This window comes from Neopelma chrysocephalum, unplaced genomic scaffold (genome assembly GCF_003984885.1).
Source record: "Neopelma chrysocephalum unplaced genomic scaffold, ASM398488v2 Primary Assembly neopelma1_319, whole genome shotgun sequence".
NCBI classification, from domain to species: Eukaryota; Metazoa; Chordata; class Aves; order Passeriformes; family Pipridae; genus Neopelma; species Neopelma chrysocephalum.
Genome location: NW_020897981.1, coordinates 648,601 through 770,577, shown reverse-complemented (window position 1 = coordinate 770,577; position 121,977 = coordinate 648,601). Strand labels below are relative to the sequence as shown.

Here is a 121,977-nt window from a genome sequence, read left to right as displayed (position 1 = left end):
CTGCCCAGGCATTGGAACTGCAGGGAGGTCTCCCCTCAGTCTCCTCTCCTTCAGCTGAACACACCAAGTGCCCTCAGTCCCTCCTCACACCTTTTCTGATGGATGCACAAGGTCCTGGCAAGGCACTTTGGAGCACAACCAAGATCACATTTAGGAAAATACATAATAAAATGGTAACCCATGGATCTTAAAGAGAAAGGAAGAGGAAAAAAGTGTGGTCGTCCCTGCCTTGCCTGGTCTTGTTTTCAGAAAAACCACTCAAAGAGGACAAGAACTTTTTCACAGAGCAAGGAAGAGCGGGAGGAGCCCAGGACAGGAAGGATTCATTTTGGGTCAGTGCCACTTTCCTCCCTCCAGACTACATGACATAAAAGAGGGAGAGCTCACATTAAAGAGTCATGAACTAACCCTGATGCTGGAAAGAGTAACACAGGGATTTATTCCTAATACCCTTCTTAACAAATTTCTCGAGCTTGTCTCCGTGGCACTGTTGCAATTCCATGTTTTAAGCCGCTGCGGTTTTGTTTGCTAAACTCACCCAACCTTCTCCCAGCAGGGTTACGACAGGAATATGTGTTTTCCATCGATGGCATCAGCCCTTGGGATGTTCAGGATCCCGTTTTTTTCCCTGGGCTGGGTGGTGGGGCCGAGCAGTGGCTCACGGGTGGTTTGCCTTTGATCAGCCCTGAGCAGGGAGGGCTCCTGCAGCTGCACTCCGAGCTGGAGATGTCTCAGCCACGGGCACCACAGAGAAACACACTTTCATGTCAAAATGACTTATAATAAGATTTTAAGTTGGTTCAGGGAGCTGGAATGAAATATTTAAAACCAGCATCACAGTAGCATTTTATTCTCATGAAAATGCTGAAGTGCCATTTGCAAATCAGAGACGTTTTAAAATTTTGCTTTGAAATAGCTGCGTCTTTATGCAACTGTTTCGTGGCTTTTTTTTTTCCTTTCCAGGAAAAAAAAAATCGTGGGGAAAAAAGCTGAGATATTGGCCATTTCCTCCCAAATCAAATGCCTGCTCTTCAGCCTGTGCTGGTGAGTCTGTTTGGAGCCATCATTCCCATTTGGAGCTGGGAGAATCAGCCTGGAGAGCAGCCTACGCTGTTGCATCCAGCATTCAAATTACATTACCTTTGTTTCTTCCACTGACAACGAGACATTTAGGCTGGAGAACTCCACTGGGCATTAGTGCTGCTCTGAAGGGTCTGCATGATATGAAATAAATGTCATAAAAGAAACAGCGAGTTCTGGTATAAAAGCACAGCTGTCCTACTTTTTTTTATTATTGGGGCAGTTTTCCCTTTCTTTAGGTACAGTTTATTCATTTGCAGTCCTTCATTTCCCTGTATATATATAATATCCTGTAGACACAAGAAACCAGTCTCTCCTCAAGGCTCAGATAGTTCCTTATCCAACTCCTTGCTGTCCCCAAGCAGCACATGGCTCTGGGCACATGGTCCAGAGCCACCCAAACTCTTCAGTGCCTGGGTCAGGATGATGTTTTGGGCCATACTGAAAATAAGTCTCTGAATTTTGAGAGAGGAATTAAATTATTTTCTATGAGAAAAGTAGGTTTTTAGGCAGTTATGGCCAAATTCAGCATTTGAGGTTCAAACTGTTATTAAGAAAAGTTTATTCTATAACAGTGACCAAAATATAATCGAATTCAGTATCTTAGGATCAAAAAGCCCCAAATCCCTTAAGATGATGCCTGACTTTAAAAAAAAAACAAAAAAAAAAAGATCTTGTGGTTTGTGTACAGTTTGCTCATGGGGAGGTTTTAATACAAAATTCAAAGAACTGTAAGGAGAAAATGTTGGCAAGCAGCATAAAAAACTGCTTAAAAATAACATACGAATGTGTCAGAAGAAATATGTATCGTTTATCCAAAACACTGAGGACCCAAAATAGCTGAAAGAGGAGCAGAGCAGGAATAAGAAAAATCCTTCCAAGCTGAAGGCAGGTCTAAACAGAGGGTGTACACATGTCATGAGGTGCACAAGGACAATGTCACGGTAGCACAAGATTTTAAGGCACAAAAGGCCAATATGGGAAGGACAGAGCTGGGAATTTTCCAGTTCTAGGAGAAGCTCTGGTGGTCCAAGGGGGTTCTCTTTGGATCAAGCTGTTCCATACAGAACCAACATTTAGGAAGGCAGCAGATCTCCAGCCTGCAAATGTTGCTCTGCTAAACCCTCCCTGAGATTGATCCAAATGAGCCATTGTGAAGTCTCTCAGGGGTTGTAAATGCACTGTGAAATAAGAGAAAATCATAAAATCAGCTTCTTTCAGCAATGCAATAATCAGGAGCTCACACTGTCTCCAGCTGATCCCCGTTTCCCCCTTAGTTCACCCTTTCCTGAGGGTTCAGGCCCTGCTTTTCTGATGATGATGCTCTCACAGCTCCTTCCAGCCCCCAAACCTGCACCAGCCTCTGCTGCTGCTTCTCTCAGAGCCCACCTGCACAGAAGGATCCCCAAGGCAAGGAAATTCTCTCAGCCTGGAGAAGGGAAGGATTTGTGGAGACTCTATAGCAGCAGTTCAGTACTTATGGGGGGCCTCCAGGAAGGCTGGAGAGGGACTTTGGACAAGGGCCTGGAGGGACAGGACAAGAGGGAATGGCTTCCCACTGCCAGAGAGCAGGGTTAGATGGGATATTGGGAAGAAATTCTTCCTTCTGAGCTTGGTGAGAGGCTGGGATGAAATTCCCAGAGAAGCTGTGGCTGCCCCTGGATCCCTGGAAATGTCCAAGGCCAGGTTGGATGGGGCTTGGTGCAACCTGGGCTAGTGGAAGGTGTCCCTGCCCATGTCAGGGGATGGAACAAGATGATCATTAGATGATCATTCCAACCCAAACCATTCCGTGATTCCACGAAATCTGGCTGTGATTCCTTCTGCCCTAAAAGCAGACCCTGCTCAATGTTCCCACCACACTGATGGATCAGCACTTAAGGCACAGCCCTGCCTGGAAAGCTCCACACAACTGTGGGGTGTTTGCTTCTGTGCCTTCCTCCCTCACCTGCCTCTTGCTGCTCCAAGCAGGGAGGCAGAACCCCTGTGAGCCTCGTGCAGGTGATCAGAGGGAATTGCTCTTCCTGGATCCAGCTCCTGCCTTTTGCCTGCTGGGAAGCTGCCAGGGAGAGGGGAGTGTAGGCACAGAATGAATAGCAGAAGAGATTGCAGGTAATTATGTTTCTTAAGCTGTTAACAGGATTGGCCATTTGATAAATGAGAGGATTTGGGAATGTTTTGTCACTGACAAGCCATTGTAAGATCCGAGTGGAAAGGGGAACGTTTCTCTCGCGTAGCAGGAACAAGAAGGAAATTCTCCTGGGATGTTTGTGCACCATGAAATCCAGCTGAAACCTGGGTGCCAGCACATGGAGTTGAAAGAAGAGATACAGGAATCCTGCTGAAAAAAACCCTGCCAGGTCTCTTCCATGTGCAATTAATTTGGTTTTGGTGCCCCTCCCGTGCCCCCGGAGGCTTCTGTTCTTTTATGGTGAGCCCCCACCTCCCTCCATATGGAATTTGGTGACATCAGGGGCCCTCCAATCCCTCCATCTGCTTTTCAGGGCTCTGAATCCCTCTGTCTTCCCTCTGGTCCCCTCAAGCTTTTGATTTGCTTTTGTGTTCCCAGCTGAGCTGGAGAGGCAAGAGGGAAACCAGCCCTGCTCTGTTTGTCCAGCTCCAACAATGCCCCTCGGGTGGGTTTGGGCACCCCTGGAGCCCCTCTGTTTCTTTTCCAGTTCTCTTGTTTGATGTGACTTTCAGGGGGTCTCAGAGCTTTCAATCTGATTCTGGTGCCCCCCACCCCTGGAAATCCGTGCTTTGGTGTTCTCAGGAGCTTTCCACGTGCTCCGTGGGCCCTCGGGACTATGGGGCTCGTCCCACAGCAGGGAGGGAAGGGCAGGACCCAAGACAGCTCCTGTTTGTGTGTAAGAGCAAAGGAAAAGGGGAAGGCTCTCCCAAGTCTCCACCACAGCTTTTCACTTCTTTGCTTCACCTGTTTTTTAGCAGCCAAACTGATGCAGGAGCTGTGGGACAAGCCGAGGACGAGGAGCAGGGCAAGTCTTTTCCAGAGATCAAGTAAACAATGCCCTGAATAAACTAAAAGTCATCTTGTCTCAGTTGTGGCTTGCTCCACTTCTGATTTCCAAGAGGAAAACCATCCCAGTGTGATGCCAGCACACTTGATTCCTGCTCAGCACTTCCTGTGGTGTGACCCCCCAGCAAGGGCTGCAGGGAACAGGTTTCACAGACCTTTCCTCCTGTGGCAGCTCCTTAAGGGGTAAATGAAGGCAAAACCCAGTCCTTGCCCCTTCAAAAAAGGTCTCTGGAAAACAAGGTCACTCACTCTGTGCAGCTCAAGCTGAAGTCTGAAATGCTGCCCCAAGCAGCTGGTGGAGGGCAGGCATGAGGTGAAACAGCAGCTATTCTTAGTAATAAACACTTAGGAAAGCAGAGAAACAGCAGGAAAGAAACTCCAGGCACTTTTCCTCTACAAACCATAGGACTCAAAGCCCTGTTTTCACCCAAGCAGGAGCAGATGTGCCCACTGGATTTGTGCCCACTGGATTTGTGCCCCCTTGCTCCAGCACCCCCCAGCCAAGCCCAGGGCTTCCCTTCTACACACACAGAGGAGACAGAGCTCCAGTCACAGCTGGGCAAGGCAAAACCTCTCCCAAAGCTCAGCCAGAAGCCCAGGGCAGCCATGGGCACTCAAGTGCCACGTTGAACGGGCTGTAGTTCGAGCACAGAGGTGACTGTTTTTGCCAGCACAACTGGGAAAGGAAGATGGTTTGCCAACCTACTCCTGGGGCAGCACATGGATGAGGGAGAATTCCCAAAGTAACCTGACCCACAGGGGCAGCTTTGGCCATTTGTAAAGCCAGCCTTGGAAACTGGAATGATCAGGAAAAGCTTTCACCCACAATGAGGAGCATCTGACAAGGGAGGCTGAGCCAGTGCCACCTTTAGTCTGAGCCAGCCCAGGACATTCCCACAGGCACCCCCAGACCAGGAGATGGTCCCAGTCCAGAAGGCAGCTCCAAACAGCCCCAGTTCAGCAGCCCCCTGCAGCCCCCACCAGGGTGTTCCCCTCAAACAGGGGCTGGGAAAGGAACTCTTCAGCTCAGGTTTAACTCTGCTCCTGCTTGTCCAACCCACACCAGCCTTTCCCATGGGGACAGCACGGTTCAGCTCCCACATCTGCAGGGCAGGACTCTGTGATTTCACTGCAGAGACCTGGAAACAACCCCACTGCCACCACCTCAGTCATGGGGGGCCCTGCAGAGGCACCTGGGATGATCCCCCTGCCTCTGGGACCAGCAAGGGCTCCCCTCCAGGTCCCCTCCTCTGGACCTTCTGGGCAGAACTGACTCCCCAGAGGCCCCCAAAGCCTTGTTGGCGTTTAGTTTTGGTCACTCACCACTTCAGGACACTGATATGACATTGCCCCTGCCCAGATCCTCCCTTGCTGCCCACATTGCCAGAGCTCTGCTCCCACCAGGGATTTCTGAAGCTTTACGGCAGCAAAAAGTATCATTTGTGCTGGAAGAAAGTTCTTCACCAGTAAATGAGGGCACATCAGGTCTCTCCCACACCCCAAGGACCAGGTCAGTCTCCTGCCCTGCAAACTCCAAACTAAAAAGTGCTTTTTGGGAACGGGACTGCTGGTGAGGAAGAGCCTAAAATCCCAGCAGCTTCCCCAGATGGAAGGAGCTCTCCCGCTCCAGTGCAAAGCTGCCCATGGCAGCTCCATTCCCATCTCAGGGACCAGACCAACAGCCCTTTTGGAGAAGAGGATGATGCTCCTGGTGCAGTCACTCCTGGGCTCATCCACCCTCCTTCTCTGCCACACATCCCTGCAGTCCAAAAGTGCCACAGACCCTAAGAGAGGACCAAGCATCACACACAGAGGAGTTCAACTCCCCATGTCCCAAGACAAGCTGGGAAGAGTAATACACCAGCAATCTCTTTGCAGCTCCCCAAACCCTGGCCCTACATCCCCACATCCCAGGCCAGCACATTTTAATTGTGCTGTAGAGTCCAGGCACCTTCACAGCCCCAGAGAAAATCCCTGGAGAAAAATGTGAGGGGCTAAAGAGCCTCAGGCAGGGAGGGAGAGCCCCAAACCACAGCACTGGGTGAAAAATGGGAAGAGCCTGTGCCAAGACAGAGGGATGTCTGACCCTGGGAGTGGAGAAGCTGCTCCAGGTCCAAGGTGAGATAATTAAAATTGTTGCATTTTCCAGAGACAGAAAGAAAAGGACAAGCACAGCCCCCTGATGCTGTAGCTGCTCTGGAGGGGCAGTGGGAACTCGAAGGGGGTGTGGATGGAGGGGAGAAAGGAGCCAGCAAGGCCTTGGAGGTGAGACAATTAATTGGTTAATTTTTCACAGAGGAGGGAAAGGCAATAAAATCAAACTTGCTTCCAACAACGTATAAAGAGAAATACAAGGACTTGAAAGGACACAGGACAGACTTACAAACATCTGGGCTCTTTCCCTTCAGGAATTGTTTCCAGAAAAGAAGGAAAAGCCCCCTCACCTCCATCTCTCCCACCAGCAGCTCTGCACAACCAGAGCAACAAACTGCACTGGAGGATATGGCTGCTGCCTCCATCTCTCAGTGCTGTCCTTGGCCTCTCCTCAACCACAGCAGCTCTGGCTCCATCCTGCTGCAAAAATCACACAGTCACACTGTATTCTCTTTCAGTAAAACTGAGGTAGCATTAAAAAATAGAGCTGCAATTAAACTCCTTCTTTTTCTCCCTCCACATCCACCAGCACCACTGCCAGTTCTGGTGCTGGAAACCTTCTCTCTTTCAACTACCCTTGTGGTTCTGTTCCAAGATGTGAGTTCCCTTCCCTTGGAAGTGCTCAGTTCAAGATTTGTGTGTGTGTTTTTCCATACCAAGGTCTGTAAGTAACTTTACTCCAATCCATTTATAGTTTTTTGAAGCCGCTGCCCAGGTTAAGCTCCATGTAGTGGTCAGAGCTGGGCACTGAGATTAAGGAGGGACTTGGGGTTTGAATGTTTACAAAGAGAAAAGGGAGGAATTCAAAGTATTTTCTTCATTTCAAGTGACTTTTGGTGCCCCCCAAGCCTTCTCTGCAGCTCTGAGCACAAAGCAGAACCCTCTGTCTGGCTCTCAGTGTCTGCCCCTCCAAGGCTTCTGTGTCCATTACGGGTTTCAAAACTTGTGTATGAATATTTTTATGCCCCATGGAAAATCAAGGTATCAGAGAATCCTGGAATGGTTTGGGTTGGAAGGACCTTAAAGACCATCTAGTTGCAACCCCTTAATTAAAGGGCTGTCTTAGCAAATAGGCACCGAGTTGGAAGCCTTTAGGAAGATCATAAGGCAGCATAATCTGAGGGATGAGCAAAATGAGACAGGAAAGAATTACAATTTCATAGAATCATGGAATGGTTTGGGTTGGAAGGGACTTTAAAGCTCATCCCAATCCACCCCCTGCTGTGGGCAGGGACACCTTCCACTAGCCCAGGTTGCTCCAAGCCCCGTCCAACCTGGCCTTGGACACTTCCAGGGATCCAGGGGCAGCCACAGCTTCTCTGGGCAACCTGTGCCAGGGCCTCCCCACCCTCACAGGGAACAATTTCTCCCAATATTCCATCTAACCCTGTCTTCCTTCAGCTTAAGACTATTCCCCTTGTCCCATCACTCCATCCCTCATCCCCAGTCCCTCTCCAGCTCTCCTGGAGCCCCTTTAGGTCCTGGAAGGGGCTCTCAGGTCTCCCCAGAGCCTCCTCTTCTCCAGGTGAATCCCCCCAGCTCTCCCAGCCTGGATACACAGGAGAAGTGCTCCAGAGGAAGGCCCAGCCAAGGCAGCATTCCTGGTGCACCAACTCTTTTCCAAACACTCTTCAGCCAAGGCTGGAAAGGCCGGGATGGTCCATCCCTCCGGCACCGCAGCTCTCCACGGGACAACTGAGATTCTCTATTTAATCTACTGGAAAGAATCTTGAAACAACGAGAAGGGAGCCCCATGAATATGCAGCAAATACAGTGGGACCCTGCTGGCTGCTGCAATGGCTCATTACTGCTGCACAGCCCAGCCAGGGAGAGCTGCTGCTGCTGCTGCTCTTCCCAGGCAACGTGCCTCGGTCGGACCATCGGAGCAGTGCGGAATGTGTCACCCCATATGGTTTGCCTGAAGAGGTTGTTTCACTTAATGGTTCTCATGTTTCCATGGAGTCTCAATATTCCCCAGAAGACACTCACTGGAGCACTCCAGAGCAACCTTGGTACCAGCAGAGTGCTGGGTACTTACAATTAAAAGTGGATTACAGAAAAAATAATAATGAAGTTGAAATTTGAAGAGAAGGATGCGTGAAATGTTCTCCCTGGAATAAGGTTGGTACACCTAACTCCCCACGATTTTTTTTCTTTCTTTTAATGGCAAGTGTCACTCACAAAATAATTTTATGTGCCCGAAAAAAATTAATCAAAATCACTGGAAGGAAAGCAGTGCAAGATTAAGTATCCACAAAATACATCTGGGAACCAAAGACCTCTTGGCAGAAGGGTTGGAAGGAAGGAACTGGGACTCACATTCCATCTGCTAATAATGAAAATGAAGAGATACACTGGTGTGAGAACAAGGGAAAGGTTCACTAAGGAAAAGCCCTGCAGCTTGGAAGTTATAAGAAAAGAAAGCCATGGGGCTTTAAAGTATAAAGAACACAACAATCTTCCTACTCAGACAAACCAAAGGACCTTGGACTCTCTCTGCTCACACCTTGTGGCCTGTAGTGGGTGCTATGGGAAAACCTTAAAGCAGAGGAGAAATATATATCCCTGGAAGTGTCCAAGGCCAGGTTGGACAGGGCTTGGAGCAACCTGGGCTAGTGGAAGGTGTCCCTGCCCATGGCAGGGACTTGGAACAAGACGAGCTTTAAGGTCCCTCCAACCCCAACCATTCTGTGGTTCTGTGATTGTCTGGCAGTGGTGTCAGGTGGGAACAGGAGGTCACAGCTCTGATAAAGGAATGAGGCCCCTGACATGTTGTGAGGAGGCACCAGGCACAGGAGGGCCTGGGGAGCAGGAATGGCTTGTGACAGAGAGGGCAGATGGGCCACCTGAACTTCAGTGCTCACAGTCCCTGTCCTGCTTGCCCTCCCTCCAGCCTGCTGGTGTTGTACCAGGGTGTCTCTCTGGGTGAGGGAGCACAGGCAGCCCTGCCTGGACAGAGCTTTCCCCACATGCTGCTGGGGAAGAGAACAGCATTCCAGTGTCCTCATCCCCTTCTGTGGCCTGGGATCTACAAATAATGAGGTTCATGGTAACAGCATGATGTTTTCATCCTTTATAAAGACCTGAGTCTGAACACACAGCCTGTGCTGGGGGTCTCATGTATTTACTGCCAGCCCTGGCTGGTGCTGGGCTCCGTTCCACCCTCTTAACAGGCATCACCCTTGAACCAGCACCAATCTCTCCAGCTCTATTTTCCCTGGTCCCACCTGTGCCTGTTCAGCTATTTCTGCTTCTCTTCCTACCTTGCATCTGTTTGCCTTCCAAGTCCTCCCACCTGCCTTGGTTCTGAGCTCTGGCAGCACCAAGTCTGGCTCCTCTGCTCAGCACTGCAGGTAAAACCTGCACCAGGAGTGGTGCCTGTTGTTGGACAAGGTCTCTGTAGGTACAGAGCTGAACATACTGACACAGTGAGAGACTCAAGAGACAGCAGATTTCAAAGGAAAAGAAAGAAATGCACATTTTTTTCACTGGGGTTATTCCTTTCTTAAATTTCAAGCCCTTAATTCAAATACTAAGACTCTGATTTGTCAAAAGTGGATTATATGGCATTGCTGTTGGGGGATTTATTTATATACATATTCAATATCAAACATAGAATCACAGAGTGGTTTGGGTTGGAAGGGACCTTAAAGGTTATCCAGTTCCACCCCCTGCCATGGACAGGGACACCTTCCACTAGCCCAGGTTGCTCCAAGCCCCATCCAACCTGGCCTTGGACACTTCCAGGGATCCAGGGGCAGCCACAGCTTCTCTGGGCAACCTGTGCCAGGGCCTCACCACCCTCACAGGGAACAATTTCTCCTGTATATCTGACCTAAATGTCCCTTCTTCCTACTCCTTACCCTATAACTACAGTTCCTGATGAATGACATATAATAACTTATAATACAAAGAGATATGTATGTATTTAAAACATTGGGAAAATGGTATCTTTTTCCTAATCCTCTTGCCATTTTACCTGACACTCTAAAAAAAATACGAAAAATATCACAGAGTCAAACACTCAACATGAAACCTTAAAAAAATTGACTGATGTAGTCAAAGTTTTGTAGTGACATCAGCAAAGGAAAACAAAGCCCGAAATGTCAAACAGCAGAACGACACAGAACTGGTAGTAAATCAATCGCCAGGAAAACTCCTGACCTATATGAACAGGAGCAGGAAACAAAGGAACCTCAGCCTAAAATCCATGGCTGACAGAGCTTAGCACAAGAAAGTTATGTTTGCAGAAGAAATCCTAGCAACAGTACGGGGTCACTGCTCGGTGCAGGCAGGAGAATTGGGGAGGATTATGCAGAAAATGCAGAAGTGTTCAAACAGACTTTTAGTCGGTATTTGGAAAGAAGGATGATTTGCTTTCATTGCTTGAAGATGATGAAATACTTTCCAGTCTATTAGTAACCGAGAGAGATGTTGGAATCCATCAGCAATGAACATTTTTAAATCAGCAGGCTCAGGAGCCCCAGCACTGTTGGCAGAGGAGCTCGGGGGCTGCTGATGGTGAATGTTAATCGCAGCAGATCTGTAAATGCCCAACTTATCAAAATCTATTAAACCAGAAGGGAATCAATGAACCATCAGAGGAAAGAGCAACTCTGGGTCAAAGCAAGGGAGGGGATTTTTTTCATCCTATCTGTCATTAGTGTAACTTGGAGTCACAGAGAATCACAGGCTGGGTAAGGCTGAAAGGACCACATGGGTCATCTGGTTCCACCTCCCTGCTCCAGCAGGGTCATCCCAGAGCACATGGCACAGGACTGTGTCCACATGGGTCTGGAATACTTCCTAACAAACCAGAGCCACAATCTCTCCCAGGTTTGTTTAACCTGACAGCTCTGAGGTACAGAGGTGTCACTCAGGAGTCACTCAGATCAAATTTTTCTTCTCCAAAAGACAACTTTGACTTCTGGGCTGGACTGAAACCCACTGGAGGCAAGAGAGTCAAACAAAAAAGGACTTTGGCTCAAGCCCTGCTCCATCACTGCCCATACGCCAGTTTTCTGACCAGGATGTAGTTTTTGTGAAGCTTTTCCTGAGGTGTGACTGGGCATGAGAAGAGCTGGATTGTGGCCATAAAATGGCCCAAAAGGACACACAGAAACCCAGGAATGATGAGATGTGGCTCTCCAAGCCAGGAGCACTCCCTGTCCCAAACACACAGGAATCCACACCTCTGCTGGCTTCAAGTGCCAGCAGGAGATTTACATTAAACAAGCTTAACTCCCTCTTCTTTCTAGTAAGCCAGAGTTAGAAGGGGAGTGAATTAAATCAGTGTATACTCTACACCACTGTGTAAGTTACTCACAGACCTGAGTGGGGCTAGGAAGCCTTATTATTAGTACCAGATTCCCTTCCTGCTTCAGGAGAGCAACAAAGACATCACAAAAGCACCAAACTTTGTCTTTGGAACACACTGATGTTTTCAACCCCTCCCAGAAAGCGTTGCACTAAACAAGCTTGCTCATAGTGGAAGTTGTAATACTCTGTTGGGTCTCCCATTAATGTAATGAGGCCTCGCTGGAAACAGAAGAGCAAAAAAAAGAAAAAAAGATTAATCAAAATCCTGCGTGAATTTATTTATGGATCACAAAAAATGTTTCTGGAATATCCAAGACATGGTCGAGGGATAAAGTTAGATCAAGTTCGGATTTATCTCGATTACCTAACCTGGCATTAAAATCCTTTCCACTGATCAGCAAACAGAGGGATAAAAAGATTTCAGAGACATTATGTAGGTCTGGAATAATTCCCAATACGAGTTCCTATAAGAAGAGGAATTGTGGGAGGAATACAAATATTAATCAGAAGAAAAGGTTCTAAATTGGGAAACTGCTCTGGCAATGAGACAAAAGGCTAAGTCATTAGTGTAACAACCTCTAATCCCTATCAGAGCAGCCAGTCTCATGACAGAGATGGACGTGAAATGGCTTTCTCCATAAATATTTCAGTTTTGATTAATTCCAACATTCTATGTCTGGACGTAACAAATATGTTGTGAAACATATCATGAAAAAACAGAGACATTTGGCTGAACAATCCGAAACCGTGTAGAAAACTCATTTTCTAGGAAACGGAGAAACACATTTTAAAGCTGTTTTCTTCTTAACTTGATGCAGAAAATTCCCCGGTGCCCAACTCTTTAAAATAACTTCTGCCCAAAAAAGCAGCCTATCTAATTAAGTCCAGAACCACGCTACCGTTTTGACCCTGATTTCCATTGGCAACTCCCTGACAGGCACCAAAATACCTTATTAAATTTTTCGAGGGATGGCAGTTTGGATTTATTAAAAAAAAAAAAAAAAAGTAAATATTTTCTAGGTCAGAAAAGGCAAGAAATGGCAGGAACAGTCCTGCAGTCCCAGAATTCACACTGAGCATCAGGCAGTAAGCTCGGAGTCCTGCTTTGGTGACAAGTACTCATGTAAAGCAGATCATCCCTACCCAGAGACTGAAGCACATCCATATGCATAGCAAAGCTCCCAGATTACTCCCAGCACTCTCTTTTTCGCCTGTAATTACAAATCTTTTCCTTTCTGAGGCTGTGCCTGTCTAAGAAGCTCCTGTGACAGTACAACTGTGTTGGGGCTACAGACAGAAGTGGATCAGAGTGGATCCCAGGTAAGAACATGTTTTGGGAAGAGTGTTTTTTAGGCAGCTTCCCCTGTCCCAGGCTCCTGGGCATGATCATGATCAAAAGGGACTGGGGACAGAAAAGGGTGAAAACTGCTGGATTCTCACCCTGGCAGCGGAAGAAATGGACCTGTAATCATGGTCTGTGCTTGAGGTGCTTAATAAAGCAGGAATTTCCTGTAGGAGAGGGAAGCTCTACTCTGGGGGGACCAGGGACAGCAGCCAGGGAATGGTTGGAGCTGTGTCAGGGCAGGGTCAGGTTGGATCTCAGCAAAAGGTTCTTCCCCCAGAGGCTGGTTGGGCACTGCCCAGGCTCCCCAGGGCAGTGGGCACAGCCCCAAGGCTGCCAGAGCTCCAGGAGGGTTTGGATGATCCTCTGGGGCACAGGGGGTGACTCTGGGGATGGGCCTGTGCAGGGCCAGGGGTTGGACTGGATGATCCTTGTGGGTCCCTCCCAGCTCAGGATATTCCATGATTCTGTGATTTTACCATGTTGCAACTCGACCTACTTTACAATAAAGGATATAAAAGTTGCCATCAAATTTTCCCTCACTTAAAGGTTTTCCACTTCTGACATTGTTATGGGCTTCTTATGTAATGCTGAAGTGTATTTTGAAGACAGATGCATTAGGTTCCAATTTTGCTTTTAAGTAGTGCTCCCAATCTAATTAAATCATCATTCCCTGAGTTTGCACCCTGCAGATGAGCAATGCTGCTTTCCAGAGCACTCCATGTCCTGAGCACTGTGAGCCAAATTCGTGGCTGCCTAAGCACACAGAAAATACCTGCAAGCATTTAAGAGCCAGGTGGAAATACCCTGGGGAGAGTCAGCAGAGGAACTCAAAACAGAAACAAGTGTTTCTCTAAAGCATGAAATAAATGAGGAAAATATACCTGAACAAACTGGAAAATGAAAGCAGGATTGAAAGAGGAAAGTTTGGCATCACTACACACAGTTTTATACTAAACTAAACTGAGCTACAGGGGCAGCCACATTCATAACTCAGTTGTCCCCCATATCAAAGAGCTGGAGATGTTCTCCAGCTGCCTCTCCCCAGCACTGCATATCTTGTCAGCTGCTCCTGTGAGCCAGTTCATCCAAACTCCCTGTTTGGGTCATTTCTGATGGCATTCAGGATCCCCTCAGTAACAGGAACTTCGGAACAGGCTCCCCAGGGCAGTGGTGGAGTCACCACCCCCGAGGTGTTCAAAGAACAAGCAGACATGGTACTCTGTGATATGGTTTAGTGGGCATGGGATGGCAACTCTGGGGCTGTTCAATCAAAGGTTGCACTTGATGGCCTTGGAGGTCTTTTCTGCCCTCAATGATTCTGGGGTTCGATGACTGAAACACCAGAGAAACTCAGGGGGTTTGGACAGAGGGAGCTGACCTGGGCTGAACACAGGTTTTAGCAATTCCAGCCTTCAAAAACCACCAGAGAATTGCTCTGGCAAAGACTGGAGTCAGCAGGGAATTCCAGGACCTACATTTCAAGCCCCAGGCAGGAGTGCATCCAGCCAGGAGCCCTGGGAGCACCTGGACTGCTTGTGGCCTCCAGGATTCCTTTCCTTCAGGGAGCTCTGAGGGGCTGAACATCATGAGCTGCAAAAGCTGGTCTCTGTTCCCAGTTCTGGACATTACCTGTGCTATTATGACTATCAGCAGTCTTCCCTCATTTTTTAAAATTTCTGCACAGGATTCCTCTCCTTCCCTTTCCTTCTCCTTCTTCCCACACTTCCTGCTCCTGAGATCCCAGTCGTGGTTCTCTCCTCGTGGTGCCCCACTGACACAAGGACAGATGGTGGTTGGATGCACACCAGTTTCAGGCTCACAGTCTCTGTCCTGGCCTAGAAATTGCCTTTATTGTCCTCCTTACCTGCCTGGAAGTCCTTCCCAGGTACCTCCACCTGGTTTTTGACAGCTGAAGGAGCCTCCCTAATTCCGTTTGGCAGGACAGTGACTTCCCAGCAGCCTCCCAGCAACTCTTAATTCATTTATACTTTTGACCTCCACAACAGCCTCAGGCAATAAGTTCTGCAATTTAATAATCAGTTATATGACAATGTATGACTTTCTGATTTAGACCTGATGCCCTATAATTTTATGGGTTATCCTTAACTTCTCCTATTCTTAAAAAAAGTAGCCACCTCCTCTTACTGTTTCCTAACTCATGGTCTCTGTCCCATGGCTGACTGTTTTCTGTCCTGATTCAGAAACCATTCTGTCCTCATCTACTTTCTGTGGGTGGAATTCAGATTAAAAAGATCTGATTTAGTGTTGGAGTTTAGGTATCTACCTCATAGATTGACACCTACAGGTAGAAACCTAAATTTAGGTGTCTAAATCTCTGAGCTAAATAACTCCCACCCACCCTTTTTCGTTCTATTTTATTCTGTGTGAAGACAGGATGAACAGAACTGCAGATATTAATCAATAGGTGGGTTTGCCAAACATTTATACAGTGACATAATCACATAATGGTGTTTTCCTGTTCCTTTTTCCCTTTTCTAAAAATGTCTCTCATTCAGCTGGAATGTTTTATTGCCGTGGCCGTCGTACCAATGTTTTCGTGGAGTTTTCCTACAGCACCTCCATTTCTGGGTGATAACAACGTTCTGTTCAATCCATAATTGAGGGAATACAATATAGAATTGAATATGTATATTCCCAGACAAACTGCTTTGCATTTATTAGCGTTGACTTTCCCATCCACTCCTGACACGGTCCCTCACTGCCACGAGAACCATCTGCTTCTCTTCCCAGGGTCAGCCTGGGCTGTCTCAGCTCATTTCTTGTCATCCACAAACTTTATTACTGAAATATTCACCTCCCTTTCCAAATCCTAAATCAAAGAGTTGCATGACTAAGCTGCAGAGTTCCTTTCACCAGGAAAACCCATCTTTTCTCCCACTTTTTGTCCCATTTTGTCTCCATCTTATTTACTTACAAGAGGACATCTTATTATCCCAGCTTAACTACTTTAAGAGTCTTTGAGGAAAGACTTATTGACATTTGTTTGGGAGTCCATGAGCACTTTATCAACTAGATCAGCCTTACCTACAAGCTTGTTGACATCCTCAAAGAGTTCAAATAGATTTATGAGACACAGGCTCCTTCTGCAAGAACTGTAATGACTTTTTCCAAATAAATCACACTTATGAAATTGCCTACTGGTTCTCTTCTTTATTATTGTAGTTTTTACCCACTTATTCAGTTTGGAAGTGAGATTTACTGATCTCTGCTTTTCCACATTTGTCCTGGAGACCTTTTTCTCAAGGCTGAAGACACATTTGCCGCTTTCCATCCTTCTTGCAGTGTGGTCAACTTAAATGACACTTTTCATGCTACATTTAGCTTTCTCTTAATCTAGTGTTTGAGGTCTTTCAGAACTCTTGATTGAGTATCATCTTATCTTGGTGCTTTCTGACTGCTCATTTTATTGATTTGTTCCAGAATGTCCTCTGCTGGAACTTCATTTAGGGACAATTCCTCATGCTCTCCACGGCTTCACCACTAATGTACCCCTTTCCAGCCTTCCTCTATAATTTGTTCCCTATTATTACAGTTTCCTACCCTTCTGCCAAGTTTCTGAGGCATTTATTATGTCAATAATTTCCTTTGAAATCAGTCTAGTTCACCTCTTTTGGGCTTCAGAGTTACAGCCCTTGTATAGATATACTTTTACATTTTTTATTGATTTAATTGCCCATTTTTCAAGGGACCTGCTTAGCTGGGGCTTTAATTGCTGAGACCATTCTTTGCTATTTCCTTCCTGCATGCTATTGATTTCAGTTCCTTCCATTTTTCTACATTACATGAATTTCCTCATTTCTCTTGAAGAGCAGTTGGATCTGGAGCCATGTGCAGTTGTTTATTTGGTGAGTTTCCACAACTGTCAACTATAAAAATACCTCATTGCTTTTGAATGTTAAAGCCTAGTTTGCAATCCAGTCCATGTTGATTTATATAGCTTATCTCTCTTGTAAAAGCCACCTCACCAACGACTCAGAATCTGCTCGTCTGGTGCCGTGAAAATTTATAACAGTGATTCCACTTTCCAGTGTCTTTCCTATCCACTCCTCTCCTCAGTACCCACATCACTCACACCACCAGCTCCCTCTAGCACCAAGTGTGGACACAGAAGTCCAGCAGAGCCCTCAACAGCACTGCAGAAAATGAGATTTTCTCCCGTGTTTCATAATACATTCCATTAACACCTCCCAGTATGAGACTTTTGTGATTGCTCACTCATGTTTAATTTTTTATTTTCTCTAATTCCCATATCTGTTCCTGGCACGCTTCAGGCAGACAGTTGTACCTTTTTTTTATATATTTTGGTAGATGTTTCCTCTTTCAAAAGTGTGGCACAGAGCAGTTCTTTCTATTTACTTGTTGATTTCTGCATCACTTTCCCTGGTTTCTCAAGCTCATTAGAAATCTTATCTTGACCTTCAAAGTGCACCCCGGTTTCTCCAAAAATTTTTTGAGTTAAAACATACAGGTCATAAATTAAAAAATTGCATAGAACAGGGGACAGGACACACCCCAGCAGGGCTGCAGTAAAACAGCCTCCCAGTCCCAGGGCAGCGTTGCCACCCACGTGATCACCAACCATGGGAAGTTCAACAAGGGAAAAGTGCTGGATTCTGCTCCTGGGATGGGGCAACCCTGGATGTTTGTACAGACTGGGAACTAGAGGCTGGAAAGCAGTGCTGGGAAAGGGCCCTGGGGGTCCTGGTGGTGCCAGTTGTCCCTGAGTCAGCAGTGCCCTGGCAGCCAGGAGGGACATCCCTGTCCTGGGGCATCAGGGAGGGGATTGTCCCGCTCTGCTCTGCCCTGGGGCGGCCTCACCTCAACATTGGGGTAGTTTGGGGGGACACAATTAGAGAGTGTCCAAAGGAGGCAACAGAGATGGGGAAGGGCCTTGATTTGAACCCGTGGGAGGACACTGAGGGCACTTGGTGTGTTCAGCTGGACAAGAGGAGACTGAGGGGAGACCTCCCTGCAGTTCCAATGCCTGGGCAGGGGCAGGGGAGAGGCAGGGACTGAGCTCTGCTCTGGGGGGACCAGGGACAGCAGCCAGGGAATGGCTGGAGCTGTGTCAGGGCAGGCTCAGGTTGGATCTCAGCAAAAGGTTCTTCCCCCAGAGGCTGGTTGGGCACTGCCCAGGCTCCCCAGGGCAGTGGGCACAGCCCCAAGGCTGCCAGAGCTCCAATAGGGTTTGGATGATCCTCTGGGGCACAGGGGGTGACTCTTGGGGATGGGCCCGTGCAGGGCTGAGGGCTGGACTGGATGATCCTTGTGGGTCCCTTCCAACTCAGCATATTCCAGGATTCTGGTAAAATCACACACCTTCTAAATGATGGAGTGCAAGCTCTGAACTGCACAGGGCCATCCTGGACAAGGAATTTGGCTGTGGTTTCTCCCTCATTCCTGGATCCAGAGTCCAGCAGGGGGGCTGCTGCTGGACGGGCTATTTTGAGCACAGTGCAGAGCACTGTTGCTGGGAGCTCACTCAGTGCCTCTGATCATGGCACTGTGAATCTGCCCACACAACTGCAATAAATCTCCTTGCCCCAGGACACTCTGGCTTTTCTCTGCTTGCACAATGCAACCATCCATTAGAGGAAGGGCTGCAACAGATGGGCTCTCCCTTCTCCAGAAACAAGGTAAGTGTCTCACCCAGCCAGAAATACTGGGCGCACTGATACAGACCATATTTCTTTAGTCTGCTTCTGAGAGAATCATGTGGAACAGTTTCAAAAGCTTTCCTAAAGCAAAATATGTCCCATCTGCTGCCTCGTCTTCATCTACTAGACATTATTTTCTCAAAGAAGGAAATTACAGTAAGATCGCACGATTAATTCTCGGTAAATCTATGTCCTTTTTTTCCCCCTTTTATCTTCTATTTGCTTTAAATTGATCATATAATATTTTTTCAGACTTATTTCTGGGAAGAGTGGTCTCTCATTCCCTGGTTTCTCTTTTTTTTCAAGGGAGTTACACTGTGTTTGCCTCTCGACGCTGCTCAGTGATCTCACCTGCCTTCCACGAGGCAGGGCAGTCACTAATGCTCCAGTAATTGCTTCAGCTCCTGCCTGCACTGCCCACATGGCTCTCACAGCACATTCCCAGAGCTGTCTGAGGCCAGAGCTGCTAATCTGGAGAGACAAGGAGAGAACAAATATAAAGCACAAAACCAGTGTAAAAGGACATGAGGGATAAGACCCAGCTCAGAGTGTTTGCTCTGCTCTCACAATTGATGGTTTAGTACAGAATCATGGAATGGGTTGGGGTGGGAGGCAGCTTAAACATCATCTCTGCCATGGGCAGGGATAACTTCCACTACACCAGGTTGCTCCAAACCCTGTCTAACCCATCCCTGGAGCCATTCCAGGGACGGGGCAGCACATCAGGACACTGTATTAACACAGCAGGAAGGTGCCTTCCAGCCGAGGGAAATCAAGCTGCCAACTCCAGGAAGGCTCTACCTGAAAACACATTTTTCACTTGAGAATGTTTGCTCCCCTGTGCTGCTGGGGGTTTAAATACCAGGAGCACAGTGGCAGCTGCACACGTGATGACAGATTCGCTGACTTACAGGGAGACGACGCCGGGGCCTCTCACCAGGCACCCGGGAAGTGCTGGGGAGGAGCACGAGGTCCCACTGCATGTCACACATTTGCAAGGGAAATGCGAGTGAAGGATCCTGGAAGGCAAAGTCAGGCTGCTGGCTGGAAGATTTAGCCCCAGGGTGCTGTTGACAGTTCCTCTGAAATCCTTCCACTTGAACACGCAACTCCAATTAGGCACCGGGGAAGGAGCCGCTACCGGGGGTGATGGGCTCCATCAAAACTCCACAGTGAAATCAGGCTTTTCGCAAGGAAAACATGCATGATGAGTTTAATTAAGTGGGAGCTGGGGGAAATCTGTCATGAGTTAAGGGTAAACAGATTGCTAAGGGTTGGTACAACACAAACACTCTTTGTATCCATGTAGTTCAGAGAAAGAGCTTGGTACAGGGGTGGAAGAGCTCCCAGGTGAAATTTATTGTATCAAAATGGACTAAGAAGCTAAACAAAGCTGCCCCCCAAATTAAGAACTATAAATCTAAAAAATTGAGGTGTGGGGGGGGTTAAATTAAAGAAAAAAAAAACACACAAAACCAAACGAAGTAAAACACAGGTAATAAAAACAGCAGCAAATAGTAAATCCCAGTGACAAAACTAACAGTATACTACAGTATATGGCCATAAACTACAGAAAAGAGAGTATAAGTCATAAAAGGGAAAGGTTCTTTTTTTATGTCAGAGAGAATGTTTTAAGGAATCTAGTCAGGCTAAAATTCTTACTGGAAAAGACCATACACTGAAAGTGTCTGGCAGTAAGAATGTAAATATATGAGGCGAGTTATCCCATCAGTCACCAGAGAAAGAAGACTGAGTGCTTAATGCTGAGAGGTGAAATACTAAACATGGGCACCTCTATTATTCATAAAATAAATCGATATAATGGCACAAAGGGAAAAAAAAGGTTAGAGAACCAATTTATAGAAACAGAGGCTGGCTGCTCTGCAGAGCTCTCGGAGCCTGAGCAGCCACAGAGAGGCTGCTCTGCTTAATCTCATGCAAGGTACGAGAGGAGGGAGTTCAAGAAGAGGCAGTCAATGATCCAGCAGAGAATATGGAACACAAAACTCCATCTTGGAGTGCAATGGTTGTGACTCGAGAGGTCTCAGTGGGCACAGAGCTCCCCACAAATGCTCAGGGAAGGCGTGATGAGACGGGAGGAGTGCTCAGAAATAAGGAACCCACTCCCCCAGCACAGCAGCACTGAAAGCACCAGTGGATCTCATTCTGGTGTTCCCATTTAATGCTGTTGAAAGATTAGACTGAGGGCAGAAAAGAGCCATAAAAAGAATATGAGGAGAGAAGAACATGTAACTGGGAAACTTAAACAGCTCAATTGAGGGGCCACTCGATAAACACCTTCACAAGGGGGAAATATCAACCAACGCTTTTTAATCTCACAGAGACAGAAGAAAGACTAAGGGCTGAAAAATGAAAGTGATTCAAACCAGAAATGAAACACACATTTTTTAACAGCAGTGATGATTAAATTTGGGAACAAACTACCACCTGAAGTGATGGATTTTGCAACTCTTGACATCTGGAACATATGTTCCTGTGAAAAGTTCAAGTTTTGATAAATAAGAATTTTTTCTCCCCTGAAAAACAATTTTGTCAGAAAATTCCTAGCCACTATTCGGGTTTCTTGTGTACTTAAAAAAGATAAAAGATGAGACAGAAAAAGAGCTTTGTACATTGAAAGTTGGTCAAAATGATAATAGAAGCAGAATAATGGAATTCCTAGATAAGGAGTGTGATATGGTAGGAGTTAATTATCACAGTGTCTCTAATGGAAATTTTGCATCACTAGTATTTCAAAATTATTTGAACATATCTTTATAATAATGATCAAAAGGGAACTGCTTGACATAATCTACTTGAACACTCAAGAGCTTCCTCATAGCGTTTTTCAGGCAGGGCCTATTCCAGAAGAATCCTGCATGGATATTGTGGATGCCCTAGAAAGCCAAAGCACAGCCCAGTCCCCTGCCTGGTGTCCCAAACAGGTATTTCCCTGCAAGCTTGGGCTGTTCTGGGGAGGTGCTCAGTGGCATTATTCCAAGTCTAATTTCTGTAATTTCAATCAAGGCCCCAAGAACTCCTGCAGAAGTGCTTTTAATACACTACAGAAATGAAATATGACACAGAAGGCGCTGACAACTTGTAGAGCATCATTAAACATACCACAGCCATTAACAAATGTGCCAAGGCAGGCTGGTACATCTGTATGGAAGGCAGGCGGAGGAGCTGGGCTCCACATTGCTTTATTTTTTGACTAAAAAACACTTTAGAAGTCTCCAGCTTATCCTGAATCAATAGAATGTGAAGCATCACTGCAAAAAAAAAAAATCCTCTTGGGAATTTTTAGTGGACTGAGAATTGTGGCACTTCTCAGTAAATGTCAGGCTTATCAGAGTTGTGAGTAAGCATCAGTTAGCTCTCAAACAAGCTGACTCTGTTCATTTCTCTCAGAACTGTATGTAATATTCTCCTGGCAAGGAACAGCTCTTTTAGTAGACTGCAGCACAAATTTGTAAAAGAAGCTTGTCTCAGCTCTGATCCAAAAAGCAAAAGAGATCTCGATTAGATGCCTGTGGAAGGAGCTGTTTTTTGACTACAAAGCCCAGATCATTTGGAGTTAAAGGGATGCAAGAAATACAAACTTCTCCTTTTCAGATCATAACAGATGCAGCAATTGTAAGAAAACTTTCTTCCTAAGCCTGGTTTACCCACTTCAAATTACATCAGTAGCTTCAAGTATATTTTGACCCAGGAGTGGTTAACGACATCAATCTTTACAGCACATATTCATCCCTTTCTAAAGCCCCTCTCTTTATTTCTACCAAGCAGCTTTTCTCTTTATATTGCTGGATGAGACTCTGCAGCATCGTGGTGAGATCTTCATTAGCATTCAAATCAAAATGCATTGTTTGCTGATGGAGTGGGGAGAGGAGTTCAGCCTTCCCTGCTCGTGCTCACCGCTACCATCACAAGTGTTTACATCCACAGATGGGTTTCATTTTCTTTTGACAGAACATAACAAAGGCTGTGCTGGGTCAGAGTGGAGGTTCCTCTGTTCCAGCAGCTGGTTTGCAATCCAGATGCCCGGGGAAGGAGTTCAGGAACACACCAGGCTGGCACTGGTGCTTTCTTGGAATGTTACTCTGTTTTCCAACAATATGTGTCTTGGGACTTTTTGAGTCACAATGCTTGGTTTTACTGTTTAACAGGTTATGCTTTAACTCCTCTCCATTAACTTCTTCTGTTACCCCCGGAGCACAAGTAAACTTGGAGCATCCATAATATCCCATGGCAAAGGATTTTACAGCTCAATTACAAGTTTTGTCAAGAACCATCAACCACATTATACTGATTTCTAGTTGTTGCTTTGGAAGAGACACTAAAGGGGCTTCTCAGTTTGGAGAGAAGGCAGCAAGGGGGATGAGTGAGACTTACAAAATTATGGTGAGGCCATGGTGAGGTTGCACCTGATGTCCTGTGTCCAGTTCTGGGCCCTCATGGAAGAGAGACACTGAGGGGCTGGAGCGTGTCCAGGGAAGGGAACAGAGCTGGGGAAGGGGCTGGAGCAGCAGGAGCAGCTGAGGGAGCTGGGGGGGCTCAGCCTGGAGAAAAGGAGGCTCAGGGGGGACCTTCTGGCTCTGCAACCCCCTGACAGGAGGGGGGAGCTGGGGGGGGGGTCGGGCTCTGCTCCCAGGGAACAAGGGACAGGAGGAGAGGGAACGGCCTCCAGCTGTGCCAGGGGAGGGTCAGGTTGGACATCAGGAGGAATTTCTCCCTGGAAAGGGTGGTCAGGCCTTGGCAGGGGCTGCCCAGGGAGGTTTGGAGTCCCCATCCCTGGAGGTGTCCAAGGAAGGCCTGGCCGTGGCACTCAGTGCTCTGGGCTGGGGGACAAGGTGGGGATGGGGCACAGGGGGGACTCAGTGATCCTGGAGGGCTTTTCCAGCGTTAATTATTCTGTGATTCTGTGATTTTTATGGTCACAGCCTGGAAAGGTGAGCACTGCAGACACAGAGACCATGGTCTGACCCACCAGATCATTTCTTATGTATTTATGACTAAGTTGTCTTAGTGCCCCCTCAGGACCCTTCCATGAGCTCTAACAAATTTTTGAATTGTGGTTTCTCACTAGAAAAACTTTCCCTAATATGTTGGGGTTTATCCATTTCTTCTTTTTTTTCCTTACAATTTCTCCTCATTGCTCAGCACGGACTCCAGTGTGACTGTCTGCAGTTCTCCACTTGGTTCCTGGGGACCTTCTCAGGGATTGTTGTCACATCTCCCATCTCCCATCCCTCCTGCAGGGACACTGATTTAAGTGACAGGTTACACACTATTGTAGCTCCATAATTGCATATTTGTTTTCCTTCTGAGCTCTTGAGTGATTACCAGATGGTCTTGGTAATTTCTGACTCTTCATCTTATCAATTAGTCCTAAAATGAATTTTATTGTCACTTAATTTGAGACGGTTCCTTACACTTGTCCCCATAAGTTTGGCTCTCATGGGAGAGGAACCTGCCTCAACTACAGTGAGCACCAACACAGAGCTGAGTTTACTTTAAAGTACAGTTTTCTCTCTAACTGTAAATCCTTTTAGAGACTGGTCATCTGTTATACCAAACCTCTGCAAATATAGGATTCTGGCAATTTTGAAGATATTTGACTAGTATTTTTATTATTCTGTCAGTGAGTTTGCACCTTAAAATTTCCCCTTGCCTGCCCTACAGGTTTAGCTTCACAGTTAATGCTTTTTTTAATTTTTTTCCAATAGTTTCTTTATTTGCTCAGAAATCCCTGATTTTGAACACTCTCCTCCACTCTGCTGTTAGAATATTGCCTTTTGGTCCCTTGTAGAATTATTTCACTTAGTGATATATTGCTCTGAGCTTCAGATAGGGTGGTTTTATCTAGTTTCTCATCTTCTTCATCCTTAAAGCAGCTGCTTTTAATTTCCTTTTAAGAAGCTCCCCTGCTTTTGAATAGGTCCCATTTTTAAGTGAGGTATTACAGTGAGGTGGCTGGGGGGGGAAATCAAATACTCCTAAGATATTGTCATGAATCTCTCTGGGAAAAATGAGAGGTATCCATCAAGGTTTTTCCAAAGAAGGGAAGCTGTGGATGTGTAGCACCTCCAGCTGGAAGGGGAAGGATGGGGTGGGCTCTGCAGGGAGCAGGGACTTGGATGCTGGGAGAGGTGGGCAGAGGAACCTCTAGCACCAAGCTACAAAAGGGCCTGGCAGGAGGCTGTCTAGGGCCAGGTAAAAGACAGGGAGGGAATGCAGAAATCCCAAAGGAAAATTCATATTCAAAGGCAGGAATGCACCTGTGTCAGCAGAATGATGTGAACTCGCTCGTTCAGAGAGGGGAGCTGGAAAGACCTTCTGTAACTGCAGGCTCCCTCCACTCACCCAGGCAGTGTGTCTGGAGCAGAGCTGTCACACGTGACCTTTCCTCAGCATTCCAGGACTGGATTTTGTAGGCAGGCTCTGGGGAGGCCGAGGGAAGCTTGGGGTGAGAGCCCAGGAGCATTTCCCCACACCAGGGCTCCCAGCCCTGCAGTGCTCAGCACCTTATGGCTTAGGGGAACCAGGGACTCAGGGATGATGGAAAAGCACCCATGTATCTTTTTGGGGTGGCTGGCATCCAGCTCCCTGGAAAAAACAATCTCCCACCAAAAAAAAAAGGGCCAGCATGGGATGCAGCGAGGGCCACGCACCTCTTCTGCAGGGCAGGACAGCTCTCCAGGCTGTGTCACTGGCTGGTATCATCCCACACGTGGGTCACAGAATATGCCAAGCTGGGAGGGACCCACAAGGATCATCCAGTCCAACCCTCAGCCCTGCACAGGCCCATCCCCAAGAGTCACACCCTGTGCCCCAGAGCATCATCCAAACCCTCCTGGAGCTCTGGCAGCCTTGGGGCTGTGCCCACTGCCCTGGGGAGCCTGGGCAGTGCCCAATCACCCTCTGGGGGAAGAACCTTTGGCTGAGATCCAACCTGAGCCTGCCCTGACACAGCTCCAGCCATTCCCTGGCTGCTGTCCCTGGTCCCCCCAGAGCAGAGCTCAGTCCCTGCCCCTCCTCTGCCCCTGCCCAGGCACTTGGAACTGCAGGGAGGTCTCCCCTCAGTCTCCTCTGCTCCAGCTGAACACACCAAGTGCCCTCAGTGTCCTCACACGGCTTCAAATCAAGGCCCTTCCCCATCTCTGTTCCCTCCTTTGGACACTCTCTAATGGCTCAATCTCTTCCTTCCATTGTGTCCCCCCAAACTGCCCCAATGTTGAGGTGAGGCCGCCCCAGGGCAGAGCAGAGCGGGACAATCCCCTCCCTGATGCCCCAGGACAGGGATGTCCCTCCTGGCTGCCAGGGCACTGCTGACTCATATGTGGCAGCAGTTGGTCACATTTGGAGTCCTTGGGATACTGGTGTGTCCAGGCAGCCTTTTGCTCCCAGCTGCAGGTGTCCCAGCCCAGCAGGACCCTGCCCATGGGGACAGGCTCCCTCCTCCCACAGACAAGCTTTACAAAATGCAATGGAAATGGAATATCAAGCAGGCAGCTGGCACATCCCAGGCAGGCTGCAGAGCCACGATGACTCACAGAAACAAATCTGCCAGATGTTCCAGCCCCACAAGGGAGCCACACGCTCGTCCTACTGCAGGAATTGTGGTTTGCCTCCTGTCGTGTTGCTTCCTGCAAGAACGCTGGAAAACGGTGCTGGCTCGAGAGTTACTTTCCCTGCTTAAAACTGGTGCTGCCATAGGTTTGTGGAGTTGGTGACTATCAATAAGAAATAACTCAGAGCTCGGAGAAATGCTGTGCTCCCCTCTTCCTCCAGCGTGGCTTGTTTACACCCTGTGCTGCAATCTGAAAATTGCCATCTCTAACGAATGCTAAATAGTGGGAGGCTTTTCCTCAGCAGCCTGTTACTGAGCCTGATTGCTGTGCAGGATAATGTGCTGGGAGAGAGCGGGGGCTTGGCTGTGTCTCTCTGTTTCATGCAGTCATAGAAACTGTCAGGCTTAGGTGGCTCTGTGATCTCCAGGCAGCAATGTCTCCCTGCACCCTTTCCCGGCTCCCCATTTATTTTTAAAACGTTCCATTGTTACTGTCACTCAGCCCTTTCAGCCAATTTTCATGTCATTATTATTTCCGTCTCTTTAAAATTTATCTACTTATGCAATTTTAATCTTTTTTTTCTTTTTCCAAGCCAATTCATAGTAATATGTTAACAGCTGCCTTGTAGTGGAAGTCACTGGGAGTTAATACTCCAAAGCCCTCACTGTTAAGAACCGACTCACCTCAGTGTTGTAAATCTGCACTGCCTTGCACCCCTCTCCTCAGAGCATTCTCATGTGTCTGCTTATCACCAGGAACATTCCCGACCCTGCCTGTGGAGGGCACGTGAAAAAAGCAAAGGATACCAGTGAGCAAGGAATCTTTCCCCACACAAATGACATCTGAAATATTTCTACAGCTCCTTAAGCTCAAAGGACCAGGAAGCAGAAGGGGATCTGTATTGCAAAAGATCAGGAATAAAGGAGGGAGAGAAGGAAGAGTTGTAACAGGGTCCTTGCCCACATTTCAATATTCCTGCAGCCAACATGGAATACAGCTGCCTCTGTTTTGGGAGTTTGATGATACTTTTGATTTCCCTCCTCTGCCAGCAGTTCCATCTTCCCTGTGAGGGTGGGGAGGGCCTGGCACAGGTTGTCCAGAGAAGCTGTGGCTGCCCCTGGATCCCTGGAAGTGTCCAAGGCCAGGTTGGACGGGGCTCGGAGCAACCTGGGCTAGTGGAAGGTGTCCCTGCCCATGGCAGGGGGTGGAATCTCTAAGGTCCCTTCCAACCCAAAGCATTCTGTGATTCTTGCAAACAACTCAAGGCATGACCATGATGATAATTCTTCATAACAGCACAGCAGGAAAGGTACTGACCCAAAGCCTTGTTAATGCACAACACAGATAAGAGTTTGTTGGGTGGTATTTTTTTGGCCTTTTTTTAGATATTGAATTCAGGCAAAATCAATGTTTCTGAATAACAACAAATCATTCATACCCATTGCAATGGTGATCTTTTCTCCCTTGACTCATACACAGGAGTGCTCACATAAATATACATCCACTTCCCATCCACACAGTATCAAACAGCCCAGAAGTGCTACAGGACCCAGCATAACACGTTGGTTTAGGAAGATCAACCCTGCAGTCACGTGGGTGCACTGAGAGGAGATACTAAAGCTCAGCACACAGGCACTTCTGGCTGAGCTGTGCAAAGGTCACCCTGTGCTGTGAATAAGCTCATGTCAACACTGTGAGTTTATGAGAGTGCAGAAGACACTTTGCAGAGGAGATTCAGGCTCTCTGGGTTAAAAGGTTATGAAATTTAGTCTAATCTCTATTTCTGTTTTCTTAGACGTTCACTATCAATCTATTATAGGCAAAGAAGTCAGTGCAACCCAAAACTAGGTTTCCCAACTTCTTTTATGTGACCCTGACCATATTTATCATAGAATCACAGAAGAGTTTGGGTTGGAAGGGACCTTAAAGATTTCACCCCTCTGCCACCCCCCTTTCACCAGCCCAGGTTGCTCCAAGCCCCGTCCAACCTGACCTTGGACATTTCCAGGGATGGGGCAGCCACAGCTTCTCTGGGCAACCTGGGCCAGGGCCTCCCCACCCTCACAGGGAACAGTTTCTTCCTAATATCTAATCTACAAGACAACTTCTACAAGACTGTTCAGACTTGTAGTTTAAACTGCTCAGAATTCTCCCAAGCTACCCTGAAATCTCTTTTTTAAATCACACTGATTTGCATCATCATTTCTCAGACTGAAATAAAATAATTTCTTTTTGCCAAAACATTCCCTCCAGCACTCCCTTGAGAACCACTTGTGTCTCTGTGCTTTATCACAGGAGTTTCACATTTGGCACAGGGCTTCTCCTGGTGAAAGGTTTGTATCTGTTGCCTTCACAACTGTCCACAAAGTTCTTATACTGGAACACACTCACAGTCAAACAGAATAAGCAAGATACCAAAAGATTTAACACCCAGGAACAGAAAATCACCAGAATAATCAGAATGTATTCTAAGTACATAGAAACTAATAAGGAGATGAGCACTTGTCAACATGAATCCCTCAGGAACAAAACAAGCTGATTCAGTCTAATTTTGGTCTCCAGTGCATGAGACTTTGTGGGTAAGGAAGAAGCAGCAGATTCCACACACCTCAATGTCACTGAGGCTCCTGACATTGTCCCACGTGGGTGAAGAATGCCCTGGCTGAAGTCATGACACAAATCTGGTTGGAATCTGCAGTCTGAAAGCAGTTTCCAATGGTTCACTGTGAAATGCAAAGGACAAATTGAATGGTTACTCAGCTGTTCATAAGATCCACTCAATATTTTATTGATAGCCTGGATGAGGGAATGGACTGTGTGTTTATTAAATCTGCCAAGATTAAATCTGCAAAGAGTGGCTGCGAATATATGGGGGAGAGTGGTATTAGAAACTTTTGACAACTTGGACAACTCTATAAATACAGGAGCCATCTCAATGGTAAAAAGCATTGTGGTTTCACTTAGGCAGGAGTAAAGTGCACAAATACAGGATGGACATCAGCTGGGCAGAGAGCAGTCTGGAAAACAAACCAGTCTAAAGGTTCTGATAACAAGCTGAACAGGGGTTATTGTCTGAGCAGAGAGAAAACACTCCTCAGGCATATTAGCAGAAGAATTGCCTACAAGACATCTTGCAGGTCCTTTTGCTGTTCTCAGTGACACCTCAGTGCAGAGGCACATGCAGCTTTGGGTGCTGCTCCTCTGACAGGATAAGCAGCAACACGAAGGGTTGGAGGGCTGGAAAACATGACCTGAATCAGGAGACTGAGAACAGAGCATGCTCAAAAGAGAGAACACCATGGAAAGATGCAGTAACAGCCCTGACAGAGCAGGATCAGTGCAGGAACAGTCCTGGAGCAGATCAAAGTCTGCTACAAAATGGAAGAGAAACAACCGCTCTGCACACGCCAAGAATATCATAAGCAGATCTGATTGTGTGTGGAAGGAGGAGATGGAATAAGTGATCAGCTGAGATTTCTTCCAGCTTCATTTTTCAATGATTCTGTGCCCAGCTGAAGATGATTAGAGTTTGTCTGTACCCAATTTGCCCTGATGTACCCCAGTGCCTTCACACAGCAATTGCTCATGCACATTTGCATCATTTTTGCATTAATGTCTTCATTAAGGTTAGTGCTTTACGTTCATCCTACCGTCCTAAGACTATCTGTCTTACAAATACCTTATCAAAATGCTATTTGCCAAACCAGCCTGACTCACAACTCATTCATCAAAAGCCATTTTAATAATTAGTCCTCAAATCCTAATTCAATAAAATCTTCGTATCTTGATTTTCCTTCCCACCCAGCACAATGGGCAAAATGGTTTGTAATCCTTTGGCACCATTACTCTCAGACTCACAGAACCCAGATTAGAGCTGCTGGTGCCAGTCTCCCTTTCCAATGACATAATTTTAGAAACTACTACAATTTTAGAAAAGAAAATGTGGACATCTTGGGCCTCTCAGCTGCAGATTCCTACAGAAGACACTGCTGGAGTCATTAGTATCCAGTCCAATCCCTGGCACAAAGGCAGGTGTAGCCCTACTATGTCCATTCTGACACCAAAAAAAATCTTAAAATACTTGAAATCTTCCCAAACTACCCATTTCAGTGATTCTACATCCTGTATTAACAACTGATGTCCCTGTTAGTGCAGTTCAGCCTGTTATCTCCAGCCATTTTCCCATGGAAAGCAGTTAAAGCTGCAGTGGCCAGGCAGGGCAGCTGATAAATATGACACTTTCTTAGTCACTGTGACTTCTCAGGGTGCCAGGGGAAAGCTGTGCTGCCTTATCAAATCATTATAATCAATGACCAATATTGATCAGAACCAGCTATAGCCCAGCTTCCTGCAGGATCCATCGAACCAAATGGCTGGAAACTGCTGGAAGGACAGCAAAGATCCTTGTGAAATTGTGCAGCTTCTGAGATTTATGGAAGCACAGCTCCATTTCACTGGCATACATTCAGTTAAATCAACATTATATAAAACTTCATCTATAAGGTTTCTTATATAAAAGAAATCATGCACGCCACAGACCTCGTTAGCTCTGTGTACCCTGTTAAATTGAGTTGATATGTCAGAGAGTAGAAAACCAAAAGATTCCTGATTTATCATCTTAATCCTTTACATTTCCTCTCAAGAATTCACACTGCTGTCATTTTCTCCTCCATTCCCATTACCTTCTTCGTAACATATTGGCCTTCTTACTTTTACTGAATAATTCCTGGTCTATTATATCTATAATTATACTAATAATTAAGCATGCCTTTTCATCAGCTAGCAGCTAATTACTTCTGTTCCTACCCAGCTTGCTCAGAAAACAGTCAATTCATCTGCATCCCCATCACTCTCCCCGTTGCTAAGCAGTCAATGCCACTCAGCAGTGGCACTGCAATGGGGTGGGGTGGCTCACCCTGCATTAAAGGTGCTTTGTGGCACCTGAGTGGAGCTGCCTTTCACCCTCAGAGGAGTTTCTCACCTGAGAAAGGTTTAGTCACCTTTGCTTGGCAAAGACTCCTTATCCCAAACAGCTTTGGAGCTGCCTGGAAGCAGCTACTGCTCACTGCAAGGAGTAGTTTGTCATTGGAGGGACACAAAAAGAACTGGATCCTAAACCAGCCTCTGCCAATTCAGTCTTAGGCCTTTTTTTGGTCAGACCATACCCAAGATTTTGTTAGATGTGAACTGAAGTCATGAAGCCTTCTAAGCTCTCCATTATCTGGACTTCTGTAAAGCTTTTCATGTGGTCCCCCACAACAGGATGGTGAGAGGGATGGAGCAGCTCTGCTGGGAGGAAAGGATGGGAAACTTGGGATTGTTCAGCCTGGAGAAGAGAAGGCTCCAGTGTGACCTAATTGTAGCCTTCCAGTGCCTGAAGGAGCCAACAGGAAAGATGGAGAGGCATGATTTACAAGGGGTGGAGCAACAGGACAAGGGGGAATGGCTTCACTCTGCCAGAGGGCAGGGTTAGATGGGATATTGGGAAGAAATTCTTCCCTGTGAGGGTGATGAGACCCTGGCACAGGTTGCTCAGAGAAGCTGTGGCTGCCCCTGGATCCCTGGAAGTGTCCAAGGCCAGGTTGGAGGGGGCTTGGAGCAACCTGGGCTAGTGGAAGGTGTCCCTGCCCACGGCAGGGGGTGGCACTGGATGATCTTTAAGGTCCCTTCCAACCCAAACCCTTCTGTGATTCCATGACTTTCCAGTGTTATCACAGTGCAGAGCCACAGGCACTCACACACTGTCCATCCCATCTGGATCATTCCTGTGTTTGCTGGTGTGACAACTGGACATTTTCATCCTGACTCTGCTGCTCACTCTGCCCCAGATCACCCATGCTAGTTAGTACCAAACTTCAGTGACGTGGTGAGAAATCAGCTCAGATTGATTTTTTTTCCCTCAATTACCTGTCATTTTGTCTGTTGGAGGCTGGAGAGAGAAGCTGCTGTTCCAGGGCAGGAATTCCCACCATCGCCAGCCTTGGCAAGCTGCTTCTTTCCCTGTTTCTCAGTTAATGAAATCAGGTAAATTAACATTAGTGAAATGTTAATGGCTGATATTTGTAGGCTTCCCAGAGACAGGGCTGGGCCAAACCCCTTAATCCTTTTAGCTGATTCATGACTGCATCCTCTGAAATGAAGTAATGTTGGCAAATGCAGTGATTGTGCTTGATTCCAGAGAAAGGGAATTCGAAAATGAGGAAATTTGTTAAAGAAAACGCTCAGAGTGGCAGCCAGAAAGGTAAAATGTTTTCAGATGGCAGGTAGACTATTTTAGGATTCTATATTGGAGGCTCAAAGCAAATGCATATAACCTGTCAAAAAAAAAAGACTTGAGAGGAAAACAAAAAGCTGGCATCATAAAACAGCAGGATCAGGGAGGCTCTTGGAAGTTAAAAGGTATCCTGCAAAAAGCTGAAGTTGTGTCTGAAAAAGGAAAACTAAAAAGAACATAAATTCTGGCAGACTAAATGTAAAAGCACAATAACGTAGACTGAAGAAAGAGTTTAGAAGCAGTTTGCTAAAGAAATAGAAAAGTATGCTATAAATCCTTCCTGAACACACCAAGAGCAAGAAGCCTTGGAAGAGTCAGTGTGAGGAAGAAGACTCAGAAAAGATGATGCCATCACAAAAAAATCCCAAGCTCTTTTTTTTTTCTCTTCCCAAATCTCTGTTCACCTGGAGAACCTTGAAAACTCTCGAACCAGCATCTTGTTTGTAAGGCCTTCAGAGAAGGCTTGTCTTGATTTCAGGGTGTTAAGCGGAGATTACAGACCAGATAAAATGAATAACAACATATCACTGGGCATGGATGGAATTCAGGCAAGGTTTTTATTGAATGTTAAATATGAATCATCTGACCTAACACCCTCAGTATGTATGTAACCTTTTGCTGAAAATTGCTGTGATTTTCAAAGGGCTGGAAGGTAACGAATAAGAAATCAGGTTTTTTAAATAAATCCAGTGGCAATTCAAGAAACCACAGATCACTGAGTTTAATGTCCATTTGGGTCATATTGGCTGAAGCTCTGGCAAAGAACAGAATTAGCGAGCACATGAATAAAAGTAACATGTTAAGGAAAAGTAAACATGACTTTTGTAAAAGGAATCTGAGCCTCCTAAATCTGCTGGAATTCTCTGAAGGACTCAAAAGCATGTAAATAGCAGAGCTCCAGCTGAGAAATTTTCCCTGCATTTCCAACTCACCCCAAGCTTCCAGAAACCTCATGCATAGAAGGTCCCATCAAAGGCTCTTAAATAAACTAAACAGTCAGGGACTGCAGGTAAGGACCTCACAGAGTTAAATAAGAATTTAGTACTGGAAAAAGAAGATTATACTAAAGGATGAGTTTTCACAGTAGAAGATGATCATCAGGGGAGTCCCATGGGGATTAAGGTCTGTGGTGCTCAATGTGTTCAGGAATGATTTGGGAAGTTGGTTGAACAGTGAAGAAGATTTCTGATAAAAACTAAATTAATTAGGATAATATTTACTACAAAAAACTTCAAGATCTTACAACAGTGAGCAAGCCTCATGACAAAGTGGAAGATAAATTTCAGCCCTGACAACCATAATCTGGCTATCCACAAAAAGCAACACTAACTCTACACAGGGAGTGATGGGCTCTGAGCTAGTTTGCACAATTTAGGAAATGCATCTCAACGTTGTAACAGCTTGTTCTATGAATATATGACCCCATTGCTGAATAGCAGGCAAAAAAAAGTTCCAAAGTTTAGCACGGCTTGGAGAGAAAAGCACAACCTTGCCCCTGTATGATTTATGGTGTCTCTGCTTCTCCAAAACAAAGCACACTTCTGGTACCTTCACCTGAGACAAACTGTAACAGGCAAAAGAAAAGCTACATGGCAGGATGACAAACATGGTAAGTACAAAACCTCTTTCATGTGAAAAACAAAGTTAGCATGAGAAGTTGAATGGGAAGGGATCACTTGGCATTTGTCGTTCCCAGTCGTGCCGAGCAGGCCAGGTGCCAGGGAGGGGGGACGGACACCGTACAAAAGCTCTGTCTCGTGCCTCTTTGTTCAGCTGCTGAAGCCTTCTATGCTGTCAGACAACGATTTCAAGGGCTGTGGGAGAGCTGTGACAGCTACACTTCGTACATAATCCCTGCATGTTTTCAGGAAAAAGAATATAAGGGGGGAAAGGAGGAGTAAACAATTGCTGTACTTGCGGTACTTTCTGTGCCCGTTAATTCTAATTCATCATTCACTAGAGGTCTCTACTTCTTTTCCCATCTGCCCTCCTCCTACCACATTTTCTGAATTAAAATTTAAAAAAAAATAATTATTAAAAACCCACAATTAGGCAGCATTTATTAACATCTGCCTGTAGTGACCCAGCTGCTGTTTGCCAGCCTCTACAGTGATGTATTGTAACATCCTCCTCTCACCTTTCTACACTTCTTTCCCAGCTCCTTTGAGCACAGGGGGTTCAGGCTGTTAACTCAGCTCCTTCAGGGACAGCTCTACCTTTCAGTCACTTGTGCAGTGACTTGTACCAGTTGGTCCCAGCCCTGATCACAGCCTTAAACTCCTGGCGAGCCATTAATAATACACAGCAATCATTTTAATTGCAACCGGGTGTCTGGAATTTAGGAGCTGTGCACAGACTTCCTTCTATCCACAATATTATTGTCCCATTGTGCATTTTGGAGTTTAGCTCTCATTAAAAGTAATAGAGGGAAATAGTCTGTAGCAAACTGAATGTGTTTGTTTTCACAGTTCACCTCCTGCTCCTCTGCACTAAAACACTCTCGCTCGGTGACAAGACCACAGCTGTTGCCATCGTTTCCTTACCTGCAGAGTGCAATATTTAGCTGGAGGGACACTGAAGTTTTTCTGTTTGTTAGTTATCATGTCAACAACTCTCACCTTATCACTTCAGTTTCCATTCTGTTGATAAAACCTGTCAGCCTTCCTTGAGTGGTTCCAGGCCCTCAGAAGAAATCACATTAAATTGGCACAACCAAGTAAATCTGGAAGGGATGTGCTCCTGGCTTACCAAAGGAAATGGGGGAGGGCTTGAATTTCTCTCCCTCTTCCTCCCTGCACAGCTCCAATGTCCAAGTGCTTGGAGCAGTGTTGAAATCCTCCCTACGGACTCAGCAGTTCAAGTCAGATCAGGTCTTTGAATATGGCCCAGAGGAGACATCTGTGGAGCCGAAATTGATATGTTTAAGTGCAAGAGACAATAATCATTTCTTCAAGTATAAGCTAAAAATACCCGGAAAAAAATGGAATTCATAATGGAGATTTTAAAGATCTGTGACACACCAGAGCCTGCACAAGGGTTTTAATGAGAGAGAAGCCAATTTAATTGGTCAGTGCGAGCAGATGCTTTGCTGGGTGAGTGGGCTACGAGGTCTCACAGCCCTGGTTAACGCCAGGAGCATCAGCACTGTCCTCAACATGGCTGTGACAAGCCCGTGTCACAGCAGCGCAGTGTCAGAGCCAGGGAACCTCGGTAATCAACGTCTCCACGGTGTCAGATCACAGAGCCACGGGGAGAAAGCACTAAAAGGAGAAGGCAAAAGCCGACAAAGGAACATTCCTGAAGGTAATTGCAGGACTGACCATCTCCTCTTGTCGTTTGCTTCATTATCACTCTGGGCATGAAGCTGAACCAGCCTGTTAAGTTTTAACGCTGTGTTAACAGGGAGCTGCCGAGCACCAGGGCTGAGGTTTACAGGCCTCCCCTGTGAAAACTCTTCTGCAGTGTGTGTCACCGGCCTAGGAAAGCCAGGAATAACTTCCGTGGCCCGTTCAATTACAGACACTCACACCCAGCTCCCTCTCCTCGTGGCACGGCTCATCAATCAGGGCTTCTGTCACCGTGTCTCTTCTCATCGCAGTCACCAGAAGGCTCTGAGCTCCCTCCCAGTCCGTGCGACATTTACTGTCAGGGGCTGTCAACACCAAGAGATTCTCCCAGGGCCTCCGAGTTCATCACAAAGCAACAAGATCTATCCCCCAAACGCGCTCCCAGTTCCAGCTCTGGATTACAGTGACTGACTGAGGGGCTTTGCAGCACTCGGGGAAGAGTGAAACAGCAGCACGAGCTGCAGCTTATGCCCAAATACTTTTGTTTTCTTATTCTCTTGTTAGAAAAATACAACTGCTTTAAGAGAGGTTTCAGGCTAATGATTAATTAAGCTTCCTCAACACCATCCCTTATAAACTTATTAAGAGAAAGCTGAGATTGTTTACTTAGAAATTTAGCCTTCCCATCTTTAGCATTGATCCTGCCTTCACTCTCTGTTTAACAACACAGTGACCTAGTGGAAAAAATTTATAAAACTTAATAAATTGCAGTAAGCAATATTGACAGAGTGTGTATATGCACATTTGGGTTTGTATGAACATATTATAAGAAATCTAATAAAGTAAAACAAACACATTTGCTTTGTCTGTGAGCTGTGAAACAAGATCCCTGTAATTACAATGTTAGAAGCATAGTTGGTCAAAGGGGTATGGTGAGATTTTTGGCCATATATTTCTGGTTCGAGATTAAAAAACAACTATTGTTTATCGAGGGTTACATGTTGCACAAAACTGCTTTGCTCAAAACGCAGAAAAATAAAAATGTACATGAAAACCCAAATTAGCAGAAGACCTCTATGAGACCAGAGGAACCAGTACCCAGAGAATAAAGTTCCAGTGGCAAATGTGCCTCGAAGAAACAATGGAGGACTTGGAGATATGTTCATTTTATCTGAACTTTAAGGAGGAATGGGCCTTAATGAGTGTTTAAACCAGTGACTGAAAGAGTGCTTTCAATTGCAAGGTTTTTAAAAGACTATAGAATGTATATAACCTTCTAGAACTTTGATGTCTATTTTTAACTGGCTTTCTACAACTAGCCTGGTTTCCTCTTCCAACCAAAATAAACATATTTCTTAAGGAGCACAGTATTTATTTCCCTAAGGAGCAAAGTATTTATTTCCCTAAAATTACCATGATAACAAATAGAGTTTTCTCAGCCTCTTCTGGTACACTCACTGTGCTCAGCCATGGATCACCACCACCTGAGTCCAACATTCCAGGCCATTTTCCATCCAATTTATAGCCCATTTACTCAATCCATACCTCACCCACCAGGCTGGTAAGATGACACTATGAGTGCCCATGTCAAAGTCTTGGTAGATTCAAGGTAAACACCATTCACATGTCTCCCCTTGTTCTCTGAGCCAGTCTCATCGTCAGGTTGTTTAGGCAGATTGTCCTTGTCAAAGCCATGGTGGCTGTTCCAAATCACCTCTTACTTAAAATAGTTTCCAGGAGAAACCATCACCTTCCAGAGAGCCAGGCTAAATCAAGTTGCCTAATCTTTCTTCTTACCCTTCTTATAGAATCACAGAGTGGTTTGGGTTGGAAGGGACACGAAAGATCATCTCATCCCACTCCCTGCCATGGGCAGGGACACCTTCCATTAGACCAGGTTGCTCCAACCTGGCGTTGGACACTTCCAGGGATCCAGGGGCAGCCACAGCTTCTCTGGGCAACCTGTGCCAGGGCCTCCCCACCCTCACAGGGAAGAATTCTTGAATAAAAGTCTGGTGTTTGCCCTCTTTCAGTCAGCAGAATCCTCTCCTGATTATTGCGGCATCAGCCACTTCCCCCAGCACCCTTGGGTGCACGGAACAAAATCCCACCATCAGCACCCAGAAAAGCTGCAGTGACACACTCTGCACCTGCAGCAATTCCTCATGGCTTGTCACCTCTTCCTCCTGAGTGTCCTTCCCACTCTGCAAGGACACAAACCAGCTGAGCTGGTCAGACCCCACAGCAGCCCTCACTGACCATCCTCCTGCTTTAGCTTGAGCCACTCTCTCTTCAACATTAACTCCTTTACCCACGTTACTCCACAGCAGCTGATACCTCTGGGCTTTGCCATCTCAGCTTTGTCTTGCTGTGACAGTTCCCTTTACAGAATCATGGGATTCTAGAATGGTTCAGGCTGGAAGGGCCCACGGTGGATCATCTGGTCCCACCTCCCTGCTCAGTCCCAGAGCACATGGCACAGGATTGTGTCCAGACAGCTCTGCAAGATCTCCAGTCAGGAGACTCCACACCCTCTCTGCTCTCTCTCCAGGGCTGGGGCACTGCCCAGCCAAGAAGTTCTTCCTCCTGTCCAGCTGCAACTTCCTGGGCATCAGTTCCTGCCCGTTCCTCCTGGGCCATTGCTGGGCCCCCCCGAGCAGAGCCTGCTCCAGCCTCTGCCCCCTCCCTGAACCCCTGACACCCCCTGGGGAGGGCCCCTCTCAGGCTCTGCTCTGGAGGCTGAACAGCCCCAGCTCCCTCAGCCTTTGCTGCTCCCAGAGCTGCTCCATCCCTTGGGCATCTCCGCAGCCTGCGCTGGCCCCGCTGCAGGAGCTCCCTGGCCCTGCTGTGCTGAGGAGCCCGAGCTGGGCCCAGCCCTGCAGATGTGCCTGCCCAGGGCTGGGCAGAGGGGCAGGATCCCCTCCCTGCCCTGCTCCAATGCTCTTCCTGATGCCCCCAGGATCCCATTGGCCTCCTTGGCCCCCAGGACTCACAAGTCCTTCTCTGCAGAGCTGCTTCCTCATCCCTCAGCATCCCCATAATATCTTCGTCTTCATCTGAAGATTTTCCTTTCTCCAGTGTCAGACACAAACACACAACTGCACCACGGACACTGTGCAGCTCCTGTGGAATCCTCACAACGTAAATCCAAACAGATCAGCTCTGTTGTTGCCTCGCCAGTTGCAGAAAAGACAGAGAGCATCACTCATCAACTGGCTGGGGACTTGAAAGGAAACTAGGACTAACAGCCTTAAAAATACAGTGATTAGCTGAGAAAACCTTGGAAGAACCAATACCAACAAATGCAGGTTCAGATTTTGGAGCATTAATTAATGGTATCAACCTGATGAGCGAGAAAATTAAGGCAAGATTATATAGTGGAGATGCTGATATTTCTATTTTGCATGTAATTTTCATCCCCAAACAAACTGTAGTAGCTTAGCAAACACCGGTCTACTAACATGAGACAATTACAGACACATTTAGTAAAACAGGCAACTAAATTACTTTGTAATTACACTATTAAGCCAAATCTGGGGTGAAAAGGATAAAGGATTTGTGTCCTATATAACATTACCAAAAAAAAAAAATAAAAGCTGTGGAAAACCTAGAGAAACTTGGTAGTCTAAAGCAGGTGTTTAGGCTGATGAAGGAGGGCGATTATGGATCTCTGGGAAAGCCACACTTGAAGCTAAACTTGCAGCTATTGAAGCATAAACCACAGATAAAACTGAACAAGAACCCTGAGTTCATAACAGGAATTACCAGCACAGATGGTTTGAAAAGAGAAAGACCAAGAATTTCTGTGCCTCTGGAACAAAGAAATAAACAAAAAAGTGGAGTGTTCAGCTGGAATGAGCATGGCAATATTCCTACTGCTGAAGGAAACCACAAGGGAAGGAGGACATAAAGCTGATTTTTCCTCCCGCTGCCATGGCACGGTCTCCGTTGGGAACTCTGCCATCTCCTGTTGCAATACTGCTGGAACAAACACAGCACATATAAACCAAGGGAGCCCCTGTGAGCACCATCAGCCACAAACCCAGGCTAAATGGGACCAGAGGTGGGGGGAGAACCACACACAACCCAAACCATACCCGCGCCTTAACGCATTTATTGCACTTTTCCATTCACAACTGAAACAAATGTTTTGCGTTTATACCCATGTCCCAAATATAATTAATCATGTCACTGATTGCAGGATGAGCAACTGATGGAGTTTCTGATCACACCTGAAATGACTTTCTTGTGTTTCAATCTCCCCTTGTCCAACTGGGGTGCAGCACCCAAGCCCCCTCCTGCTCTGCAGGTGCAGGCCAGTCTGGGTGAGGAGTCACAGAACGGGTCAGGGTGGAAAGGACCACAGTGGATCATCTGGTCCCACCTTCCTGCTCCACCAGGGCCATCCCAGAGCACATGGCACAGGATTGTGTCCACACAGCTCTGCAAGATCTCCAGGGAGGAGACTCCACCCCCTCTCTGCTCTCTCTCCAGGGCTGGGTCACTGCCCAGCCAAGAAGTTCTTCCTCCTGTCCAGCTGCAACTTCCTGGGCATCAGTTCCTGCCCGTTCCTCCTGGGCCATTGCTGGGCCCCCCCGAGCAGAACCTGCTCCAGCCTCTGCCCCCTCCCTGCAGCCCCTGAGACACCCTGGGGAGGGCCCCTCTCAGGCTCTGCTCTGGAGGCTGAACAGCCCCAGCTCCCTCAGCCTTTGCTGCTCCCAAGATGCTCCAGTCCCTCGATCAACTTTGTAGGAAAAGGCACAGTTTATTTGGTTTATAATCACAGGTTCAGGAATCCTTCAGCACTTCACACTACTAATGTCGTCCCTATATTTAAGGCAGGGCTCATCTCTGGGTTCAGGGTGTCTTCAGAGACACCCCAAAGCTGCAGGTACAACCTGGGTCCAGCTGGCTGGAAGGGGTGTGTGTCCCTGCTTGTCCATGGGGTGTTATCCCCCCACCTCGAGCTACAGCAGATCCCAGGGACCTTCCCTGCTGTTATCCCAAAACAGCCTCTTTCCCTCGGTGTGCAAGAGGCTGATCCACACACAGAGTGGAGGTATTTGATTTATTTACAGTTCTGCAAAGCAAGGAGGGGCTGAATGGCAAATCCACAAAGCCAGCAGGACCACTACCAAAACTTTTCACTATTTATACATTTTAGCAAACACAGGCATTCATGTTTATTGGCTACAAGTTGCATAGTTCTCTTATTAATTAACTGTTCTATTTTTTGTTGGTTAATGATTCTCTCACTTCTTTTGTTTGGGTGGGTTTCTGGGGGTTGGTGGCCATGAGATGGTGGTCTCGATCTCCCCCTGCCAGAATTACCTCTAACCCAGCTGGAGCTGATTCAGCACAATCGCTGAGTTGTCTTTATTAATTTCTTCCTTATCTTGGGGGTTCTGCCAGATGTCCTTGTAGCCTGCAAATTCTGCATCCTTTGTGTCCACTCTCAGTGGTTCGTCCTTCTTCCCAAGCTTTGTAAACCTCCCTTAGGCCTGAGACCATTGAAACACGTCGAACCCTAAACCTTAACAGGGCAATTCCACCATCAAGTAATTTGTACTTCTAACACTTGGACATCACTTCAAGCTTTTGAGCTGCTCTGTGTTTCACGGATTAAATATCCCCTCTTGATAAGGCTTGAAAGTACACCAAGATCAAACACCAAAGAACAGCCCAGCCTTTCTTAAGAAAACTTTTTAACATTCCACATTTTGCAACAATACGGCAAGACCCTGTTTCACAAACCCCCTTCTGACCCCCTGTAACACTCTGGCCAAATTGTTAACTATTTCTGACTTTTGAGATGCCAGCACAGTTCACAAGGCAACTCTACCAACAAGTAATTTGTTTTTCAAACACCTGGGCATCTCTTAGAGCTTGCTGGCTGCCGTTTCACGGGTTAAATCTCCCTTCTTGCCGAGCAGGCTTGAAAGCAAACAAAGACCAAACGCGAAAGAATACCATTTCTTGAGAATTTCTTTTTAATAGCCCACATTTTGCAAGACCGCGACAGCCGCCCTCGGGGCCCGCTCCGGCCGTGCCCTCACGGCCCCTCAGCGCGGGCCTCCCGTGGGCGGGGGGCGCTGTGTGCCCGCGCCATGGCGGCGGGGCCGCTCTGGCCCCGCTCTGTGCCCGCCCGCTGCCCATGGCCCCGCCGCGGCCCCGCCGCCCTCACCCGCCGCTCGGCGCCGGCCCCGCGCAGCCCCCGCGCTCCCCGTAGCCCCCTGCGCCGTCCCCCCCCGCCGCTCCCCGGTCTCTATGACCTCGGCGGGGCGGCGGGCGCGATGTGGCGGCTGCTGCTGGGCCGAAGCCGGGGCCGCTGCGGGCCGACCCCCGCCCGGCCCGCCTGCGCCCCCGGGCTGGGCCAGGGCCGCGGGCACAGCCCCGAGCGGTGAGTGCGCGCCCTGCCCGCGCCTGGGGGGCCCCGCGCCGCGGCCCGGCCTCACGGGGCCCGTGTCTGTGGTTGTTCCAGGGCGCCCGCGTGTGAGGATGGGCCGGAGCGAGGAGAGAGGCGGCAGCCGCTGCCCCGCCTGGTGCCCCGCTACTCCGTGCTGGAGGCTGTCACCTGGGTGAGGAGCGCGCCCTGTCCCTGCCGGGGACACCTCGGGGGGTGGGAGCCCCGAAACAAAGCCGGGAACGAGGGGCTGGGTGGAAGCGGGCCGGGAAGAGGGATCGGGGCTGTTTTCCCTGATTTTGTGTGTGGTTCTGTGCAGGGAGCGCTGGGCGCGCTGCTCCTGCAGCTCGTCAGGCAGGTGGCGTGGCTGAGGTCGCTGCCGGACGCCCGGAGGGAGCGGAGGTGTCCCTGGCTGTCCCCGCGGCCCCCCCAGCACACAGGTCAGCTCCGGGTAGGGTTTGTGCCTCGTGGTGTGTTAACTAAGGCTCAGAGGGAGCTGGGAGAGGCTGGCAGATTTCAGGCTCTCTGGGAAGAGTGAGGGCTGGTATCTGTCGGGGGAACCTCTGCTTCTTAACGATTTGATGCAATCCCACTTTGTTTATCCTTTTGTTAATCCCTTACCTTTGTTTTCCGCCCTGGATTCCTCCATGAACTCTCCTCCTGCTTGGCTGTGAGAAGGACACTAAGTAGATCCGGTGTTGTCGCCTAAAGCAGACAATTTTTATGCTCTGTGTTACAGTGGTGACTGAAGCCTCAACCAGCTGTCCCAGTGAGCAGCTGGGGTCCCAGTTCCTGCAGAAAGCAATTCCAGAGGCCACAGCAGAGAATTCATCCTCAGGCATCCCCTCAGGGCAAGGAGAGAGCCAGCCCTGGGCAGAAGTAGGTATGTGCAATGTGCTGCAGGGCAGGGTACTTGTGGCAGGAGGACTTTGGAGTTTCCCCAAGGCAAAGCTTGAAGCCAAGGAGTGTGTCGCCACTTATTGACCCTTGAGGAGGTAGGTGAGAGTGGGAACACAGAATTTCAGAGAGATGAATCAGGAGTCCAGAGACAGGAGGAAAAAGTTCTCCTGAAGGCAGTGACAAGCCTGTGCTGTAGCTGCAGGTGACAACGGCTTTACCTACACTGCTCTGCCTTAGTGGCCTGATTATAGCTCCAGTTCTGTGCTTTTATTATTGTGGACAGATGTCTGGAGCCAGAAGGATTCAGGAGGATACTGCACCACTGATCTGGGAGACATGTGTACATGGTGTGAAACTAAAGGAATTATTTCCTTCCTGCAAGATGAGGATGTATCTCTGAGCTCTTATGCTGTAGATAAGACAGTGGAAGGAGGTATCAAAGACATTATTAAAATGAGTTTTATAAAAATAGAAAGATATACTCCAACAAAATTGAAGTGTGTCCTACATAGGAAATTCAAAGTCACACCAAGGGAGATCAGATGGGACCTACAGCAGGGCTACTCACGAGATATATAAATACTAATGATGGCCTCAGGAAAGTTGTTAGAAGCAGGAAGCCTGCTGGAGCAGGTAAAAATGGGGACAACATATGATCGTGGTGTAGAAGAGGCACATAAGAAAACCAGCCAGGAATGTTGGCTAAATCATAGAATCACAGAAGGGTTTGGGTTGGAAGGGACCTTAAAGATCATCTCATTCAATCCCCCTGCCACGGGCAGGGACACCTTCCACCAGCCCAGGTTGCTCCAAGCCCCGTCCAACCTGGCCTTGGACACTTCCAGGGATCCAGGGACAGCCACAGCTTCTCTGGACAACCTGTGCCAGGGCCTCACCACCCTCACAGGGAGGAATTTAAATAATGAAGGTACTGTAGAAAAGGTCAGAGGTGTTCCCCATTTTTTTTGTTTTCTTTCAGTATTTTGGCTTTCTTCTGTGCTCATTTAAGCTCTTGCCCATCTCTGCTTATCAAATCCTTCGCCTGCCAGAGGTTACCATTCCCATCAGTTGGCAAATGGAGCATTTTGTTTCCATGTCTCCTAATTAACTCCAGGAAAACAGCCAGGTTAATTTACCTAAACTGCCAATTAGGCTGTTTAACCCATCTGCTTTTGCCTGGAGCAGATTAAGAAGCACTCAGACACTGCCAGGTGACTGGACACGGACCTCTGGGAGAAGCGGTGGGAAGAAGTGGAGACAGCAATGCCTTCACTTGGCACAGCTGAACATTCCAGAGTGAATGTGTGTCTGACAAACAGTTTCCTGCTGAGAGTCAATAGGAAGAGCTTTTAGGCAAACTGATAAATTGAACAGTGACAAGTCACTAAGGCCACGTGGTCTTTGTTCGGATGTTCTTCAGAAGCTGTGAAATGGCTGAGCCTCCAATGATGATCTGTAATCCCGTGCTCAAATCTGCTCCATGAGCAGAGGAATGAGCACTGACAGATTGGACTCAGGCTTTTAAAAAGGGGTGGGTGTGTGTTTGTTTGAGCCACAGAGCTGCAGAAAAGGTAATTCTAATTTGATGGAAAATCTGATAGGGAGTAGAGGTGTCAGATACCAGGATGAGATGGATACCTATGATGTGCTGAATCAAAGGTTTTGGAAGGATTTAGGAAGCCATTTCTCAGGCCAACTTGCTCCACTGCAGAGACTTAAGAGAGTTGTAAATCTATTAAGAGTTCTTTGGAGAAGTCAACAGGCATGTGGAGCAAGATTATCCAGCTTTTAGCTTTCTGAAAATCTTTCAGACAGGACCTAAACCAAAACTACCTGGAGAATTCAAGCTGATGTGAGGGAACACGGAGGGGCTGCTCTTGAGCTTGTAACTCCTAACAGCACAGGGAATAGTTTTCACTGTGCAGAGCTGTTCCTGGTGGATTCCCCACAGTCCTTTGTTGAAACCTGTTCTGTTCAGCACAGTCAGCAGTGATTTGGAAAAAGGAGGTGACAAGTGAGGCGACAGAAGCAGCAACTGGTACAGAATTATTCAGCACAGTCAAATGTGAAAGTCACAGCAAAAGACTGCACTAGAACTAAACCCAGGGTAATCCCAAGGGGGATTAAATGAGTGTACACAGGGGAGTGTGCCTGTAAATACACGTGCAGAATGAGGAGTGTCAAATTAATAATTGTGTTGCAGAGGGAACATTTAAAGTCACTGTGGATGTGCTTTTGATAAGGTTAAGTCAGTGCTCGGCAGCAGTGAGGCCAATTAAATGTTAATTATGGTAAAGGAAGGAGCTGAGGACAAGGCAGTGTCGTGGGTTTGTGTGAGTCTGATGCAGCCACGTCTTGAACACTTAAAGAAAAGACACTGAAAAACAGGGACAAAATTGGCAGAGAAAAGAGTGACAAGGAGACAATTACATCCAAATAGAGACTGACTCTTCAGCTTAAAAAAAAAGAAGTGGCAAAGGGTGTGTTTGCTGGTGCTCTGTGGAACTAGAATTGTTGAGAGAAAGTGAATAGGGACAATATTTTTCATAATCCACACATTAATAGCAGCACAGAAGTGGACAGCTAGCAAGTTTGGAAAAAAGCAAAAGGCAGTAAATGCTCAGCCAGTGCACAGGTAAATTGTGGAAGTCATTGCTACAGGCCAAAATACAAGTGGGTTCCAAGAAGCGATTAGGTAAAATTGCACCTTCAAATTAGACTTAATTGGTCCAGCCAAACCTCCTGCTCAGATCACAGAACAGCTGATTGCTGGAAAGTTCTGCCAGGGAGAGCGTGACTTTATAATCCCTGTTCCTTACCCTTTCTGCCCAAGCAGCTCCAACTGTCAGTTGTCAGAGATAATATATGTCAGAAATAATTTGATTTTGCTCAATACGTAAGTCCTCAGGTTCCATTGCACATTATGCTGTGCACCCATTTTGTGGGAATTTATTGAGAGAAGTCAGGGTGAAGAGATTTGGTAATTTGCACTGAAGAGCCTGAAAAATTGCATAGTTTTGTCATGTGAGAAGTCCTGTGAATCTTTCCGTGCAAAGCGAAGCTCAGTGATCCCTTTCTCTCAGAATATGTTTTGTTTTCTACAGGAAAACCTACCCAAGGTATAGGATTTTTTTTTTTCCCTGGTGTTTAGCTACTGAAAGAGGATGAGGCTGGCAAAGCCAGAGTGTGGCAGGAAGCTGGGGAGAGCAGAAGGAAGGGAAGGACAGACGCCTGGCAGATGACGCAGAGGAATCTGGTGGCAAAGCCTTGCCATGAGAGAACAGACCTCAGAACTCTCAGTGGAGCAGAATGTACCTTCCCTGCCCCAGTTTGCTGTTGCCAGCAATGGCAAAGGATCTTCTGCAGAGAATTCCATGTCCTTCCCCTTTCTCTCAGGGTTTCAGTTCGTTTCCAGACCTGCTGGTGCTGCTCTCCATGTACAGAGACAATCTGCTGTTGCTGTCACTGCCTCCAGGAGCAAAGATCTGGGGGATGGATCCCAACATTCCAGTGTTGCAGATGAGCCATTCCAGTTTTAATGTAACAAAATACCGTAGAATTTATTGCTTCAGTGTGTTTTAAAAGAAAATTTTGGGAAATTAACTTAAAAGTTGCTTTAAATAACACTCTGGCTATTGCTATCAGCAAGTCCTCAGCTGTATGTTTACATCCTTTTTTTTTTTTTATGCAATTCGTGCCTCACTTGAAGCCTTTTTGCTGGAAGTTGAAGGCACAGAGTGAGCAAGCAGGTGATTACAGCCAGTCTCAGTGTTACAGCAGCTGAATGCTGCCCTGGGGAGTTGTATTTTACCCCTGGCAGAACTGTAAAATTCGTTATTTCAATTCCGAGATTACAGACATTGCAAAAGTGTGTTTTCATTTCAAAGCACAATGAAACCAATTGGAAACACTGAAATTTTCCATGAGGCAGAAATGCTGGATTTTGTCCAGCTCTTGTTGTGACTTCATTCTCATGAAGCCTTCGGATGTTTTGGGATGAGCAATCTAGAACTGTCTCTGAGAAGATTATTGATTCCTCATTTGGAGCTAGATGTGAGCAACATTTCATTAGTCCAGGATGAACAGTGGGGAAAGACAAAAATATTTATTAGCTGCTGAATATGTGAGCATTGGGCATCCAGAAAACTAAAAACAGGATGTGTAGTCATGTTACAATCATAGCATATGTTTGAAGAAGTAGAAATCAAATTGCACAGAAAATTCCAGCTGTGGAATTCCCAGCATTTGCACCTCCGACCTGAAGAATAATTTCACTTGGTCCCGTGTGAGCAGTATAGCAGTGGGTTTGTTCAAAGGCTGGGAAGTTCTGCTGGAAGAACTTGAGAAATAAGAATCAGTTGGGTGAACTTGTATTAACTAATGCCAGGTTGAAGTTTAATTTCAGCTGGTTGTCTCATTCTGCTGAAGGGATTCTTTGCTGCTGGGAGTGTTCTTGAAGAGTTTTGATTTGAGGCTTGCCCAGCCTCAGAGGTGAGTTCCCAGGGAATTCAGGCACAGGTTGCCCAGAGAAGCTGTGGCTGCCCCGTCCCTGGAAGTGTCCAAGGACATGTTGGATGGGGTTAGGAGCAACCTGGGATTGGAAGGTTTCCCTGCCCGTGGCCAGGGGTGGAACGAGATGATCTTTCAAGTCCCTTCCAACCCAAACCAGTCTGGGATCCTTCAGGAGATGGGGCTGGGTGTCAGGATCAGTTGGTTCCTGTGTTTTCTTCCAAATGCTCTCTGGGAGGGGTAGCCCTGCTCTGGGGAGATCACTGGGGTTTGAGTGAGGAAGGGTTTCCAGTGGGAGAGGGGAACAAGGTGGTTCTGCAGGCTGACAGAATTCAGAATTAGTGGCTGTTTATTTTTCATGGTTTAATGGTTTGTCCAAATTACAGCATGCTTTCCTCTGATTTAGGAGTAGATATCTGTGCAAAATGTAAGGTTTCCTAAAAGCATGGAGGTACTAATGTTGTTTAAACAAGTACTGGGAGAATTCTTAAACAGACAGATTTTTTTTCATGGGATTTGCAGTTGTATATCTGGCAAAAACCCAAATTACATCACGAGGGAGATACCTGCACAAGAGATAGAGCCTTGCAGTGAGGAAGATCAGATAATTTGGTGCCTGATCTGAAAATAAATGGAAAGCACAACTAATAAATTCACAGATTATGCTACTTTTGGTGGAATGATGCATAGAAATCGTGTTTGCCAGAGCGATGTTGCCTGTTGGGTGAGTGGGGCTTGTTCAGATAAAATGCATTTTAATACAGCCAGAGGGGAATTGTTTGTCTGAGAATAATGAGGCTGCAGCTGGCACAGAGGCCACGGCTTCCTGCACATTGTGACATGGGCCAGGCACTGCAAGGAGCAATCCTGCCTGTTGCACCCCTCATTCCTGCTGCTGTGCTGGCAAAAGTGCTTGAGTAGCCAAATAGTGCCAGGAATTAAGGAATCAGGCCCTAAAAGGACATTTTTTTTTGCTTGTGTTGGCTCCCTGCTCTGCAGCTGCACAGCTTGAGAGGGGACAGGAGGCTGTGGGGAGGGCACAGCTCGTGTGAGCAGCTCTGGCTCAGAGTGATCCAGGGTCCAGCACCTGGTGTTAAATGTCCAGTGGGATCCAGGGGGGGTTGGGGATTCAGGTTAAAAATACTTGGCCTTGCCCATCCTCTGTGTGGAGGTCACTGTCCTCTTAGAGGAGCTGGAGTAAATGCCTGTGTAATCACTGCCAGCACAGTTCTGTGCCCAGCAAGGTGGCTTAGCTTGTGCTGGAGATGCCTCTGTTAGATAATTCTGATTGAAACTGGGCAGACAGTGGCTGGACACGTGGTTGTACCAGTGTATCTGAACTGATACAGCCCTGAGCTGGGGGGATAGGGGGGTGATAACCAGAGGCTGCATCTGATGCAGCCAGATAACGTGTCTGATCATCCCCTTGCATCCCCTGGGAAGAAATTACCTGGGAAAGGAGGTAGGGAGGCAGGAACCTCAGCTGAGATGCCCTGGGCATCACAATGGGGTTCCAGTGGGAATTGGAGCACAGTTCTGATCCGTGCAAACCAGGCAGCTAGGAATTTGAATGTCCCCCTGTGACACTAGTGAGAGGGTCTGTACTTCAGTAACAATGCTCAAAATTCAGGAATAGTGGCAGAAAGTCATAAAATTAATCAACTCTGGCAGAAAAGTACTGCAGTTAAAAGACATGAACTGCGCAGACTGTTTAGAATCACAGACAGGAATCAAAAGGGGTTGATTAGTCGTGTCAGGGCTTTCAAAAGGAGGAATTGGCTTTTTAGTAAAGAGGAGAAAAAAACCTAGAAGAGCCAGTGCCTGGGAGCAGAAACCAGTTGTATTTTAATTTGAAAGGAAGCACAGAGGTTTGAAGCAGCAGTTACAAGTTAGTGGAACACACTTTTAGAAGAAAGGGGAGATCCTCAACCTTTTGGTGTCTTCAAACCAAAGCCAGGGGCCTTTCTGGAGGAGCTCTGTAACCAGCTGCAGCCACAGGGCTGGATTCCTGTGGCACGTGGTTGCTTTGCTCCAAAGGTCAGATCGGCTTTTTTAATGTCCCTGACTGATGGGAGATCAGTTCTTCAGGAAAGACCCATGGAATAGAGAGGGATGGGAAGAGGCAAAGATGCAGCACTGCTTAACCTTGCTTTTTTTGTTCTGTGTTTGTTTTTTTTTATGTAGGGGAGTTCCAAATCCCTGCAAGCTCCAGTGTGGGGCCACTTCTCCACAGTGCAAAGGTATTGTTTCATTGTTCACACCCTCTGTCTGCACCCTCCCTGCAGGAAAAAGTCCCAGGGCCACCCCAAGCACAGCCTGAGCAATACACTCACAGACATGACTGTTTTCTGGAAAAAGAAAGGGAGATGTGATATGCTGCCCTCTGCTTCAGCCAGAGCAAAGTTCCAGGAACTGCACACTGACATCCCCATCCTTTCAAGTGTCTGTGTAAAAGGGCTGCTGGTGGTGAACCACAGAAGGAAAATGGAGAAAACCACCAAAACAAACAAACAAACAAAAAAAAAAACTACCCCCCAAAAAAACCAAAAACCGAATCCAGCAGCACCAGTCTGTGCTTGTGTATTTGCATTATGCAATCTTTCACTGGGTGTTCCTGTGCTGTTCCTATTTTGGTTTTTACCAGACAACCCAGGACTGGAGAAGGTGGTGTCATTCCAAACACTGCAAATCAGGGCTGGCTCTTGTCTGTTGTAGAGGGGCTTGAAGAGTGTGCATCATCTTGAGATCACAAGGCCATAGATTATATTATTGTTCTTGTGATTAAACCTGCTAATTCCTTGCAATTCACAGTCTTAGATGCAGATAATTCCCTATTTTAATCAGTCAGCTGAACAATTGCTCAAGGACACTGGGAGCAGAGCGGAGGTAAATTTAGCATTTAGCAGAGTAAAAAGGCACCAAAAAGGCTTTTCCTTGATCTGCTGAGGGGGTGAGTGTGGATGTGCCCATGCCGGGAGGTGCCAGTGGTGCTGCAGGAAGGGCCTGGAGCAGGTCGTGGAGCAGGGAGGGGAGCCCCGAGTGCTGGCTGAGCAGTGGGTTGTGGTGCTGAGGGGCAGTTCCCTGTGCAGTGAGCGCTGCTGCCACTCGATGGCACTCGGGGCGTGCGAGCTGCGGGCCCGGCTGAGCCTCCTCCCACCTCCCGGGGCCGTGCTGGAGGGAAACACGCTGTTCATTGTCTCTGCCGGGCAGGGTTTCATCCCTTTGCAGTGTTCAGGAGGGCTGGGCTCGGCTGGAATTGGGGAAAGCACGGATAGATATGTGAGCGAGTGTTGGCGGGGACTGTGCTGTGGGAGAGGGAACAAGGGGTAAGGGTAATTTTGGAGGGGGAAGTTATCACAGAATCACAGAATAAATGTCCTGACTTGGAAGGGATACACAAGGATCATGGAGTCCAAAACCTGGCCCTGCACAGACACCCCAGCAATCCCACCCTGTCCCTGAGGGCGTTGTCCAAACCCTCCTGGAGCTCTGGCAGCCTTGGGGCTGTGCCCACTGCCCTGGAGAGCCTGGGCAGTGCCAACCACCCTCTGGGGGAAGAACCTTTTCATGAGATTCAACCTGAGCCTGCCCTGACACAGCTCCAGCCGTTCCCTCAGTCCTGTCACTGCTCACAGAGCAGAGATGGAGCTGCCTCTCATGAGGAAGCTGCAGATTGCAATGAGTAGTATCAGGTATTTGCTGAATTCTGAAAGACCTGATGATGTCCATGAGGCTGCACCAAGCTCCCTGGCCAGAAGGGAGGTGAGCAGTGTCCATACAGCTTCCCTAGGTAGATGGCTCTGTAGGACAGGGAGATGTCTTTTGTAGACACATGACACCAGATGACATCACCCCCCTGGTAACTGTAATACAACACAAACGGCTCTCACTGCCCTGTTTCCAAGCAAGAATCTCCTGTAGAGTTGATATGATTTTGCTGCCTTAACAACTCTCTTCTTTGACTCCTCAGGGTGACCCAGCTCAGCGAGGGCATTTAGAGGAAGCCGCTTTCCAATTGCAGCAGATTTTCCGGATTGATATTTCCATTGCCTTGAATATCCTCGGTAATGTGGACTTGGGTTTGTTTTGCCCTTAAACCACAGGTTTAAGGAGGACCTCCATTTTGGAGGACCTCCAAAGCGTTGCAGGTCTTGTGTGAAGGCAGAGATGGCGTATACCCAAGCTGAAGCCTCCTTTCAGCAATTTTAACTGTGCTCCGAGAGATTTACTGCCCCATGTCCCATCCTGCCACCAGATTTATATCAGCATATTTCAATCCAGGCTTGGTTGAAGCCTGCACTCTTGTCCTGACATCTGTAGTGGGAAATTAAGCCATCTCTGTCTTTTTTGCAACACAAGATGTCACATCCTTGTATCCTTTTTTATCGTGTGAGCTCATGGTCTTTCTGGCAAGCTGAAAAAGCAGTTGCAGAATTGCAACTCTAAGAAAGGCTGAGTGGAGATGCAGTGATCTAAGGAAAGTCCCTGTCCCTATATATACACCACTAGTTGCAGCCCTGAAGAGCACTGTGAGCCATACACCGTGTTAGCCCGTGATCCCTCTTAGGAACGAGGCTGGAAAAATCCCTAAAATGCAGTGTTGCTGTTTTTTCTTGTGGAAACTGTGGAGTGAGGGTTCTTAAGCCAGCTGGAAGTGGCCCAGAGCCCTTGGCATGAGCCAGGGAAGGCTCAGTGGCTGAGGGGGAGGTTGCTGCCTTGGGGGCTGAGTTGTGGCCGTTGCGTTTGCCCTGTTGTGACGTTGTGTTCTCCTCAGGGATCGAGAGCATGAGGGCAGGGCACTGCAGGACAGGCTTCACCTGCTTCAAACTGGCTGCTGATCGAGGCTACAGCAAAGCCCAGTTCAACGTGGGCCTGTGCTATGAGCATGGCAGAGGCACGGAGAAAGACCTGGAAAAGGTATCCACAGCTTGTAGGGTTGTGTGTGTGCAGCACAGACCAGGAGAGTGGTCTCTGTTGGGTGCTCAGGAGCTTTTTCCTTTGTATGGGTGTGACAGTCATGGAATATCCTGAGCTGGAAGGAACCCACAAGGATCAAGTCCAAACCCTAGCCCTGCACAGACACCCCAACAATCCCACCCTGTCCCTGAGAGCGTTGTCCAAATGCTCCTTGAGCTCTCTCAGCCCTGGGGCCATGACCACTGCTCTGGGGAACCTGTTCCAGTGCCCAGGCTCTGAAGACTTAGTAGAAACTGCTGGAAATAATATAAATTGCAGGTTTGCAGAGCTGGCTTCAGTGCCATCGATCCCCTCAGGGATGTGCTCCGAGATCCCCTTTCCCACAGCTTCTGAGGGCTTCTCCAGGTGCACGGGCTGTGCCACCAGCACCCAGGAGGGCACCAAGGAGAAACCTGTCATGTTACTGTATTTAAGACACCATTGCACATCCAAGGGCTTCCTAAATCTCCAGTTTGGGAACGGTAACTACAGCCTGCCACCTAGTGCAGGCTGGCTGCAGCCAGCAGCTGCTGGAGCTGGGAAGAGCTGCAAAAGCAGCTTCTTTTGAGTAATTGTTGGCCCAGTGCCACCCCCTTCAAGTTGGAGAGGTTTGAGTAGAGCAGGCAGAGTGGTTCCAGGGTTCTGGGGCAGTCACTGTCTGGTTTAACCAAGCTGCTGTTCCTCAGCAGGCAGGGGTGGGAGAGCTGTGGGGGGAACCATGTGCAGCTTATGATGGATCTAAACAGGGGTTAAGCTTGACCTGCCCAGAGAGGGGTCACATCATGTTCCAGGGCATGTATTACCTGCCTCACACAGGTGGGTTTCTCTCTTTGCAGGCAGCTCTTTATTACTGCCACGCTGCCAGCAGCTGCCACCCCATGGCCCAGTACCGCTACGGGAGGTACCTCCTGCAGCACAGCCCTGGCCAGCACTGGGACAAGCTCCAGAGGGCCCTGACGTTCCTGGAGCGAGCAGCAACGGCTGGGATCACAGAGGTCAGTGTCTGCAGCCTGGGGGGTCACAGGAGAGAGCCAGCAGAGAACCCTGACTGAAGGGCTTGAGCCACAGGACATCCTAGAAAGTATCATTTGTCAGACTAGAAGCAAAATTCTTCCAACGTGCTTATCCCTGCTCACAGCAGGGGGGCTGGAACTAGGTGATCTTTAAGGTCCCATCTAACCCAAACCATTCTGTGATTCTCTGATTATATATTTATATTCCTGACAGTGTCTGGGAGCCAGCCCTGCCTGCACATGGGAGCTGGGAACCAGCTGTATCAGCACACTGAGTGTCTGGTTTTAATGTGGCTCTTAACTCAGAGCCCTGGCTTAAGAGAACTGACCTACAGTTGAAAACACAGCTCAGTGTTCCATCTCCTCTCAATTCCAAGTGTTGCTTTGCTGGAGGAACTTCCACGAAATGCTTGAAGTGAGAACAGATCCTCATTTTGTAGCTGTGACTTTGGCAATGACTCATCCCTGTGGATCTGTGTACCCTGCCCTCCTTTCCCTCTCTCCAGGAGATGCATTTAGGCCCATGTGCCACCTTCTGCTGTGAGTGCCAGTTGTGCTGGCAGTGCCTGTGCCTCCTGTGCCACCCTGTTCCAGGAAGTGCATCTGCTGGATCTCATGGGCAGCTCACGAGTCAGAGCCATTCCCTGGCTCTGCCTCCCACAGTGCAGTTTGAAAGGATATTCTGGCTTTTAAGGTGTTGGGATGGTGATGAGAACTGCGTGTGAGGTGGAGTTGATAGATAAATGGGATTTCTTTGTGTGTTTACCATGTCAGGCTGATTTTTCCTAGGACAGCCCCCCTTCTCCCAACAGGCTCTGCAGCAAGCAGGATCCTTGGGACACTTGTCTTGCCACAGCATTTGAGCAACTTGCAAAATCAGCAACAGAACTGGAGTAATTAAGGGAAAAAAAGCTGGCTGATCTGTACCCTGTGTGGTTTTGTTGCAGGCACAGGCTTATCTTGGAGTGTTCTACATGAGGGGGCTGCAGCCCCAAGAAAAGAGGGGTCTGAAGTACCTGCTGCTGGCAGCAAACAGTGGTGTAAGTAATCCTTCTGTAAACTCTGATTGTCCTCAGTTTGAGATTGTTTCAGGTTACAGGTGGCAGATTCCAGGGCTTCTTGGAAATGGGAGAGAGTGTCAGGATTTTACTGCACAGTGTGAAAGGACAGAGGGGAGTCTTGGTGCATCTTGGAGAGGAAACAGGCCCCAGGCACAGACCCTACAAAACATGAAGGTAAAGACAGCCCTGTTGGAGTTCTTAAAGCACCAGTGCTTGCATCCATCCAGCAGAATGGGACACAATTCCCATTATGGAGCATCTGCACCCTCTTCAGTCAAAATGTTTCACTACTTCATCATTTTTAGAACTTCATTGTGTCTGTCTCAAATCTGTTCTTCAAAATTGGCCCATTGTTTCTTGCCTTCTGCAGAGAGGATGAAAGGACTATTTCTGGATTCATTTTTTTCTTCAGGGACCTTTAACATACTTAAATACTTGAATCTACTCTCACCCTTCCCCCATTGTTGCAGTTTCTCCTCACAGGTCACGTTGTCTAAATCTCCAACAATTATCTTGCTTCCACTTTCTCCAAGTGACCCGGGCTTGTTTTCTTTGAAGGGCAGTGCCACAGTGTGGGCACAATACTGCTCCTGAACCCTCAGCAGCACTCAGAGGAGCACAAGTGTGCTATCCCACATCTTGCAGCCAGGTTTCTGCATCCCACAGTTCTGTTTCCTTACAGCACTGCCACACTGTCCCCTTGTTTTCGGCTGCATTGTGAGAGCAAGTTTTTTTCTGAAGAACTTGCTCGTTTTAACTTCACTTCCCACAGCTTTTGTGCAATGAAAAATAATGAATAGCCATTCCCTGTTCTGCTGGCTAATAGTTCTGGTTGTGGTGCCCTTTAGTGTGTCCTCTCTGAGTCATTTCTTTTGCAGGCTGCACAGCTCTGGTTTAGTTTGTCTCCCCGTGCAGTTATGCTATTTTACTTTCCTTGTCAGCCTTCTCTCTATTTTTCTAATTCTCCTTTGACCATTTTAAGATGCTTGGAGTAAAATTGGATTCAGGATGGAGGTATGCCATGGATCTCACATAATGAGATCCTCTGCTTTGTTCCGTATTCCCTTCTAATAATTCCTAATACTGTTTGCCCTTTTGCCTGACACTGAGCAGTGATTAGATGGTCTCAGGGAACTATCACAGTGTGATATCACAGATTTCTTTCTATAAGCACTACTTTGCATTTGGCAATACTGTTTCTTTTGTGACTCTGTTGCCCACTCTTAGTCTTGTGAGATCTTCTCTAGTTAATTCTGTATAGTAAGTTTGACCACTCTGAACAACATTACATCACTTGCAAACTTTGCCACTTGGGTTTTCACCCTCTTTTCAGAGTGCAGACACTGTCAGATCACTGGTGGGACTAGGCCTGACCAGCCACAGCAGCTCAGACATCCTGGTACACAGTATTTAGTTCTAAATCTGCTAAAGATCTCTCAGAAACTGCATCACTGGCTCCTTTCTTCCAGCCTGGAGTCAGATGTGTGTGCTGCACAATATCACACTGAATTATTAAACAGATGATTCTCATTTACTGGTAAGCCTTAGCAACACAAAATCTGTCAGGTACCCCCCAGGAGATCAGTGTTTGGCATGTTTTGGTCACAGCCATGGCAGTTCTCAGACCCCATCCACCCTTCCCCCTCTCTGGTTCCCCATGGATGCTGGCTGTGGCTGTACCAGAGCCTCAGCTTTCAGGGCCTGGGCTCCCTGGGGTGGAACCCCACATGTTCTCCTGCGAGAAGGGTCCATGGGTGTGTTCCTTTCCCACTACCCTGGAGTATGAATTGGTGTTTAGGTGGTTAAAAGGATGCTGGGTACAGATGAAACAAGGACAGCCCCGTTTAGTACAACTCCAAAGAAAGGCACAGGAAGTCCTGGATTCAGTATTTCCCTGGTTGTTCCTGGGTGCTGGAGCCGAGCAGGGAACTCTGACAAGTGTCCTTCCAAACACTGCTCTGCAGAGAGGTCTTTTCTACTTTGGTTCCCACTTTTTGGTTCCCACTTTTTATCCTCCCTTATTTCATATGTGCAGCAATAGAATATCAAACCCGTGTTAAAGAGTGCTGTGGAGAACTGAGCCTGACCTCCACGTTTCCAAGGATATCTCAGTCACTTCTGCTGTGCTAATTTGGGGATCTCCTCTCCTTGCAGCCTCGTGTCTGAGGTGCTCATCCTGGGAGAGATGGTTGGTGCAGCACTTCTGATTGAACCCTGTCTCTTGTCACAGCTGAAGTGCCAATCCTTCAACAAGTTTATCTCATCTCTAAAGGAGTTTATTGCTGTCATAAACTGAGACTTGCAACATTTTGCAAAGCACCCACTCACTGAGTTCTTCACTTGCCTCTACCAGCTACGTCCCAGACAGCAACACTTGCAATATGTTCTTTTCTCGTGGCTTTATTAAAAAACTTGCTACTTGATTTTTTTCCCTTCATTTCTTATCCTTTCCTTTTCTTTCTTTTTCTTTTTTTTTGCAAAGCCTTGTTTAGATCATGTTTCTGGCAGTCATACTCTTCAGGCTGTGCAGCTGGAAAGGTCTGTGTGACCACTAGCCCATGCAGTCTTTTTAATGTCATCATCTTTTTAATGTCTTGATTTCCTGCCACCTGAGACCCTTTTCTTCCCGTTGGATCTCAAAGATAAAGTGCACAGTCAACACATAAACATGGCACAGGTTTGGATTTGGCTTCGCTGACCCATCTGCAGTGACATCCTTTACTTTCTAGTTCGTTCTCAGCACTTACCCATGTCTGAGTGGTTCAGGTGCTTTCTCTCTCAGTGTTTACTTGCTTGATTTCATTTCTGCTGCTCGAGATTTCTTCTGCAGTAGCATCAGGTGGGGCTGAGCAGGACGGTGCAGCACTGGTGTGTTAAAGGCTGCCAGGGGGAATCTTCCAACCCTTGGCAGCAAGTACCTCTGTGGCATTTGTTAGTTTTTACAAGACTTCAGTGTGAACTGTTGCAGGGCAGTCCTGGGGCGTGCTCGGAGTCTGGGTGGGATCAGGATGTGGGTGCAGCCAGGGCTGCCCAGATCCTCTCAGCTCTGACCCCTGAGACAATCAGGATGCTCTGCAGACCCAGCTGTTCCTTTGTTCCCCTGACACAGACCTGGGTGTTGAAGGGAAATTGGTGAAATTAATTGGAAAGGGATAGGAAGGAGCAGAGCCAGAGATAGCTGGGGGAAATTCTGCTTTGCTGTGTGCTCAGAGGAGGGACTGAAATACTAAATTACTGAGGGATAGAGGGGTAAACTTAAGAAGGTGACCAAAGATAGAGCAGTAAACTTTAAAGAAGATGTTAAAGACTCTGTTCTCCTTTCCTGTGCTGTTGTCACTTCTCCCTGTGCTCTCTCCTGTGCCAGGATGCCCAAAGCAGGTACCACGTGGGTGTTTGCTACGAGCAGGGCCTTGGGGTGCAGCAGAACCTGGCAGAGGCACTGAGACACTACAGGGAGGCAGCTGCTGCTGGGAACAGGCACGCCCAGGAGAGACTGAAGCTGTGGGAAGAGGAGCTGGAAGGTACCATGGGGTGGTGGAGGGTGTGGGTCTCCAGGGGGACTGACCCCATAATAGTGGGGCCTGTGTTGCCAGAGGAAGGGTCACATAGGGCCGTGGCACTAAGGAGCTCTTTTGACTGAAAGGAAGGGACTGCTTTTCCTTTTCAGTTATTTCCACTTCTGACCAGCTCTTTCCAATCCAGCTGAAGTGGAGAAGCCATTCCCATAATCTGATGTGTCACAGAATCATTTAGGGTGGAAAAGACCTCTGAGATCATTGAGTCCAACCTTTCACAGGTTGGATGGGGCCCTGAGCAACCTGGTGTAGTGGAAGGTGTCCCTGCCCATGGCAGTGGGGTTGGAATGAGATGATCCCCAAGAACCCTTCCAACCCAACCCATTCTGTGATTAATATCTTGTTTTTCTGTCCTTTCAGATGTGCGGGCAAAGCATCCATTCCCTTCAGGAATACGAGCCTCTTCCTCGAGCCCCAGTTTCTGGGCTCTGGAGCCTGTGTCTGCAGGTCTCCACAACACCCTGCCCCACTCTTGGAGCACAGACAGACTCCATGTGATGCTGCTGAGCAGTGCAGGATGGAGCCGTGCCTTCGGACACAGGACAGTGCCACTGGAAAGGCAGTTCTGGGAGCCCCACGGCTGCTGTTCCTAGAGCAGGCAGTAAGTGACACCAGCACAGGAGAAGGCAACCCTTAGTCTGTGTAGGGCTGGAAACCCTTAGTCTGTGTGGGGCTGGCAACCCTTAGTCTGTGTGGGGCTGGAAGCAGACTGGCAGGGATTGGAAAGGGAAAGCTTCTTGTTCATGAACAGGAGCCATTTTTAAGTCCCAGGGGTTTGAGAATAAACTGTGTGATATCCCTACACCACCATATCATCTGGTCCTCTTACCTTCCAATACAAGGATGTTGCTTTATGCACTTAGATTTCTGGATAGAGCAATGTACAGACTCATGGCACAGGTTGCCCAGAGGAGCTGTGGCTGCCCCTGGATCCCTGGAAGTGTCCAAGGTCAGGTTGGACAGGGCTTGGAGCAACCTGGGCTGGTGGAAGGTGTCCCTGCCCATGGCAGGGGGTGGAATGAGATGAGCTTTAAGATCTCCTCCAGCCCAAACCGTTCTCTGCCAGCGACCATTCACTGTGATGTGATTTGGGGTTCTCATTCCAGTAGCCCTGCATGTCCTGCACAGTCCCCCAGTGAGGTTTACAAGCCACCATATGGTGATGTTGGCAACTAACCCTGTGATGGGTCTGGCCCACACTCTCTGAGGCAATTTGCAGTCTCTTGAAGGCAAGTTCCCCCAGTGGCTCTGCTACCAGCACAGTCTGGGCTCAGCTCTACGCTGCCATTTTAATCTGCTTCCAAACCTGTGCAAGCAAGAGAGTGAATTCTCATTATTAGGACACAGGTTTTTTGGGATCTGACCTGTACCAGTGAGAGTGACAGCTGCCCTCAGCCATCCTGCACCGTGGCCTTCAGTCCCCAGTTGTCATTCCTTCAGCCCTGGCAGTGAGCTGCTCCCATGGGTACCACCCTCTGAGTCACAGTGAGCAAGGTTTGCTTCAAAATTTATATTGGACATGTTTGCTGAGCACGCCAGCTCATTTCCAGTCCGTGGATAAGGGATGCTCCCAGCGGGAAGGCACCACTGGCAGGCAGCAGCAGGCAGCTGCTGGGATAATTCCTTCCACTGGGGCAGCTGGATCCGGAAAAAGGCATTTGTCCACACCAGTTTAAACTGGTTCAAGGGCATCTGTGCAAACTGCCCAGCTTCCTGTGGCCATGGTGCTCTGGTGCTTTGTATGGATGAGGCTCTGGAAAACAAAGGCAATGGCCCCATCCTGAACTTGCTGTGGTCTCCATTCAGCGAGGGAGGGGCACAGCCAGCCCTCAACACATCTGATTGTTCTTCTAGTCTGGTCTCTCTTTCTGCTCAGACCAAGCTTTCTTAGGCCATTTCCTTTATCAAGCAGGATACAATTAGCAGGAAGTTCCTGGGGTGGATTTCCTATGCTGTGATAACCCACAGCGTGCTTACGCACTGGGCAGCTCGGGACAGGGGCTGGGGGGTTGAAAGCAGGATCAGGAAATTGAACCAAGAGAGAGGAATTTGTCTCCTTTTTAATCTGCTTATTATAAGGTTTTTTGGTGTAAAGGTTGTCCTTTAACAGGCACATCAAAGCAACTGTGCAGAGGAAGGTGTGAGGTTTGTCCTCTGCGTGTGCTCCCGAGATGCTCCCACGGGGCTGCATCTCCTCAGTCCCAGAATGCTTCCCTCGTGGTTTGCACAGCTGCAACTCAGTTGGAATTTGGCTCCCTGTCGTTGTTTTGGTGCAGGAACCTGTTTTGTTTGTAAAACAAACCAGCAAGAGATTTCTGTTAGCAAACCCAGGACGAACCCATCCGTGCATAGACGCCAGAGATGGGCTCATCTGTGCAAGCATTTTGGAGGTTCCAAACACAACAGTGGATATTTTGGGCATTAAACAGTCCACCTGGGGAAATCTTACTCTGTTGCTCTTGTCATTTGGTTCCAAGAGCAAGAGAAAGGGATAACTTTCTCATTTACTCTGCTTTAAATGATCTGTATGATTGTCTGGTGCTGGGAACTGTCACCTCCAGGTGCAGGGAAAAGAACACAGGTTGGACACTGTTGACATGGTCCAGGATTGTGTTGCCTGTTCTTTTTCAACTTAACAGCAAAATGCAAGCCAAAAATATCACCCAAAGACCCCTGATGTGACAGCAAATGAGCAAATCTGCTTTGGCCCTGAACACGTTGTGAGCTGGGGTGTCTGTGGTGAAGTCAGTGCAGTGTTTTTGCTGTGAAGATGTGAAGGGACGCAGGCAAAGGGGTAAGAGCAGTGCCCTGTGTCACCAGTGACACTGCAGTGCTGGCAGGGAGGTGATGCTCACCCTCATTCCCATCTTTGACCCCCCTCCCACCTATACAGCCCCTTCTCCAGCATGCCCCAAATCCTTCCTGGTGTTTTATACCATAGCTGGAAGGCCCAAACTCTGGTACAGAGAAGAGTCCCCTTTGTGTGCAGGATCCAAAATCCCTTCCCTGCCATCCGCACACTGCTGGGGAGCCTGTGGATGCACTGCAGCTGCCTTCCCATTCTCTGTGAGTGCAGATCCACCCTGGGGAAGCACAAACACCTGTGTGCTTCCTCCTTTGTTACCAATATCTTAGTTTTCCCACCCATGCAATTATCCCAAAACTGTCTTACAGCTCACACACAGACAGATCAAAGTGAAAACCCGTAATAAGGGTGAAACTGGAGACTGAATATTTCAAAACAGTGTTTTCACGCTTCCCTTTTCCCAGGTTACCTTTGGCAGACTCCAGCCATCTGTTGTCTGCTTCTGGATAAGGACTATGCTCCAAAATCCAATGGCCTCCAAAGAGAATCGAATAGAACAGAATCATTAGGGTTGGAAAAGACCTCCAAGATTGAGTCCAACCTTTGTCACCACCTTGTCAACCAGACCAGAGCACCGAGTGCCACATCCATTTGTTATGGAGAAGGAATTTGTAGGCACCTGGTGCAGCCATAGGAGAGATGCCAGTGCTGATTTTGGGGTGTTTTAACAAAATGCAAATTCACAGTGGTAGAACCACAAAAGCTGGAAGGATCAGTGGGAGACAACAGGCACATCCTCTCCTTTCCCAGCTGCCATTCCAGGCTTCCTGCACGTTTGTCAGCTACACTGCACCTTGTTCCAGAGAGGGTAATGTTAGAAAAAAAGAGTTTTATTTAAATAACTGAAATCCTGGAGCCCAACTCTGCAGCACATGTCAGAGTCCATGACAGGTATTTGAACGTCCATGGTGCACAGTCTGATCATGTGTGGACATTTCTTGCTGTGCTGTTATTCCAACAACCCCCATCCCCTCATAGCCTGTCCTGGGAGAAAGGGGTGACCTGAGCATGATGGGAGGCTGGAAGGGGAGGAAGGCAAGGACAGGCAGGTAGAGAGGAACTAAACAAGGTGAAATCAGTGATGGAGAAAGTTGATGGGGTGAGGCACAGGAAGGAACGTGCCTGTTGTGATTGTCTAGACACGGGCAATACAGTGACCCTGCTGGAGCCCACGTGTGCACCCAAAGCTCTGTCTGACTCCCATCTCCTCCTCACAGGCACCAGCAGCACCTACAGAACAGCAGCACTGTCCTCCAGCCCCAGGCCCTTCCCACGTGCCGACAGCTGCCGCAGGAGCCCCGCGCCCGTCTCGCTGTGGACTTGGACCTTCTGGGACAGAATCATTTCAAAGAGGGTGCTCATCTCCGAGAGGAAGGTGCTGGTCAGCCTCGTCCCAGCAGCGCTGGAGTCAGCCCCAGCACCTTTGCCAAAGGTCTCAAAGGTCCTTGGTTTCTCCTGCCTTGCAGCCTCCTCCTCCTGAGAGGACTGGGGGTTGTCGGGGGAGAAGACGTTGTCCTTGTAGCTGCTGGTGAGGGGGAAGGAGAGCCGGGCCATCCACGCTGGGTCTGCGGCCGTGAGTCTCTTGAGGGCCAGCTCTGAGGGAGACAGGGAGCAGAGGAGACAACAGGAGAGAAGAGAGGGAAAAAATCAAATAAATAAAATTATTGATTAATGAGAAGATCTCCTGAAATCACTGAGAGAAGTGATCGTAAACAGGTCTAGAGAGAAACTACCAAATCATCCAACCCAGTAGCTTGGTAAAACCAAGCAAAATAGAACTGGTTTAAAACTAGTGGGGTTTTTTGTTTTGTGTTATTGTAATAACCATTAGAATCACTTTGCTTTCTCATTTGTTGCAGCCTGGAGTGGCACTTCACTAAATTGTTTGCAAAGCTGGAGAGAGGGAGGGTTTGGGACTGGCTAAAGGGGAGCTGACAATGGAAAGCTTGCAAGGGGGAAGTGTTGGACTCAAAGATAGTGGACTTCCCTTCAGGGTCACTCCAGGGGGGGAATTTGCTGCTAAGCAGGCAGATTGAGACTGAGAAGAAATGGGTTATTGTGAAAACAATAATAGCAGAATGAAATTCTGGATTATAAAATGCACAGCTGGGTGGTTGAGCACTAGTAACAAACAATTGAGCTATAAAGTGGTTGTTCCTCGATTGGAAACAGCTGAGGAGCAGTGGGAGCCTGGGCTGGGGGTTGGGGCAGGCTCCTTAGTGCACCAGTAATGTGATTTTGTCCCCAAATGGAATCATCCAGTGTGCTGGTCAAGGTATGAAGGCATATCCATGGTATTGTTACCGGGTCTGGTGAGACCTGATTAGGAGAATTACACACAAATCTGATTATCCATCTGGAGGAGAGAGGAGCTGGAATGACACCAGTGCAGGGAAAACTCTGGGGATGAAACCAGGAGTGATCCAGGACAACATGATGGACACCCCAGGAGTGGGGGTTACTGCTCCTGAGGAAGCAAGTGCTCCCCAGGGCCCTGCTGCAACCTGCCACTATTTTGAGGAGACAAGCACCGGCAAAGGAAATCTTTAGGCTTAAAATAGTGCTGGCAAAAGAAGAAGTGATTACAACTGTCCATGAATAAACATCTCCTGGAAAAGAAAGGAAGGACCCCATAGCAGGGAGAGCCTGGAATAGCCTCCCCGTCAGACGGCAGGAAAGGAAATGGGGATTCTTGTTTTTTGAGGTAGTTGGTAAACAAGAGTCCGTGCTGAGGAGCACAGAGCTGCCTTCCAGCCCCACGTTGTTCCTTCCCAAAGCATATCCCAGAACCCCAGGGGGGTTGGAAGTGACCACCTGGTTTGTGAAACACTTTGAGAGCAGTAAAACAAGTCACGGGTGTCTGGTAACAAAACACAGCAGTGCCAGGGTGGCCAGAGCTGGTGTCACTAATAATGGTGTGGCTCTGACTTGTACAGTGACCTCTGGAAGGAGGGTCCCCATTCTGATGCAGTTATCCTGCTGCTTCCAGAGGATAATCAGTATCCTCTCCCAGCCTGGGACACAGGGTCCCCACTCAGTGACTGAGACAAGGCTCCTTCCTCAGCCAACTAGTCCTTTTTCTCTAAAAAATTGCTTTCCTTGGATGGAATGGGGGTGAGAGCTGGGACTCAAACCTGGTAAGGAGACAAGGGCAAGTACATCAATTAGGTTTTTGTTTCAGATGAAGCCCCAAAATTCTTTTGTGTTGCTTCACTTCCAGGATTTCTTTCTGCAGTCCCAGTATTCTTTCAGTCACAGTGACTGTTCCTTAACAAGAGTGCTGCAGCCCCATGGTTTTGCTCGAAAACACCCAGTTTTCTCCTCCCAATCTGCAAGAAGCCACTGCATTCCCTGAATATTTGGATGCCTCAGCTCTGGAGTAAGACACAACCACTTCTGCTCCCTGCCAGGAGAGCCACGACTCCGTGGGCTGATGGTCCTGTGGCCATGAAACGTTTTGATTAGGTTTGTTTAATTTGACCAATAACTCTTTACTGCCTTGTTTTAATGGTGCTTTGAGAGCAGGGGTTGTTTTTATCATCAATAAAGTTCTATCTCTCATCTGCTGCTGGGAGAGGCTGTGCTTGGCTGGTGGGGGTCGGCGTTAACAGAGGGGGCTGAGTTCATCCCGCAGCATAAACAACCCCAGAGCTGCCTGGGACTGATTAATCCCGCAGTTCCTCCTGCTGGGAACAGCACAAAGGCCCAGACAGCCTCAGCCAGCTGTTAAGATACTCCTGAGCACAAGCAAAGCTTCCTTCCTCCCTCTCAGGATGCAAGTCCACTTCTCTGTTTGTGTTTGGGAGAGGAGGAAGGAGCCCGGCAGCTCCGGCGTCTGCGCCCTGTCGCCTTCTCGGGAAGCTCTGGGCTCATGGTGAGGGTTTTTCACCACTGGAACAGGGCAGCCTCCTTGGGAATGGCACAGCCTCACCATTCCCTGCTGGCATTACTGAGAAATGGAACACAGTTCCTTCCAAAAAGAACCAACTTGATGTTGTCATGATGGGGAATCGTGCTCTGCAAACTTGTCAGGGTCTTTGGAAGGGCTGGATGAAGAGTCCTGGATAACTTTGGACAAGGGCATGGAGTGATAGAACAAGGGAGAACACACTGACAGTCAGCAGGGTTAGATGGGATATTGGGAAGAAATTCTTCTCTGTGAGGGTGGTGGGGCACTATCCAGGGAAGTGGTGGAATCATCATCCCTGGAAGCGTTCAAAAAATGTGGATGTGGCACCTGGGGACACGGGTTAGTGGCAGACCTGGCAGTGCTGGGGTGGTGGTTGAACTCGATGGTCTGAGAGGGCTTTGCCAGCCTTAATGATTCTGTGAAGTTCCAGTACTTTGGCAAAAGGGTTTTTTCCTACCAGATCCAAGACTGATGTGAGATGGTATTTCATGGATCTGCCCCACCACAGCATGGATTTTCTAGGATGCTCCTTGTGGGCAGGACTGGATCCAGACAGAGATCCCTTTACTGGGATTGGTGCCTGTCAGTGCACCATGAGATGCACCTGGGCTCCTGTTCACTCCCTGCCCTTGGCTGCAGGACCTTTAAATCCAAAAACCTTTCAGCTCTCATTTCACCCAGCCTTTCCTTCATTTACTCCTTACCAGAATAAAAGAGCAGGAAGGTAAATGGGGAGAAGCAGCAGGTTCTCTCTCTAAGGAAGAGCACCAAAAATGCCCAACTCTGGAATTAAAACCACCCCAGCAGCAAACCTCAATGAGTTCCTCTTCTTCCACAATGAAATTTCTGCTACAGGACATGAGTCAGCCCAACTCTTTCAAATTGAAATGCCAGTAGAGGAGATTTTTAGAACAAATCAATAAAAGGAACATGTAGAAAATGTCAGGCCCAGATGGTATTCACCCCAGAGAGCCAGAGGAACTCAGATATGAAATTGCCTGGTTTATTAGCTGCTGTTGGTTAACTACTGCTTCAAATGAACAGGGATCAGAGGAAGGGAAGGAAAAATTGTGACAGGAGTTTTTAAGCGTGTGAAGGTGAATCTGGTGCGGGCAGATTCATAGAAATCCTCCTGTGCCTGGCTCAGCACAGGGACAAGGAGATGCTGTTCCAAAGGGAACCAACATGACACTGTCAAGGCAGGGAATTGTGTTTTGCAAATCTGTTGGAGTCTTTGGAAGGGCTGGATGAAGAGTCCTGGGTGACTTTGGACAAGGGCATGGAGTGACAGGACATGGGGCTTCAAACTGCCAGAGGGCAGGGGTAGATTGGATTTTAGGAAGAAATCCTTCCCTGTGAGGGTGGGGAGGCCCTGTCCCAGGTTGCCCAGAGAAGCTGTGGCTGCCCCTGGATCCCTGGAAGTGTCCAAGGCCAGGTTGGAGGGGGCTTGGAGCAACCTGGGCTAGTGGAAGGTGTCCCTGCCCAGGGCAGGGGGTGGCATGAGATGATCTTTAAGGTCTCTCCCAAGCCAAACCATTCCATGATTCAATTCTGTGATGACAGAGGACACCTGAGCTGGTGGAAAAGCACCGGCCAGGCTCTCAGGGACCTGAGCTGTCCCTGAATCAACAGCCAGGGACTAATGTGTGTTAAATGCTGAGAAGTGAGGGTAGGAACAATTAATCTTCCCCACCAAGGGAGGTCATCAGCAGAGTCCCAGAGTATCTGCTCATCACAGTGATAAATGACGTGGAGAAGGGGACGGTGTTGGTGTTGACTCTACTGAAATACCCAGAAGCAGAGGGTTGTGAAGGACCTAATAATGCTGAGAGCCGTGAGTAACACGTGGCTGGTGGATTTCTGCGTCACCAACTGTTGGACAATTGTCCCAGGGAACAACATGTCATGTACTGATGACTCTCCCATCACGCAGAGGAGGGGTTTGGGAGTCACCCCAACAGTCTGGTGACAGAGCTTGGGCAGTACAGGAATGAAGAACAAACCAGAAAACCTCCTTATACCCCCAGTGTCTCCTAAACACTGGACACAATTCTGGTCACCACATCTCAGTAAAGAGACACTAAAATTAGCAGCAGGTTGGTCACTGGAGATGAGACTGGATTAGAGGAAAGAGGAGCCTGATGGGTCTTGACAAGGACAACTCTCCACCTTTCTCACTCTGCATGGACTAGGAGACCATGAAAAGGACGGGCTCGGGTCAGGGTGGGAAGCAGATCACCAGGTGCAAGGTTAAACTGGACTTCACCCCTACACAACAACAGAGCTCAACCTCACACAACAGCTAAACAACAGCAGGATACATCCACGGGAAAGGAGATCTTCCATAAACACAGGAACAAATCCAACGTGAAGCTCAGCAAGTGCCTTTTTGCTGTGCACTGCCTGGTACTGAAAGCCTGGGATGGTCCAGCCATGCTGTCCCAAGCATCTGCCACTGTCAGAGCCACTCCAGGAGATGAGATGTCCCCAGACCAGCCAGTTTGACCTCCTGAATGGGGTTGGTGTGTTATCTGAGGAGACCCCAGTGCCGTAACCCCCACCAGCCCCAGCGTGCTCCCAGTGGCGAGGCCACCTCACCTGCCTGTGGCTCCAGGAGGGTCTCCAGCTCCTCTCCCACCAGCTGCGGCACCGAGAGCTCGAAGCCGCTGTCGGAGTCGCGGTCCTCGGCCTCGCTCTCGCCGTGCCCGCTGTCCTTCGTGCTCTGGCAGTCAGTGTCCAGCCCTGCAGCCCTGCCAGGGGACACAGCACCCGAGTCACTTCAGCTCCCACCACAGCCCCTTGAAGGTGTTTGTGTCAGTCCCCCACAAAATGACCCAAGGAGGGGGTGTGGGCACCCTCTCGGTACCGAAGGCACAGTGATTTCAGTCCCCACTAAAAAATTCATCTGGGGGTTGTTTGGGTTTCACAAGGGGCTGCTATACATTTCTTGCCCGAGAGGGGTTTTGTCCTTCTTCAAGGAGATCATAGAATCACAAATGGTTTGGGTTGGAAGCGACCTTATAGTTCATCATGCTCCACCTTCTGCCATGGGCAGAGACACCTTCCACTAGACCAGGTTGCTCCAAGCCCTGTCCAACCTGGTCATGAACACTTCCAGGGCATATCCATAGCAAACAGGGAGCTGACTTTCCCCTATAAATTCAGAGGAACTTCCCACCTGCAGGACCAGGTGAGGAACATCACAGCCCTGACCCAGCAGCCCCGGAACCATTGTCCCTCCCTCTCCATCCTCAGAAGATGCAGATGAGAAAGGTGGAGAAAGTTGTGTCTGCCCATGGCTTGGGCAGGTGTGGATAGGAGGACATCTGGCATCTTCAGGAGTGTTCACCCAGAGATGTCAACAGCATAATTTAATGGGAACACCATGAAGTTTGGCTCTGAGAACATCTTTGGCACACAGCTGGGATATCTCAGTTCTTCCAAACCCGCTGGCATTGCCTCCCTCTCTTGCCTCCTGGCACAGGGAGAGGTGCCCCAAATTCATGTCAACAGTCAACAGCAGCTCTAAGAAAGTGCCCAAAACCATGGGAAAACTCGTCCTTGTACTGCTGCCTCCGGAGTTGGGACCCTCTGTGCTCCTGAGTGTCCTTGTCCATTACACTGGAACCCACTGGTGTTCCCCTGGCAAGGATGGGATGGAACTGCCAAAGGCGCCCCAGGAAGGAGGCCAAGAGCAGTGGAATACCAACAGGAGCACAGCCATGCCCTGCAGGGAGGACCTGCCTGTCCAATCTCAGGGCGTGAGGCTTTGCTGCCCCAGTGCTGCCCTCGGAGGCTGGTGGGGCTGGTGAGGCTGAAGCAGAGGCAGCAGAGACACGAGGGATGGGGACGTGGGAGAGGGAAGGGCCAGGATCCAGCCTTACCTGCTGCCGTTCTTGGCCGTGTACTTGTTTCCCCTGTAGTTTGTTTTGGGCTGGAACTGGCCCTGGTGCAGCAGGGAGAGCAGCTGGGAGATTTGCTGTAAGGCAGGAAAAGCCTGTTGAGCCCCGGCGGTCGCCACTCAAGCTGCTTCCTGCCAGGACGTCCCCGCGGACCCCCCGGCCTTTTTATAGCGTTTCCTCCTCCTGCAGATGGTTCGGCAGCCCCGGGCAGGGGGAAAAACAAGCGGCCGGGAGCCCACCTGGCCCCCCTGCGCCATCTGCCTGCCTTTCCCTGCCCACACACCCCCCTGGGAAAGGGAGCACGGGATTGTCCCCTTCTCCCTGGGACAGACACCCTCCCTCCCAGCTCCCAGGGTGTTCTGGTGAGCGTGGGGAGACCCTGCCCGTGGTGGGGTGGATGTTCATCCTACCCAGCACCTCTGCCCCGGGCCGGGGAAGGAGACCAACCAACGACCATCAGGTTGCACATTCCCACCAGCCCAGGGTGGGCGAGACTCATGAAAGGAAGGACTGGAGGGGTGCCCAGCCCTGGGAATGCACAGGGCAGCTCTCACCTGCACTGGAGGTGACTCCATGGCAAACTCCCCGGTGGGGCTCTGCTCTGCCAGGGCCACCAGCGACAGCCGCACCAGGCTCCGGAGGATCTGCTGGTGGGGCTGGGGCTGCCCGGGCCCTCCAGCACCCACGGGCTGCTCGGGTGGCAGCTGGGGCTGTCCCATGGGTGGCTTCACCAGGCTCTTGCTGTGCGTTGGTGCATCCGGGGGGCTCGTAGCCTCTTTCCCCAAATGTTTGGGTCTGTGGGGCTGGCAGGGCCGGCGCTGCACGATGGGCAGCTCGAAGGTCTCCTGCTGCTCCTCTGAGTCTTTTTGGGTCCTCTGATTTCTCAGGGTCCTGTAGAGAGTGGGGGTGAGGTGGAGGGGAGGCTGTGGGTAGCCCCCTGGCACAGGGGGGGCTGTGCCAGGTGGATCCTCCTGGCAGGGCTGGGGGGGCTCAACCTCCCGGGGGCGGCCCCGGAGCAGCGGGATGAGGTGGATGTCAGTCTTCTGGATCTGCCTGGGTGGCTTCTTGAGCTGCTGCTGCCTGCGGGCATCCTCTGCCTCCCTGCAGTTGTAGGCCATGCCATCCTTCTTCTCCTTCTTCCGCAGAGACAGGGTCAGAGCCAGGAGGAGGAGGCACCCGCCCAGGAGAGCAGCCAGACAGATCACCACCACTACAGAGAGGCTCAGCCACCCGGGGTCCTGGGCTGAGATTTTGGAGAACGCCCCGTGATGCCGGAAAACCAAGCGGAGCCGGGCCAGGGTGTGCAGGGGGGTGTCCCCCTCGTCGCTCACCCGGACCAGCAGCTCCCGCTCGCTGCCGGCCAGGCTGCTGGCATTGCTGGCATTGAGGAAGAGCTGCCCTGAGAGAGGGTCCAGGATGAAGAGCCCAGCATCATCCCCCCCCACCAGATCATACCGGAGAGCCCCGTTGCTGCCAGAGTCCACGTCCCTGGCCATGATGGTGAAGAGGAAGGGAGTGCCGGCACACGACGCGAGCGTTGCGTTGGTCACCGCTGCAGCCCCTTGGGTGCTCCTGTTCCCAGGGACCACCCAGAAGCACCCTGTCTCCACACTGACCAGGACAGAGAGCGTGGCTGCACCTCCCACCAGCGCTGGCACGGTGATGACGGGCGCGTTGTCGTTGCGGTCGAGCACAGCCAGCCTGATGGAGATGTTGGATGCCAGCTTGGGGTGACCTCCATCCTCCGCAGTCACCAGGAACTCCAGGCTCCTCACCTGCTCGTAATCAAAAGCCTGGAGGGCAAAAACATCCCCAGTGGTGGGATCGACTGAGACCAAACCTGAAGCAGAGGAGTCTGGGATGCTGTAGGTGATTTTCCCGTTGAAGCCCAGGTCAGGGTCAGTGGCACGGACGGTGAGCAGGAAAGCAGGTGCTTCGCTGTTCTCAGCAACAGCAGCCTCATAGGCGGCCCTGTCGAAGGCCGGGGCGTTGTCGTTGACATCGCTGATGCAGATGGTGAGGTGTTTGAGCACGGCCAGGGACAGGTCCCCCAGGTCCTGCACCACCAGCGTCAGGTTGTACTCGGCACGCAGCTCCCTGTCCAGCGCGGCGTTGGTCATCAGCACGTAGCTGTGGCTGTTGGTCCTCTTCAGCCTGAAGTGCTCGTCCCCTTGGCTGAGGGAGCAAAGCACTTGCCCATTGCTTCCTGAGTCAGGGTCGCTGGCTGTCACCAAAGCCACAAAGCTGTCCTTGGGAAGGGCTTCGGACAGCACGGGCACCCGCGCGGCCCAGGTGACGTGGACGTCGGGAGCGTTGTCGTTGACGTCCAGGACTTTGACCAGGACCTTGCAGTGTGCTGGGATGGGGTTGGCACCCAGGTCCCGAGCCTGCACATCCAGCTCGTAGGTGTGGGTTTCCTCATAGTCCAGAGGGTGCTTCAGGATGATGCTGCCCGTGCGGGCATCAACGCTGAAGGTGCTCAGCACCTCGGGGGGCGCGTGTTTGCTCAGGCTGTACTCGATCTCCCCGTTGGGACCCTGGTCGGGGTCGGTGGCTGTGACCGTCACAAGGAGGGTCCCGGGCAGAGCATCCTCCCGAACCTCCACTGTCAAGGAGCTCTCTGCAAAGACGGGGCTGTTGTCATTGGAGTCGAGGACAATGACTTTAATTAAAGCAGTACCTGATTTTGGTGGCTCCCCGTGGTCAGTGGCCGTCAGCTCGAGGTCGAAGGAGGAGTGCAGCTCTCGGTCCACTTCTTTAACCACGACGAGTTCCGCGTGCCTCGTCCCATCGGAGCTGGAGATGACCTCCAGAGCAAAGTGCTCACTGGGGGAGAGGGCATAGGAGCAGCGGGCATTGGGGCCAGCATCAGCATCCAGGGCTCGATCCAGCGGGATCCGTGTCTGCAGGGACGCGCTCTCCGAAATCTCCAGCTCCAGCTCGGGCGTGGGGAACCGTGGCGCGTTGTCGTTGACATCCAGCACTTGAACCTCCACGTGGATCAGCGCCAGGTTTTGGGCAGCCAGCACGTCAAACGAGACCCAGCAGGGATCACTGTGCCGGCACAGCTGCTCCCTGTCCACCCGCCCAGCCGTGCTGAGCGCCCCGTCCCCGCTGCCCACACGCAGCGGGAACCTCCCAGGGGTCTCCATCAGCTGGAAGGTCTCCGCTGTGTCGCCGCTCTCGCCCCCCTCGAAGTGCTCAGCCAGTGTCCCGATGACCGTCCCCGGTGGCACCTCCTCGAACACCCGGTACTGCACCGTGAACGTGGTGACCTCCTGGGCATCGGCACAGAGGAACAGGTACCACCAGAGCGCCGGGAGCTGCAGGGCGGAACGGCCCAGCAGGAGGATGCTGCTGGCAAAGCCCAGTGTCCCCCTGCCCCGGGGCACTGCCGGGGGCCTGTCCGCCCTCCGCCGCATGGCCACGGAGTTCTCACGGCGACCGCGAGCCCTCGGCATCCTCTCCCATCCCCAAGTCCCACGGGCACCGCTCGGTGGTTGGAAAGGAGAAGGAATCACAAGCCAGTCTGGTGGTTTTCCCCCTCCCTGCCATCACCGGCAGGCAGTGGGGTGCTCCCAACCCAAGGTGCTCCCCCAGGCTGGAATGCTCAGCCCGGAGCGGAGGAACCGCCACCGGCACAGCGTCCGGCCGGCTGGGAGCCGGGAGCTGGACCAGCCGACCTTCCTATGGAAACCACACCTACAGGAAAAGGGAGGACCGGGCTGGTACAATGCTGGGGTGGGGTGGGGGCTCATGGGGCAGCACATGGCCCAGCTGGGAGAGGGGTGTGGAAGTGCCCTCCCTTCCCAACCTGCAGGGACCATCACCTGCCTGCTGACACCTGCAAAATGCACTGCACTGAAGGTGTGATTCCTGCAGACCTCCCACAAACCTCTTGTGCTTTGGGAAGAGGTCTGTGAGGACCAGCTGTGATGGACAATGCTCCTGCATTGCCCCAAAGCCTTGCTCCCCACGCTGTTACATTTCTGACTTGGATTTGCTCTCATTTTGTCCAAACACAGAGTGCAATCCCTGCTCCTTGCTCTGCCTGTTGAGGGCCCACATCACCTTTCCCCGCACACAGCTTTGGATGATGTCACAGCTTCAGTCTCAGCTGGACACACCAAATTGAGCTGATGAATCACTGGGAGTGTGGCCACAACAAACACAGGCAGGAGGGCACGAGGGAAGGAGGGAGGCGCTGGCAGACACGAGCTGTGTCCTGTCAGGCCTCTCCCATCCCCTGCATCAGTCTGTCCTGGCCAGTCCTGTCTTGGCACGTGCTCCATCCCAGCCTGGCTCAGCACTGATTTCCCCAGTGTCACTCCTCACCCAGCACTGATCCTACACCACCAAATCCCTTCTTGGCCTTATTTCAGCCCCTTACCCCCAGCCCCCCTTGGAGCAGCCAGTGCGAGGCTGCACAGCTGTTCCACCCATGCCACCACATCTGGCCAGCTGTGCACAGCCTGAAGTTGTTCCATGTACTCCTCCTAAGCAGGGGCTGCAGAGCCTCAGTACCCCAAGCTGTGTTTCCTTTGGCCTCAAGGTGATCGAAGGCATTTGGGACAGGGAAGGTCATGTGGAATTCCCTTGGCTGTTATGGACTGCAGAGCATCCCCGTGGTGTGGTTGGAGTCCCAACAGCCACATCATCTTTGTGGCCCCCACATCTTCCAGGCAGCCTCCAGCAGCCCTGTGGCTGCCATTGGTGCCCTGTGCCCACCTTGCCCCCTCCTCCTGCTTTTCCAGCCTTGATGGGCACCCCCTGTATCACCATCCTATTCCCACCCCTCCCAGCTCCCCTCACCGCTCTGATCTTCCCAGCTGAGGTTCCCCATCATCTGCATCCCTGCTTTCATCATTTTTCTTTATTATGGTGAATTTTAATGCCCCAACGAGCAGCAAAACCACCACCACCACCCCCCAATGCCACCGGCTCGGCCGGGTTTGCACCACTGCTCAGCACTCCGGGAGGAAGGGACAGTTCAGGGGGGGTGGCAGGAGAGCCGATGCTATTCCTGAGCTCCATCCCAGCTCCAGGTGACCTTTGCCAAGTCATTTCCCTGCTTTGTGCTGTTGCTTCCTCCCGATCCGAGCACAGCCAGCCCCGGGCTGTCCGGAGGGATGCTCTGCGCTCCCGGAGCTGCAGATGGAGCAGCGGATGTCTCCCAGCCCGTGCCCTGCTTTGGGGGGTGGGGGGTGGGAAGGCTACTTCCTTCTGGGGGGAGGCTTATCCTTCCACATCCTTTATTTTTTTTAATGCCTTCCCTTTTCAGGGATGGAGAGGAGCAGAAGAACCGCACTGAGATATCACGAGGGAACCGTGATGGTACATCACACCCCAGAATTGTGGGGGTTCCCTGAGGAGCCCTCCACAGTGTATCCTTCTCCCATCACCTCCCAATCCATCTGGAGGAGAAGCCAACCTCACTGAGTGCCCTGTGTGCGCTGATGTAACAGGAGGTGAATCCCCCCAACAGCAGCACCCATGTGCTGACCCCATCCCCACACCCCAGCTGGAGGGTTCCCCTTCAGGCTGCTGCAGCCCCAAACTACTCCTTTTTCTCCCCAAAGGCAGGGACCAGGTGGGATTTTGAGCACCAGTTTGCTCAGCAACCCCAGCAAAGGCTGGGAGGAGAAGTCACTGTCACCAACACAAGAGCTGTGACCCCCCCAGCACTGTGTCCAGTCTGGCTGCACAGACACAGCACTGGACAGCCCAGGAGAGGAGCTGGAGGAGCTGCTGCTTTAATCATGACCAGACTTCAGGAATAAATCCCTATAGACCAGGCCTGTGACCCCCAGCCATTGGAACGTTCTCAGCTGGCAGGAAGATGCTGCAGGGCTGCAGAAGCATCACTGGGCTGCAAACCAGCAGTGCAGGGAGATGGACAAAGCAATGCTGCAAAGAAAAAAGAAAAACGGGGTGAAGTGAGACTTGCCAGGAGCACAGGCAGGAAAATAAGATCTGGTGCTAAAAACAACACACATCTCCTCCTGTTTCCTGTTCACACCCCAGCAGGTTCCCACCATGCAGGTGCTTCAGGACCTCCATGGACAATGTGGTGCCTATGGATATAAAATTCCCCCCCCCCTTGGGTTTTAGGCTGCATATGAAACTTTTCATTTAAAGCTCAGAAAATGCATCAGTTACATTCAATTATTGCAGCACTATTCTTCAGCTCCTGTGTGATGCTGTCAGTGCCCAGAGCAGCTGTAAATGCCATTTCTGGAATAAAAACCTGGCTCCTCTGTGGCTCAGGGCTCTCCAGGCTCCAGAGCAGACCCCAGGGACACCCCAAGCTCTCAGGGGTGCAGAGCTGTGCTGGAGGCACCACACTCACTGTCCATCACATGGCAAAGAGCAACACCACCAGATTATTTTGAGGTCTTCAAACTCTGGCAATTTGGGCTGGTTTGGTGTTGGGTGGGAACCATGAGCTGTGCCATAACACAGCAGGGAGTGTAGGGCAGCTGAAAATGAGAGGGAGGAGATTTTTCATATCTAATAATCATCCTCTGCTCTGGAGCCAGGCTGGGAGAGCTGGGGGTGCTCAGCCTGGAGAAGAGAAGGCTCCAGGGAGACCTGAGAGCCCCTTCCAGGGCCTAAAGAGGCTCCAGGAGAGCTGGAGAGGGACTTGGGACAAGGGGGGGACAGGACAAGGGGGAATGCCCACTGCCAGAGGGCAGGGAGAGATTGGATATTGGGATGGAATTCTTGGCTGTGAGGGTGGGGAGGCCCTGGCACAGGTTGCCCAGAGAAGCTGTGGCTGCCCCTGGATCCCTGGAAGTGTCCAAGGCCAGGTTGGACGGGGCTTGGAGCAACCTGGTCCAGTGGAAGGTGGTATGGCAGGGCATGGAACCGGATGATCTTTCAGGTCCAACTCAGACCGTTCTGTGGTTCCTTGACTTTAAAAAACAACATCAAAAGGAGAAGAGTTCAAAATGAGCACCACTGACAACATACCAAGGTTTGGTCTCATTGCTGTGTTTAGGGTTTACAATATCCTGTGGAGTCCTCACGGAAGCAGGACTTGGTCCAATCTCTGCTCTACAGCTCATCCATGGGGTGGGAAAGGGTGTCCAAGTGTCACAGAGGGCTAAACACAGGAGGGACCCTGAGGAGGGATGGGCTCTTCCAGGCTCAGCTCCACATCAGAGCAGCGTCCTCAGCAGGACAGCAGCTGGAAAGGGAGGTGGAGCAAGGAAAGGCACGGCTGCTTCTCACCAGCTGTGCCCTTCCACCAGGATCAAGGGTTTTTCCCTCAACTGGAACAGGTTCCCCAGGGCAATGGTCCCAGCTCCAAACCTGCCAGAGCTTAAGGTGCATTTGGACAACACTCAGCACATGGTGAGGTTGCTGGGTGTCCTGTGCAGGGCCAGGGGTTGGACTCGATGACCCCTGTGGGTCCCTTCAAATGATCCCTCTCTCTGCAATAGGTGTGTGAGGAGCTGGGTACAGATGCAGCTGCACAAGGTGGCCCAGAACCTTCCCTATCCTCAGATTTGGGAGGCTCCCAGGGACCTTCCTCCACATGAAGGAGATGATTCCCCCTCACACCAAACAGCAAACACCCAGATCTGCAGGAGATGGAGGGACCTTCTCTCAGGGGGGGCTGGCTCTCCCTGTGCTCATCCTCTCCATGAAATCAGAAGGTGACACTGGCTGAAGGTGACCTCCATGTGCCACCTGATCCAGCCTCCCACAGCCCGGTCCCTTTGGGCTGAGCTGCTCATCCTTCACCACAGTGAAAGCTCCTCTGTGCGTCCTCACAGGCCCCTCCAGCGATGCCTCTTTCACATCAGGGATCCCCAAACCAGGCACATCATCCCCCCGGGGCTGGCGGGGCAGGAGCAGCCCCGTCCCCGCGCGGTTCCTGCCGTGTGCAGTTGGCTTCCTCCGCCACTGGAGCTCACTGCTGCTCCGCGCTGGGCTGCCCCGAGCTCCCCGGCCTGCCCCGCACCGCCCGAGGGGCAGCGGGTGCCGAGCCCCCGGCCCTGCCCGCAGAGGGGCTGCGACCACCCTCCCCCAGCGCAGAGGTGCCGGGGGGCTCAGCCGGCTCCCTCCGAGGGATGCTGCAGCTCCCTCCCCTCCAGCCTCTGCGGATGCTCCGGGTGCCTCCCTCAGCTTTGCACAATTTTTCGGTGCTTCCCTCGATTTTGCACAATTTTAGGCAACCCTGCGGCGCCGTGAGCGGAGTCACCTCCAACCCCCTTCCCCGCTGTGACCCCCCACTAAACCCTCCGGGGAGCCACAGGCCTCTGGGAGGGTGATGAAGGTGCAACACCCTAATTAGAAGGGAAATAAAAGGGGATGCAGGCGGTTCCTGATCAGGGCAGAGTTAATAGGTGGTGCAGCAGCTCCCGAAAGCTTCCCAAACCTGGCTTTGAGCAAAGCAAAGCCTCTGCAGCTCCTGCTTGGGGTTCTCCAGGAGCTGCCCCGTGCAGAGGGGATGATAAGGAGAGTCATTGTTGCTCTGTGTTAATAAAAGGATTATTATTAAGGAGGGAAAGAAAGTTTTAAGTGAAGTAAATTGGGACAGGCTCGGTGCTTGAATAGAGAGGAATAATGTTATGGTAATGGCATGCACGGCTTTGCTGCTCACAGACCCTGATGTGTTTTATAAAGCCCTGTGCTGGGAAGAGCAAATTCTATGAGCTGAGAGCTGGACAAAGAGAAACAAGGAGAATCTGTAAAAATGATGTTTTATTGTGCAGGAGAAAGCAATGAGGAGCAGAGTTGAGATCTAACCCTTGATGTCCTTCTGGAGGAGAAATCTGGCAGCATATTGTCACTTGCTCGTATGATTTAATTTGCTATTCTAAGCCTTACAGTAATTTCTTTCCCGTATTCCAAAAGATTATATCTAAATATCTATTTGCAAATGAAATACATGGAAGAAATTTTGAAGGCTGGAACTTCAGTACTACATCTTTCCAGAGATGTTCGCGTAGGAGGGAGCTGCCGGCAGCTGCTGGGCTGGAAGGATCAGAGCACAGGAGAAATGTGAGGCCACTGGAGCCCCAGCAGCACCACCAGTTTTATTTGCTTTTAGTTTGACAGCCTGAAATACCTGAGCAACAAGCACAGCAGTGGGTTCCCAGAAGTGATGGATCTGGGCCACGGCACAACGCGACATAAATCAGACCTTTACGAGTCCCCAGCGGCTGCAAATCAATGAGTGCCAGCAATAATTACCCATTTTATCTCTCTCTTTATTAATATTTAGACTGTTTTAATCTTTTCTTTCTAAACACACTGGTTCCCTGCTGTGCTTGTCCCTCGGTGGGAGCTGCCACAAAAGCTCCTGTTTCTCCCATTAAAGGTTTTGTCTCGATCCCAGCTGCTCCTGATCCCAAATGGCACAGCCACAAAAGCTGGGTGACAACTCCCCTGCTTCACCCCGGGTGGGTGACACCTGTGTGTGTCCCTGAGAGGTGGGTGCAGCCTGTCTGGGGGCCACAGGGCAGATCCTGGGATGGTTGTAGGGGGGGTTCTTCAGCTCTCAGACACTTGGTGGGGGTGGCCATAACCTACAGATGTTTGAAGAGGGTACAGAATGGTTGGGGTGGGAAGGGACCTTAAAGACCATCCAGTCCCACCCCCTGCCATGGGCAGGGACACCTTCCACCAGCCCAGGTTGCTCCAAGCCCTGTCCAACCTGGCCTTGGACACTTCCAGGGATCCAGGGGCAGCCACAGCTTCTCTGGGCAACCTGTGCCAGGGCCTCCTCACCCTCACAGAGGAGAATGTCTTAATTAGGAGAAATCCTCCGAACGTGATTATCTCTTCAGGGGGTGCTAATTAGGGATGTACACATTACAAACTAAGCCCTGTGTTGACATGCAAAGCGGGGTGGGACTCTGATTTTCAATGGAAATGAGAGCTCTTATCTCCTGTAACTCAGGAGTGGGAAAACTGATAAGGAACCATCACCTCTGGAAAACAAAAAGGAAAAAAAATCAAAACAGAAAATACTTCCTCCCCAAAGGTAATATAAATTATGTTTATTGTTGAGACAAAGTTTCCAGCAAGTCCAACCAATACCCAGCTTTAAAGTAAGTGAGAAAAGAGCTGGAAATAAGTGAGAAGAGGGATGCTGGAACATCTGCCATGTCAGAAATACTCCCAGTGCCTGGAGGAACAGGTAAAGCCCCATTTCTTGTCCACCTGTGCACAGAGGGATCTGTGCTGGGGATGCAGCAAAGGGTGGACACGGACCTGGCTTTTGTGGGAAGCAGAGAGGTGGGAACCATATTTTGACTTCTGGGACTGTTCAGCAGCATAAATCCTTGTGGGTGATCCCAGGGGCTGTGCTGCTTCCCCAGGGAGTGTCTGCTGAGCCCTGCACTGAAGACAGGCGTTGATGTCCAGCTTCCACCAAGTGAGGAGAAACTGAGGCCACAGAGATGCCCGGTGCTTCCAGCAGCAAAAGGGCCCCCAGGGCTCAACAACTACCACAGTCTGATACCACCAGGAGCCTTCAGGGCTCAGGAGGTTTCACCTCTCTCTGCTCCCTCTGTGCCACCTCAACAAGCTTCTAGCCAGGGTGATGGAGTCACATCAACATCCTCCTCCCCGTGGCTGACTGTGCCAACCCCACCATCACTCCCTCCTTGGCTGGGACATCCCTGGCTGCTTCCAACCACCCGAGTCCCCATGCCCTGAGCAGAGCTGCCCTTGGCCCAGGGACAGCAGCCAGCGCTGGGGACAGTGAGGATGACCTCAGTGAAGATGACCACAGTGAGGATGACCTCAGTGAGGATGACCTCAGGTCTCCCCATCCCCATGCACAGAGATGCTGCAGTCTCTGCCCTTCTCCTCTGGTGCCAACACCTCCAGATGTTCAGCCAGCTGTGATGTGCCATTATCACCTCTCTTGCCTCTGCTGTGTCACCACTCTGCTCTCACACACCTCCAATGGGGAAAGGACACATTGTCCCCTGTCACTGGCTCCACCAACATGGGTTGAGGAGCTGCCTCTTCTCCTCTCCTCTGGCTGTTTGTCCCAAGGGCTGAGCCTGCAGCCAGGGCTGCCAGGGGGGAGGATGGTGTTTCAGCCCTCTGACAGAGGAAAAGGGGCTGTGGCACAGAGAAAAAGAGGGACTGGAGGCTTCTCTGTGACATACAAATGGTGTAATGAGGACACTGTGAATGTGGAAACATCTTTCATCAGGAAAACAATTCCAGATGACGTAACTTCCAGCTCCTGCCAAGGGGCTGAGCAGAGCCCCAGAGGTCCCCAGCTGGGACAAGGACCAAGACAGCTCTCCTGGCCACTCCAGGCAGTGTGGGACAAGTAACACCAGGGTGAGAAAAGCCAGAACCGATGCTAATGCTGTCCCATGAGGGCTGACCCAGCCCCAGAGCCCGGGCTGGGACCCAACTCCTGCCTGGGGACACCAGCAACCCCCAGGCTGGACTTCTGGGGGCTGGTGATGGGTCACTGCAGTGACACTGAACCTCCTGGCTGAGCCTTCCTGGGGCCACACACAGACCTGGGGAGGTACAGCCTCTGCCTGGGAACCGGTGAGTCTCGGCATACACTGACATCCAGTCACTGCTTTTCCAGTGGGACACAGTCCCAGGTGTCCCAGGGCCGTGTCACAGGTACGTGACCTCGATGACATTGGGCTCAGCGCTCCCGCCGGGAAGGTGGTGCTTGCAGGAGCACTGGCAGCTCCCTCCAGCCAGGTCCATACCGGGCAGATCCCACTTCCCCTGGGGGTCCAGCTGCTTCCAGCGCGTGAGGTGCACCCCGTTGTGCAGGTCCTGCGGCAGGGGCTCGTGGTACAGGGTGATCTGCACGGTGCGGAGCTGGGGCCCGTAGTGCACCACCAGGATGATGAACACGGCCAGGAGCACGAAGACCACCACGATGACCGAGATCATGGGCAGCGCGTCCGCCTTCTTCGTCACGGCCCTGGCCACCGACACGGGAGTGACGGCGGCCACGTCCTGCGGCTCGGGGTGTCTCAGCTGGCTGCCAGGCACGGAGCTGTTCATGGCTCAGCGGGCTGACCTGGCACAGGGAAACCCGGGGGGAACAGGGTGACCCCCGAGCAGAGGCTGTTCCTGTCCTTATCTCCTGCCCTCGAAGCCGCAGCTCCTGCCTGCACTTGCAGCTGCCAGGGAATGGGATGATCCCATAAGTGCTCCCTCCCTCGGGCTCGTGGGACAGGTTCAGTTTGGGTGGCTGTCTCTGGGCTTGTAGGATGGCTCCCTGGACACGTTCAGCCAGGGAGGAAATGCCCTCTGTCCCCGTCACCTGGACACCTTTGGCGTGGGGCTTTTCCTCCTCACTACATCCCTCCACCCTCCCCTCTTCACCCCCGGCCCCACGGCTCTAATCCAGGACCAAACGGCCCCACGGGGACACCCTGGGAGACCCAACCCCGTGAGTCGTCCCTCGCCACGGTGGCGAAATCCCGTGGGAGCCAGCACGGGTGGGAGCAGGGGCAGTGGGGGGAGAGGAGGGACGGAGAGCCCTCCCAGCCCCTCGGGGGTACCTCGGCTTTCCTGCTGCCTGGGAATCATCGTCTCCAGCGGCGGGGCTGGGAAGCGGACGGCGGGAGCAGCAGGAACAGCTCCGGGATGATCTCCGGTGTAGGTGCAGCCACACTCACCTCGGAAGCTGCCACGTCACTCCTCGGCCCCACACCCCCCCCGGGATGCCCGGGGCACACGAGGAAGCGCCTGCTCACCCCGGGGCAGGAGCTGCTCCCGTTCCCACCCCGGTGCCACCTCAGCGCTGCCGCCCCCTCCCCGCTCCCGCGGACCCTCCTCTCACCCCGCGCGGGACAAGGGCCCTTTGTGTGGGGACAAGCGCCCACCCCCCTCCCTCAGCTGCACCCAAGGCAGGAAACTTCCCTGAAACCACCGGCTCGCCGTGAAAATGTAATGTGGGAAAAAAACAGGGGTAAAAAACCCCCATCTGCACGTGAACTCCACACAGCCCGGGACAGTGAGTGTATCCACACAGGGATCCGGGCGGGAAGGACCCTCGTCCGAGGGAGGGAGCAGCCCCAGAGGTGATTTTCTCTGTCCCACTGCTGCGGGAGGAGCACTCCCAGCACGGCTGTGACCAGAGGTGGGAGCCCCTGGGGAAGCTCTGCACCCTTTGGACCATCAAGGTTGGACTTGATGATGTTGGAGGCTTTCTCCAGTGATTCTGTGATTCCGTGACCAGTGCCAGGGCAGGGCTGGCACATCTGTCCCCTTGCACGGCAGCTGTGCCACAAAGCTGGCAGGGATACCCTCTAGGGATGTCCTCTGGGAATACCCTCCAGGAATACTGTCCAGGGATACCCTCCAGGAATACCCTCCGGGGGTACCCTCCAGGGATATTTTCCAGGGATGACTTCCAGGGATACCCTCCATGGATGCCCTCCAGGGATGACTTCCAGGGATACCCTCCAGGGATACCCTCCAGGGATGCCCTCCATGGATGCCCTCCAGGAATACCCTCCAGGGATGCCCTCCAGGCTGGTGCATCACCCCTGCACTCAGGTGGGTACCATCCCCCTGGCCCAGGGATGCTGTGTGTCAGACCCTCTGCCACTGGGAATGACCCTGAGCACACCTCTAAGTGGAAAACATGGATCCCCTGGAGTTTTAGTCAAAACAAAGCACATCTCCCCATCCTCCCTTCCCAAAACACCGCCGCTCTTACCTGCAGGCTCTCAGCAGACAAGCTGGGGTGAATATTTGGGCTCTGTCCTTGCTGCACGTGGGAAGGATGGGGTGGGAAATGCCTTTTCCACCATCCAGCCGAGCATCCAGAAGAGATTTAACTGCATGTGAGAGCTTCTGGGAATTTGCACTCATTTCAGGATTCAGTAAAACCTTAATCTACAGCATAATCTCTGAGCGTCACATCTGTGCAAGGGACAGAGGAATGGGGGGAGCTGCTGGCAGGGGGTTTGTCCCAGCAAAGGCTGCTGGAGAGGCCATTGCCAGGGGGCTGGTGGTTTGCTTGGGGGGCTGGAGGGGCTTGAAGACCCCCAGAAACATGAGGAGCTGCCCAGTGCACGGGGCATCCCTCCTTCCGGGCCTGCTGCCATCTCCCAGCCATGGGAAGAAAGGACCTTGAAAGCAGCAGCAGTCACCCCTTGATGCACTCAGTGCTGTGAAGGAGCAGCTCTATTGCCCTCAGATGAAGCTCTGTGGCTTTTGGGGGGCTGTGGGAGGGGGTTGGACCAGCCCCTAGAGCAGGAGACACAATCCTGTGGCTTGCATCCTGAACACCCAGATGGATCCTCCAAGACAGGCAACCTTTCCCATGTGGGGACACTACAACCCTTCTCCTCCCCCAAACACCCATTTAAATCAAATTATTCCCTCTGGAGTTCAAACTGTGGCAGCAGGGGATGGATGGACAGGCAGGACCTGCATAGACCAGCACGTCACAGGGCTGGGGCCAAGAAACGGCCTGAACCCCTCGGGCTGGATGGGGGCCAGAACTGGCCCAATTTTCCAGTTCCTCCCCTTCTCAAGGAGCTGGGGAAGGGGTAAGTCAAAGCCTGCCATGTGCTGTGTGTCCTGTGGGAAGGGCTGCTGCTGCTACCTGGAGAACTGCATCCCAAAGGTGGCACATCCCGGTGCCAGACAGGCTGGAGCTGCACAGGGAGGCACAGGGTACAGGGCAGATACAACTGCTGAGTTACCCTGGCCCCACAAGGAGCAATTATTCCCAAATCCCTCATGGAGGTACTAAGAAATCCCCCCGCAGGTGGAGGGAGCACCAGCTCCTCCTGCAGCTCTTATCCCACACAGCCTACAGCCCTCACGGCTGATGCAGGGTGGATTGGAGCTGGGGGCACATGCTACCACAAACAAAGCATCTCCCCAAAAACCCAGGCACCATAAGGAAGCTCCCGAGGCCCAAGACAGGGCCGTGACTCCGCTGTCCCCCACCAGAGGAGCCGAATCCCCCACCAAAGCCACGGCGAGGTTTCCTTTGCCGCCTGAGCGATGTCTCACATCCTCCCCGACCATAATGGGCTGAAAAACACAGTTCCCCTGTGGATTCAGCCCGTTTCCTTCTATTCTTTAACAGGAAGCTCTGTGAGAGTCAGCCCAGGCAGGCAAATCCTCGCCCTGTGCTCCTTCCCGGCATGGCCAGAGCCTCGGCGGGGCTCCGGAGCCGCAGCCGCCGCCGAGATGCTGCTCCCGTCCATCCCTCTGCTCCTCTGGCTCTTCCTGCTGCTCCCAGGTGAGCTGCTCCGCACTCCAGGGAGCGGGAGGTGGTGCTGGATGGGGGGATTTGGGGTGCTGGGCTTCCCAGGGGGAACCAGCCAGAGCTTTGGAGCTGCCATTGGAAAGCTCGGCCACTCAGTTCCGGGGTGGAAGGAGGCAGGTTGTTGGGACAAATGCAGCCATGCCAGGTTTGCAGAGTTTGCTTGGTGCTGCTGGTATATAAGAACTTGTTTCCTGGTTAACCAAAGGAGTGTTTGGGCTGAGGCATCTGTAGTAAGTGCCTTTTGTCAAATAAGAGTAAATGTGGAACGTTTAAATGTACGGGACATTATTTTCCTCAAAAATATTTTTTTCCTTGACTATTTTCCATTTTTCCTCTCATTGATATAAATACAAACCCCATGTGCAAGAACATGCTATAATAACTCTGCTCCTTTGGGGTAATTCTGCTCTGACTTCTCTTTCCCATGTGAGTCGAGGTGTGGGATGAAGGAGCCGGTTTCCTGCTCCAAAGGGTGACAGGTTGTTTTTTCCTGCATCATCAGGCACCTCTTGCACTGCTGACAGCTGTAGTAGCTGGAAGCTGGAATACATTCAAAGGAATATGAAATAATGTGTCTCCAATTCAAAGGTTTTATCATTAAACCATAGAAGTTGCCCCGGGTTACAGCCACTGTGCTGGTGATAATGGGATTTTTAAAAGGCAGAGGATCAGGGAATGGTTTGTGTTGGAGGGGGCCTTAAAGATCTCCTCATTCCATAGAATATAGAAATCAATTCAGTTCGTGGCTGTGTAATTCCAAGAAGTAAGAAAATGTCTCTCTTCATTAGAGGGCTTGAGCAGCGGGGGGATGTGTGTCTGGGATCAGCCCCAAGGATCAGATCAAGGGGCTTTGAGGCCCCTTGGCCATACTGTGGCTTTCCCTAATGCCCACCTAGAACGCTCCTTTTCCTCTTTAAACCACTTGGTGGGGTTTTTATGGGAGAGGGAGGGCAGGAAGGTGTCAGACCCCCTCTCTGGCTTGGCTGCCCCATGCCAAGGTCCAGCCCCTGCAAGGAGCAGGACTCCCAGGAGCACTGCCCAAAGAGCCACCTTCCAGGTGGACCTGGCTGCTGCAGCATCAGGTGGACGGGATGTCACCCTCCATCCTTCAGTCCTGAGGGCATCACTTGGTGCTCTCAAACCAGGCTGCCCAAAATCAGGGGGCAGGGACTGTCCTGTTGATGGTCAGGGCACTGCTGGTGCTCACTGGGCATCATCACCTCTCCAGCCTCTCTCAAACCCACCCCCCGTCGTGTGTCCTGCCTCGCTTTTCTGTGCTGATCCAACACCTCTGAAATGGCTTTTTTTATTTAATTAGTGATTTTACAGCAAGTCCCCGAGGTGCTGCAGTACCTGGGGGGAAGCTTCAGCACAAGGCAGAGCAGCAGCTGAGCGAGAGGGGCAGTCGGGTCCGTGGTGCTGCTGGTTCCCCGGCACACAGGCACCTGGAAAAGGGAATTAGGGGCTCTGGAACAAGACAGAAGAGCTGAGAGGTCTTCCTGTACCTGGGGAGATGGAGGTCACCTTGAGGAGAGACAAAATTAGCTTTGGCTGGACACTGCCTTTCGCCACACAGGCCTTTCTTGCTTTTACTTCATGCCAGTTGAGTAATTTATTAATTTATCATTTCCTAAATTAAGCTTCTAAGCTCTCATGGTTATTTCTAAAGGGAGGTTCAGATACTGTTATTTTGAAATAGCTGAAGTGGGAAGGATTGGAACATTTCCAACTTGTTTTTCCTCCCCCCAGAAACACTTAGCAGAATATTTGTCCAAACAAACCTCTTCCTATGGACCGTTTCCATTACAATGGGCAGGCATTTTCCAGACAAAAGATTTCCACTGAAAAATTCCTCCTCAAAGCTGTTGAAAACCCAGCAGGATTTTCCCACTGTTGTTGTTCCATCCAGTGCTCTCCTTATCTGTGCCACAGCCTGTGGGTGGATAATGCCATGAGAAACGTGGTGTATCCAACCCAGACATGTATATTGGGATATATTTTTGATATAATCGAGAAGACGGGGTGCAGCTAAAGGACAGGCATCCAGATTCCAGATACATCCTTAAACCAGGCCATCCAGTGCATCCTAAAGCCAATTCCTTGGCCAAAGGAGGGGCCAGCCCAACCCTGTCGTGGTGGTGAACGAGGAAGAGAAAGCAGGAGGTGGTTCAGGGAAATGTTTGTTCACACAACAAACTGCTCCCTTCGAGTAACATGAACCCCCTCCGATGACTCTGCAAATCTCACCGCAGCAGCTTCCAGGAATTATGTCCCATTTACAATAGGTGAGTCAACAGCAGGTGTCCTTGGAAGAGATGGTGCTGGAAACCCAAAGCTCCTGCTGGAAAAGCCAAGCTGGACAGGGGAGAGCTGTAGGTTTTGTAGCTGCTAAAGGCCTCAGCTGGGAGCTCTCATGGCTCCACTTCCCAGAGGAGCCCCCTTGGCATGACCCAACCTCCCATCTGAGTCCAGAGGAGGCACCAAGAGCATCAGAGGGATGGAGCAGCTCTGCTGTGGGGAAAGGATGGGAGAGTTGGGATTGTTTAGCCTGGAGAAGAGAAGCTTTGGGGTGATCTAATTGTGGCCTTTCAGTGCCTGAAGGAGCCAACAGGAAAGATGGAGAGAGACTATTGACAAGGGCCTGGAGTGACAGGACAAGGGGAATGGCTTCCCACTGCCAGAGGGCAGGGTTAGATGGGATATTGGGAACGAACCCTTCCCTGTGAGGGTGGTGAGGCCCTGGCACAGGTTTCCCAGAGAAGCTGTGGCTGCCCCTGGATCCCTGGAAGTGTCCAAGGCCAGGTTGGACGGGGCTTGGAGCAACCTGGGCTAGTGGAAGGTGTCTCTGCCCATGGCAGGGGGTGGGACTGGATGATCTTTCAGGTCTCTTCCAACCCCAACCATTCCATGATTTGGTCTTTGCTGCAGACTTATGTGGAGCTGTTTTGGCAGCAGTGGGAGTCCCTGGAGGTGTGGAGTGTGTCCATTCACATCCCAGAGTAACCCAGGCAACTCCTTCTGGCACTGGGGACAGCCATCACTGGTCTGGGCAGGAGAAGAGAAGCAAGGTGGGTGTCCCCTACGTTTCCCACCAACATCAGGCACAACTGCAGGCTCATCACACTCCTGAGGGCAGCACAGCTCGGAGAGAGCAGCTCCAGACATACAATTCAATAAGCTCCTCTTGTACATTCGCTTTAAGTGACTCTGAAGTTGCTAAAAGTCTTGGAATCACACTGAAATTAGTGTGGTGAGAAATATGGGAGAAACATCTGCCAGCTGACGATGCACTGGATGGAGACACAGGAACACTGGGGTTTGTGTTTGCCACTTCTCACAGCCATGGAACACTCCCTGCCTTGTTTTCCCCAGGTATGAAATAGGGATAATAAAATGACCTGTTCCATAAATCAGAGAATTACAGGATGTTTTGGATGGGAAGGGACCTTACAGAACCACAGAATCCCAGAACGGTTTGTGTTGGAAGAGACCTGAAAGATCATCCAGTCCCACCCCCTGCCATGGGCAGGGACACCTTCCACTAGCCCAGGTTGCTCCAAGCCCCATCCAACCTGGCCTTGGACACTCCCAGGGATCCAGGGGCAGCCACAGCTTCTCTGGGCAACCTGTGGCAGGGCCTCCCCACCCTCACAGGGAAGGATTTCTTTCCAGTATCCCATCTGACCCTGCCCTCTGGCAGTTTGAAGCCATTCCCCTTGTCCTGTCCCTCCATCCCTTGTCCCCAGTCCCTCTCCAGCTCTCCTGGAGCTCATTTAGGCCCTGGAAGGAGCTCTCAGGTTTCCCTGGAGCCTTCTCTTCTCCAGGTGAACCCCCCCAGCTCTCCCAGCCTGGCTCCAGAGCAGAGGGGCTCCAGCCCTTGGAGCATCTCCATGGCCTCCCCTGGACTCTCTCCAGCAGCTCCACGTCCTTCTTATGTTGTTCCCCAGAGCTGGAGGCAGCTGTGCAGGTGGGGTCTCACCTGAGCAGAGCAGAGGGGCAGAATTCCCCCCCTGCCTTGCTGCCCACTCCTCTTTGGATGCATAAAGTGCTTTGAAATCTGGGAGTAAAACCCGGGTGATCTCACCAGGTCATTCAGCTAAAATCTGGGCTCCCAGGAAGGTTGTCAGGCCACGATGCTCTGGAGCTGCTGCTCCTGTGAGACTCAGCACCTGGGGCAGCAGCTGCACGGTGCCTTCCCAGCCCTGGAACAACTGCTTCCAGCCAGGGACATCCTTCATCTGCTCCCCCAGGGCTCAAACCAGGACACTAAAGAAAAGCAGGTGGAAAGAACAGGAGTTACAGAAATCCCTTTGCCACCAGCACCTTGCACACCTTGTGTCCTGAACCAGTCCCAGGAGACTATGCTCCTGCATGGTGGTTCAAAACATCACACAGCAACACTCCAATAAACCTGGGGAGTCCTGGAATTACTGGAAAGAATAATCAGTTTGGGAAGAAACTCGGAAAGTCTCCTCTGTAAAGTGCTTTGAGCTCTGCTAATGAATAATGTTATTTTTAAAAGCTGTAGGAAGGCACAAAGCACAGGCCGGGCTCCAGGTCCCAGCGAGCCAGGGTAGGTGGTTCTCCCATTTTCCATTTGCAATGGGCATGGAGTGATTTCCCCTCCAAAATCCCAGTCCCAGTGCCAAGCCCAAGGAGCAGCACAACCAGGAGAAGGGCAGCACTACAAACATCAGGAGCAGATACAAAGCTGTAAAGCAAGTAGGTCACAGAGGAAACTGGAACCAGTGGCAGTGCAGCAGCCCTGGGGAGCAGGTGTCTGTTCCCCAGACCCCACAGAGCAGTGGGGGTGCAGCCAGGAGAAAAGCCATGTTCCTTTTTGCTTCCAGGAGCAACCACCTTACACGGAAAAACCAGCCCTGGCACCTCGGTGACGAGGCAGGTCCCGCTCTGTGCACGTGGTTTCCCCACATTGTTTGTCTCCGGGGTTGTTTTCTACCTCCAAGTGGTTTTTAATTGCCTTCCACTAAGATCTGGCTCACCAGAGAGGACCATGGAATGTGATGCTTGGAGAGGATGCCCAGGCCTGGGCACAGCCCTTGAGGATGGGTGGAGGAAGGCAACATTTTAATTTTTTAATTTTAATTGCTGATGAAATCTGGGATTAATTCCTGCCTCTCTAAACTTTCCACAACACTTTGGCTGAGTCATTACAATTCAGAAGCACTTGGCAGTGAGTTGCCAAAACCTGCCGTGCCGTTTGGGAATCAGACCCTTGAATGCCTCTGTGGATGTGGGACCTGATTTAGGCTGTCAGTTATCCGGCACTTTTCTTCTCTCTCCTCCACAATTTCTACTTCCTCTGTTCTGCTGTGAGACCCTCAAGGCAGAGACACCTTATTCAGGCACTTAATAAAACAGGACCTAGGCTTTTGCAGAGCTCTCTGCTTTCCAGGTTTCCTAGCAGAGGATTTTTTTCCCACATGAAAGTCCTAAGAACTGGGTGTTGTTGCTTCTGCTGCCGTTTGCACCCAGGAAACAGCTGCACCCGCATTAAACGGTCGCTGTTTTCTTTCTCATGGGTTTTTTGACACAAGTGCCAATACACAAATTGAAAAGGCTATTTTTAGGTCGCTGGATCTCTTTTCTGTGAACTTTTGTCCCTGCAGCCTGCAAGCACAGGGGGACACTGAGGGACAGCACTGCCCACGGGCTCTGCAGCTCCTGCCACCACATCCCCCCCAGAAGTGCCAGGGAAGGGAAGAGTCCAGGGCTGCTCGTCACCAGGGGCAGACAGTCCCTCTCCATCAACAGTTCTGGGTGGACAGAACCAGTCCCTGCAACCCCACACCTGTGCCAGAGCTCCTGCCTGGTGACTCCATCCCTCTGTGGGCACAGGCTGGACAGCACAAGCCTGTCTCGACCCTGATCTAAACCCTGCTGAGGCCTCTCCAGCTGGCCCAGGTCTCTATAGGAGGCCCTGGCAAAGTTTGGGGTTTTTAAAGTCAGTCCCTCTCTTTGGTCAGCACCTGGAGAAACCATGCTTTAAATGTCTACAATTGCCTAAAAAATATACCAAAGCAGAAATGCCTAAAATTGACCTTTCTTTTGGTTTTACATCATCCTCTTTTAGAACGGAGGAGTGGGGTGAGCTGCTGGCTCTGAGAATGTCTCAGGTGCCATGAGAGAAGGCTCCACAGAGAGACCCCTCTGCTCTCAGTCTAACACACATCTGACCTCACAGAACTACTGCAAATAACAGCAATCCAAAATTCATAGAATCACAGAATCATAGAATCATAGGTTTGGGTTAGAAGGGACCTGAAAGATCATCCAGTTCCACCTCTGCCATGGGCAGGGACACCTTCCACTAGCCCAGGTTGCTCCAAGCCCCATCCAACCTGGCCTTGGACACTTCCAGGGATCCAGGGGCAGCCACAGCTTCTCTGGGCAACCTGTGCCAGGGCCTCCCCACCCTCACAGGGAAGGATTTCTTTCCAGTATCCCATCTAACCCTGCCCTCTGGCAGTTTGAAGCCATTCCCCTTGTCCTGTCCCTCCATCCCTTGTCCCCAGTCCCTCTCCAGCTCTGGGCAACCTGGGACAGGGCCTCCCCACCCTCACAGGGAAGAATTTCTTCCCAGTTCCCCATCTAACCCTGCCCTCTGGCAGTGGGAAGCCATTCCCCCTTGTCCTGTCACTCCAGGCCCTTGTCAATAGTCTCTCTCCATCTTTCCTGTTGGCTCCTTCAGGCACTGGAAGGCCACAATTAGGTCACACTGGAGCCTTCCCTTCTCCGGGCTGAACAATCCCAACCCTCCATCCTTTCCTCCCAGCAGAGCTGCTCCATCCCTCTGATCATCTTGGTGCCTCCTCTGGACTCTCTCCAGCAGCTCCATGTGCTCCCTGTGCTGTTCCCCAGGGCTGGAGCAGCTCTGCAGGGGGGTCTCACCTGAGAGGGCAGAGGGGCAGAATCCCCCCATCCCATGCTGGCCAAGCTGCTTTTCAAAATTCTCCTGGAAAAATGAAGCAGGGAGCACTGAGCTGGAGCTGGAATGCAGTGGCAGATCCGAGGTGCTGCTGTGCAGCTCCGGTGGGTGACTGGGAGTTTCCCAGGACAGCAGGAGCAGAAAGCCGTGTTTCCCATCGTAAATCCCTCAGCCAACTCCCCATCTCCACCTGGAACTGCTCGATCCACTGTGAATCACTGGCACCCAAACACACAAGGAATCTCTTGGCGCTGCTCACGCTCATTGAATGGCTTTGATGTTTATTGCAATTCCAGCTGCGTCCTGGTTATTACTGGGAGCTGTTTATATATCCAGGGCTCTCCGAGGAGGGAGCAGGGCCGTGCTGGCAGCAGCACTCGCAGGGAATGTTTTCCAACACCAGAGTCCCCCGGGATGTCTGCGTGAAGCCGCGACACGTGGCGATGTTTGTCCGTGCCCGTCCTGCTGCCCAGCCCCACAATGGGACTTGGGTCCCTTCCTGCTCTGCACACATCCATCCCACTCCAAAGCAATCCAACCAGGATGCTGAGCACCCTCCCCTAAAGAAAACACCCCATGTAACAGGACTTTTGATTATTTGAGTTGGCAGGGAAGGCATAACATGCAGCAGTGGCCAGAAGTCAGAGCCAGAGCTGCTCTGCTTGGAAATAATGTGTGGATGTGTTTAGAGAAGCCAAGGCAGTTTATTCTGGAGCAAAATGCCAGAAGGAGATCTCCATCCCTTCTCAGCAAGGCTGGGCACTTCTCTGCAGCAAAGCTCAAACATGCAGATCAGGGGGAGCATCCCTGGTGAACTCCAGGACCAGAGCACTGGGAAAAAAGTGCTTCTTTACAACAAACCCAAGGTCTGCAAACTTCTCAAGTTCTCCAGTGTGTCCCTCAGCAGCAGGCTGACCTGTGGTGGAAGAAAGCATTGAGTATAATCCTCTGCCTCCTGCCCCAGCACCAGGGATGTGCCAGGGATGCTGGAGCTGTCCCATGGCAGCACAGGGCAATGTCACCTCCCTTGCCCTCACCTTCCTCCCATCCCTAGAGGCTCTGTTCAAGCTTTCAGATTTCTCCTCATCTGCGCCAGAAATGGTGGAATAAACAGCCAGATCATCACCTTTATTCCCCTCTTCCTTTGGCAAAGACTAAGTGTAGACAACAGCTCTTTCTTCAGCGATCCTTGATGCTTTCATGTGCCACGTACACGAAAAAGCACCTGTGATCATTTCAGTTATCACAAGCAGCTACTTCTCCCCACAGGAAAACAAGACAATGGCTCCTGCAAGGGAATTTTGGAGAAGAGGAGCTGTTTGAGTCTGAGAGGGGCTGAAGGATATTGGCCCCCCATGATGATCTCAGCACGTTTATTTTTGTGCTGAATGTGTAGAGGATCTTAAGGCATTTGCAAATCAATGTCCAGAATCACAGGATTGTTTAGGTTGGAAAAGCCCTCTAAGATCCTCAAGTCCAACCATTCCCCCAGCACTGCCAATTCCACCATGTCCCCAAAGTGACACATCTACACAGTTGTTAAAAACAGAAATGGGGTTGAGAGCTGTTAAGGAGGAAGCCCAGAGACAAAGAGAAAACTTGGCAAACTCTTGGGCTCGATGGAAGCAGCCCAGGTCACCACACGTTCTCCATGGAGCCAGCTGTGTCCCTGGGGAGCAGGAGTGCCCTGCACCATCCCAGGGGATGGGTCTGCAAAGGGGTGCAACCCCTTTCCTCAAAAGAAGTATCTCTACTTCTTTAAGAAGGACAAATGTGTGCCTAAAACATCCTTTTTCTCCATTATATTAGTGGATTTAGTATCTGCCCATAACCCTGTCTGTTATTAGCCTGATGCTCATTTAAGCTGCTCTTCAAAACCCCTAGAGAAGGCTATCCCATAAATTATCCAACACAATTCACTCCTAGAAACTCACTGCCCTTATGGGAAGGCATTTTCCTATTGCCCAGCCTTCCTTTTCTTCACTTCCTTTTCTGGTCCTGTTCCCAATGGATTTAAAAAACCAACCAGTCCCTTCCTCTCCGTGAAATCAAAGATCTGATCATGTCTCCCCTTTCCTGGACTGACAAGGACAGTTTTGCCAGTCTGCTGCCCAGTAAGCTGGAAGACAAAAACACGGAAAAGATCTGAAAAGTCAGGTCTGATTTTCACAGCCAAACCCCATCTGGAAATAAAACACATTTTATTATGTAGTCACCATAGTTTACACACTGTTTTACTTCCTGTTTGGCCGAGATCATTGTCATAAAGCCTCAGACACAAAAACAATTATGGCTCCAAAGTAGTTACATGAGGAAAATGGGATCAATCAGGAGCTCACTGCACACAGAGGGGTGAGCTCTGAGCTCCTGGTAACCCCACACTGGGTGTGAGGGTCTCACTCCAGACACACAGCACTGCCAGGACACTCAGACAGGCTCTGCCAGACACCAACAGCATAAGGACCAACCACAAAATTCATCTCCATCACCTCTACAGCTCCGGGTATCAAATCATGGCATCCCAGAATGGTTTGGGTTGGAAGGGACCTGAAAGATCATCCAGTCCCACCCCCTGCCATGGGCAGGGACACCTTCCACTAGCCCAGGTTGCTCCAAGTCCCCTCCAACCTGGCCTTGGACACTTCCAGGGATCCAGGGGCAGCCACAGCTTCTCTGGGCAACCTGTGCCAGGGTCTCACCACCCTCACAGGGTGGAATTTCTTCCCAATATCCCATCTAAACCTACTCTCTTTCAGTTTGAAGCCATTATGGGGTGTTGCAGGCAGTGGCTTCTCCAGCCACAACTGGAGAAAAGTAGAGATCTGAGACAGCACATTAGGAGTTCCTGGTCCCCTCTTTGGTGACAAACAAGGCCTGGAGATGCTCTCTGTCCCAGATGGCTCCTGAGTGATGTGCAGAAGCAGATGAGATGCATCTCACCCCCAGGGAGGACAGGTCCTGGCTGAAAACAGGCACATGAGCACTGCTCTGCCATGGCTGGTGCTGCCTTGCTCCCCATCCCACCCCCTGCAAGGGCACTGCCCCTCACCACAGACCCTGTGGCAGTGCAGCATCGTGTGCTGGAAGGATTCAGCCTTCCCTGCTGTCCCTTCCTGTCCAAAACCTTTAGCTCCCCTGGTGAGATGGATCACTGATGGGATCAGACTCAGCTGCTTTCTGTACCTGTATTGTCATTTCTTTCATTAATCTTAACCACAGAGAGCACCAGGGTCACCAGCAATAACCATTTTAAAATCCCAATTAGTTTGTGCCTTTCAACAGTAGACTCAAAGTCACCTTCCCAAAGTTAAACCACAGAATCACAGAACATTCTGAGTTGGAAGGGACCCACGAGGATCAGTTGGGTTTTATTGGAGCATTTAAAGTGCATTTTACGTTTCCAGGTCTTGTCCCCAAGTGTGAGAACTGGACATATCTTTTTCCCATTTTCAAGGGCAGCATTTGTAATTGGCATCTCATCTCACCATTGGGGGTTGGACTAGTTCACCTTTAAAGGTTCCTTCCAACCCAAACTGTTCTATTCTATGTTTCTATGGTCACAGGAGCTGGGGCTTAAAGAAAAACACCCGGGATGCTGAGAACAGGCAACATGGGGCATTGGGGCAGCGATGCCTTGTCATGAATCCAAAAGAAAACAAACCAAACAAAAAACCCCAAACAAAGCCACTTTTCAGTTGAGAAACTGGGGACTCAAGAGCAACACCTACAAGCTTGCATGGACCTGCAAGACTAACCACTCCTCCAGGGAAGGCAGCACCAAGTCAGTCCCCAGGGCTGCAGCCCACTCCAGACATGTTTCATCCAGCATCCAAGGGCACAAATATATGGGACAGAAGGATCAGAGGTAGGAGACAAGAAGGTGAACAGCCCCATTGGCTACTGGAAGCCTTTACAGACCTTGTCCATCCATTCCTTAAGGTCTTAAGGGAATAAAGCCTTTAAACATGTACTCCAGAGCACAAGTCACATACCCTTCTCTGCCAAGACTGAACTGGAGGCAAACCAGGCAGGGAATGACCCCATGGATTTCTGTGGCCTTCCATTTTTCCCCTGTAACAGAGGCAGATGGCTCCCCAAAGGGTTCAGCTCCAGCTGGGTAGGAGGACACTCATCCTGGCTGGATAGTATTAATTTACTCAGAACCTGCACTCAGTGTTTGCTGCTTCTTCTTTGCAAATGCTTTTGGGAGAACTACCTGTTCCAAAGTCATTCCCACAGAAGATGATGAAAAGCCAAACCACGAAAGGAACAAGAGCACCAGTGCAGTAGTGACAGTCACAGATTAGCACCACTAACACTCTTTGCTCTTTCATTTCAGGTTCCACAGCCTCCACAAACTCCTCCATCGATGCTGTAACAGGTACCTGCCGGGTGGGGATGTGCTTTATGTGTCTGTTTGGATGTGGATGCACATGGAAACATGGGGATGCAAATGGAGAGCCCACAAATGGGGACCTGATTCCAAACTGCTGAGGCACCTTCTCCCAGGATCCTGCGCTGTGCACATCCACCACCACTCACCCCCAGATCTCCAGGGACATGGGGGCCACTGGACCCCAGAGGGTGACCTGGTTTGGCCCCCTGTTTGTCTGGAAGAGAGCAAGGCTGTGTTCCAGAAAGCCTGGAGGAAGAGGGATCCTGCCTTGTCTTTGCTCCCTGTTTCCCCCAGCTGTCTTCCAGCACGTTATCCTCTATGGATCCATGGATCCTCAGCCATGGTCCCTTTGCCTGCTGGTACCTACCAGTGACAAACCCTCTCTGTGGCATCTCTTGCCTCCCTCACCCTTTCAGCTCTTCTGGCCCCACCCTCCCTGTGGGATCACCAACATGGAGCAAGTGTAGGACACGTCACCTCCATGTCCCTCTGCTTGTGTTACAGGTCCACCCCAGGCAACAACACCCAGCCCTGAAGTGAAGAACCACACCTCAGGTAACACTCAGCTGGACACCCAGGGAATGGCTGGAGCTGTGTCAGGGCAGGCTCAGGTTGGATCTCAGCAAAAGGTTCTTCCCCCAGAGGCTGGTTGGGCACTGCCCAGGCTCCCCAGGGCAGTGGGCACAGCCCCAAGGCTGCCAGAGCTCCAGGAGGGTTTGGCTGATCCTCTGGGGCACAGGGGGTGACTCTTGGGGATGGGCCTGTGCAGGGCCAGGGGTTGGACTGGATGATCCTTGTGGGTCCCTCCCAACTCAGCACATTCTGGGATTCTGTGGGCAGAGCAGCTCAGGGCATCCCAATTTGTAACTGGTCTGACCCTCAGTCCAGCTGGGCCATCCAGCAGGAAGTGAGGCTGTGCAATGGCAGGTTAGATGAGGACAGTGGTGGGGAAGAAGGAAGTTTTGTGGTGTAAGGGCTCCTGATCCAGCCAACTCACCCCAGAGGGATCAAGGCACAGGTGTGAGCAAGAACAGGGGGAAAAATAAATTGAATAGGGAGAATGAGATGGTTGTAGAGTAGAATCATAGAATGGTTTGGGTTGGAAAGGACCTTAAAGCTCATCTCATTCTACCCCATCCAACGGGCAGGGACACCTTCCACTAGACCAGGTTGCTCCAAGACCCGTCCAACCTGGCTGATCTTTAAGATCCCTTCCAACCCACCTTTCTATGTTGCTATGCCATGTACACAAAACCATTTACACAAGAAATTATCTCTGCAACTCCAGATCCACATCTGTTAGTCCACTTGGATCTTTGGAGACAGATCTGTTCCTAATATGTTTGGGGGGAAAAAAAAATCCATGCATAGTTACTCCTCCAAAGGGACCCCAGAAATACCCAAGGAAAAATATCTAAAAATATCTGATTATGCTTCCAAGCCTTGCAGAAAAAAAAAAAAGAAACTTAGAAGAAGCTTAATCCTAAATTCTAATATTTTGGTGAAGCATTTGGATAAAAGGAAAAAAAAACACCACACTAACCTTAAAACCATTTTCACTCTTTTCTCATTTTATTGAAAAGCCAAGAGAAGTCTAGACAAGGAACTTGCCTATGACTTCCCAGCTGGTGATCCTTGCAGAGGGATTATTGAAAGCTTTTTCCCCCACATCTTGCTCTGGACCATGCTCTTGCTGTGCAGCTTGGAGTAGGAGGTTGGGGCAGATGATGGAGCCTCCAGATCACTTCAAGAGCTGAATTATTTATTCTTGGAAGCTCTGAGTGAAATGAAACGTAAAAGTTGGCATTTCAGATAACACGCAGATGACCACGTGGGTGCCAGGCAGCTCCAGGCAGTTCAAGTGTCCAGTGACAAAAATACCTTCATTTCTCAAAGCTGGGAAAAAAGCAGTGGCAAAAAACTTGACTTTTTCCATGTGTTTGCTGAGCTCTGCCAGCTCAGCACCTCCTCAAAAAAAAAAGCAGAAGTTAATCCCAAAGTACAAGAGCTCCTTGACTCTGAGCAGGATGGAGGCTGTTTCCATGCCTGTGCTTTCCCTAGCAGATTATTCCTAACTTTCCAGGGCTCTTGAGGGCTCTTTGTAATAGCTGTGCCCTCCTCCAAGCTGTTTCTGAGCGGGGCTCTTTGAGGTAACACTTCACTTCCCCTGCAGAGCCGGCGGTAAAACCAACAACACCCCCCAGCCCCAGTCCCACCTCTGCGGGTCAAACTACTACAGCCACACCCTCCACCACCACCAGCACTCCAACAACACTGCCAGCCTCGACTGGGCAAGGTAAGGATGGAAAACTCAACCTTTTGCTCATGCAGGACCTGTTTGTGCCTCCCTCCTTACCCAGGAAAGACTGGGGGCATCAGAAACACTGGGCTAAGTCCACACCATGCTGATTATTCAATAACTCAGCCAATATTGAATTTCTTTGAGTCTTTGCTGAAAGAGTAGCTCAGTTCAGCTCCCTAAAAGCACATGGCTGGACACAGCCAGGACAAGCCTGTATTAGAAAAGCCAGGTCGTGCTTTATGAAATAAAGCTTCCCAGAGGAGCTCCAGCCTCCCCAGACCTGTCCCAGCTCACCTCTCAGGTACACTCTGAACTGGCTGCACCCCTTGCTAGGTGGGCAGTTGATGTTTGTTTAGAGGAAAAGTGTCATGCAGGCAAAGGTTTTTAGCCCCTGGACACCCAACAGCTCCCCATAGCAGAATTAGTAGCAGCTTCAAGAGTTAATTCTCCTTTTCCATGTTTTCTTTATCTAGATGATAAGTCTAGTGGAAACAGAAGCACAGCAGCTACTTCTCCAACACCTCAAGGTACTTTGTCCTTCTATAGAGTAACAATAACTTAGATAATGTCATGGCAATCAGCTTGCTTGGCCCTCAAGGCACAGGTTATCTGAGCACTAGTCTTTTGGGGTTGAGCCACCATTTGCACCCGAAATCACATCTGGTATCCTTACAAGCAGTGATAAAACACAGGATCAAATGGTCTGCTGGGATGAACTTGAGCAGTTGAACGATGGATCTACGTGCAGGAAAAGGGAGCCCTTTTAACATCCTTTTAACTAAATATAATTTTGCTTTTGACAGTTTAACACAACCTGTAAGCACAGATTAAAGAATTTAGTAAAAGTTTTCTCAGAATAAGGGCAGAATCCCAGAGGCTGGGAAGACTGGAATCTGACAACTGAGCTGATTTCCCATTAATGGTTCAGCCTCAAAAATCTGCAATGGTCAAGACAGAAACTGCTCTGCCTCTCCAAGTGCCTCTCAGATCTCTAACACAAGCAAGATTAGAAACCCAGAGTCAGCTGTGCCCACCCAGATGGCTGTGCCCACCTAAGGCAGGAGCCCTTGGCCTCAGAGCAGCTTGTTCCTCATCACAGCCCTGATTTATCACTGAGAAGCTCCATACATCTTCATTGTATGGCTGCTGATGCTTCCTAAAGCCAGATCTCCTGTTGTGTGAGACCAAACATCTCCCAGGGATGGGGTGTCTGTGCCAGGCTCAGCAAACTCACAACTTCTGCCCATGGCTAGAAGAACAATTTCAGAATAAAACAAAGAATGTGATGAGCTGTGAAAAAATTGTACACCAGGAGTCCCTGTTTCTCCAGACTGTTCTGCTCCACATGGCTTCTGACCCGGTTAGATTTGTTATTTCACGTCTTTTCCCCTTTTTCTTCTGACTTTTGGCAAAATCAGATTCCAAAACAGGGATGTTTTGTGTGGGGCAGGAACCCCAGGGCAGTGCCAGGAGCTGTGCACACCCCTCCAGGCACCACACAACTTCTGGCCAGCGCTGTTGCCGGGAAGGTGGGGATGGGAAAGGAGTGACGAAGATCCTACTTGACCTGCAGATGATCTTCTGAAACTCTGAAGTATCATTTCTAGTCTCCTGACAGGGCCTGCAGCTGTTCACTGAGGTCGGTGCAGACACTCAGGCCATTCAACACTCAGCCTGGAAGGCAGCAAAGGATGTTTTTTTCTCTGTACAAGTGAAACACAAGGACTGGCTTTAAATTTCCTTGTACAGGCACTGGAGCAGCTGTCACAAACCAAACAGCTTCGTACAAGCCAGTTTCTCCCACCCCGAACTGGAGTCCTTGCTCAGACAAATCTCTGTGCTGCCACAGCTAGACTGCATATGGGATACAAGTTAGCCCAGCTCAAATGAGCTTAAATGCTTCTAGATAACCCAGGACAGCACACCCACCCACTTCAAATCCAAGGACAAGCCAAACAGTCAATCCACACCCACATTCTGCAAAATTTCTTCCTCTAAGTGGATATTTTTAAGTCTCAATGTTTATGGGCTATAGAAAATCTATAATCTTCCCAGTTCACTCTTCCAGCCTCCCATTGCCATGTCTGCCAAAACCCTGCACCTGGGACTGCAGAACATGCAGAGTTTATACAAGGGCATTTGAATTTTGGTTCCCTGGGTTTCTATTTGGACATGGGAAACAGTACAAAGTATATTTGGTGGGAAGCTTTTAGCCTGAGCATGATTTCCACGTTTGCCCAGGTATCACCAGCATTACTGTGACTCCATTCTCCCCTCCAGGTGCTCATTGATTCCTTTGGTTATTAGATGACACTCAAGGACAAGACTCACGTTCTGTGTTTCTCTCTGCAGATCAAGAGCCCACGAGAAGGGAGAGAACCACGACATCAGTGCCTCAAGGTGTTCCCTCCTCCCAGAGAGGTGATCCCTGCTATGGATTTTACAGCCCTTTACTCAGGCAACAGCGAGGCCATCACACCTCTGTCTTCAGGGCAGCAGGAGAATAGCCCATGAGTCCCTGAGGGGTGCTGGCCATCCCATCTAGCCCTTGAAATGCCTGTAAAGCTCTGCAGAAGCAGCATTTGGGGGCAGCCTGGGAACAGCAGGTGTGGGTCACAGCAGGAAAGGTGCCATTATGGGAAAAGGTTGGAAAAGGAGGGAGAAAAGACAAACTCCACTCTCAGTCACACTGCCAGGGCTGATCTTCACCTGCCACACTCAGCTTCCTCCCTGGGGTCCCAGCAGGGCCCTGTGGGTGTTCTCAGCTTGTCCATAAAAGGGGCAATGGTTTCACACAGGCCTTGGTCACTTTGCTGTTAACATTGATGGGCCTGGCCAGGATTCAACCTTAGTCTGTTCAATAAAGTACAGGTGTGAATTAATCCTCTAGCATTGCTGGGAATCCTCTTCCCAATCTTGCAAGAAAGACTTTGACATAAACTGCCTTTTTCCCCTCTGTAGGCCCCTCAGAGCCTGTCACCCCCACGCTGAACTCCTCTGAGCCCACCCCGACAGACGACGGGTCACCACTGACAGTGGCAGCTTTTGGTAAGTTCTTGTGCAGCCTGGGGAGAGCAGGGGGGGCTGTTTTGCCAGGACACATTGTTTTGGACACTCAGCTTCACGAGGCCCTGGCACAGGTTGCCCAGAGAAGCTGTGGCTGCCCCTGGATCCCTGGAAGTGTCCAAGGCCAGGTTGGACGGGGCTTGGAGCAACCTGGGATAGTGGGAGGTGTCCCTGCCCATGGCAGGGGGTGGGACTGCATGAGCTTCAAGGTCCCTTCCAACCCAAACCATTCCATGATTTTAAGTCCTGGACCAGTCTTAGCAGGACAAGACTCCCCTGCAAAGAATAGTTTAATTTGTTGAGGCCTGGTGTCAGAATCCAGTCTGCACTTGGCCAGAGCTTTATGAGACAGATGACATCACCCACAGCCTTTAGGTTGTCTCTCCCTGGTGCTTTGCTTTTTATCTCACTTTACACACCTTTAGGATAAGATTTCCCAACTGCAGTAGGAACATACTGACTCCTATCAATCCCCACTGTAATCAGCTGACTTCTGCCCTCCTGGCACTGCCTTATCAATTAAGTATTCATCAATTAAGTATTCATCAGCAGCCCTTTGAAGTTGAAACACAAGAGGATAGTCATTCACTCTAGTGACTATTCACTTCTCTGCCATGCTCACGTTAATGAAAATATTGATTTCCTACCCAAGTTTTGATGACAGTCAAAGTCTCTCTGCAACCCCAGGATCCAGGATGTTGTTCTGTCAGTCTCAGGCAGTTCTTTGCTCCATCTCCAGGTGTCATCAGCTTCATTGTTATCCTGGTGGTGGTGGTGATCATCCTGGTCAGTGTGGTCAGCCTGAGGTTCAAGTGTAACCGCTCCAAGGAGGAAGGTATTTGCCCAAGGGGATCCGTCTTTCCCCAGTCCACAGGTCACCAGTTTCCATGTTGGATTTGGCAATTCCTAAAAGATGCATTGGAAAAGGTTTTGAAGCCAAACTGGAACACAGATTCAGCAGTCAGGAATGCAGTGTGACCTCCTCTCTAGAGCCCCAGCCCAGCCCCATCTGCACAAAGACAAGTCCCAACTTTGCTCCAGCTCAGTGGGCAGATTCCCAGACATGGCAGCTCTTCTAGCAAAAGTCATGGAGTTTGACACTCCTATTCCCTAGGAATCCAACTTTCCACTAAGCAGTGCCCACCAGAGGGCAAGGCTGCTCTACAGTAAGACAGATACCTTCCTAAAGTCCAAAGGACACTGGTGACTGAACAGGCAGCAAGGCCATCAGGTCCTGCCTGTATGTCCCATTAATTGAAAGATTTTCCCTAATCAACTCTCAAGTTTCCCCCATGGTGTCTCTTATCTCATTCAGATTTCGTTTATATCCCTGTACAACGTAATTCAGAATACAGCTGACTTATTCTATGGCTTAGCTGTGATGGTTTCTCACCTGTATGTCACCAACTCCAGCTTTTCTCCCTCCAGACAAACAGAAACCAGGAAGCTCCATGGTATCAGAGAGGTAAGGCTGCTCGTGCTGTCTGTGTCCAATTCAAAGTGCCTGTTTTATTCCAGAGCTAATTTTAGCAAGGAAAAGAATCTGCTTTGGTTATATCAGGTGGAAGGAAGCATCTCAAAGCATCTTTGAGACATCTTCGATAGCTGATAGAGACAAAAGTAGATGGTCAATATTTCGGGGCCTCTTTTCAAAGCTGCCCTGAGATCTGCAAAGACTCATCACCTTCCCAAAGCAGTGTGCTTGTCTTTCTTTGCCTAGATACAGAGTTGAGGTCTAAACTTAAGTCTCTGAATCTCAAAGCAGTCTCAGGTATCTTCCATGATGCTTATTATTACTGTTAGCCCAGAGAGAGTAGGATAAGGGGGCCCCAGTTCAGAGACCTTTGAAAGAGAAGCATCAAGTGGAGAATGGTGTGTCAGAACCCCGTGGTCCATCACTGCTACCCCAGAAGAGAGGCTGAAGGGGGGAAAACAGCAGGAAACAAGAGCTGGAAGGGACCACAGCATGTTGCTTACTTTTCCATCTGATAGTTTCCTACCAAAGTAATAAACCCTGCTTTGGAAAGGGGCAAGGGACACAAAGCAAAGTCCCTAAGTGTTTAGGTGCCAAATTTGCATCAACAGCAGTGGTTCCCAAATACCCTTAATGTTCATGATCCAAGTGATCTAAAGCCACTGAAGCAGAACATGCCAGAGCAAAGGACAAAGCTCTGGGGCACCCTAATCCCCAAAGTCATCCAGTCTCCACTGGCACTAAATGTGTATCCCATTGCTCAGGGTAGGAAGAAGGGGGAATTCCACGTTCCTAAGGCTTGAGAGAGACACTGACAATACATGAGCAGCAGCATTGGATGGAACAATATCCAGGGCTCCCTCTGTATGACAAATAACCTTAAGGGCCTCATATGAGAAATAAATATCCTGGTTTTATTACAAGCGAAGGAACTGAGTGGAAAGGTGAAAGGGGGGAGGGACTTTTATTAACCGAAGAGGGGTTCCTTTTTCTTTTTTAATTAAAATACGTGTGGGGCGGAGTAGTAAGATGAATGGTTCTGTCTGAACCTGACACCAGGGAACTTTTGTGCCTGAGAATAGGGAAAAATACAAAAAGTAAAGATGTAACTAAACAAAGACCTTCTCTGCCATGCAGTAGCCTATTGTGTAAAGGGGGATCCCCCTGGACCAGGTCCAGGGGGGTACGTCACAATCAATCAAAAAGAAGGGTAACACCTCCTCCCTGGTCAGAGAAATAACCTTTTAAGGTAAAAAGGGCATTTAATGAGTATGTAACAGCTTATGTAACCGAAAGAACTACAAAAGGTGTGGTTTTCAAACTGGTCCTATGCTTCCAGACCCGAGTGGCTTTGGGACACAGAATGCTGAAATTAAACCTTCCGTTACCTTCCCTTGTCTCACAGGTTTTTGCCGTCTTTCTGAATTTGAAAGAAGGATTTTTCCCACTCTAGGGCAGGGCTCCCAGTAATGCTCTCTTTTGTTCCAGTTCTGGTGAGGGCTGCAGGGCTGGCAGGAAATCCATTCACTGGGAACCAAAACCAAACTGCTCCCTGACTCTGCCCACAAGTAGTGACGCAGGGGACAGTGGTGCTTTCTGTAGGGCACACACAGCTTGTCTGCCCAGAGATCTGGGAGTGCGGCACCAAGGATGGGCCTGAATCAGGACAGCAGCTCAACAGGCAATGGAAACCTGGTCCTGCGTACCAGACTCAGCCTTGCCTGTTTGCCTCCAGTTGTGTGCAAACAAACTTTGTCCTTGGAGGTGTCCAAGGAGTGACTGGACATGGCACTCAGTGCCCTGGGCTGGCTGACAAGGTGGGGATCGGGCACAGGTTGGACTCAATGATCTTGGAGGTTTTTCCCAACCTAAATGACTCTGAGATTCTGTGATTCCCTCTCTCGTTTCCCAGAGCAGTTAATACCACCTTCTCTCCCTGACAGCTGCTCAGCAGACACGAGCCAGAAGGACAACAGCATCACTCTGATCTCCATGAAGAACATCAACATGAACAACAGCATGAGTTACCCACCATCAGAAAAGGTGTCCCTTTTCAGCCTTGCTTTTTAGGGCGTTAGCTGGGGATCATTTCTGTGGCTGGATGAGAGCGTGCCTTTGAGGTATTTCTTTGCTCTCTTATTCCTTCAGAAATATAACAAAAAACAGCTGCCATCAAACTCCTAAATGTCCAAACTGGTTCCAGTGAGCGTGGTGAAAAGTTTGGGCGCCCATGTCAGGTTTACCTGAGCTGCCTAAACTCGAGGTGTCAAATGTACCTCATGTATACAGGTGACATGGCCTAGGGCCAGCCAACAAAGCTGGAGTGGTTTGTCATTAAATGAAGAAGTCAGCAGCCTTTGAGAAATCAAGGTCTCACCCTCCAGCCCAAGCTCACCCACTCCAGCTCCACAGGTGGTTGAAGCACATTCCCTTCAGTGCCCTCACATCCATCCCACACGAAGATTTCACATCATTTTCACTTGTTTTAAAGCTGGGATTGAGTTTGGGAGAACACAATGGTTTGAACTTCCTCTGCCAGCCCAAACAGGCTGCTGATGCACCGTGTCTTGTTCTTTTGCCAGGTGCTATGAAGAGCCCAGAGAATGAAGCTGAGACATCACAACCAGCAATGACTTTCTAGGTTCTTTTTCTTTTTTTTTCCTTTGTGGAAAGAGCGAGGGTGGATTTTATATATAAATTATTATGTCCTTTCTGATCAATACATATAGTGTCCTACATAGCTTCCCCAGCTGGGGCCTAAGGGCTTTCTCCAGTTACGGCCTGCCATGCTCAGTGGTTGCTATCTAACTCTATTTTTGAGATGCCTTCAAACACTCAGAATAAATCCAGCAGCAAGAAGCACCGAGGCACCACCTACTTCACTAAGGGCCTTTACAGTCTGTGCCAGGCAGTCACGAGCTCGTTAATCAGCGTAGCCCCACATCAAGTCAAAGCTGCGTGTTAGGAAAGCCTGATCTGAAGACCTGAGGAGACTTAAATGGCCAAGTTCTAGGTCAAATCCCAGTATGATACTCCAAGCCCCTTATCCCTGGTGCCCTCGTTGTCCCCACAGTGCTGGGGATGATCGCACCCACCTGCCTCACAGGGTGGTTGTGAGGCTGCGTTAGTCCATGTCTGTAAAACATTTGGAGAGCCGTGAATTAAAGGTGCTGCTGAAATACAATTTGCTGTCTTAAAGACTTTATTATTAATACCTGAGCTTCAGGCAGGCAGATCACTATCTTCCTATGTGCTTAAACACTCATCTGAAGTGTGAGGAATAAAGTCTCTGCACAGACAGGAGTTTAGCTGAGTGTAAAACCCAGTGGCCAGAAGCAAAATGCTGAGCTACTTGAGCTCCTGCAGTCTGGCTGCACAAGTGTGCTTGGGAGAGCTTCCATCGTCTCCACCACTGCTTTGCCAGAGCTTCCTGATAGACCAGAAGAGCAGCACCCCCATTCAGCCAGAGCCCCCAGCTCAGCACAGCCCCAGGAACCACCAGTGCACTCCCAAGGCTGCAGGGGTAAATACCCTTTTTCTGGAAGATTTCACTTTGAGGACATTAGAGCTTAATTAGATGTTTCACTTAAGGAGACTTTCTGCCTAAGAAGAAACCCCTTTTTTCAAAGACAGTTGGATGTTTCTTTTCCTTCTGCATTCCAGAGAAAGCTACAGTCTTTCTCTCTGCTCTGAGGAGAAATAAACCCCCACAGTGTTATAGGCCTTTGCTTTGGAGAGGGCCTGGGGGAGGACAGAGAAGATAAGAGGCCTGGAAGGGAACAAGAGGCTTTCCCAGGCCCAGCACTTTTGCAGCTGCTGCAGGTTCTCTTTGGGAGTTTTTAGCATTCTCGACTTCAGAATAAACCTTTTGGATTCTTTCCACTGCCTTGGCATTTTTGGGGGTACCTGCGTGTATCTTACCACGCAAAGGCACCCCAAGGACAGCCCTTTGTTGGGTTCCTCAGGGCAGTAGCTCCTGTTTGGAGCCTGCTGGTCACAGCCTGAGCTGGTTCAGCCTCAGCCATACTCACTCACCACCTTCAACAAAATACTCACACGAGAAGGGTGGGGATGTCCATCCCCAGCATCCACATGAGAGAAAAGATGCCCCATTGGGTATTGCTGGAGGTCTCAGCTGCCTCATTCAGCAGAGTAAGGTCCTGAAGCACTAACCCTGCACTACCTCTGCCCATCTTCACCGTGACTCCTGCTTGGAAGCTGCACCAGTTCCACCAGCACAGACCTTGGGAGAACCTTGTCTGTGCAGCAGCAGCACAGTGAGATACTGAGATACTGCCTCTCCTAACAGGAGCAATATCATTCATCAACCCTGAAGGTAAACTGTGACATTAGGGAAAAAAGGACCTAGCCAAGCACTCAGAAGGAGTATTGCTGCACACATTCCCCTGCACAGTTCAGTGAAACACTGTAATTGAGCCTGATTTAATCTAATAGGATGGATAAGAGATGTTTGCTGGCATGTGCAGTGTGGGAAGTAGCTGTGCTTTGCAGCTGGCAAGGAAGTGTTCAGCAAAATACATGCAATGTTTTCACAACTCCTGCTAAGAGCCAACACACTTTCTACCTTTAACATCTGCACCAGGGAGTTTGATAAGTTGTTTTTTAATAAATACAGCTTTTCTGGTAACATTCATGAAAAGTGAAATGCTGTCGCTCACCCAGCCTCTGCCAGACTGGTGAATTTGCTTAAGCACAAAGTCCCAGGTGATTTCCAATTAGGTGAACCCAGAGCTCCAGATCCCTGAGACCTGTGACTCCATGCATGGAACACCACAAGTAGGTTTTTGGTGAGTATCAAGCTTTAACACATCTCCACAGACCCCTGCGATCCCATGGGATCTCACCACTGCTTAAGTTTTCCTTCCTTTGACCTCCTTCTTTCCACAGACCCTTGAGAATCTTACACAGAGGGTGAGGCCCTGGCACAGGTTGCCCAGAGAAGCTGTGGCTGTCCCTGAATCCCTGGAAGTGTGCAAGGCCGAGAGGAAGGTGTCCCTGGCAGGTGGGATGAGGGGAAACCAGCAGCAGTATTAGCAATGATGAAGGCAGCTGGGAAATGTCTTCCTTGCTGTGAGGGACCCAGAACTGGACACAGCCCTGGAGGGGCCTCAGCAGGACCAGCACAGGGACAGTCACTGCCCTGGTCCTGCTGCCACACCATGGCTGGCACAGCCCAGGGGCCATTGGCCTCTTGCCCCCCTGGGCTCCCCTGGGCTCATCTCCAGCCCTGGCACCAGCACCCCCAGGGCCTTCTCTGCTGTTGGAGGGTGTCCAAAGGAGGGACACAAGGATGGTGAAGGGTCTGGAGAGACCACACAAGAGCGGCTGAGGACACTTGGTGTGTTCAGCTGGAGGAGGCTGAGGGGAGACCTCACTGCAGTTCCAGCTTCCTGGGGAGGGGCAGAGGAGGGGCAGGGACTGAGCTCTGCTCTGGGGGGACCAGGGACAGCACCCAGGGAAGGGCTGGAGCTGTGTCAGGGCAGGCTCAGGTTGGATCTCAGCAAAAGGTTCTTCCCCCAGAGGCTGGTTGGGCACTGCCCAGGCTCCCCAGGGCAGTGGGCACAGCCCCAAGGCTGCCAGAGCTCCAGGAGGGTTTGGCTGATCCTCTGGGGCACAGGGGGTGACTCTTGGGGATGGGCCTGTGCAGGGCCAGGGGTTGGACTGGATGGTCCTTGTCAGTCCCTTCCAACTCAGGACATTCCATGATCCCATGACATCCCCAGCACTGCCATCCCGCTCTCAGCACTGTCCCGGCACACGCCGTGCCCGGTCCCACACAGGGTCCCCCCGCCCCGGGGCCGCTATGACGTCACCCCCCGCTCCCCTCAGAGCCGCTCATTACGTCACCGCCGCGCCATGACGTCACGCCGCCATTCCCGGCGGGGCCGCTCCCGGCAGCCCCCGCGCACAAGATGGCGGCGCGGGGCGGCGGGCGGTGAGCGGGGGCGCGGCCCCGGGCAGACATGACCTACACGGCCGAGCAGCTGGACGGGGTGCGGCGGTGAGCGGGGCCGGGGGGCGGCGGGGAGCGGGGCCGGGGGAGCGGGCCCCGGGGATAACCGTGTGTCGGCCGCCAGGATCAAGCGGTGCCGGGACTACTACGAGATCCTGGGCGTGGGCCGGGACGCCGGCGAGGAGGAGCTGAAGCGCGCGTACCGCCGGCTCGCCCTCAAGTTCCACCCCGACAAGAACCGCGCGCCCGGGGCCACCGAGGCCTTCAAAGGTGAGGGAGCTCCGTGAGGGGCCCGGGGGGCTCCGTGAGGGGCAGAGCGGCCGCACCCGCAGAGGCCGCGGGTGCCGCGGACACACCGGCGGCCACACAGAACCCCCCTGCGGCTCGGCAGGGTTTGCATTTTCCTCTGCAAAATACAATATTTCCATCAGAAACCGAGGGAAATGTACCGAGAACTTCTGAGGGATTGTGCAGTGGCACGAGGTGACAGGCCAAGGGGGAATGGGTTCACACTGACAGCGGGGTTAGATGGGGTATTGGGAAGGAATCCTTCCCGGTGAGGGTGGGGAGGCCCTGGCACAGGTTGCCCAGAGAAGCTGTGGCTGCCCCTGGATCCCTGGAAGTGTCCAAGGCCAGGTTGGATGGGGCTTGGAGCAACCTGGGCTAGTGGAAGGTGTCCCTGCCCATGGCAGGGGGTGGAAGGAGATGATCTTTCAGGTCCTTTCTAACCCAAACCATTCTGTGATTCTGTGAAAGGTTCAAAACAAGGCTTGGAACGAACACTGGCCATGCAGGAGAATGGGGTGTTGTGTAATCAAAAACTGCTCCTTGTCAATAAATTTATATGTATATCTATGCAAGCATATAAAATTTAATCCAATATGCTGTGTCTGGACTTTTCAGAAAAATTGCAGTCCTGTATTGACACTGTTGCCATCTAAACTCTTGCATCCTTTGCCCTTTCCATGCTGTGTTGCAGCACAGCACGAGGAAAGCAAGTGATTCATTCATAGTCTGTTAAGGATCTTCTGAAGGGCTTTTCTTTGTTTGTTTGTGTTTGGGTTGTAGTTCTCAATGAACTTGTTCTGTCAGAGATCAAAGAGGAAGATGAACCAAACAAATACTTCTGGGTGGTTGGATGTGAAGTGTGAAGTAGATGTGCTACACAGCTTCAGGAGCACCTCTGCCAGCAGGAAAAACTTGGAATATTGCTCTGCATTTTAATTAGTCTCTCCAGTTATTAACTTTGTGTTGACTGTGTGTGGTATATGGAGGTGCAGGGCTTGGTTTGAGCTGAGAAAACGTTACATTCTCACCCAGTTTCTTGGCTGAAGTGGAGACTCACCTCAGTTTTATGAATATTTCAGGTCTCTCCATATACTTTAGCACTTTCTCTTGGCATCAGTGGCAGCAGGAAGTAGTTTCCATCACAGGTAATTCCAGTGCTGTAACACTTCTTTTACAAAGGCAGTTCTTTCAAAAGTGACTCAATCTTTGGTCAAGCATGACTTTTCTATGCTTGTTTGGGTTTGGGGGTTTTTTTTTGCTGCACTGCTTATAAAAGTCAGAGCTCTGGAAATGTTAATTAAAATGCTTGTTTTAATTCTCTCTCCAGCAATAGGCAATGCTTTTGCAGTTCTGAGCAACCCTGAGAAGCGACTGCGATATGATGAACTGGGAAGTGACCAAGAGCACGTCAGCACTGGCCAGGCCAGGCACTACAATTACTACACAGAGTTTGAAGCAGACATTACACCAGAAGAAATATTCAATGTGTTTTTTGGTGGGCATTTTCCTACAGGTCAGTGGTTTTGAAGTGCAGTGGGCTGACACTAAACCCGAGGGAATGGCTGGAGCTGTGTCAGGGCAGGCTCAGGTTGGATCTCAGCAAAAGGTTCTTCCCCCAGAGGCTGGTTGGGCACTGCCCAGGCTCCCCAGGGCAGTGGGCACAGCCCCAAGGCTGCCAGAGCTCCAGGAGGGTTTGGATGGTGCTCTGGGGCACAGGGTATGACTCTTGGGGATGGGCCTGTGCAGGGCCAGGGGTTGGACTGGATGATCCTTGTGGGTCCCTTCCAACTCAGCATATTCTGGGATTCTTTAAACCATAAAGGAAGGTCACCTTCCATTGGGACTGCTCATGGAATTGATTATACATCTGAAAAGAGCAGAAACCTTTCTGGAATTGTTTTCTGCCTTTCTTTTATTCCCTCCATCATCTGAAGCCAGTGGTGGTGTGGGAGATAAAATAAGGTGTGAATGGGAAGGGATCAGAGGTGTCTTAGGTGATGGCTGAACTCACTCAGTCACCTCAGAGGTCTTTTCCAACCTTAACCATTCCATGATTGGGTTGTACTTGAGGCCCCTTCCAGCATTCCAGGCCGGCATGGCACAGCTGCTGGAGTTGTGGTCTCAGTGCCTCTATAAGCAGGGAAGTTCCTGTGCCTTTCTGGCACGTTCCTGTGTGCTGGAATGAAATTCAAGCCTGGGAGCTTGGCAAGTGCTCCCTGCCAGGATAGACTGTCCGTGGATATGCAGGATCCAGTAACACAGAAGTGGAGCTGCACCTGTAATAGCTCTGGGCATGTCTCAGTCCAGCCTTGGCTTTTGTATTTATAGGAAAAATAGAAAGATACCACAAGATCTGTGGATTAAAAGTCAATCTGAAAGGTGTGGTGAGCTCGAGGGTGTTCCTGGCAGCATCTAAGGAGTTGCTTTAGCATTCCTGTAAACTTTTCCCCTCCCAGGTGTCACATAAAGTCACATACACACCACTTACTACGGCCTGAAGCCACAGTTACTTACAAGCTCCCCATAACCTTAGTGTGAGTGGTGCATCTTGCAGCCAAGGGACCTCAGGTTGTTCCCAAATTTGCATCAGTAAATGTGCAAAGTGAGCCAACCCCAGCATGGTGTAATTCCATCCACAGTCTGCAAGTTTTCCATTCCTGGCTGTGCAAGGAATTGCACCTGTGTGTGCCTTTTGTGGAACATTGCCCTCATGGAATGGGACTGCTTGGTAGTGTGGGGGACAGGGATGCTTGGAATTGAGGACAGGAAACTGAGGAGCTGCAGGAGGAATTTGGGTACTGGGCATGGCAGGTTTGTCAGGGAGAGTGGCACAAAGGAGAAAATGGGAATTTTGAGCCAAATGGCAAAGAATAAGGAAAGAAACAGGTATTTCATAGTAGTTGGTGTTGGTAGTAAACAATGGTTTCCTCGCCAAAAAAGTGTGTGGATCTAAATTTATGTACATTTTCCTAATGTAAAAGTAAGTTTTAAGTTATGGAAAATTACCATTTTAGCAATTTTCCAGATAGGGAAAGTCCTCACAGATTCTATTTAGCAAGAGAATTGCTAGTAAGTGGTAGTTGATATAAAGAGAACATTTTTAAAACTGTTGTAGCACTAAGTAGGACTTGGCCTGAGCTGAAGTTTGTGCTGGTGTTTGTTTTGTGACACCTTGCTGTCACCAGGCTCTCTGGAAATCCAAATCCAAATTAGAGGTGTTGGTGTCATCTCATTTGTGTGGTGTTTGTGGGCAGGTTTATGGCTTTGTTTTTACTGTGCAGTTTTCCTCTGTGGATGTTCAGTGGAAAAATATTAAAAGTTAAAATGTTAACTGTGATAAAACTCAAAGGAGACTCCACGTGGCACAGTTCTAATGGGGAGAGGCTACAACTTTAATGTCCTTCTCATGAAAAATAAATGCACATGGATGGAAAGATACTCCTGGCAGAAATTCTTGGAGAAACTTGGAATTTGGGATAACTCTTTTCTAGGCACCCTGTAAAAGCCATCCTTCTATTCCAAAACTTGCTTCTTTTTTCGTAGCTTGATAAAATACTGTCTTTATTCCAAAATGAAACTTTTTCCTCCTTGGAGACAGCCTGGCTTGGATCACTGTTGGAGCTCTGATGGCACACATGCCTTGGAAAAATCCTTGAACAAGCAATGGAACAGAGGTTTAACACAACAGCAAAGGTCACCTTCGCCCAGGTTTCTTGTAGAATTCCTTGGGAAACTCAAAAAAGGACAGTGGAAGAGTATAAAATAATGTGACATCTTTTCCAGGGCTTAAAAATAGATTTGCATTTCTGTTGTGATGATAAGCCATAGATTTCCAATTCTCTAACACAAAGGCATGCTGAATTTCAAAGGAGGAGAGCAAAGCTATTATTAAGATATTCATATGGTGATAAAATCAGAGTTAGAGCTTCAAATCGAAGCAGCACATGCAATTCTTTCCTCATTTTAGAATTTTTAAAAATAAATCAACTGCATTCCACGTGCAAGAAAGGAAATCCTGAATTGTTCTCCTTTTTTCACTCGAAAAGCTATTTTTTTAAAATCTCTTTGCTTATGATGAAATAATTAAGTGAAACCATTAATGGCTTGAAGGCAGAGGAAATAGAAATGAGTAGAAAAGCACATTCAGTAATTATGGGAGGCTGTAATTCGTGGCCTGAGCCTGGAGAAGCAAATTCATTTTCCTGCCACAGCCTTGCAACTGAATGTGACAAAACCAGCATTAAAATATGAGATACAATCATAAAAATCAGAACATGTCTCTGCAGTTTGATTTAAATTAAGATGGACTTGGGGCACACTTTACAATTTCTCTGGTAGGCTTTTTGAAATGACATGTTGTTTTGTCATTTCAATCAGAGGTTGGCTGTGCTTTTTAGTGTGAGGTCTCACAAATGTAATCAGGCTGTGTAGTGTCAACAGAATTAAACAGAAGCTGAGGAGTACAGGTGAGTGCCATGAAACATGACTTTTCTTTTACAGGAAATATCCACATGTTCTCAAATGTAGCCAGAGATGCACATTATTACCCACGGAGGCACCGGACTGAAAGGGCATGGACACAGGAGCAGGAGGAGGAAGACAACAGGCCACAGGTAGCCAGGAGGAGGGATCTCCTGGGCTTAAATATCTCACCAGGGTGAGGGAGACCTGAAGCCAGGACAAACCTTCCCATGCTTGAGTGCTCACTGTTTATTCTCAAGGACTGCACCCACAGGGGATGTTTTTTATGTGGCTGGATTGGCTTTTATTAATCACTACTTTAAAGATACTTTGTATTTGTAGGATTAGAGGCTTTCCAGTTTCTGTCATCCAGGGGTTTGCTGCTGCTGCTTTTTTCGAGCTCTAATGTTTGGTAATCCAAAATTTAGTCCAAATGGGGCCTGGTAATGGGTGTGGAAGCACTGGCTTTTGCTGTTTGTCCTCAAGGTGTATTTAAGCCTTCAGTGAATGAGCACCCAGATGCTGCACAGGCCTCTTCCAGCCCAGGGCGGGATGGCTCTGGGATACATTTCTACCAACTGAGACCTCCAGGTGAGACAGGGTGTCTTTTGTTGCCAGTGCACATCCACATGTGCCACCTGCCTTGGCACAATCTCCCTCTGGAGACCGTCTGTTAACCTCAGGGGGTCATTCTCCAAGGAAGATGAGTTTTCCCTTGTGAGTCTCTTAGCCTCTGAAAAAAAGAAACAGATACAACTGACAGCAAACACAGGGCAAATAAATTCCACCTACATCAGGAATCCTCATTGTTATCCCAGGGCAGAGGGCAAAGCCTGAATAGGTGCATGCTTTATTTTCCTCCTCCTAGCATTTTAGAAGCCAGTTTAGAAAGAAATCAAAAAGCAGGAGGAAAGATCTGTGTTTTCTCTTTGATACTTTTCCACTCTTTTGTTGCATTTGCATCCTGTCCCAAGTTACAGCACGTGTGGTCTCTTAACCCTTTACTGCTCAGCCATTTAATCCAGTGCTTGAACAGAGGGTGAGATCTTTAGAATGGGTGTAACAAGCTTCATAGAGTGCCTGGAAAGCTATAGAACATGGGAATTGCAGTGTGTTCCTGCAGGTTGGATTGTCAGCTGGGCGCTGACAGTGCTGTGGGTGTCTATTGCCTTGTGAAGGAAGGGGTAGAAGAAAAGATAATTGAAAGAAAATGGTTGTCAAGAGATGTCTGAGATTATTAATAAAGGTTATTTTGAAATTACAGTGTCATCCCTCTCGAAATCCCAAAGTACTTCCTCTTTTTTTCAGTTTACATGTAATACATTGTTGATCTGTGATAGATAGCCTGTTTTCTGTGAACAGATGCCTCTTTTTCCATCTCTGTCTTCCCTTGGCTACTAATTCTTGTTGTTCTTTTCAGAATTCCTATTCTGCATTTATCCAGTTGATGCCAGTTTTCATCATCATAGTAGTGTCAGTGATAACCCAGCTGATGGCCACCAACCCTCCCTACAGCTTATTCTACAAGTCGTAAGTGCTTTAAAAACACATTTTTCTGTTCTTGCTGTTTGCAACATGGAGGCAGAAGGAAGCTGGATTTGATAGCAGAATTCATGTTAATGTTCTGCTCTTTCTAGCAAGTGTTATCAGTTCATAAATAGGGAAATACCAACAGTGTGCCCTGATGAGTTCCTCTGAGCTGTGAAGTTACCTGTGGTGAGCTTTATTGCTGAACAGAGAGAGGCACCAGACCAGAAACCTTCCTCAGCTGGTGTGAAATGGTTTTACACTGTGATACGGGAGGATAAATGTGGGTGTAGATCAGCCTCTGGTCTGCCCAGCCCCTGGAATCTGTGGACCACCACTGAGGTTCCTCTGGAAAGCAGTTAAATAATGAAGCCTGTGGTTTGCAGTATGAATCCAAATCTGCTCTGGAGCATGAATTCCCCTGGAAGCTCCACAAATCATTAAAGCCTTGAAATGCCCTGGTTTGATTTCTGTAGAGGAGCAGGACCCTGGGGAGCTGGTCAGCTCTGGAAGCAGAAGGACCACCACCAGAGCTGCTGTAATGTGAGTTTGTGAGACAGAGGAAAAAACAGTGCTGGGAGGAAGGAATCTCTCTAGTGGGAAAGAGCTCACCTTCACCGGCTCTTACTGAGCCAGAAGTAGGATTGGCAGGTTTTGGGGAACCAGCAGAGAGCTCCAAACACACCCCTTGCTCCCTTCTAGGAGTAAAACTCCTCAGGTCCAGGTCTGTCCCCTCCCTCTGCTGTCAGAGTAGCCCAACACCCCTCATCATTTTGCCACAAGATGTCAGTGTGAGGCCCTCGCAGAAGAGCAGGAGGGTGGTTGTTTTTTGGGTGGTTTTTTTTTTTTCCAGGGAGTGTTTTTGCTATCTACCAGTCCCATGTGGAACCTCCCACGCTGCCCCCACAGCAGCTGATCTCTCCTGCTTTTCTTCACTGCCTCCCCTTCTCCTGCTGGTGTGAGATAGTCAGGCCTGAGCCTGGCACACAGTTAGGCCATTTCTCTAAATCATAGCCTTAAAAAACAGCTTAAAAACTAGAAGAATTTGTTTCTTTAAAGAGAGTGGACACCTCTGAGACAGCGAGAGAGTCCAGGAAGAAGGGGCAAACAGGATTCCATTGAGTAGAGTGTAACCTTTGTGTTTTGGCTGCCTGCCTCTGTCTGTGGGCAGTGATTTGAGCAAATGCCTGGGTATCTTTGCTCAAATAAGGAAATTCGGTCTAAGAATGGAGTTTGATCCAGTGGCCGAGTCAGAGGGGCTAATTCTTCCCCACTTTGCTTACTGATGATTATAAAACCCTGAAGAAAAGTTTAATTAGAATCTCCCCTGCTAATTTTTAGTTCTATTAAAGGATCCAGAAAACAGGAAAATCCAGATCCGATTGCATTGTGCCCCAAGTCTTTATAATCTCTACCTTAGTTATCAATCCCCATGGATTTCTGGACTGAGTTTGCCAGGAATCCCCAGCAAACAGAAGGAATTGTCTGGAGAGTTCACAGTTAAAATTTGCTCTGACATTTTGGAAATGTCTTGAGCGAGCTGTTGGGAACAAACACAGTATTCAGAAGGGGCAGTGTCAGTTCTTTGTAGGTATTTCCAAACATTAGATATTTTCCTGTGGTTTTAGCAGCGGGTGGATTCTGTTTGTAATGTGCAGCTTGCTGTGTCCGAGACTTGTAATTTCCTTACTTGGATGGATGAGGGAGCCATAATCCTGCAGAAATTAACTGTAAAAACATGGCTCTAAATACTGTCCTCTGGAAATGCCAGTGTGGAGAAACAGCTCTTGATTTCTTTAGGGTTGAACTGCTCTAACATCTGGTTTCTCTGTGTGCCCACAGGTCCATCGGCCACGTCATTATCAGAGAAACAGAGAACTTGCAGGTGCCTTACTATGTCGATAGGAACTTTGAGAAGAATTATCAAGGAGCAGAACTCCAAGAGCTCGAGAAGACTGTTGAGAAGGATTACATAGACTATATTCAGACCAGCTGCTGGAAGGAGAAACAGCAAAGTAAGTTCTTTCTGTCCCAGGTGTGTGCCCACAACCCGCCGGGGGCTGGGCGGTGGCTGCGCCTCACAAAGTGCTGCCGGTTTTAGCCTCAGTTTCCAAAGCTCACAACATCTCAACCTTGCCCTGCTTTGAGGTGTCTCACATCTGCTCTTAACACTGAATTGGCTTTTCTTGAAATCTGTCAAAATACATTTTAAGTGATGAGTGGAAAGTAGATTTCACCATTTGAGACGTTTTTTTCCGCTCAGTTTTTATGCTCCAATAACCTTAAGTGATGATGTTTTCAACATAGAACCCACCACGTTTATCTAGCCCTGACAGATGGTTAGGCTAGAAAAGATCTGGAGACATCACCTATTCCATGTTTCCTTTGCTGGAGCAGACTGGCTCCATGAGAAGTTTCTCTGACTTTTTCCTTAAAACTTCCCCTGTCCAGGTGCTCTCTTGAGTGGGCTGTGTTCCTGGTATCAGTTTTCAGAGCTGTGCTTCCGTGCTCAGTTTGTGTGTTATTTGCATTTTCTATCTTTAGATGAGTTTGAGATCATGTTTTTCACCACAGTCAAGTCTTTTAAAAACAAGAATTGAGTGCAGGAAGGGAGAACACAGATGTGAGCATTCAAAATCGTTATTCTCAATCAGCCATGAGTCACTCAGTGATGTGAATAAAAGCATGTGAACCTCCTATTTTAAGGCATTTTACCCACATATTGCATTACTTACCTATTAATTACTGCTAATCTGGTTCACTGAAAACAGAGCAAATCCCTGCTTCTTTGGCAAATAACAAAAATAAAATTACAAGGAGTAGCTGATGTTGGGATGTTGTGACAGATTTTTTTCAACTAAAAAACTCGTCACCTTTAAATGAGTAAACACAAAGTGCTGCTGTGTATAAAGGAAACTGGAACAAGTTGTGTCTGTGAGAATGTTCAATAGCAAACTGCTTTTACACGCTGGTGGGGCTTTCTAAATCACTCTGTGTGAAGCAGTCCTCAGCACACTGCTAGAAAGTGCCTTTGCACTTGTTTTCAGTTTCTTTACCAGTTGCATCATTATGGAAACACAGTTTGTCCAAACAAGACTTGTTTAACCCTACAGAAGAGGTAACAATAGTGTTGCTGACTCCAAACTCTTTACAGGTTTTTCATGGGAATGCTTGTTTTGGTTCAAAACTTATAAGTTACCAATCCTGCTTTAAAGAGAAATAAACAGACATACACTCTGAAGTTAAAAAGGAAAAGAATTCGTAAGACCACAAAAATCCTGAAGTTTTTGGTGTGCTTGACTTGTGACCTTTGAGCATCTGTGGGTGGCAGGAGCAGCCTCTAAGTGTAATTTGGCTGTTAATACTCATAAATGTAGGCTTGCTATAGGGAGAGAGCTTTTCTTGCACAAAAATCCTTTTAATTGATGTTGTGCAACTGAAAGTTGTCTCTTTCATGTAGACCTGGAGCTAAGGAGAGCCAAGCCCCAAAATAAGGACAGAGTTTGGGAGTCTAAGAGAGACCAGTTGTCAGATAGGGGGAGATGATCCAGCAGGGAATGCCAAGTGCCTGCCAAGCCCTGCTCCTCCAGAGCTCTGTACATTTAGAGATTGTGTTAGTCATCCATCTGCAAATACATTTACAGTGTCCACAATTAGCAGTAGCCTGAGGACACCACTGTAATTCAAACTAAGCATTTTCAGGGTGATTCCATCCAGACCAGTGAACAGGTAAGGGGCACAGCTGAGGTTGGGCTCACTTTGTAAAAATAAACTGTGAATATGGTGTGGAGTGCTGGGGACAAGCTCTGGAGATGTTGAGGCAGTTCTTAGTCAGCTGTTGCTCCACAGCATTGGTCTCTTAATCCTTGTTGAAGTGTTTGACTTAGTGTGCTCAGCTTTTTGTCAGTTGAATGCCTATTAATAGTACATTTGTTGTGTTTACTGAGGGTGCATTTCTCTTTAGCACCAGCAAAATGGACAGAGATGAGTTACTCAGGAACAGTTTGGTTTTAAAGTCCTTGATTTTATGACTTGGAAAGTGCTACCTGGTGTTCAACAACTTGAAGGAAAACTTTAAAAGTAACAGGTTGGTATCTTGTTCAGCCAGTTGCTTTTATAGTGCTGCACCAAGCAGGAATCCCCTTCTCAGCAGAGCAGCATGTGAAAGCTGTGTGTGCTCTGGGTTTGGGTCTTCTGAAACCTCTGGCACAATTAAGTACAAAAACCAGATCCCAGGTTTTTACAGGAATGTTTCAGCTGGGATAGCACAGTTGTAAAGTGAGGCTCCAAAGAGCTCTGGGTCACAAAGAGGCAACTGAAAACAGAGAGAATCAGGATATGTGTCATAGAATCATGGGATGGTTTGGTTTGGCTTGGAAGGGATCTTAAAGCTTATCCAGTTCTACCCCCTGCCGTGGCAGGGACACCTTCCACTGTCCCAGATTGCTCCAAGCCCTGTCCAACCTGGTCTTGAACACTTCCAGGGCTGGGGCAGCCACAGCTTCTCTTGGGCAACCTGTGCCAGGGCCTCCCCACCCTCACAGCCAAGAATTTCTTCCCAATATCCAGTCTAAACGTAGCTGAAATGCAGTATTTTAGGATGTCCTTAAAGAGAAAAGTTCAAAGGAACAACTCTGTAGAAGATTGAAACCCACAAGGAGCAGATGTGATGGAATAAACCCTGTCAAAAATGCAGGGAATAATTTTTCCCAATTGGATAAGTGGAAACTGAGATTCTCCACTGCACAATTCCAGGGACTCTGGACTCAGAGACAATTACCCAAGTCTGGTTTTGCTGGAGGCTTGTCAAGGCTGTGTGCCCAGCACTGCCTGAGTGGCATTTGGGTTATAAACCTGTCAATGGGTTCCTGCTCTAAAATGAACTGTTCGTGCCTGACAGTTTGTGAAGCTTCTCAGTAAGTGGGTGGAGGGTTAAATGGCTTTAAATTTTGGTGGGACAGGGACACAGGACGTAAGGCATGAAAGGACCTATTGAAGTTCTTTCCACTCTGAATAATTTTGTGAAATGAGGGGCTTGTGAGGTGTATAAAAGCTCTTTGAAAAATTGAGTGTCATCAGGTAGCCTGTGCTTACGGAAAGGTTGACCTTTTCAGAAGTAAATTACTGCTGTTCTCCTCAGTGCATCTAATCCTGCAGCTAAATTATTCTTCAGGGAGAAAGCTATATTAAGATTTCCTCAGCTAATCAGCAAAAGAAACTTCTCTGAATTACTGGGGGGAAATAATTTAAACAATGGGATTATTTCAGTTTTATGTTGCTTTTGAGAAGAAGGGGAACAAATATGCAAAGTACATTTGAGATTGTTAATGAAAGGGCACGGAGGCCTTTCAGACAAGTCCCTCAGGTAACTCTTCACCTCCCTGGATTCAATACCCAGCAAAATTAGAATTAACAAGTGCCACAAGGATAACAAAGCACTGAGAAACAGTTCTTTAAAGGAGGCTCATGGCTTCATCCTAATACATCTTTTTTTTTTTTTCATCTTTCAGAGTCTGACTTGTCCAATTTGGCCAAGCTCTACAGAGATGAGAGGTTAAAACAGAAAGCAGAATCCCTGAAACTTGAGCACTGTGAGAAGCTCTCCAGTCTGATTGGGATGCACAAAGGGGGCTGAGCAGGATGCAACACGTTCCATAGTTTTATTTATTGCTGTTTTAAGTTATGTTTTTATTTTCCTTTGTATAAAAAGGGAAGGAGTCTATTGTAAGGAGTGGATATTGGAGTCCTTCTGCATGTACTGCAGAGAGGGGCCAGCACGAGCTGCAGAGCTGCTGTTTGCTGTAATATATCCTGTACATTAGATTCGGTTCCAAGGACCAGTGGCACTTTGTACATTCATTCCAGGGAGATTCTCTTAGTTTGGAACCCCTCTGAATCCAAACAGTGTGTGCTTCCCAGGAGAGCAAGCACATGCCTTGGCTTTCCATGTTTTCTGTGGAGCTGCAGTGCAGTGGATCCCATGGGCAGCGCTGTGCTCAGTGCTGGGTGTCAGCTCCCCTTCCCATTCAGCACCGAGGCTGCCCCTGCCTCCACGGCGCTGTGAAGGAATGTTGGGGTGGTTCCAGTGTCCTGTGCAGTGCTGAGGGCAGGAGGGACAGGTACCTGCCCCAGGTGAGCACCTGAGCACACTCCCAGCTCTCCCTCTGTCCAAGGGACTGTACCCTGTGCTGCTCCAAGGGAGGGCCGTGTCCATCCTGCTCCGTGTGACACCAACACGACCAAGAAGATGGGAGTGTGAACTGCACCAATTCCAGTGGCTGCAAAACTGTAAGGAAAGGACAACCATGTTGATTTTCTCATCTGTTTTCAGTGGCATATTTTGAAGCTGGCTGTTACATTCTGACTTGGATCTGCACACTCTTCTCCAGCTGCTCCAGGGGCCCTGCTTTTCCCGGTACAGTTCTCATGTAGCACATTTTTACTCTGCTGAGCAGTTATGAATGTTTCACTGTAGCCATCAGTATTGCAAAGAAAAAGACCCATGTGGTAGTGTCCTGTTTTGTCTTGATCCTCCTTTCCAACGTCAGGCCTTGAGGAGCAGTTTGAGGCTGGTTGTACCCGTGAGCAGCAGAGACCAGTGTTACTCCAGCTGAGCACCAGTTTCTCTGGTGGGTACCACGGGTGTGTGCCAGGCATGGAATGACCTGTTCTTCCAGGGTGGGGGGCTTGGGGCAGCCACAGCACAGCAACTGCTCCCCTCTGACCTTGGGAATAGGTGTCAGTGCAACCTGAGCAATGCTCTGGTGTGGCCCCATTCCTAAAACCTGCTGCAGGATGCACAGGTGGCCTTGCCTGAAACCTAGGGAGCAAAGTGCTCCAGAGTTTGGGAAATGCCAGGATTAAACCTGCCTTTAAAGCTTAGACTTCAGGTGTCCACGTGCCTGGTGGAGCAGTTTGTCCAGGTGCTCTGCTGAGGGGCCCTGTGGGCTGGAACTGGCACTGTGGGTACCACAAAGTGTCCCCTCCGTGTCCCTGTCCTGTTCACACAGCAGGGGGAGGTTGGGCAGCAAACAAATTTGGAGGAAAAGAAGCTTTTCTGGGGTGTGCACTGGAATTTGGGGGTCGTATCAGGGATTTGAGGCTTGGTGCTCCTGCACATGAGCCAGACACATTCCAGATGTGATGAGAACATTCCAAGTACAGCAGTGGTGCTGCTGTGGGGTGGTGGTGTGTCAAAAAATGGGGGGAAGCAACAAAGTAACTCTTAAAATTACATATTAGCATTAACATTTGTATCCCGGTTGTAGGAAACCTTATAGGAGCTGGTGGGAAAGTTGAGCAGAGTTGGTTGGGCACCTGGGATGGGAAGAGCACCAGTGTGCACCAGTGGGCATTTTGAGTGGGTTGGTGCCAGTCTGCAAAGGTTCATTATTCCAGGATGGGGGCTGGATTGGTTATTAAGGGTTGATTATTCCAGGATGGGGGCTGG

General features: G+C 49.6%; 5 protein-coding genes and 2 long non-coding RNA genes across 9 annotated transcripts; 4 read left to right on the top strand and 3 right to left on the bottom strand.

The window, feature by feature from the left end:
- Positions 1-933: 933 nt before the first annotated feature.
- On the bottom strand, positions 934-42,893 carry LOC113978296. The gene is made up of 4 exons (XR_003537534.1): positions 42,773-42,893; positions 28,796-28,910; positions 26,871-26,960; positions 934-1,214 (listed from the first exon to the last, which is right to left on the bottom strand). It is a non-coding gene; the product is annotated as an uncharacterized LOC113978296 (long non-coding RNA).
- LOC113978297 lies at positions 18,452-37,110 on the top strand. 2 transcript variants are annotated; one of them, XR_003537535.1, is made up of 4 exons: positions 18,452-18,592; positions 32,116-32,211; positions 33,996-34,070; positions 34,930-37,110. It is a non-coding gene; the product is annotated as an uncharacterized LOC113978297 (long non-coding RNA). The 2 variants fall into 2 exon arrangements; XR_003537536.1 differs by lacking the exon at positions 33,996-34,070.
- Positions 41,968-62,363, top strand: DELE1 (DAP3 binding cell death enhancer 1). Its single transcript, XM_027705098.1, has 12 exons — positions 41,968-42,148; positions 42,230-42,326; positions 42,471-42,591; positions 42,891-43,034; positions 49,745-49,800; positions 51,531-51,624; positions 52,335-52,477; positions 53,353-53,511; positions 54,477-54,569; positions 57,955-58,111; positions 58,526-58,766; positions 62,249-62,363. Exons 1-11 carry the CDS (start codon positions 42,042-42,044, stop codon positions 58,756-58,758), a joined length of 1,404 nt encoding a protein of 467 aa, XP_027560899.1. The 5' UTR covers positions 41,968-42,041; the 3' UTR covers positions 58,759-58,766; positions 62,249-62,363.
- Positions 60,752-72,304, bottom strand: PCDH12 (protocadherin 12). Its single transcript, XM_027705115.1, has 4 exons — positions 69,398-72,304; positions 68,826-68,920; positions 67,540-67,691; positions 60,752-62,626 (listed from the first exon to the last, which is right to left on the bottom strand). Exons 1-4 carry the CDS (start codon positions 72,302-72,304, stop codon positions 62,262-62,264), a joined length of 3,519 nt encoding a protein of 1,172 aa, XP_027560916.1. The 3' UTR covers positions 60,752-62,261.
- An 8,149-nt stretch (positions 72,305-80,453) lies between these two features.
- On the bottom strand, positions 80,454-80,855 carry SMIM33 (small integral membrane protein 33). Its single transcript, XM_027705106.1, has one exon. It carries the CDS (start codon positions 80,853-80,855, stop codon positions 80,454-80,456), a length of 402 nt encoding a protein of 133 aa, XP_027560907.1.
- Positions 80,856-83,942: 3,087 nt separating this feature from the next.
- Positions 83,943-105,690, top strand: ECSCR (endothelial cell surface expressed chemotaxis and apoptosis regulator). Of its 2 annotated transcripts, none has more exons than XR_003537530.1 (11): positions 83,943-84,063; positions 95,379-95,420; positions 95,940-95,990; positions 97,609-97,731; positions 98,211-98,264; positions 100,090-100,158; positions 100,699-100,785; positions 101,543-101,638; positions 102,232-102,268; positions 104,221-104,397; positions 104,860-105,690. XR_003537530.1 is itself a non-coding variant. In XM_027705104.1 (11 exons), the coding sequence occupies exons 1-11, from the start codon at positions 84,012-84,014 to the stop codon at positions 104,866-104,868; spliced, it is 720 nt and encodes a 239-aa protein (XP_027560905.1). In that variant the 5' UTR covers positions 83,943-84,011; the 3' UTR covers positions 104,869-105,690. The 2 variants fall into 2 exon arrangements, 1 of the variants encoding a protein (XP_027560905.1); XM_027705104.1 differs by having other exon boundaries at positions 104,221-104,320.
- A 2,491-nt stretch (positions 105,691-108,181) lies between these two features.
- On the top strand, positions 108,182-121,042 carry DNAJC18 (DnaJ heat shock protein family (Hsp40) member C18). The gene is made up of 7 exons (XM_027705103.1): positions 108,182-108,299; positions 108,376-108,521; positions 109,867-110,052; positions 113,040-113,152; positions 114,421-114,530; positions 116,370-116,542; positions 120,038-121,042. The coding sequence occupies exons 1-7, from the start codon at positions 108,262-108,264 to the stop codon at positions 120,160-120,162; spliced, it is 891 nt and encodes a 296-aa protein (XP_027560904.1). The 5' UTR covers positions 108,182-108,261; the 3' UTR covers positions 120,163-121,042.
- Positions 121,043-121,977: the final 935 nt, after the last annotated feature.

Coding starts and splice junctions, on each gene's coding strand:
- SMIM33 (XM_027705106.1), bottom strand. CDS start 80,855: ATGAACAGCTCCGTGCCTGGCAGCCAGCTGAGACACCCCGAGCCGCAG.
- PCDH12 (XM_027705115.1), bottom strand. CDS start 72,304: ATGCCGAGGGCTCGCGGTCGCCGTGAGAACTCCGTGGCCATGCGGCGG. Junction 68,921..69,397: donor TGGAGTCACCTCCAGTGCAG/GTGAGAGCTGCC, acceptor CCTGCCTTACAG/CAAATCTCCCAGCTGCTCTC. Junction 67,692..68,825: donor ACGGCCAAGAACGGCAGCAG/GTAAGGCTGGAT, acceptor GTCCCCTGGCAG/GGCTGCAGGGCTGGACACTG.
- DELE1 (XM_027705098.1), top strand. CDS start 42,042: ATGTGGCGGCTGCTGCTGGGCCGAAGCCGGGGCCGCTGCGGGCCGACC. Junction 54,570..57,954: donor TGCTGGCAGCAAACAGTGGT/GTAAGTAATCCT, acceptor CTCCTGTGCCAG/GATGCCCAAAGCAGGTACCA. Junction 58,112..58,525: donor GTGGGAAGAGGAGCTGGAAG/GTACCATGGGGT, acceptor CTGTCCTTTCAG/ATGTGCGGGCAAAGCATCCA.
- DNAJC18 (XM_027705103.1), top strand. CDS start 108,262: ATGACCTACACGGCCGAGCAGCTGGACGGGGTGCGGCG. Junction 108,300..108,375: donor CAGCTGGACGGGGTGCGGCG/GTGAGCGGGGCC, acceptor GTCGGCCGCCAG/GATCAAGCGGTGCCGGGACT. Junction 116,543..120,037: donor CTGGAAGGAGAAACAGCAAA/GTAAGTTCTTTC, acceptor TTCATCTTTCAG/AGTCTGACTTGTCCAATTTG.
- ECSCR (XM_027705104.1), top strand. CDS start 84,012: ATGCTGCTCCCGTCCATCCCTCTGCTCCTCTGGCTCTTCCTGCTGCTC. Junction 95,991..97,608: donor AGTGAAGAACCACACCTCAG/GTAACACTCAGC, acceptor CTTCCCCTGCAG/AGCCGGCGGTAAAACCAACA. Junction 100,786..101,542: donor ACTGACAGTGGCAGCTTTTG/GTAAGTTCTTGT, acceptor CTCCATCTCCAG/GTGTCATCAGCTTCATTGTT.